The sequence below is a fragment of the Oryza sativa genome, chromosome 10, assembly GCF_034140825.1.
Source record: "Oryza sativa Japonica Group chromosome 10, ASM3414082v1".
Taxonomy (NCBI): Eukaryota; Viridiplantae; Streptophyta; class Magnoliopsida; order Poales; family Poaceae; genus Oryza; species Oryza sativa.
The window spans coordinates 9483820-9608482 of record NC_089044.1 but is presented as its reverse complement, the minus strand read 5'-3'; the positions used below and the strand labels follow the sequence as shown (position 1 = coordinate 9608482).

General features: G+C 43.3%; 6 protein-coding genes across 8 annotated transcripts; 4 read left to right on the top strand and 2 right to left on the bottom strand.

The window, feature by feature from the left end:
- Window positions 1–15940: 15940 nt before the first annotated feature.
- Window positions 15941–21910, top strand: LOC4348326 (phosphatidate cytidylyltransferase 1). Of its 2 annotated transcripts, none has more exons than XM_015757495.3 (12): window positions 15941–16106; window positions 16224–16326; window positions 16445–16698; window positions 16786–16937; window positions 17322–17463; window positions 18667–18823; window positions 19358–19405; window positions 20466–20540; window positions 20646–20774; window positions 20845–20901; window positions 21291–21374; window positions 21456–21910. In XM_015757495.3, the coding sequence occupies exons 3-12, from the start codon at window positions 16514–16516 to the stop codon at window positions 21531–21533; spliced, it is 1107 nt and encodes a 368-aa protein (XP_015612981.1). In that variant the 5' UTR covers window positions 15941–16106; window positions 16224–16326; window positions 16445–16513; the 3' UTR covers window positions 21534–21910. The 2 variants fall into 2 exon arrangements, with proteins under 2 accessions (XP_015612981.1, XP_015612980.1); XM_015757494.3 differs by having other exon boundaries at window positions 16197–16326.
- A 15531-nt stretch (window positions 21911–37441) lies between these two features.
- Window positions 37442–40940, top strand: LOC9266033 (cysteine-rich receptor-like protein kinase 10). Of its 2 annotated transcripts, none has more exons than XM_015757874.3 (7): window positions 37442–38343; window positions 38522–38641; window positions 39059–39183; window positions 39272–39482; window positions 39653–39890; window positions 40104–40222; window positions 40355–40940. In XM_015757874.3, exons 1-7 carry the CDS (start codon window positions 37467–37469, stop codon window positions 40396–40398), a joined length of 1734 nt encoding a protein of 577 aa, XP_015613360.1. In that variant the 5' UTR covers window positions 37442–37466; the 3' UTR covers window positions 40399–40940. The 2 variants fall into 2 exon arrangements, with proteins under 2 accessions (XP_015613360.1, XP_015613359.1); XM_015757873.3 differs by having other exon boundaries at window positions 40104–40257.
- Window positions 40941–48012: 7072 nt separating this feature from the next.
- LOC107276411 (cysteine-rich receptor-like protein kinase 6) lies at window positions 48013–54109 on the top strand. Its single transcript, XM_066304995.1, has 7 exons — window positions 48013–48863; window positions 50095–50243; window positions 52044–52168; window positions 52249–52459; window positions 52805–53045; window positions 53526–53679; window positions 53783–54109. Exons 1-7 carry the CDS (start codon window positions 48016–48018, stop codon window positions 54101–54103), a joined length of 2049 nt encoding a protein of 682 aa, XP_066161092.1. The 5' UTR covers window positions 48013–48015; the 3' UTR covers window positions 54104–54109.
- Window positions 54110–62147: 8038 nt separating this feature from the next.
- On the bottom strand, window positions 62148–63982 carry LOC136353772 (uncharacterized). The gene has a single exon (XM_066304994.1). It carries the CDS (start codon window positions 63948–63950, stop codon window positions 62511–62513), a length of 1440 nt encoding a protein of 479 aa, XP_066161091.1. The 5' UTR covers window positions 63951–63982; the 3' UTR covers window positions 62148–62510.
- Window positions 63983–77962: 13980 nt separating this feature from the next.
- On the top strand, window positions 77963–79748 carry LOC4348324 (uncharacterized). Its single transcript, XM_015758321.3, has one exon. The coding sequence runs from the start codon at window positions 78085–78087 to the stop codon at window positions 79513–79515; it is 1431 nt and encodes a 476-aa protein (XP_015613807.2). The 5' UTR covers window positions 77963–78084; the 3' UTR covers window positions 79516–79748.
- Window positions 79749–84962: 5214 nt separating this feature from the next.
- On the bottom strand, window positions 84963–100479 carry LOC107276503 (wall-associated receptor kinase 2). The gene is made up of 3 exons (XM_026020736.2): window positions 99576–100479; window positions 86203–86367; window positions 84963–86107 (listed from the first exon to the last, which is right to left on the bottom strand). The coding sequence occupies exons 1-3, from the start codon at window positions 100477–100479 to the stop codon at window positions 84963–84965; spliced, it is 2214 nt and encodes a 737-aa protein (XP_025876521.1).
- Window positions 100480–124663: the final 24184 nt, after the last annotated feature.

Genomic DNA, 124663 nt, shown 5'->3' with positions numbered 1-124663 from the left:
CTTCCCCACACAAATTTTCTCTCTCATCAACTTACAACAAAGTTTTGGAGACAAAAAAAATTGTGTGAAACATAGCTCCAAAGTAATATAACAACAAAAAACATTGGAGGATGAAGTTACTAACCTTTTAGACACCCCCGATTTGTATATAATCGCTAAAAAAATTTCACAAGAAATTTTGGCATGACCTCCCCTCTTTCTTTGAGAAATTTTGAAGCTTGCTCTCGGGCTGGAGGAGGAAGAAGGCATATATAAAGGGGGATCTTTAGTGTTAACAACCGGGGCTAAAGATCGCCGTGATCTTTAAACCCGGTTGGTAACACCAACCGGGACTAAAGATCCCGGGGGCCCTGACAACGTCTGACATCTCTACAACCGGGACTAAAGATGATCTTTAGTCTCAGTTGGTATTACCAACCGGGACTAAAGATCACATATGCCCGTTGTAGCCACCAACCGTCTTTAGTCCCGGTTTTAAATGGATCCAGGACTATTGTGGATTTCGGCCGACCAACCAAAGATGGTTTCTCCACCAGTGTAGGCTGGTGGCATACAGCTTGAGCGGCCGTCAGTTCCAATCGTCCGAATTTTCAGAAGCTGCCTTCTTATTACAGAGAAAGAGAAATGAATTATCATGATATGAGATTTGAAGGTACAAAATGCCATTAAATCCATAGGTTAGTATTCAGGTTGTCAAAAAATGTATAATCTGTTCATGCAACATGCAAACATACATTGGCACGAACAAGCTAATGTAATGACCAAAATGATAGCCACACGAAAGCTCTGATTGTGACTATTACTTCATGTATTTGCATTTCAGCAAAATATATGCTCAGGTTGTGGCCAAATAAGTCAAATAACCAGTTAGGGATATACTCAGATAGATATTTGCAAAAATGCAGGATACACAGTCTGCCCAAGTCATATGTACATTCTTTGAAGTTCTAGTACTCCTACCGTACTCGTAAAGAAAGTCGTTTATGACAATGTTTTGGGAAATATAAATCATGAATAACTCTCAAGCTGTTGAGTTTGAAAATATAAAAATTATAGAGGTTTGTTCCCGTTCAGCAATTAGTACCGGGCGGACTGGTACCGCCAGTCACCAAATAAAATCCGGTCGTTCAATCGGCAAGGGTACGATGAGCTATGAAGAAAAGAAGCCAACGCTAACTCCTTGCCTCACGAGCGCCTCTGAGTATGAACGCGGTTGTGCCATGGTCGCTGGCAACGCCATCTGCTTGCTATCGTAGCCGCTATACATGGATGTGTCAAAGCTCGCGCCGGTGAAGTACCTAAAGAACAATGCAGGGAAAGACGATGAGGATAACCTGTTGATCAACACCGACACGCCGGCGCTGCAACCAAAGTCAATGCACAGGGAGCCATGGGGTGCGTCCGACGATTCGCCGCCCCTGCCGAAGTCAAGCTGGCTGCCGGTGCAGTAGGAGTAAGGCGAGACGGTGGCGATGGCCCTATCGAGGAGCCTGGAGCGCTCGAGGGAGCAGCGGGCGCGGACGACGTGCTAGTGGTTCTTGACGGTGCTGTTGGTGTGGCCGGGGAAGTGGCCAGTGATGAACCGTGATGGAGGTGCACGCCGGGCGTCGATTCCACAACCTGCCGCCACCATTGATGCCTCCGCGTCCGCAGTCTAGGGCTACGCCTGATTCCTCGATCCCCTTCGCCACTGATGCTGAAAAGACAAATTCACCCTTCCACCCAAATTTCGTTCCGTCGGTACCCCCAAAAAAACATGGATGCGCTGGTACCGGCTGTTTTGAGCCATCCGATCTTGTTCAGTGGACGGTCCAGATTTGGTACCGACCCATACTGAAGGATGGTAAAAATTCTCAAAATTATATGAATAGATTTGTCTTGAAAAATACTTTCATAAAAGTATGCATATATTACTTTTCAATAAATATTTTATAGAAATAAAGAGTCAAAGTTGTATTTTAGAGACCGTGTCGCTATCTAAAACGACTTTCTTTACGAGTATGGAGGGAGTACACAATATGGGCTGCTTCTGAATTTTCTGAAACCACATACAACAGAATTTTGTTCATTACTGCCTTGCTATTTAATTCACATAACCTGACTTAGTAATACATAGTACACCTGAAGTTTGTACATTATTACATCAAAAAATTACTCTGCATTCAGGACGACTGAACTTGCAAAAGAAATCATCCATCTACAGAAAGCAAAGCAGAGTGGAGTAGTATTCATCCAAGAATTACACCACCACACCACAACACCATCTACGCCCGGACAAAAGCAGCCACCGGAGCGTGACTCGCCACCGTGCGCCGGACCACGCCGCGCCGCTCGACGACGGCGGGTCGCTCCCTCGCCTTCCCCGGCGCGTCGATCACCTGTATCTTCCTCTGCTTCTTGGCCGTCTCTTCGTCTCTGTAACGCTCCCTGAGCTTCTTCCTCGCCGCCTCCAGCTTCGCCTCGTCCATCTCCGGCGCGAGCGCCGGCGCCTCCTTGCGCTTGTTGCACGCTGCCTTCCTCGGCGCCGCCGTGTTTGCCTTGTTGGCGTGATCAGCCGCGCCGAGAGCGGAGGCAGTCTTGGTCGGCGGCGCCGGCGGTTTCCTGGTCAGGTGTTCGTCGACCAGCGCCTTCCAGCTCTTGTAGAGCGCGGCGGCGAGGTCGCGCACCTGCTCCGACGAGTGCTTCCTCAGGCCGCTGATCGCCTTGCCGATCTTGCTCGCCTCCAGCGTCTCGAACGTCATCGGCACGGCCTGCAGCGCTCGGAGCAACTCGACCACGGCCTCCGACGACGACGAGTCGGACCTCGGGTTGCCGCCGTCTTCCCCGACCACGGCTACGAGCTTGGTCTTGATCTTCTCAACCTCGTCCTCACCGGCGGAGCAGCCGGAGCCCAATCCATCGCGTGCGAAAGGATTCTTGTAGGCGGCGCGGCGGTCGCCGAGGCGCCGCCAAAGCTCCGGCGAGATCGTGTCGCGCTCGCGCGCGGACAGATCGTCGATGGCGACGTAGATGGCGTCGACGAGCTGCTCGGTTCCCAAGGAGCGAACCAGCTCCTTCCACCTCTCCTCCGGGATCGCCTCGCCGCCGGCGGCCATGGCAGCAACGCAGTGAGAGATCGGTTCCAAGCAAGTGCTCTGCTTCCTCTCGCGGCTCTGTTTCTTGGATGAGCATGCGTGATCGCATTAGCGCTAAATCGACTACGCGTTTTCCCGCGTAATCGGAGTCAGAGTCGGAGTCGGAGTCGGAGTCCGCGCCCCGCCATGAGTTCGAATCTGAGAAGGAGAGACACCGTGTTCGTCCTCCCTTTTCCCTAAAAATTTGGTGCCAACCATCCCCAATTCCTGCAAAGCTGCATTGCTGCAACGCCACTAGCGAAATCTGAGCGATCTCTCTCGCTCGCGCTCGCGCGCTGCCATGGCCGGTGGAGAGGCAGAGTCGGCGGTGAGGGAGATGGTTCGCTCCATGGGAGCCGAGCAGCTCGACGAGGCCATCAGCTTCGCCACCATGGAGCTCGCGGGCCGCGACATCCCGTTCGAGGATATGTTTCGGCTCTGCGATGAGCAAGAACTCCGACGCGCCAAGAAACCTGCCATGGCCGTGGTCTCCGGCTCCGGCGAGGAGGTTGAGAGGATCAAGAGCAAGCTCGAGATCGGAGAAGACGGCAGCCCGACCTCCAACTCGTCGGAGAAGACCGTGGTCGAGTTGCTCCGCGCGCTGCAAACCGTGCCGATGACGGTTCCAGACGCTGGAGGCGAGCAAGATCGGCAAGACGATCAGCGGCCTGAGGAAGCACTCGTTGGAGCAGGTGCGCGATCTCGCCGCCGCGCTCTACAAGAACTGGAAGGCGCTGGTCGACGAACACCTGACCAGGAAGCCGCCGGCGCCGCCGACCAAGACTGCCTCTGTGCACTCGCCGCGGCCGATCGCGCCAAGAAGGCAAACACGCCGCCGGCTGCTCAAAAGCCGGCGCCAACGGCGTCGCCGAAGAAGACGGCATCGAACAAGCGCGAGGAGGCGCCGGCGCTCGTGGACGAGGCGAAGCTTGCGGTAGCGAAGCGCAAGCTCCAGGAGGGCTACGAGGATGCCGCGTCTGCCAAGAAGCAGAGGATGATCCAGGTGATCGACGCGCCGAGGAAGAAGGTGAAAAACTGGCGTCCCGTCGCCGTGGTCGAGCCGCGGCGGCGCATCGCCCCGGCGGTCGCCGCGGCGCCTCCGCTACGGATGTGTAGAGCTGCATGAGCATTGATCCGTAGTGTGGTGCTGCACAAGTGTAATTGTCTCAGATCAACCATGAATCCTTTGATTCTTTGATGCTCATGTAGATGGTTTTGAACTTTTGATCTGTTACATGCATCGTTGCCAATATTCAGTTAAGAGATTATTCTATTGTGCAAAACATCTGATGCTGATGTAGATGTTGCCATCAATGTACAATGTATTTTTTCAAAAATCTGAAATACATGCGGATGTTTTGAAATGAACAGTGTGATGGATGTGTTAAAAGAATGTGATTGTTTCAATGAATTATTGCAGAAACATTGTTTTTGAGTTAAGGTCTCGGCAGCTAAATAACTTTTGCTGTATTGAAGCGTTCGTTCTGGTGAGATTGGGTGAGAAAGCACATTGTATTCCACGCGCACGCTTCCCAAACTACTAAACGGTGTGTTTTTTGCAAAAATTTTCTATAAGGAAAGTTGCTTTAAAAAATCATATTAATCCTTTTTTGAAATTTAAAATAGTTAATACTATACTAATCATGCGCTAATAGCTCACCTCGTTTTGCGTATCTTCCCAATATTCTCAATCCCCTCCTCCTCTATACTGTTTGAGCAGGATCAGCTTCCAGGTAGCATTTTCTATATTTGAAGCTCAAGTTTTCAGATTCAGATTACACAAGTATTCAGGAATCAGATAACACAAGATTTCAGATTTAAGATTCAGATTTCTCATTCCAGATTTGAAAAAAAAAAGAGAAACAATTGTGCAGAAAAGAAAAGTAGAAAATCAGTTTAATTACTTCTTTCAACTTTATGGAAGCAGCTAGGCATGAGCATATAATCACTGGTAAGGTCTGTTCTTCAGATTTGTATCAGCTAGTCAAAAGGGTGCAAACATCAAGATTTATGACACCTTTTTCTCTTTTTCTGAAAGAGATGATTGACTGTCAGAAACATATTAAAAGAACAAGAAGATGAAAAATCTGACATACTAAAACAACAAGAAGATGAAAAATGCAAGAGCTACTTCATCAGTAATATAAATTCCTCGTTTGAACTGGCTCATTAGGCATATTAAGGCCATGGTGTAGTCGTTCCACCCATTTGAGCTTTCACCAAATCAAAGGCAAGGTAAAACTCTAGTTGGGCAGACTTTGCTCCACCTCTAGCCTGCTTTGAGAACAGACACTGAGCCAACATCGAACGAAAGCTTCTGTTTCTCTTTCTCTTTCAGCTCAAAACTACATCTATGTTCAGCATTTTTGCTTAACAAAAAATTTCTACAGAAAATACACAGAAATTTCTTGTTGTGAATCTGCTCCTCCATGTCATGCACTCATGCTTCGCTCGATCACCATCACCGGAATGCTTGATGATCATGGGTTCCATGTACTGTACAACAATTATCATGCTCTTAACTCTGAACAAACTCTAAATAATGTTCCGAACAGTCTAATAGATGTCGAAGAGAACAACTAGGTAAGGGAGTTGGGCTGATTGCTTACAATGTGGTCGAAGATTCGGAGGTCGAGGTGGCGCTGTACGTGAGATAGAGCTCCCCGACCACGACAATCATGCCCGGCGTTCCTGTTACGAACTTTCCCGACACGAAAAAGAATGGAGGAGGATACAGAAATGGAGGTTCGGAGAGAGCATAGCAGAGGAAGACGGTATAGGTTTCTGTAGATTCAGAGATGGTTCATATCTGTACAACGCCTAGATTATGTATTTTGTAGGGATGTGGATTTTCATCCCTCGAGGGGATATCTCCTCATTGTTTGCATATCGTCTAAATAGCTATCAATTTTTTTTTAAAAATAACAACATAGATTTATACAAAACATATCACTCCACAAACATATTTGGGGGCCCTCGAGGGACGAAATTAATTTCCCATTTTATAGCCACAGATCAGTTGGCCGAGATGCCACCCTTATACGGTTGGCCTTCTTCGCACGTTGTGGACAGACATGGGCCAGAATTGACCCATCAATTGTCGACCCAACATTACTCGAGCTGAACGGAAGTCGTCCTGCCAATCTGCCATTGCTTGGCACGACGGGGCCGAACGCCTCCAGTGGCGGACGAAACAACGAGGAAGGATTGATGAGAGGAACACACGATACATGGTGAGAGGCTGAAACTTTGGATGAACAAGAGAGGCGAGACGACGGCAGATGCATATTTTTGGGTAAATTGGAAACATGTCATTATAATTTTTCAAAGTTTGACATATGCCATCGGTATCTCAATGACATGTAGGACCCACATGAGTCAATGACATGTGGGTCAGGATGGCATATCTTAAAATTTGCAAAATTATAATGGCATGGTTCCAATTTTCCCCATATTTTTTTCCTGAGAGAAGGAGATGAGAGAGATGAGCCCTTTTGAGCTACTTCTCGAGACGCTGAATCGGTGACTAGTAAGCGTAACGAGCCAAGATATCCACACTTCTCGAGGGGCTGAGTGGTTACACCTAAATTTGGCATTAAGGTTAAAATAAAAAAGATTGTCAAAATTTGGAAGTCTACCGATTTCCTCCGAGTGGGCCGGTCAGACCGCCGTGTGTTGGGCGGTCAGACCGGCGGTGTGTGGCAGGTCTGACCGGCAGGTCCGAGTCCGACTGTGTTTCATTGGGTCTCGAAGTTTCCTTGCTCAGGAGGGCATGTTTCGGGTTTCCTTTGGTTTCTATCCCGAGTTGGACGTGGAGGAGGGCCTGTAGAGGGCAAGACCAACCCCTATATAAGGGACATGGCTGGTTTTATTGTAAACAACCAATCTACAATTAATCAATCGAATCGTTTTTCTTATTGCTTTTAGTTTTCTCTTAGTTTGTCCATCTTTGTCGGTTTGCGCCGTAAACCGTCCGCCGCCGCTGCGAGAGTGCGACATCTCTTTATAGGTTTGTCCTAAAAACCTTCCGTTTTGCCCACGAGACGGGTAGTTATCTAGAATCGGCTCCGCTAGCCGGTTTATTTGTCAAAACCCATCTAGGTTTAGCTCTTTGCTAGATCGAGGTGGTTGGCGACTCTAGGATCACCGCAAGGCATAAGGTGCTGCGATCGTCGTTGTCAACTTGTCACAAAAAGTTGCCAACACAATTTTTGGCGACTCCACTGGGGAGGTCCGTTCAGCGTCAACTCAACTTCGACTTCGCCATGACGAAGCAGTCGTCATCCAAGACGGAGGTGGAGCCGACCAATGTGATACCAATCACATTGGATGACTTTGAAGGGGAAGATTGCAAGTCCATGAAGGAGTACATTAAGGAGATCACACAAGAGGCGTTGATGAGGGCGTGCACTAGGACTCGTCAAGGCATGATCATCAAGCCCGGGCCACGTCCTAAGCTCACTCTCGATTTGGTAAGCAATGAAGAGGTAACACAATCTATCCAACAACAAGTTGCATCTACAATAGATTCATCCATGATTATTTTTAAAAATAAGTTAGATGCAACTATTGAAGGTCGATTTGATGAGTTTTTAAGAACTAAATTCGGCCCTCTCATGGCCGATTTTATGTTAAAAGATAAAGCCTCTACCAGTGCTAGCCAAGCTCCTATAGATCAAACGAGTAGGAGAACCGATGGAGCGGCGCAGACAGCCGGTCCGACCGGGCCTGATGGCCGATCAGACCGGATATTACCCCGGCGGTTAGACCGGGACTCAGGCCGGTCTGACCGCGCCTCTGGACGTCGGTCAGATCGGGCCTTGGACCGGTCAGACCGACGCAATCATCCCGATTCAGGGGATAGATCCAATGACTAATGCTAGTTATTTGTATCATTTTAGAACATTTGATTCTCCTGTATCTACTGTTGCAACTAATTCCCAAGTTCCCCCACATGTTCCTAATGCTTATAATGATGTTGCTAGGGGGTATCCTCCCGATACTAGGCAAGGCCAATATAATCATATTACGCCGCAAACACAACCTATTAGGCCACCAAATCCACCACCAAATCAACATAGGCCTGATAATATGGAGGAAATAATTAGTGGGATTATTAGGGATAAATTCGGGATTGAAGCTAGGAATCGTGCTAAGGTTTACCAAAAGCCGTATCCTGATTATTATGATAATGTGCCATTTCCTCGTGGTTATAGAGTTCCCGAATTTACCAAGTTTAGTGGTGAAGATAGTAGGACCACATGGGAGCATGTAGGTCAATTTTTAGCGCAATGTGGTGAGGCTAATAGTGATACTTTTAAATTGCGCTTGTTTTCTTTATCTTTGTCCGGTACCGCTTTTACATGGTTTACTTCTTTACCGGCAAATTCTATTCATACTTGGGCTTAATTAGAACAAAGATTTCATGATTTTTTCTATACTGGAGAAACTGAGCTTAGGTTATGTGATTTGACATCGGTTAAGCAAAAATATAATGAGCCTATCATTGATTATATTAAGAGATTTAGGGATGTTAGAAACCGATGTTATAGCTTGAATATAACTGATAGAGATTTGGCTGGTCTTACTTTTAATGGTTTAATTGCTCCTCTTAGAGAAAGGTTAGATGGCCAACAATTTCTTGATGTTAGTCAACTTATGCAAAAGGCTCTGGCTCAGGAAAGCCGGGTTAAGGATAATAAAAAATTTGTTAGACCATATGAGAAAAAGCCTAATGTTAATTTGATTGATTACCCTGAGGCTAGTGATAGTGAGGGTGAGGGTGATCATGATATGTATGTTGCTGAGTGGTCATGGACTAACAAAAACAAGCCTTTTGTTTGCTCTAATCTAATGCCAACTCCTCGCAAAGATTGGCAAAGTGAGGTTAAATATAGTTTTGATGTGGCCAAGTGTGATAAGACTTTGATTACCTTTTACAAGAAAAACAAATTAGATTACCTAAAGGCCATATCATACCATCTCAAGAAGAATTGAAACGTCGAGCTTATTGTAAATGGCATGATTCTCACTCTCATTCTACTAATGATTGCAATGTGTTTCGACGACAGGTTCAATCGGCCATAGATGAAGGACGATTGAAGTTCACCGATAGTTCCAAGATGAAGCTTGATCATGATCCTTTTCCGGTGAATACAATTAATTTCAATGATAAGAAGATGTTGATTCGGCCGGAGCAAGCCGAATCTACTAAGGGAAAAGGAGTGGTCATTGGTGAACCGAGGCCAAAGATGATAGTGCCAAAGAAGCCGGAGGTTGGTGTTTGGAAGGAAAATAAGAGTGAAGCTTCAACTTCTAAAGCCCCTAGGAAGACCAAAGTGACCTTTGATATGCTTTTGGAGAAGTACGAGAAGCAAGGTGGTGAGAGAGCTCGCAACAAAGGGAAAAGACCAAGATCAATACCTCCTAGGGAGCGATTTGGTCATTCACCAAGACGGTCGGAATCACCTCAATATAATTGTTCTCAAAATATGTCATAGGGTCCTTATCCAATGCCGCCGCCGGGTTATCCTTATCCTTACTATATGCCATGGGGGGCAACACCGCCAATGTTCAATCATATGTCTCCAATACAATTCAACCAAGGGTGGGGATGACCAAGGAGGCCAATCCATGAGCGTTTGTCTTCACTAAACAATGGCTGGTTTTATGGTAAGAACCGGGCCAATGAAGAAAAGAGGGAAGGAAAGCGTATTACGGTGGAGGCAAGGACTTCGGAAGTGATTACCATCAAAGTGGGGTCTCATGATGTGCCAATACCTTCTGGAGATGAAGTTGGAGAGTCCTCAAGCAACAAACCCAAAGCCGGTACCAGCTCATCGCAGTCGGCCGGTCTGACTAGGCCCTCTGGCCGGTCTGACCGCAGCCATACGGCCGGTCTGACCGGACCATCTGGCCAGTCTGACCGTCGGCCTAATGACGGTCCGACCGATGCTCCAGGCCGGTCTGACAGCCGGCATCATGTCGGTCCAACCGGCGCCCCTGGCCGGTCTGACCGATGGTCTAAGTCCGGTCTGACCGGGCTCCAGCACCGGTTCGATGGGAGATTTACAAAGGGTAGTGCGGGGACTTCATCGTCTTCAAGCAGACCTAACAGGGGGCATTATTTACCTCCTGGAACAGAGCCGAAACCTAGGAGGTTCAATGAGTTGCGACCACCACCGGTTTGGAGGCGTAAATCCGTAGAGAAGGAAGAACCGATTGTTGTAGAGAAGAAGGAAAAACAATCGGTTGATAAAGATGAGTCATCTCTAAAAGAAGACATGGATATCAACATGGTATGTATGTTGCCTATGGAGTTTTGTGCTGTGGATGAAGCCGAAGTTGCTCAATTTTCACTAGGTCCTAAAGATGCGGTTTTTGAAAAGCCCGATGAGTCAAACCGTCATATGAAACCTCTCTATCTCAAGGGTCATATTGATGGGAAGCCGGTCTCTAGAATGCTAGTGGATGGAGGTGCCGCCGTGAATTTGATGCTGTATTCATTGTTCAAGAAGATGGGGCGTGGAGTTGATGAGTTGAAGAAGACCAACATGATTCTCAATGGCTTCAATGATGAACCAACGGAGGCGAAGGGTATCTTTTCGGTGGAGCTTACCGTGGGAAACAAGACACTACCAACCGCTTTCTTCATCGTCGATGTGCAAGGTAATTACAATGTTATTTTGGGTCGTTGTTGGATCCATGCCAATTGTTGTGCGCCTTCTACCTTGTATCAATGTTTAATTCAATGGGACGGCGATGATGTTGAGATTGTTCAAGCGGATACATCAGCCGATGTTGCAATGGCCGATGCTACTTTTGAGTGGCGTCATGGGAATATTCAATGCTTATCGGGGATGGATCTTTCTAGCTATGATTTCATTAGTATTTCCGATGGCAAATTTGTACCTATCTCTGTAAAGCCGGCTAGTTTAGCACGGCTAGGCCATGTCAATTTGTGCAATGAGTAGAGAAGCTAATTTAGAGTGGTTACAAAAGAGGGTACAAGAATATCGGTCTACAAAGAACGATATTGGTGAAACTATTGAAGATTTTGATAAAGTGGAGAAGCTTGGACAAGGGTTTACATCGGCCGATCCATTGAAAGAAGTAGATATAGGTAATGGAACTAAACCAAGGCCGACTTTTGTAAACAAAAATATGAGAGCCGATTATAAGGTTAAGATAATCAAGCTACTCAAAGAGTATGTTGATTGCTTTGCATGGAAGTATCATGAGATGCCGGGTCTTAGCCGTGAGCTTGTTGAGCATCGGCTTCCAATTAAACCGGGTTTTAGGCCTTATAAGCAACCACCTCGTCATTTTAATCCTTTGCTATATGACCGAGTCAAAGAGGAGATTGATCGGTTGTTGAAGGCGGGGTTTATTAGGCCATGCCGTTATGCGGAGTGGGTTTCTAGCATAGTCTCGGTGGAGAAGAAGGGGAGTGGTAAGATTAGAGTTTGCATAGACTTTAGAGATTTAAATAAAGCTACTCCCAAAGATGAATATCCTATGCCTATAGCCGACATGATGATCAATGATGCCTCGGGTCATAAGGTGATTAGTTTTTTAGATGGTAATGTCAGCTACAATCAAATCTTTATGGCGGAGGAAGATATGTACAAAACGGCTTTTAGGTGCCCGGGATTTGTTGGTTTGTTTGAGTGAGTTGTCATGACTTTTGGATTGAAGAACGCCGGTGCAACATATCAAAGGGCAATGAATTTGATCTTCCATGATTTACTAGGTATTATCTTAGAAATCTACATTGATGATATTGTTGTCAAATCAGATGGTATGGAGGGACATATAGCCGATTTGAGGTTAGCTTTTGAGAGGATGCGCCAGTATGGTTTGAAGATGAACCCACTTAAATGTGCTTTTGGTGTGTCGGCGGGGAGATTCTTAGGATTCATGGTGCATGAGAGAGGAGTTGAGATTTACCCTAAGAAGATAGAAAAAATTCGTGATTTCAAAGCGCCGATATGTAAGAAGGAAGTTCAAAAGTTGCTAGGTATGGTGAATTATTTGAGAAGATTTATTTTTAACCTAGCGGGTAAAATCGATGCTTTTGTTCCTATACTTCATTTGAAGAAGGAAGCCGATTTTACTTGGGGGGCAAAACAACAAGAAGCGTTTGAGGAGTTGAAGAGGTATTTATCTACTCCACCCGTTGTGCGGGCGCCTAAAGCCGGAAAGCCTATTCGGTTATATATTGCCTCTGAAGACAAAGTCATTGGTGCCGTTTTGACGCAAGAGGAAGATGGCAAGGTATATATTATTACATATTTGAGCCGCCATCTTTTGGATGCCGAAACGAGGTATGTCTTTATAGAAAGACTTTGTCTATGCTTATACTATGCTTGTACCAAATTGAGGCATTATTTGTTATCTAGTACATGCATAGTTGCTTGTCAAGCCGATGTTATTAAACACATGTTGCAAAGGCCAATTCTAAGTGGGAGAATTGGCAAGTGGGCATATGCTTTGATAAAATATGATTTGGCTTATGAACCATTGAAATCTATGAGAGGCCAAATTGCATGTGATTTTATAGTAGACCATCATGTAGATATTGCTTATGAGGAAGATGTTTGCCTAGTTGAAGTTATACCTTGGAAGATTTATTTTGATGGTTCTTCTTGTAAAGAAGGTCAAGGCATAGGGGTAGTTTTGTTTTCACCTAATGGCATGTGTTATGAAGCATCGGTTCGTTTGGAATATTATTGTACAAATAATCAAGCAGAATACAATGCTTTATTATTCGACTTACAAGTCATGGAGATGGTTGGAGCTAAGTACGTGGAAGCTTTTGGTGATTCGGAATTGGTGGTGCAACAAGTCGCCGAAGTTTATAAATGCTTGGACGGATCACTAAATAGGTACCTTGATTCATGTTTGGATATTATTGCCAATTTTGATAATTTTGCTATTAGGCATATTGCTAGGCATGATAATTCTAGAGCAAATGATTTGGCACAACAAGCATCTGGCTATGATGTGAAGAAGGGATTGTTTCTGCTATTTGAAGAGCCGATGCTTGATTTTAAATTTTTGTGCGAAATTGGCGAAATTGGAGACCAGGGGCGGTCTGACCGGCGTTGCGCGGCCGGTCTGACCGGTGACCAAGTGCAGTCTGACCGGCCACATGCCGCCGATCTGACCGGCGACCCCGGGCGATCTGACCGGCCTTGTATGGCCGGTCTGACTGGTTCTGGGCAGGGCGCTGGGGGGCATGCCACAATCAATTTAGAGGCCAAATTAATTGTGAATTCGGACATTTGTGCCCAGGAAACAGAAGAGGATTGGAGAATTCCATTGATTCGATATTTGAAAGATCCCACACTTAAGGTTGATTGGAAAATTCGGCGGCAAGCGTTCAAATACACATTGCTTGATGAAGATCTATATCGCCAAAATATAGATGATGTCTTGTTGAAGTGCCTAGATGAAGATCAATCTAAAGTGGCTATGGGAGAGGTACATGAAGGAATTTGTGGAACTCATCAATCGGCCCACAAGATGAATTGGTTGCTTAGGAGAGCGGAGTTCTATTGGCCGAGGATGATTGATGATTGCTTTAAATACTATAGGGGATGTGAAGCTTATCAACGGTTCTGCAATGTTCAATTGGCACCCGCCGCCGTGTTGAACCCTATAATCAAACCATGTCCGTTCCGAGGTTGGGCTTTAGATTTTATTGGTCAAATTTATCATTCGTCATCAAAGGGGCATAGGTTTGTGCTAGTTGCTATGGATTACTTCACCAAGTGGGCCGAAGTCGTGCCGCTGAAAAATATGACTCATACGGAGATAATTGACTTTATTTTGAAGCATATTATTCATAGATTCGGTATCCCGCAAACATTAACTATGGATCAAGGTGCTTGTTTTATGTCTAAGGAAATAAAGAGTTTTACCGAATCTTATGGTATTAAATTGTTGAGTTCTTCTCCTTACTACGCTCAGGCTAATGGATAAGCCAAGTCGAGTAATAAGACATTATTGAAGCTAATAAAAAAGAAGATTGAGGAGCACCCAAAGAGGTGGCATGAAGTGCTTTCCGAAGCATTGTGGGCGCATAGGATATCTAAACATGGTGCCACCAAAGTCACTCCTTTTGAGTTGGTTTATGGTCAAGAAGCCATTTTACCGGTTGAGGTAAATCTTGGTTCTCTTCGTTATATCAAGCAAGATGATTTGTCAGGTGAAGATTACAAGACATTGATGGGAGACAACCTTGATGAAGTCATCGATAAGCGCTTGAAGGCTTTGGAAGAGATAGAAAACGAGAAGAAGAGGGTGGCTAAGGCGTACAACAAAAGGGTGAAAGTAAAGTTGTTTCAAGTTGGAGACTTGGTTTGGAAGACAATTTTGTCTTTGGGTACTCGATTCAGGGAGTTCGGTAAGTGGTCTCCTAGTTGGGAAGGTCCTTATCGAGTATGCGGTATTATTCGAGGGAACGCATATTATTTGGAGACACTTCAAGGAAGCGTTTTCAGCGAGCAATCAACGGGAAATACTTGAAGAAATACTTCCCGAGCGTTTGGCAAAACGCTTAGGAGATACTATAGCCGGTAATTAAATTATTGTCCTAAGACCAAAAAACATTTTCTATGCTTTTAGATTCACGTTATTCATCAAAAAGGCAGAGGGGCATGTGTTTACACCCAAATTTGGCATCTAAGGTTAAAATAGGAAAGGTTGCCAAAATTTGGAAGTCTACCGGTTTCCTTCGAGTGGGCCGGTCTGACCGCCGTGTGTTGGGCGGTCAGACCGCCGGTTGAAGGCCGGTCAGACCGGCCCGCCGGTCTGACCGGCAGGTCCGAGTCCGACTGTGTTTCGTCGGGTCTCGAAATTTCCTTGCTCGGGAGGGCATGTTTCGGGTTTCCTTTGGTTTCTATCCCGAGTTGGACGTGGATGAGGGTCTGTAGAGGGCAAGACCAACCCCTATATAAGGGACATGGCCGGTTCTATTGTAAACAACCAATCTACAATCAATCAATAGAATCGTTTTTCATATTACTTTTAGTTTTCTCTTAGTTTGTCCATCTTTGTCGGTTTGCGCTGTAAACCGTCCGCCGCCGCTGCGAGAGTGCGACATCTCTTTGTAGGTTTGTCCTGAAAACCTTCCGTTTTGCCCACGAGACGGGTAGTTATCTAGAATCGGCTCCGCTAGCCAGTTTATTTGTCAAAACCCATCTAGGTTTAGCTCTTTGCTAGATCGAGGTGGTTGGCGACTTTAGGATCACCGCAAGGCATAAGGTGCTGCGATCGTTGTTGTCAACTTGTCACCAGAAGTTGCCAACACTGAGGCGAGGCTTACTCACGCTATGTGACTAGTGAGGTAAGCCTCTCTAAGATCCTAAAAATCTTGAATCTGAATTGTACAAACTAAAAATCCAAAACACCAAAAACCTTTTTATACTGGATCAGATGTTTTTTCTTTTTTTTAATTTAACGAGTGCTAACCCAAATTTAATGCACTTTAAAAATTGAAATATTCAGAATTAAATCCCAACGGAATCTAGCTAATTAAATTATTGGGAAGCCTATTTCAAATAATAAAATCTAATGTAAAACTATTTTCTCAAAATCCAATAGATATACCTCACTGTCAATCGATATGGATTTGTATGATTTTCTATTCTGTGAGAATTACTATTATCCCTACTATAAAAGAAAATGAAAATCACTATTATTCCTACAGAAATTCGTGATTAGACACATATCCGTGAGTGGGCTACAGAAAGCCCACTCACGCATATCAATCCATGAGGCATGAGCCCAACATAATAGGCCTCTGACTCCCTGACTCCTTTGGTCGGTCGATCTCCCGTCTCCCTCCTCGCGACTTCGCCCGCCGCGCCGACCAGCCGCCGATCCCCATCCCGGCGTGCGAGCAGCGCCGCCGCCGCCGCCGCCACCGTCCTGCTGCTTCCGCCGCCGCCACCGTCCTGCTGCTTCCGCCGCATCCTCTCCCCGCCGGTGAGCACTCCTCGGCACACCCCCTCTCCCATTTCTCTCTGCGCCCCCGTACTGATAGCAGTTTGTAAAAATTATTTTTGGGGGTTTCAGCTCAACCCTCCCCATGCCCCATGTTAGATCCGCCGCTGAAAGGGACAATGGCTCTGGTGGTGATGTCACCCCGGGAACTCCAAGCCCGACCCATGGTGCCCGTGTGAGGCAGCGGAAGCGCTCCAGCGATGTGAGTTTTTATTTTTTATTTTTTATTTCCCCTGTTGAGATATATATCTCATTCTTGGTGGCCTTATGTTTCTTGATTTTGTGAGTGGTGGACAATTCCATGAACTTTTTCTTTACAGGCTCCATCTGACGTGAACAAAACCAATGGCGCTAATTTGCTGCTAAATGACCAGAACAAGTACAAGTCAATGCTTATTCGCACGTATTCTTCGCTCTGGATGATGGCAGGATTTGTGTTTTTGATATACATGGGACATCTATACATATGGGCTATGGTTGTCGTTATCCAAATCTTTATGGCGAGTGAGCTCTTCAATCTGCTGAGGAAGGCCAACGAGGACAGGCAGCTTCCAGGGTTCAGACTACTTAACTGGTAAAAATGGCATGGTTAATTCTGACTATGAACATTTGAATGTTTACATGCCATTACAGATTCTTGTTTTCTTCGTGACAATTGCAGGCATTTCTTCTTCACTGCGATGCTTTTTGCGTATGGCCGTTTCCTTAGTCGGCAGCTTGTCAACACGGTGACTTCAGACAAGTTATTGTACAAGCTTGTGAGTGGCTTGATCAAGTACCAAATGTTTATTTGCTACTTTCTTTATATAGCAGGTAATAACAACAGTTCATTCTTTGGCCATGTTATATTAATGACAATTAGATATGGTTGAACACTGCATGGCTACTGTAAACCTTAGTTTTCACAGTTAGCTGATTGGTTTTGGGATGAATTAAAGATGTTTAATCAAAGTTTTTAGGAGGTTGTGCCTTGTGAGTACTTAAAATGCACTATTATTTTCATGTCATACCTACAGATGAAATGCTAGAGTTCACTGGTATAGCGGAAATAGCACATTTTTTTTTCATGTCATAATTTCACTAGTATAGTGGAAATGCATAAACTTATTGATATATAGATGAGTCCATTGCACCATTGATAAAATTTTAACTACGTGCTGCCAATATATCAATTTGGTTATTACTTCTGTCATACAGGGTTTGTATGGTTTATTCTCACTCTAAAGAAAAAGGCGTACAAGTATCAATTCAGTCAATATGCATGGACTCACATGATCCTATTGATGGTATTTGCACAGTCATCTTTCACTGTGGCCAATATATATGAAGGAATGTTTTGGTAAAGTCTCTAACCGACAGAATGTTCTAATCTTTAGGATCATAAAAATGCGCATTTTCAGCCTTAGTACTGTAGGCTTAGAATATCCTTTTCTTATTTCAATTTGTAGTCATTAGTGGTTCTGCTCACAAATGTATTTCATGTAATGACCTTCATGAGATTTGCAGCAGAATACGAATATACTACTAGTTTAAGGAGTTTTTAAGACTGAAGGATCAAAGTGATATTACAATGCTCTAATAATTTAATACTACCTTTGTCCCATAATATAAGGGATACTAGGTTTCTTTCGATAGCCTATGGACGAAGGACAGAGACTATAGTGTTCCTCATTAAATGAGGGCATGCGAGGTGTGGGAGGGTCGTTGGGGGTAAGATGAGAACAAAGTTAAATGAGGGGTGATTTATGAGACATGCAATACTCTAAAAAAATCCGATTGTACATTGGGACAGAATATGAATCCTTCAATCACTTATATTATGGGACGCAGGAGTACTGAAGAAACACCCTGTCATGCTTAAAATTTAGCATATTTCATTTGAATGCAGCATTGAAGTAACTTGTATCAAGAAGAAGCTGTGACACCATAGCTTACAAAATACATACTATTCCAAGCTGTTCTATACAGGCAGGAATTTACATTGTCTCGTTTTGTGTAAAAGGTTTTAATCTGGAGGTGCTATGGTCGTAACATTGTATTTATGTGCTAGCCCTAACCTGTCTAAATTCTCCATGTGGGACTAATAGCCTGTGTGTTGCAACGGGAAAAATAAATGAGTTTCTACCTTATTATGTCGAGTAAGCACACATTTAGTCCAAGTAGTGCTTTTATGATTTTGCTTATTGAACAAGTAGGTGATTTTGAAATTTGGGGAGAGCCTGCAGTGAAACAGGAGAGGACTCATTGGATGGTAGGGGCTGACTAATGGGACCGATTTGTCAGATCGGTGGTGGTGGTGTTTGTATAGATTGGGTCCTAATGTCAGTGGAAGGTGTGGTGTGGCAGAACGACCACCACCACTACTAACATTTTGAGTAAAAATAAGTATAGATATTCCATTTATAATATATTTTCTGATAACATGCCATGAAATCATTATGTGCTTGCACTCTTTCAGAACTACAATACTGCTGTTTATGCAGCCTTTTGGCATATCCAAGTGACAAATGCAAGGCTGACATAAAAATGGTGCTTATTTTAGGTTCCTCCTACCAGCTTCTTTGATCGCTATCAACGATGTTGCTGCATATTTCTTCGGCTTCTTCTTTGGGAAAACACCCTTAATTAAGCTCTCTCCAAAAAAAACTTGGGAGGGCTTTCTAGGTGCATCAGTGACTACCATGCTTTCTGCATTTGTGGTTAGTAGCACTTGTCTACCCATATATCCTTCAATCGTAGAGGTCTCAGTTTCTCATTGTTGGTAACTAATTCAGTATCTCGTTCAGAATAGAATTCTGAGTATCTTTTCTACCATCTGACAACAATCGGTTCTGTTCAAATGGTTTCTTAAAAAAATAAACAAAGTCTCAAACATACTGGTTATGGTTTGATAGATGCTCCAACACACTATACTATAATTGATATACTGCTTGTCATATTAGTTTACAAAATCATGGCCAGTGTTGGAACAAAAAAGATGCAATGCCATGATTCATCATGCTGTGCAGGCATAGTTCTTGAAACTTGAAAGCAGAAGGCATATGCACACTCTGTAATAAATTTTATTAGTCACTTAAGTGTGAAGTGTAATGAATTACTGATGCTACAATATTTTCTGGCACAACTTCACACTGCATCTTTTATAGTACCTTTTGGATTTTTCACATCTAAATATGGTCGATGTGCTGAAACAGTTCAATTGATAATAATTTATTGCTGGTTTTCTTTTGTAGCTTGCTAATTTCATGGGTCATTTCCAGTGGTTAACATGCCCCAGAAAGGTAAAGCTCCTACCTTGACATTGATTAGCCTTTTTCTCAAAGAGAATTGCATACATACTGTTGTAATTTGCACAGGCAGGATCAAAATCTTTCATGAATAGCACTACTGTCTCTTACTGTTGCATTTTTCGTTTGAAATAATTTCTTTTCTGTAACCATGACCATGTGATAGGATTGAAATATCCTATGTCTCAATGTATAGTCTAATCAGACCAAAAGAACACAACTGAGTAACCAAAATTCTCTAGCTCCCTTCCCTATCCTTCCTCTTTGTGGTGGTACATGGTAATTTGCATTCTCCCTGCCATCCAATCAGTTATGCATTTCCTTCAAGCACAGATCAAAGTGCAACTGTCCTTAACTGAACGGAATTGTCGCAACTCAAGAACCGTAGGCCACTGAAAAAATGAAAACTAATACCAAAGACAGGCATTACAAAATTGTCGCAGCTCAAGACCGAGAAACTTGTGCAAAACAACACAATAGAACAACCAATAACTCAGAAACTGACCAGTAAGGTGTGAGCAATGAAGAGATGTCATTGCTGTCATGGCACTTGTTGCTTGTTGTGATAGCCCTCGCTGCCACTTGTTGCTGCTTATGGGCTGCAGATGGTGGAAGGTGATGCAGGTAGTGGCAGATGAGCGACTTGATACACCATGCTAGCTGTAGGGGTTACCCTGGCTACCCATGGTGGGCATTTTAATCCGAGTAGAATCTGCATCAGGTTGGGATTGGTTGGGCGGTGTAAAATGTAATATATTCTGAGGCATTGTAGTGGGCATGGGAGGAATTGGGCAAGATGTGGGTGGTGGTGGTGGGCTTGGTGACTCAGGGGAGTGGAAGAAGTTAGTCGATGCGGAAGGGGAATATGTCCAGTATGGTGACAGTAGCGGTATTTCTGCAAAAAAATTAGCTCACTCTTTGGTATGGAACAGAAGTGCAAAATTTTCAGTTCTATTACTTGGTTTTAAGCCTCTCAGTAATGTAGATGCAATTTTATATTTTTCGAAGCAAGGTTGGAATCTACTTCAATCTTTGTTAATCCTGTTATCTACAGGATTTGTCGACTGGATGGCTTCATTGTGATCCTGGCTCTATATTTACACCAGAAAGTTATGATTTACCAGGATGGGTAAGAAAGCATTTTGATGTTTCTTATAAGTGAACCGGAGTTCTCATTCCATGTCTTCTAGTCCTTGTGCCATCCAGCCTTTTTGTCATCCTTTCTATTTTGCAGATCCCTTGGCGAGAAGTGGCAATTATGCCTATTCAGTGGCATGCCTTAGCTCTTGGCTTGTTTGCTTCAATAATAGCACCATTTGGAGGGTTTTTCGCTAGTGGTTTTAAAAGAGCTTTCAAATTCAAGGTACGCATCTATTATCTTTTGGAAAAAAAATATTTCAATATCGAAATCTTATTCAGTGTATACTTTTCAGGATTTTGGTGATAGCATACCTGGCCATGGTGGATTTACTGACAGGATGGATTGTCAAGTAAGTTACTTTTTAAGTTAATTTTTTTCTGAAGGCTGTTTATAATGGTGTCTTTCAGATGAGTAAACCTCTGTATACCTGCTAGTGCTCTCGTAGTATATACTCTCGGGCTCTGTGCAATGCTTTCCATGTTTGATCAAATCATCATTAATTACTCTGTTCTGCAATTTTACTTGCATAAAAAATACTAGGCATTATTTTGTTCATCACTTGGGCTCTCCTGCGATTCCAACTTACTGTAAGATTTTGTTCATTTTGTCTTTGTTAGAGTTAAAAACATAAGTACCATATTATTGAGCTTGAGATCATGTTCTTCATTCTTACATTACAGCTCACGACGGCTGAATGGTTTTATCTCATTTGACGTTCTAATCATTGACATCTTGCAGATGGTTATGGCTGTGTTTGCTTATATCTATTACCAATCGTTTGTGATGGTACAGGACTTATCTGTTGAGACAATCATGGAGCAGGTACTTTTGACTCCTTTCGACTTGCATTATATCATTGTGAATTAAATGTAACCTGACCCTTAATGCATTTATGTAATGCAGATACTGAGAAATCTCACGTTCGAGGAGCAGCATGATCTTTACGAGCAACTAGGCAAGTTACTGACGAGAGGGAACTGATGCTAACATAGAGACATCATGCACGAAATCAACAGGACTATGTGCATTGTTTTTTTTACTTTTAGATCATCATGTACAGCCCTAACACCCTAAAAACAAAAGAATGATAACGCTTAGGATTGTTTTTTTTTTCCTCGATCGATGTAAGGGTATGATGTTTTCCGAGTATACAGGAGTTTGTTCTTGCCTTCTCTTTGTATTTTTCTTTCGGTTTTCATCTTTGTGGCTGCATGAGAAGGCAAATGAAGGCCCAGTAGCAAACTAGCAGCCATGACATTTTTTTTTTCTTTCTTGTCGTCGATGGGTTCTTGACTTCTTGTACTTTGTAGAACGATATTAATCCCATTATTTCCTTGCTTTATGGGTGCACTAACCTACCTATATTGTTTATTTCGATGGTTTAGCCAAGTCATATGTTATAATGTTAGTTCCATTATCTATATGTCATTTGAATGTTTAGTTTAGGCAGCATTGTGTACCGAATCCCAAGTTCATGCTTTCAGTAAAAATCCCGGCTCGTGGAGCCTTTTCTCTTAAAAAAGTATTGAATGTTTGCTTTCCAAAGTTGGGCAATTTCAGCAGATCATTTCCTTTGATTAAATGGAGCACGGTTCTTTTCGTTCATTTAAAGATATATAAATTGCAAGCGGCCGCTACGGTTTTCTTCGTTTATTTAAAGGACCAGCGATAAATAATTCTTGTGGTAACTTCAAAATTCAGTGTGTACGGCAGATTATACACACATCACAGTTGTGTCGGCAGTATATGGACTTGTGAGGTGTGTAATCTAGCACATAGATTATTTGTAAAACGTCCATTTCAATACACAAACTTTACTTATACAGTGTGTATGAAATAAGGTCAAAAAATACCATATGATAGCTTAGCTTAATTACTGCGGTAGACGGTGATTATGAGACCATGTACACAACTGACACCAGTGGAGAACTGATATTTTCTCGTGGTATCCAAAATTACAATTGTCCCGGTTAGATTAAAAACCGGTACTGAAGATGTTCCAAGTCCCTCGAAACATTTTTAGTCCGTGTTGACTAAAAATTGATTTTTAGTTCTGATTGGTAACATCAACCCAAACTAAAGATTGAGGATCTGTAGTACCGGTTGGTGTTATTAATCGGAAATAAAAATTGATCTTTAGTCCCGATTTGTATCACCAACCCGGACTAAAGATGCCTCTAGGGTTAGTTCAAAAGAAAAACATATCTATTCAAGTTAGATATATGTAGTAGATACGGTGGTTACGCACGTGAGAGTTGAGATGGGAGGGCTTGAGTTTGAATCCTATATCTCACATATATTTTTCATTTGTTATGGAACTTTAGTATCGATTCTCTCGATCGATCTTTAGTCCCAATTTGCTCGTTGGAGAGCTTGAGTTCGAATCCTATATCTCACATATATTTTTCATTTGCTATGGAACTTTAGTACCGATTCTCTTGACCGATCTTTAGTCCCAATTTGCTTGTCCCGTTTGCTATCATCGGGAGTAAAAACCGTTTCTCGTGAGGAAAGCATTGTTAGGATCCCACCCCGAGCCTGTCTCTGCTCAAATGGATACGGGTCTATTCAACCATCCACCTAGCCAAAACACAAGCAAGCTCATGGTAAAAAAAAAAAAAAGATAATTGAACCAGCAACAGCGGTGGTGATATGTTTCTGGCTTAGAACTTATCAATCTTCTTCTTTTTCTTCCTAAGTAGCTTATATCCCCTACTTTAATTTTCACTGCTAAACCTGAGAGTGCTTACACAGTTACAGTTCAATCCCATTGCTTATACTGGATATTGGTTTATTGAGATCTGGGTGTTGGCTGCTTACAAGCACATGGCATATGTCATATCAAATAATTTCTTCATTTTTATTTATTTTTTCCGTCTCCAGTCTATATCCTCACATTATTACTATCTTTTTATATAAAATATTTTCTATTCTACAAACAATGTTTTATTCTATGGTTGATTGAACACGGATATGCATACATGGCACACTCTTCACGAATTTATCTAATTATCCACATGAATTGTTATCGGCATAGTTCATACAAACTACAGAAATTCATATATTGGAACGAGCATGTTATAACTCACAAATTATATCCACCTCACAAATTCGTATAGTGCCAATAAAGTAAGTTAATTACTCATCTAAATTTATATAGTGTTCGCCATATGTTCTCTCTTAATTAAGGTCGACTTTTTGTTCGTCCTTATTGTGGCTGTCTACAGCATCACCTTTAGTGCGTGGCAGCAACGACTGGTCTGTTGTTCTAATTCAAGTATTCAACCGTATACAATTGGTTCTATATGTCCAAGATTCTGCACTGACTTTGCTATGCTAGATAAAGGTCCACAACTTCAATTAATACAAGACAATGATGCGCGGAAGTGGGCTGTCGGATTTCGAAGCCTAGACACAACTACAAAATGACCTTAACCCTTTAAAATTTGACCTGCTAAACTGTTCCAACAGGAGGAGTTATATTGGTATAAACGGACTAAAACTAAAGACACTAAAATATCTCTTGAAAAGGTACAAGGTTATGGTTGCTTTAATATACAGATTCTCAACCAGTAGAATATGGCCGTCCTAGAAAGTCTCTCAAGTCGTTAATCATTTTAATAGCTTGGGAACTTCGGTACGAAAGAAACGCTAGAATTTTCAGACAACTTGGTTCCACGCCTGCCACCATCATCGCCAAAATAAAAGAGGAGTCGCGGACCTGGGTCATGGCAGGCAGGAGCTATAAAGCTCACAGAGATCATCCCTGCAAGAGAGTAGGCGGTATTGCTCTTCTTTTGCGGGCCAGCTGTTTTGCCGGACCCTGTATATTCTGAGTCCCTTGTTTTGTGAATTTATTTTTACTCTTTCTCTATCAATATAAAAGTGGCAAAGCTTTTGTCCTTCCCTTCAAAAAAGAAACTTACCTTTGAAATTGTTTTATCAACTACTATCGAGGGCTATTTGGATATCTGGAAGTCCAGGTTACTAAGACTACAAAATCACTGGTTATGTCGAAATAAGTCATGAAGAACTATGTCAGTCATTTTCCATTTCCATTTAAAATGATAGTAAAAAAGCACACATTATTACTATTTTCATTTCAACTCAGACATAAAACTACTAAGCTTCATTTACACTTCCATTCCATCCAATCAGCAGCTCACTAGTTTAATTGCTAGCTGGACACTAGACTTCAGGCGCAGGAGAAATGATGTGTGAGTTAATTGTATAAGAGTGACTATAGTGGAGGAATTTTTATAAGGTGCTGATTCTAAACCCGATTTAACGGAACTAATAAGGGTAATCATTGGTGCCGATTTTAACAAAGCACCAATGACACCTCAATTGGTTTCTAGAACTGGCACCCCTCACCTATAGGGGTGTACCTATTTTTTTACTTCCATTTTTTAGACATGAAAATAAGCCAAAAAAATATTTTGTATTTCGCCAGAGTATACACGGTCACACTTTGATTCCCATAACTGCTAGCTGGACACAAGAGATAACTTTAGGCGCAGAGAAATAATGTGTGAGTTAACTGTTCAATAATGACTATATTAGAGGAATTTTTATATGGTGCTGATTCTAAACCCCATTTTTTAAACCGACAAGAATATATCATAAGTAATATGGGGGAGTTATTGGCGCCGATTTCAAAAAGCACCAGTGACACCTGAACTGGCACATGTAACAACAGGGGTGTACCCTTTTTTATTTTTTAGGCGTGAAAAGCTGATTTTTTTTATTTTGCTAGTCATGTATACACGGTCACACTTCGGTTCCCATAACTCAAAAGATTTTTTACATAATATTTGAGCGCATGTGGTTTGTAAGACACCCCCATTGGTGTCTACAACCGACACCTATAGGGGATGTACATGTTTTTTATTTTTAGGTGTGAAAAATAGACCAAAAAATTATTTTGTATTTCACTAGGTAGGTAGCCATACATGGTCACACTTCAGTTCACACAACTCATAAAATTTTTCACGCAATATTCACACGTATGTGATTTGCAAGATTTGAATTCAGATTTCTCTCTTCACCCAAAGCCTAGTTACCATCTTACCTAGCTAACACTTGTTGTCTTGCAAGCAAATACTTATTCTTTGAAGAACAATCTCATCCAAAACTCATCATACATATTTAGCACCATTATGAGCTCAAATGCAGATCTCCTACTTCAATTTTCACCGCTAAACCTGAGAGTACTTACACAGTTGCAGCTCAATCTCAATCTCCATTGCTTGTATTGAATATTGGTTTATTGAGATTTGACACTAGAACGGATACTCTCATCTCAATCGGGTGGTAAGCCCCGTCTCAATCGGGCACAGCGTCCGTCACAGGCTAGAAGTCACTGATGTGAAGAGTTATCTCAATCGGACAAACGGCCGTCAGGGATGAATCTATCTCAATCGGGCCCTAAGTAAAGCCCGTCACCGATAGCTTTGACCCAGACAACCAGTCAAACTATAGTCCGTCACAGATGACCTATCTCAATCGGGCCACAATTAACACCCGTCACAGATGACTACTAACCTCAATCGGGCCTAAACTAGAGCCCGTCACAGATGATACTCATCTCAATCGGGCTTAAACTAGAGCCCGTCACAGATGACTGCTGACCTCAATCGGGCCTAAACTAGAGCCCGTCACAGATGACTGCTGACCTCAATCGGGCCTAAACTAGAGCCCGTCACAGATAACTACTGACCTTAATCGGGCCTAAAGTAGAGCCCGTCACAGATGACTATCATCTCAATCAGGCATTTAGTTATGGCCCGTCATAGATGACTATAATCTACATAAAAAAAATAAATTTTGTTTTTTTGGCTAGCCTCAGGCCTTTGCTAGCCATGCCCGCTGCAGAAATGGCAGAAACAAACACATATATCCAATATCCCCAGCTCCCCAGCATCACCCATTCATATACATATGCATTCACATACACAGACATCAATATATTTCACACAACCACACATTCACAGCCATCTTATATTTCACATCCATTCACATATTTCACATCCATTCAAATATTTATCATATTTCACCTGCAAAACCGAGTTAATTGGATCAAATATTTATTTAGCAAGTCCTAACATAAACATATGAAATATATACATAAATATAAGCATCACAGTTACATCATCACAGTTGCATAATAAGTGTTCATCATTGCCTAAACATAAAAGTTCAACATTGTTCATCATTTTAGTTTAAGCCTAAACATTCCTTTGGGGTTAATTATTTCGCGGAGGATGAAGCTGGCTATCTCCTCGCGAACCTCCTCAAAGCTGGTAGGCAGAGACTTGGTTATTGTGCCCTACATTGTCATAATTCCAGATTAGTTGATCGATCATATATAAGTACTAAAATGTAGTTAGTCTATCACAATTGAGACCACCGACCTCAAACTCAGCCAAAGTCTTCACCTTTTCTCTGTACAGAAGGCGCATGTTGTGGCACACATGGAATCCGCACTGGTCACCTATTTGTTGCTTCATCGGGAAGTCTTTTTTGTGGATGAGGGTGTCATGTCCTGACTTCCTGAGGCCTCCTCTTTGCACGTATTGGGCCCACGCTTCATCTATCGCTAGTTGAATTGGGGTCCAATCATATGCGTTCTTATCAATTCTGGAGTTCAGGTAGTGACATGTACTCCACTTAGGTGTTATGACCAGAAGGATCCAATGGGCACTGCGGCATTAATATAGTGAAAGTTAATTAAGTACTGAAGGATTGTGTCATGCTGTTGTGTATATTTAGATAACACACTTACTATTGATTATAGGCGCACATAATATACTCCTTGTCTCGGCGGGTCCACAAGGTGTCGTAGATGTAGTTGACCATTCCTTGACGGTCATTCTGGAGATTTGTGACAGTGACCACTTGTGGATCAAGGAAGGCAACTTCCGGTGTATTCTTCTTACACCATTGCCAACTTAACCTACACACAGGATAAACGATCTTGTAAGCGAGTTAATCCAATTGTTATTACCAGATTGAGTTGGGCGACAATACTTACAAGGAGTAGCACTTAAGGAGGCATGTGTCTACCGCTCGGAGCCTGTAGAGGTCGAATAGATCCTTGAAGTCAATGACGATATAATTTGTTGGACCAAGGAATGGCTTTCCATCGTGCTCTCCAAGGATATCGGTAGCTTTATTCGTCTTCTTAGCGTTAGATTTCTCCATGTAATATGCGTGAAGGTCCTTGCAAGCGGTGCCCATTGCGGCAAGCACGTCATCTCCAACCAATGGCATGCCTAGTTGGAACTCCTGTAGAGCGACATATTTCTTCTTGACCTCTTTGCCCTTAGTCTCTTCCTGGCCCTTGTCCAGATCTAGCTTCCTTGGAGCTAGAAGCGAGGCCTGCACCTTTCCTCCCCTTCCTCTCCCCTTTGCTTCGGGTTTATCGAGAGTAATTCTCTGAGGGGAAGAGTGTGCCTTCCTGCTCTTCTTCATCTGTGGGGGTTCATGAATCGCCTTGCTGTCGGCCTCCGTTCGGTCCTCCCCAAAATCCATGTCGTACTGCAACTGCACATCGTAAGATTGTGCATGACGATCTTGAGCAAGAGGGGCTAAAGGAGCAGAGGCGGGTCTCTTTGGTGGACGACCGCCTGGTGTTGTGGTTGGCCTCGCTGTAACCCTGATCTCAATGAGGTCCTTGGGCCATTGGATGAAGGTACCACGGGCATTTCCTAGTGAGAGGACCTCGTCGTTCGGTGGATACTTTAGTGGGAATAGCTCGTATTCCGGCTTCACCGAGTCGACTTGAACTTTTGCACAGTCGCCCCCTGAGTTGCGCTCCATGCACTCTTGTCTCTATGGTTGGCTTGTACGCAAGTCCCTCAGCTGCTGGTACCATGAAGGTCGGCATCACCCTAACTGTGAGGGTGCAGCTCGTTGGTTCCTACGATAGATTAATCAATTTTTTTAGAATATTATATATCAAATGGATTCGTTAAGTCTTTCATGCATTGTGGATGAAACTTTTACCGTTATGTGGTCGACGGCGCTGTCGACCGATGTTGGATTTTCCGCCAACTCAGTTGATGCACAACTGCTGTGTTTTTGGGTGGGACTTCCTAACTCTTCGTGCGTAGTAGCAGCGGCGGCCTGGGGGTTCTGTTGCTCTTCTCGGATCTCTTTCCTAATCTTGGCCCTCATCGACTCGAGCTTTTCGTCGAATTCAGATGTCAGCTCAGCTCTTATCGACTCCCGGATCTTGGCTTCAAGGCGTGCATCTTTCTCCGCCTTGTTGGAAGTCCGCTTCTTGTACTGCCACGCGTAGTCTGGAAATCCATACTTCCAGGGAACAGAAGACCCAACGCCCTGTGTCCGTCCACGGTGTTCCTTGTTGCCCAACGCTTTCGTGAGGAGGTCGTCCTCACATCTTTGAGAGCAGGCCTCTTGTGAGGCTTGTTGCTCGGCAACCAACTCCTTTTGCATTACAATTTAGTGAGGTTAAATAAACTGCATGATCGGAAACAATGCAAACATCTAGTTTGACTAGACACTTACTATAGCTTTGTACACTCGTTGATCTTCTGGATTTGGCATGAAGATTGTGCCATCATCATTCTTCTGGTACCTCGCCCTGGCCCAGTTCCTAGCCCGAGGGTGTGGGATATCGCCAAACACGAGCGGCGTGTTCGATTCCTCCGCTTCTTCATCCTCACGCTGCCATTCCTCCTCCTTACCGGCATATCCGGTGGTGCCAAGCCGATGCGGATGTTGGTTCTTGGTCTGGAGCAAGCGATATGCCTCGCTACTAGCTTTGGACTCGGGGGTCGACTTCTTCGCATGAAATTCCTCCCAGACCTGTTCCGTGATCCAAGGAAATTTCTCTCTTGGATCTGGATTCGCCGGGTTGTAGACGAACTCGCCGACTAGCTTAGTCTTGAAGTTCTTCCAAGCATTCCCCATAACCTTGAAAGCAGCCCACCTGAGACGGTCCTCATGCTCCGCAGGATAATCGAAGCTCTCCTTGAACATTAGCCAAGCAATGTCCTTCTCTGCGGCCGGCACGAGCTTGATGTCATCCTGCAGAATACTGAATTTCTGCCTCCCTATGACCCCACAGATAGACCTAAATCGGCACAATATTTTCCTTGGAGATGTCGGCAACACTACGGCGTCCACCGCTGTTATGCGGAACCGTTCCTTAGGGATTTTGTTCCCTGTCCTAGGAGTACGTGCCCTTGAGGACCCACTAGTTGTCGTCGACATTGGTTCGCCTCGCTGAGACATCGTCTACTTTTTTTTCAAAATAACAAAAATACACAATTCAGTGCTACAATCTATTACAATGAATTGAATGTCACTTATAACTAAATGAAGCATATAAATAAACTAAATTGCACATCTCACAGTAATAGAATGAATTGAATGTCACATATAAATAAATTAAACATATCATCAAATCCTAAAATCATAAATTCACCTCATACCATCTATTCATCCACATATCATGCATCTATCACTAAATTCATTAATGCACCACATTCCATCTATTCATCAACATGTCATCAATCAAAAAAATCATTCGTTCACCACATATCATCAATCCCTAAAATCATCTATCACTAAAATCATCTATCACTAAATTCATTAATGCACCACATTTCATCTATTCATCATCATGTCATCAATCACTAAAATCATCAATCACTAAATTCATCCCAACATCCACATTTCATCATTCACCACATGCAGGTAGCAGAGGGCGGCACGATGGAGGACTCACCTGAGGTCGGCCAGGGGGGCTCAGTGGTGGCGGCGCCGGGCTCGGCGGAGGGCGTCGCCGGTCGGTGGAGGCGGTGCCGGGCTCGGTGGAGGCGGCGGGCTCGGTGGCGGCGGCGGCGGGCTCGGCGATGGAGGAGTTCGCGGTGGGGCAGGTCGGCGTCGGGTGGGCAGCGTCGGGTGTCGGTGAGGAGTAGGCGACGAAGATGAGGAAGGACATCGCCGGGCTCGGTGGGGGCAGCTGTTCGTGTTGGTGAAGAGGCAGGCGGCGACGACGAGGAAGGCCGGTCGGTGTAGAGGCTTGGTGGCGGCGGCGACGGGCTCGGTGGAGGCGGCAGGCTCGGTGGCAGCGGCGGCGGTCTCGGTGGCAGTGGCGGCGAGGGAGGACGACGACGGCGAAGGAGGAGTTGGTGGCGGGCTAGGGTTCCAAGGAGGCGGGAAACTATAGCAGGACTTAGAAAAATTTTCGATCCGATCTGAGAAACCCTAGTTATAGTAGAGTGATGAGTCATCTCAATCGGGCTTTGCCGTAGGGCCCATCACAGATGACTCATAGGTGACGGGCTCCATACTAATGCCCGATTGAGATGACATTCAGGCCTGTCACGGATGACTTATCTGTGACGGGCCCTAAGATAATGCCCAATAGAGATAGATTAATCTCTATCGGGCTTTAACTAAGGCCCGTCACCGATGACTATTTTTCCATTTTTCCAAACAAGTCTTTATATTTGTGAGTACAAAATATATAGCTGCTGTATAATAATTCATTTTATTAGTCATAATACATTTTCGGATGCTAAATGATTTCAAATAGAAATATGGCCAAAAACAAAATTGTAGAGGTTATCAAGATCTACAACTTTTATTTTGGTCATTTGTCTATATAACTTTGTTCCCAACAGCTTGAAATTGATTTTGACAATATGACAAATCTAAACAGCATTTGTAAATACTAAATGATTTCAAATGGAAATAAGGTCAACAACAAAGTTGATCCTCTCATAAAGATCTACAACTTTTATTTTGATCATTTGTCTATATAACTTTGTTTCCAACAGCTTGAAATTGATTTTGACAACATGAAAAATCTAAAAAGCATTTGTAAATACTACATGATTTCAAATGGAAATATGGTCAACAACAAAGTTGATCCTCTCATCAAGATCTACAACTTTTATTTTGGTCACTTCTTCATCCGACAAAGTGATAGTTATATTATTCACAAAAATCATATTTTTCTCATCTGGTTTATAAACATCAACACATATATGTCAATTTTGTAAACATTGATACTATCACTTTGTCGGATGAAGAAGTGACCAAAATAAAAGTTGTAGATCTTGATAAGTTGTACAACTTTGCTGTTTATGGCTTTCCCATTTGAAATCATTTAGTATTTACAAATGCTGCTTAGATTTGTCATATTGTCAAAATCAATTTCAAGCTGTTGGAAACAAAGTTATATAGACAAATGACCAAAATAAGTTGTAGATCTTGATGAGAGGATCAACTTTGTTGTTGACCATATTTCTATTTGAAATCATTTAGTATTTACAAATGCTGTTTAGATTTGTCATATTGTCAAAATCAATTTCAAGCTGTTGGGAACAAAGTTATATAGACAAATGACTAAAATAAAAGTTGTAGATCTTGATAACCTCTACAATTTTGTTGTTGACCATATTTCGATTTGAAATCATTTAGTATCTAAAAATGTATTATGACTAATAAAATGAATTATTATATAGCAGCTATATATTTTGTACTCACAAATATAAAGACTTGTTTGGAAAAATGGAAAAATAGTCATCGGTGACGAGCCTTAGTTAAAGCCTGATAGAGATTAATCTATCTCTATCGGGCATTATCTTAGGGCCCGTTACAGATGAGTCATCCGTGACGGGTTTGAATGTCATCTTAATCAGGCATTAGTATGGAGCCCGTCACCGATGAGTCATCTGTGACGGGTCCTACGGCAAAGCCCGATTGAGATAGATTAATCTCTATCGCCCGTAAACTAAGGCCCGTCACCGATGACTCATTTTCCATCTTTCGTTTGAAGTTTTTGTACTTGTGAGTGCAAAATATATAGCTCTATGTAATAATTCATTTTATTAGCTATAATACATTTTCGGATAGTAAATAATTTCAAATGGAAATATGGTCAACATCAAAGTTGTTGAGCCTTTCAAGATCTACAAGTTTTATTTTTGTCATTTTTCTATATAACTTTTTTTCCCAACAACTTGAAATTGAATTTGAATATGTGACAAATATAAACAGCATTTGTAAATACTAAATGATTTCAAATGGAAATATAGTCAACAACAAAGTTGATCCTCTCATCAAGATCTACAACTTTTCTTTTGGTCATTTGTAATAAAACAAAATTATCCATATTAATGACTACACATATTAAGTCTTTGCAATAAAACAATAAAACAAAATACTTCATTGATTACAGTAGATAAGTACGAATGCATCGGTCACAAGGTTATGCCTTCCGTATGATCTGAACGAGCATATGCCACAGGCTCTTGGGGATCATCATCAAGGTCAATGTGAGGTCTTACATGAAGATTATGGTTGTATTCTTCTTCATCGACGACGTTGTCAACTCCTACAATTCGGCACTTTCCATCCCTCACGATGTGCATCTTCTTGTTTGAAGGGTCTTTTATGTAGAATATCTGCTTGACCTGTTTCGCAAGTAGAAATGGTTCATCGGCGTATCCCACCTTTGATAGATCTACTAAAGTGAAACCTTCCTTGTCGGCTTTGACACCAGTGCGTAGATTCACCCAACGGCAGCGGAACAAAGGAACCTTGAACTTGAGTAGTTTAGCTCCCAGATCTCCTCAATGCGGTCGTAGTATGTGTTTGACCCAACTTGATCCTGGAATGCATCTATACGAACGCCGCTATTTTGCACTATGCCTTTGTCATCTTGTTTGACGGTGTAAAATGTGTATCCATTTATATCGTATCCTTGCCATGTGTCTACGGTCCAAGACGGTCCCATCCCTGACAACTGTACTATCTCATTTGGGACATCCGTGGACATTGTCACACGATTCTTGAACCATTCGTTGAACCGAGAATTATGTTCTCTGCTAATCCATGCATCAGATCGCCCCAAGTTCTCATCTCGGATTTTCGCTAAGTGCTCCTCAAAGTATGAGCCACCTTCTGCCATATGTTGGAGCACAGCGTAATGAGCCTGTGCGTACGACGCTTGATCGGGGCTAATTCTTTTCCTTCCGATTGTGCCAACACCTGACAACCTTCCCTCGTGACGAGACGCAGGAACTCCGATAGGATCGGCATCGGACATGTAATTGACACAGAACTCAATAGCCTTCTCGGTCGTGTAACCTTCAATGATGCTCCCATGTACCTTTCAAACGGCCACATTTCCCTTAGAAAAGCCGGGCCACATAGTTTTGTTTGCTTCACCAGATGAACTGGGAAAAACATCTCCAGGTGACAGAGGGTATTCACAATATCGGTCTGCAACCCATCTAGAACTTCTGGATCTATAACCTTCTGTCCAATTGCATTGAAGAAGGCGCACAGACGTTGGATCGTGTGACACACTTTCGGTGGTAGAATGCCTCTGATAGCAACTGGCAAGATTTGTGTGATTAGCACGTGGCAATCGTGAGACTTCATTCCAACAAGTTTTAGATCGTCTAATTTAACATACTTACTTATCCTCGCTGAATAGCCCGATGGAACTTTAATATCCTTCAAGCATGATAACATTGCGATCTTCTCATCCTTCGACAATGTGTGGCAGGCTGGAGGGAGATACACTCTACCTGTCTCTGCATCTCGTATGGGCTAGAGTTCACTACGAATATTCATGTCCTGTAGATCAAGGCACACGTTCAACCCGTCCTTTGTCTTCCCGCGAATATTCAAAATCAGGCCAACCAAACTCTCACACACATTCTTTTCTACATGCATGAGATCAATGCAATGACGGACATCAAGATCTTTCCAGTAAGGTAGCCGCCAAAATATGGATTTTTTCTTCCACATACCCTTCTCCTTTGTCTTGCTACGTTTTCTTTTCTTCCCAAACTCATTGCTTATGTCCTTGACCATATTGTGGACCTCATCTCCGGATAAATCTTTGGGAGCAAGCTGAAGTTCTCTCTTACCGTTAAAAATTTTCTTCTTTCTTCTAAATGCGTGACGTAGCGGGAGCCAACTCCGATGACCCATGTATACCATCTTTCGTGATTTCTTCAGCCACCGGCTTCGTGTATGTTCCTTGCAATCGGAGCATGCCTTCTTTCCTTTTATAGTTTGTCCGGAAAGATTACCGAGTGCAGGGTAGTCATTAATGGTGCAGAACAATAGAACTCTTAGCTTGAAGTTCTCCTGACCATATGCATCCCAAGTTTCCATACCTTCTTTCCAGAGAATCTCCAGATCGTCGATAACAGGCTCCAGGAATACATCGATATCATTGCCGGGTTGCCTCGGACCTTGGATTAAAAGCACAACATAATATATTTCCGTTTAAAGCACAACCATGGCGGGAGGTTATAGTTCGCAATAAGAACTGGCCAAGTGCTGTGAGTACTACTCATGTCTCCGAAAGGATCCATGCCATCCGTACACAAACATATCCTCATGTTTCTAGGGTCGGCAGCAAAGTCTTTGTGTTTTCGATCGATATTCGTCTATTCAATCGAATCCGCTGGCTGTCTAAGCATACCGTCATTCCTTCTCTCCGTGGCGTGCCAACGTACTAACTTCGCTTCGTTCGGGTTGGCAAAGATTCTCTTGAAACGATCAATGATAGGTAGATATCACACAACCTTTGCCGGACCACCCCTCTTTGACTTATTTCCTTCGTCAGCACTTTTCTTTCGCTTGTATCGAGAAGCCTTGCAGACCGGATAAGCATCCAAGTCTGCATATTGCTTGTGATACAATATGCAGTCGTTTGGACAAGCGTGAATTCTACGGACCTCTAACCCCAGTGGACACAGAACCTGCTTTGCTTCGTATGTCGTCTCGGGCAATGTGTTCTCAACAGGAAGCATAGCCTTCAAAATTCCTAAAAGATCTGTGAAACTCTTGTCTGTCCATCCATTACTTGCCTTCAGCTTCATTAGGTCCAAGGTAACTGACAACTTAGTGTGTTTTGCTTTGCATCCAACGTACAGAGGCGTCCCGGAATCACTGACTAACCTGCTGAACTTCATTCCATCTCTCTCATTCTGGGCTGGGTCCTCAACGTCACGTAACATGTCTTGCAGCAGATCGTGATCCGCATCAACCATTTCATCGCCCAATGGAGAAGGTATAAGCATGTCAAGCTCATCTTCATCTTCCTGATTATATGCACCACTTCTGTCTGCTGATGCTCCACTTTCTAATTCTTGCTCTCCATGCTTCACCCAACATGTATAGCCCTTCATGAATCCTCGTTGTATCTGATGACCGTGTACGTCTTCTCCACTATCAAACATATTCTCATTCTTGCAATCTGCACATGGACAACACATGTAATCACTGTTTCTTCTTTTCCGATCCTCCTCCGCGGCGTTCATAAAATTTATTACGCCCTTTCTGTACTCCGTAGAATGACGTTTCAAATTTTTCGCATACATCCAACTTCGATCAATTGCTACAAAATAAAAAAAACAAATTACATGCACATCTTATAAGATCAGTATTGTAAAAGTAAGACGTGGTGAAATTGCTCAATTAATGATTAATATTACTCACTTGACTGATCCATTTTGATCACTTTTGGGAATTTTCTTTTTTCCTTGGAAAAAAGACAAAAAAATCGCCCCCTACAGCCTCCCACCAAAATAGTGAACAGTGGGATACAGTTACACTAGATGGTGGGGGTATTTATACTGTGCAACAAATATCTGTAACGGCCCTAAAACAATCAACCGTGACGGGCATACAAGTAATCTCTATCGGGCCTTAATAAAAGCCCGTCAAAAAAGAGTGTCATCTGTGACGGGCATTAAACTTATCTCAATCGGGCCTCTAGTTGGAGCCCGTCACAGATGACCCTCATCTGTGCCGGGCTTCTTTTAGGGCCCGATTGAGATATGGAACCCTCATCTCAATCGGGCCTCAACTATGGCCCGTCACAGATAAGTGTCATCCGTGACGGGCTTTAGTTTTATGCCGATATACCATGGCTGTGTGACCATATCTCAATCGGGCGAAACTTCGGCCCGATTGAGATTACTTCCTTGTGACGGCCCGCAAATTCCAGTCTTGTTATGGGCCGTCACAGATGGAAGGATCTGTACTAGTGTGAGTATTGGCTGCTAACAAGCACATGTTAGGTGCTAAATGGACCTATGGGGTATTGGGACTTTTTTCCTTAAATTATTATTAATGCAATAAAAACATTTGTATTGTAATGTGTTATAGTCAGACTATTTTCTTAAATCATTAATTCACGCAATAAAAATATTTGTATTGTAATATGTGTTTTAGTGAGATCACGATTGTGCTGCTGATTTCGTCTCTTTGATCGTGTGTTAGGAGACGCATTCATGAGTGTGTAGGTGTGACGTTGCGTGTCTAGTGTTGTGTGCGTGTGCATCTACCATGTAATCCAACTCTTCGATGGTGTGTTATAGGAGACGCATTTATGGGTGTGGGTATGACTTTGCGTATGTAGTGTTATGTGCGTGTGCATCTGCCATGTAATCCAAAATATAGCCATGAAATAAAATTAAAGTAAATGTGATACAAACGTGGCATGTTTGCCCTAACTATTATATCAGTAATGGTTTTACTATTCGGAATTAAAAATTAAAAGTTGAGGGGACAAAGTTCTAGGAAATCCCAAACCAAGTTTTCAGACAGTTTTAACATTAGACATATACTTTTTAGGCTAAACATTGGAGATATTTTCACTTAATTTTGAACAAAATTTTACTAAATTCGAATTATTTGGTCAGTGTCACTTGCTGCCAGGACCCAACATAAATCCAAAATATATTAAATCCATAAATTCGAGCGAAAATTTCAAAGCCAGTGACTTCCACCGTGCTCGGTCAACTGTATCTTTGTCACGAGGCCATCCCGCTGGTGGTAGCTTTGCTGACTATAATAATGTCCATATACTGTTCACCTTGAACCCGATCGATCAGTGAAAACGCCATGGCTGCGCTGGTGGTGTTGTGGCCGACCCTACTACCACTAGTTCTGCTTGCAAATCTCCTTCCCCTGCCCCGCCATGGCCGCGCTCTGGAGCTCATGAACTGGTCATGCAACAACGGCAGCTCCTACGCCGCCAACACCACCTACCACAGCAACGTCCGCGCCGTGCTCACCGCGCTGTCCGCCATCACGCCCAACTCCACCGCGCGCTTCGCCACCGCGTCGGCCGGGCGTGGCGGCGCGGACGCGGTCTGGGGCCTCGCGCTCTGCCGCGGCGACACCGACCGCGCCGGGTGCGCGTCCTGCCTCGCCGCCGTGCCGGCCGTCGCCTTCGGCGAGTGCCGCGGCGACAGGGACGTGGCCGTGTTCTACGACCGCTGCCTCGCCCGGTTCTCGTACGCGGACTTCACGTCGAGGCCCGACAACACGGAGGTCCTGATCGGGAGCCCCAGCGAGAACCGCGTCACCGTCGACGCCGGCCGCTTCGACGCGCTCGTGGCCCGCCTCGCCGGCGCACTGGCCGACTGGGCGGCCTACAACTCGACGCGGAGGTACGCCGCCGGGCTGATGGCCTCCGGCGACGGGTTCACGTCGACGACGGAGGACATGGTGCACAACATCCACGGTGTGGTGCAGTGCACGCCGGACCAGGCGGCTGCGGCGTGCCGGGCGTGCCTGGAGACGCTCAGGGTGGACATGCCCAAGGTTTTTGCTGGAAGGATAGGAGGGAGGTTTGACGCCGTGTGGTGCAACCTCAGGTACGAGACCTTCCTCTTCTACGACGGTGACCCAACGGTGAGGCTCGCCGCGTCGCCGTCACCTGGATCATCGTCATCGCCATTGCCGTCGCCGTCGCCGTCACTACCGCCGCTAGAGGGTAAACTTTGCATTCGTTTCCATTTTTGTAAAATTATTATTTATTATAGGTCTTACATCTTGACCACGCTAATATTAGTATTAAAACGTTATATATTAATTACCGGAGGGAATATAACTATGATTATTGTATTATTGTTCTGAGGTAGTAATAATGTATTGCACTTAACTGCATGCAGGAAAAAGGAGAAATCGCCCAAAAAATGCAGCAATTGTTGTTGTGTCTGTCCTTGCTTCTCTAGTTGTACTTCTGTCTCTGCTCTCCTTTTACCTCTGGAGGAAATTGCAAGCGAAACAATGTGAGTGTGAGCCACATGCTTCTTCTAGTCCTCTCCATTTTCTATTCAATATGTACTAAGGACTAACAAAAACGCATATGGTCAATGCCAACATAAGAAACAGCCATAGGTTCGACCACTCTATGTACGCAGTTGCAGCACAACCGACTGAACCAAGAGCCACCCATAGTTTGGATTGGAGAGTAAAACAACTCGTGCATTAGTGATTAAAAGAATTTCCCGGGCATTAGGCATGTGGAAAATATTTTTTATTTATCCAAAGAGCTGAAACTAGAATAGCTGAGTGAACTTAGAACAAAATGATTAGAACATCAATGGACAGTGATTTTAATCACTCGAGTGGACGTTCACTTGTTTATTGTATGTTAACTCATGGTAATGTCTGGTGATGATGAAAAAAATGTGTGTATAATGCAGATACCGATGAGAATGATATCTATTCAGGGTCACTTCTCTTTGACCTGGCAACACTAAGAAAGGCAACAGCTAGCTTTGCAGAACATAACAAGCTTGGTCATGGTGGTTTTGGAGCAGTATACAAGGTATATATACCTTGTTGCTGATGTTGATATGAAAATACAAATGAGAAATCTGCTGATATGATCTGACATTATTACTTATGTATGTTAGGGGTTTTTGCCTGATGGACGTGAAATAGCTGTGAAAAGGCTTGACAAGACATCAGGACAAGGCCTTGAACAGCTGAGAAATGAGTTGTTATTTGTTGCCAAACTCCGGCACAACAATCTTGCAAAGCTTCTAGGTGTTTGCATCAAGGGGGAGGAAAAGCTGCTCATTTACGAGTACCTGCCAAATCGAAGCCTTGACACCTTCCTTTTTGGTAACAACATATACACGAACTTGATCACTGCATTCCACTCTGATACACTAGTTAGTATTCTTTGCTACAATAATTACCATTATGCAGACAAGTGACAACTAGTAGCATGATTGGGTAGTGGATAGTAACTGAACATAGTTTTCATGAATAATAAATTTTGTATTTGGTAGATCCAGAGAAGCGAGGACAATTAAACTGGGAAACAAGATATCAGATCATACATGGGATAGCACGCGGCCTGCTCTACCTCCACGAGGATTCTCAGATAAAGATCATTCATCGTGACCTCAAGGCCAGCAATGTATTGTTAGATGCCAACATGAACCCAAAGATCTCCGACTTTGGCTTGGCGAGGCTATTTGATGGTACTAAAACTGCTAGTATCACAAACCATGTCGTTGGGACGCTGTAAGAAAATGATGAGACTCCGACAAATTCTTTCCTTACTTACATGCTGCTCTCTGGTTATAACGCATAAATTGTTTCGAATATACATATGTAGTCAACTTATGAAACTTGAGAAGAAATTAATTTTAGTTAGTTAGATTTTGCACATAAAAATATAAAGGTTATGTATCAGAATTTCAGAATTTACTCATAATCTGGAATGCATGCATGCAGAGGATATATGGCGCCAGAGTATGCAGTTCTTGGACATGTATCTGTTAAGTTAGATGTCTATAGCTTCGGAATTTTAGTCCTGGAGATTGTGACAGGAAGAAGGAACACTGATGTGTCAGGTGAAGTGGAAGAATCTAACAATCTGCTTAGCTATGTATGTCCTATCCTACTATTTAGCAAGAGTTATACAATTTCCTAGAACTAATGGCATTTTCCGTGCAATAAGACTTGATAACCATGCAATATTTCAGGTGTGGGACCACTGGGTGAAGGGGACGCCACTAGAAATTGCTGATGCATCACTGCTTGGTGATGGCCGCAGCCTATCAGATATGGAGCTGCTCAAATGTGTCCACTTCGGGCTCCTTTGTGTCCAAGAGAACCCAGTGGATCGGCCAACAATGCTCGACATTCTCGTCATGCTTCATGATGTTGACACCAATAGCTTTGTTGCACCATCAAAACCTGCGTTCACCTTTGCGCATGGTGGGAACACGACAAGTTCTAGCCAAGGTGTTGCCGCATTATCAACAAATGAAGTGTCCATATCAGAGTTTGTTCCTAGATAGAATAAAAATTACATTTATGCCACTCTGAACTACGTAGAGATATGCTGCTATTTAGTTGGGTCTTAGAAGTATATCACTCCAGAGGTACATTTATTTTCTTATATACCTTTTACATATGCTTTACCTTTTATCTTAAACCAATTTGCATAGCATATTACTGAATATATTCGAATATGGACTATGTATCACCCCCTTTTGGTGGCCATGATCCACCAGGTCCATATGCATTCAAGGAGATGCAAGGTTTGTTTTCCCATAACCGCCCAAATTACTTGGTCAAAATCTGTTTTACATTGTTTTGGTTTTGCAAACAAGTTTGTCATTAACCCGGGTCGATGGTCACACATCCCCCATGTTGGAGCATGATATATGTTGGCTAGCCGCCCAGGAACCAGGTCATGGTATTCTTCTACACTGAGACCCATTGCTCTAGCTACACAGGGGGCTGCCATGTGTATCATGTTCAGTAGGGTCAAGTGGTTCCAGGTCACCACTTCCTAGAGTTCTCCACATAATCATACCTAGGGAGGATGGCGGAACCCTGCACTACAGGTGACGTATCATGAGCGCCCCTTGGTAGGATGAGATAGGCCAAGTTGCCTGGTTGCGTACCAAAAACAGATAGATGGGTATCCATCTTAGGTTATTACAACGTCTTTGGAAGCGATGTGCAGGCTGCAAAACTTGTCCATCGCATGAACTGCAGATTTCCTTAACTTGCTTCTCAGCATTAATGTTGAGAGATGCGGTCTTGATCTCTCTCAGATGTTGCCTTTCAAACTCACAAGGGAGAGAGAAGACTATAGGTAGCCCAACGTTGAGCCTGATAGGAGTTACCCTAGGCTTATGATGGTATACAGTGCTTTGTGTCTCTCATTGGAGACACAACCAACTATTGAAGGTTATAAAAACCCATCCTAGATCCTGTAAAAGGGGTTAGACACTGAACTCAGGAAGGATACTAGGCTCCCAAAGCTAGCTCAAGAGCTCCACAAGGCTTGTACAAATTTCTCAAATAGTGATGAAAACCATGAGTAGAGTTGTTATATATCCTTCAGGAGGCCTCAACCTATATACATGCTTGTTATCTCTTGCTCGCGAGCACACCCGGACACAACTGCCAGCACCCAAACCATGGTTGATCCCTGTCTCGTGATTTCTCATGTCTATCAGTGCATGACACCGACAATTTGAATACACATATGTCTCATGTGTGGCCGAGTTGGAATGTAGAACATGTCACACTTGAACTATATCTTTCGCTTGGTTAATTGATGACATGGTGGCATTGAGAATGTCTTATAAAAGGCCTTTGACTTCATTGCGAGCCAACTTTTTAAAATGTGAATAAATCTAATTCATAATTCATGTTGTAGCGCCCAACAAGGGTGGCTCCATCTTTTGTTAAGTTGAGATAACTATGTTTGACAAGAAACATTCATGATCCCACTACAACAATATGAAATGTTTGTGTTGTGCCTTAGCAATCGATATACCTCTCTAAATATTATTGATCTTGCCAGTGTAGATTAATTTTATTCCAACAAGTGAATAAAAAACAAACAAGAACAAGATTAAATAGCCAATAGCAAGATGAAGGTTTCAACCCAAAAGCAATCAAAATTTCAGATAGCTAGATGAAGGTTTCGAATTGATAAAATCTCTACTACTTTAAAAGCGGAGTTCTCCTCCTCCTCCACCATTGTACTTTACCACCACGTAAAAAAACCACCCTGCCTAAAAAAATGTTATGCCACCAAAATTGAACCTATAAAACCATTCATCTGCCTCTCACAGTCCCATTGCAAAGCGAAGGCGTAGTACTAGTAAAAGGTATAAGATGAGGTTCGAAAGACAAGTAATCATGCGATATAGCTGATCCGGCAATAACAACGCAAAACTATCAATGGCTTAACTTCAATGTAAAAAAACCGAAATCATCCTCAAGTGTTCTAAGCTATTTAAAGATGTGGGAGGATGAACAAGGGAACTCTACGGTCGAGCTCCACTAGGTTGAAGCGTACTCAACTTGGGGGCTAGGTTCAAGACAAAATTACAAGCCTAAAGAACCAATACTTGTCAAGCAATAATTAAATTGTGTATTTTAAGAAATTAAGGAAAATATGTACAAGCATACATACCAATAGGTCCATGAAACATTATAACTATGATTTTTGAAATAAAATAGTTCAAATACTTTTAGTGTATGAAGAAAATATTTTTTGTAAGGAAATAGTTCAAATAATAAATTTTATAGATGATTTATTAGGTATAAAATTGGATAGAAAAACAAAATTACAATATAAAATGTGCTCTTTTATATACTACCTAGGCCATGAAAAATCGTCAGATGTAACTTAGGCATGCTCTGATTGGTGAAGAGCAAATAAGTAGACACGCAGAAAGGAGATAAAATTATTATCTATCATAGGGAGAACGTTAACAAACAAATTACAAGTAGAGTTAGCAAATTTAAAATAATAATTATGATGCTAAGATATTGCCAGAAAAAAAAGATAATGTTGAATTTCTCACCCAGGCATTTCGTCAAACACATAGTGGCCAAACATGCATTGACAAAGTGACCAAAGTTACCATTACAAAGGCATCAATTAGAATTTTTAGAACTGCATATCACTCTTTGGAACTTAATATCGAGATTTTGATGTCAAAGCTAACACTCTAATCCTAAATCAAACAACAAAAGCAATAGATTATTCTAGGACCTATAAAAATTGAGAGAGGCTACAATTTCACAAAGGTATATGTGGATATATATTCCAAAACTACAAATCTCAAGATTTTAATATTAGCAAAAAACATGATCAGAAAAATGAGAAATATTCGTAACTTGCACATGTGACCTACTGATATTGCACATAAATCATTTGTACCCTAGTTGTGCAAGTAATTAACAAAAATTCAAATCCTAGTAAAAACACTGCAAATCCTGAACCAAAGGAAGGCAGTAACAAATTTCTTAAATTAACATTCAGAGATTTAGTAAAAAAGTAACATTGAGAGAGGATGCAGTGCAAAAAAAAAAAATATGAACATCGTCTTTTTATTTGTGTTTGGATGTTTCTCTGCATCACAACAACCAAATTGAGAAATCAGAAAGAAAGGAACATTTACTGGTCAACACTGATCAATTTGCAGATCTGCTATACAACAAATGAACATTGGAACTGAACAGTTGTGATGTTTCTTTTTCACTAATAGTCTAATACATCACAGAGATTCTAAAATAAAAGAACTCAGCCCTAGGGGAGGAGATCATACAGAGATCACAAATTCCTGGAATTAATCAATTATCCTTGACCTTAACCATTTAAGTACTTACAACATAATTTAATATAACTTGCACATTCCTATGCACACAGGCATTTATGTGCAATTGTGCAGTCATGCACACAACCTCCCGGAGCCTTCTGATCAAGATCTAGTGGCCAATTCTCAAGCGTGGATTTTTTCCCCAAATAACTGTCCGCCTCCTCCACTCACGTTTTATAAAGTACCCCCTCACAATACTTCTCTTCGCTCAACGATCACCTTGCCCATCTACTTGCACGATAAGAAAGGGAAATAACACGGGAAGGTAGCTAGAGAACAATAGTGAAGACTCAGGCCACAGAGGCGAAGAACAAGTAGGTTGGGATGGTGGGCTTGGTTCCAATGTCGAGTGTGTCCATACAGAACATATCGATCAAGAGGGCATCGATGGTGGGTGGCGAGCAGAGGACCTCAAGGGGTTGGCGAGCTGAAGCGAGTTGAAGTAGCTTGACCGGGTTCATGCCGACATCGAGGCTAGACTGTGCTAGCAGGAGGCGGAACATGATGGAAGGATTAGCTGCAGCGAGGTGCACCATTGCGTTGACCAAACACCGAAGTGGCGTCATTGTCCGGTGGGTCGATCACCGTGAGAATGATGCCGAGGCCGTGGCGGCATAAGTGCTTGGCTATCTTCACCATTGGGTTTAGGTGGCCAGGTAACAGCACAGACATCAATGTTCATGGCTATCAATTGCTCCGATGAAATGGGATGCAAAATGAAAATAAATGTAGAATCAAATCATTTTTTTGGCACTGTTGATTGAGGTCATCCTCGCTTTGTCTCCGCCGGCGTTGTCATTGCCGCCTCTGAAGATGAGCTGATGTGTTCTGAAAATTTAAACAAAAATCAAAATTTCAAAGCTCTAAAAGGCTTATATAATTTTTGCTTTAATTTTCAGAACACAATGACCATTTCCCGATTATTTGCTTGAATAGTTATTGTGTTGTGAAAATTTAAGCAAAAAATATTTAAGCCTTTTAGAGCATGGTAAATTTAATAAAAATACTCTAAACCCAATTTGATTTTTTCTTGTACGACTTTTATTTTTTGAGATTTAATAAAAATACTCTAAACCCAACTCGGCCGGCTGGGCGGCTTAGTGGGCTGGACTAGGGAGGAAGAAAATAGGAAACTTGAGAGACCCAAATTAGAATTTTGCTAAAAGATTTAGTTAATTCTTTAAAGATCGAGTTTGCAAAAAAGGTTTTGGTAAATAATTATTAATTCCTTTCATTTGTAAAATAATTCTTTAAAGGAATATAATTCATATGAAAGGCTTTTTAGGAAAACAATTAGTATTTCCTTTTATTAGCAAATATTATCTTAATTGATATATTTCATAATCATGGTTCTTTAATAACTATTATTTTGAATCCATAATTGAATTATATTCCCAATTTTCATTATTTTGGCACTGGCAGAACAGGAAAAAGAAAAGAAAATCAAATAAATTCCAGCATGAAGAAATTTTGAAAAAGATTTTTGATTATTCCAAATTTTTGTTTACGTATTTTAAATTCGAAATTTTCAGGGTGTTACAGATACTGTGCTAGCCTCTCCTCACCAATCCGTCTTTCTCCACGTCTCAGGCAGTTGCCGCCTATTTCACCTTGAGCTCAACTGATCCTAATAGAACTCCTCGACTCCAACCCCTAGCTTGGTCAGCCTTGGTGAATCCCCTTCCCTCTTTGCCGTGGCCGCTAGCTACGTTTTCTTCAGCGGTCGAGATATCGCTACATCTAACCTCCACTTCTTCTCTTATTGTGATCTCGAGAAGATCTTCCCACTACATGTCTCTTGTTGCAGTTGATTGTCCCTCGAGAAGCCCAACCAAATCTGGTGAATGTGACAGCAGAGGACCTACGAGGGTCACGGTGATTTTGGCGGCAGCATGCTGTCAGGGGCCAAGATACCAGGAGAAAGCTACTCGATTCCCTTTTCTACTCCTTTTCAAATGACAACTATTGGAGAATCACAGATGTAGGAGGGAGAACCAAGTGCCATGGGCTGGGCCAGATTCAGATGTTAGAGAGGAGACAACGTGGTCCGAATGAATTGTGATGCTTCACAATTCCTAGGGATTTATTTGGATGGTTATTCTGAATACTTGGATTGATATTTTTAATTCGAACTTTTTATTTCAATCACAATTTTTTCAGAAGGTCAAGGAAGAGTGTCTTGACTGGAGAAGTTCTAACATTTGGGATGAAGTCTGAATTTCGGATGAATTTGAATAATTCTTGGAGAATGAAATGGATGGGACAACTAGGGAAGAATTCAAAGGGGATTCGAACTTAAATTTAATATTTGATTTCTCATCAATATCATAAATATAAATGGAGAAAGTGGATATGGTCATCTGCTCATTTGAGTGAGTGTTGATATATGTGGATTTCGAATAAATTTGGAAAAGAAGATGCTGATAGGAAGCGAAATTAAGAAAATTTAGAAATGAAAATCTGAATTTGCTTTCAAATTTCCAAACTGAGTTTAGGAAATTTATGGGGAAATTTTAAAGGAGGTATTTGGGAGTTTTGATCTAAAATTCAAAATAATGCGTTGAAGGAAATTTGGGAGTTTAGATGGGTAATTTGAATTTCAAATTTTAAATCCTGAGATTTTTAATTGAAAATCTTGGATTGGGATTTCAGGGTAAGAAGGAATGATTTAGTTGAGATCTTGGCACTAGGTCCAACTTTACAATTACTAAAATAACTTTTTTAAAAAAATAAATGGCAATGTAGAGTATATCTCAAACTGTTTTCGTTAGTTTTTTGTGCACGTTTGGATGTAAACTCTTTGAGATGGCAGCATAATAGTACCACACACAGTAGCATATCGCACCTGAGAAGTTCACAAATTAATAGACAAAACTACGAAGTGTTGATCTGACCAGCTGGCCAATATCAATGATAGTGCGCGCACAAAATTAACTAGGGAAATTTGTCTATACATATATGAACATTGAGGAAATAATTGTGGCCAACAGCTTTACATAAGAGGTACAAAGATCATGCTAATATATGAATGCGTGAACCACAAGATTTGTGTTTTGAAGAAGTACAAGATACGGCAGATCGGCTGGCGGCTATGTATGCATACTATATTGGGCGTCCGGTGATTTAATTTTTACCTAAAGTCAACAATATATTTGTAATGTCTCACCAACCTGGATGTTGTGTTGGTCTATATATGATCTACCGTCTCAACATGAGTGGCACCTGGTGTATGAAACAACATGCTAATTAGTAGTTATTTAGTGGCATTGTATAGATTATATTTATTATATTTTGTATACACAACATGCTAATTAATAATTATTTAGGCGGCTAGATGAAAACTACATGTTATTAACATATAGACAGTTGTGTGTTTATAGATCTGTTCTATATAGTGTGTATCATTAACAGCGACAACTTTTATACCAATTATATACTTGCAGGCAATGGATCTATTGCTATTGGTTTTGTTAATTAAGGTGTAGTATCTATGATTCTCAATTTCTCATAATAATATTACACAGCTATATAATATAAAGTGATTCTACCTTATATCAACATGATTCTAAAGTTCATTCAAATAGATCATATCATCACCCACTAATAACTCACTAGTAATTATTAACATCTAAAGATCAACATGCAAATATGCAACATCATCATCCGCACTAACAAATATATCAAATCATTATTCTCCATATAATGTTTTATAATATTTTCAAGATATATCCATCCATTTCTATAGTAATTAACGCACTTTTCATCCGCAGTAAAGCGCTTGACATCAGCTAGCTTACTCTAATTATTGATATAATAATCTATAACCTGCATTGACTTACTCTAATTTTTACACTTACATCGGCTTGATCAAATTAATGTATTCGTGTCATCCCATTGGCGTATACTTGGAGCTCAGTTGACTTGAACCGGCCGGCCGTTGCACAACACTATAATTAAGTCCACAGCTTCACACATCTTCTCCTTCTATTCGATCGATTTTCCCAGACGCCATGGCTACACGCGTGTTATTGTCGTCGAAGGTGATATTAGCACTAGTTCTCGCGTCCCTCTTCTCCCTCCCGCGCCATGGCCGCGCTCTGGAGCTCATGAACTGGTCATGCAACAACGGCAGCGCCTATGCCGCGAACACCACCTACGACACCAACGTCCACAGCATCCTCGCCACGCTGACCGCCCGCACACCCAATACTACCACCGGCTTCGCCACCGCGACCACTGGGCGCGGCACGGACACGGAGGCGTGGGGCCTCGCGCTCTGCCGCGGCGACACCGACCGCGTCGGGTGCGCGTCCTGCCTCGCCGCGGTGCCGGCCGTCGCCTTCAACGAGTGCCGGGGCGACATGGACGTGACCGTGTTCTACGACCGCTGCCTCGCCCGGTTCTCGTACGTGGACTTCACGGCGAGGCCCGACAACACGGAGGTCCTGATCGGGAGCCCTAGCGCGGACCGCATCACCGCCGACGCCGGCCACTTCGACGCGCTCGTGGCGGACCTCGCCGGCGCGCTGGCCGACTGGGCGGCGTACAACTCGACGTTGAGGTACGCCGCTGGGGTGATGACCTCCGGCGACGGCTTCATGTCGACGACGGAGGACATGGTGCACAACATCTACGGTGTGGTGCAGTGCACGCCCGACCAGGCGGCGGCGGCGTGCCGGGCGTGCCTGGAGGCGCTCAGGGTGGACATGCCCAAGGTGTTCGCTGGAAAGATGGGAGGGAGGTTCAACGCGGTGTGGTGCAACCTTAGGTACGAGACCTTCGTCTTCTTCGACGGCGACCCTTCGGTGAAGCTCGTCGCGCCGCCAGTTGTTCCGGAGGATGGTATGAACTTCGCCTCGTGTAAAATTATGATAGACCTCACATCGTCCTGCACTTTTCACATAATCTCGAGAACAGTAATGTTGTTTTTGTTTTCTACCCCCTATAATAAAGTAGCATAGCATCGGATGAGACATTTCGTTGTACAACCAATTTGGACAGAACGGTGTCTGATTCGTTATAATTATATCTGAAAGTTTTTAGATAACTTTTATGTTAAAAGTTATATATAGGTAGTTCCTTTTTCAAGAAAAATAATACTAGTTTAATTTCCTTCCATGGCTTTCTTGTCACTGGCCGGATCATGGTATAAATATACTCTCTCCAGTCACAAATACTTCAAATTTTGAATATAATATATCTGCTCAAACTTTTGGAAGAACCATCAATAACTTAAATGTATACTTAGTTTTGAAACAAATAAATGGGTGTAGATTTGCTTTGGAAAATTCTACCGTAATCCTATAAACATATTGAAACATTTTAAGCTAATTCTAATATAAATTATAGTTACGGGCTCAGTTACATCTCAAATATTATAAACAAAACATCAAGTATTTTTGACTAGACGGAGTTTTAAAAAGACGACCAACAGCCAATACAATTAAACCACTGGTCCAAACAACTCTGATTCAGTAATAATAAAAGAGGTAGTGCACGAGACTTAAAAGTGGATGGATGTGGAAGATAAGGGTTTATACATGTTTTGATGGATTTTATCTGCCGGATGTATTGCTCATGGTGATCTTGCGGTATTGTTTATGTCGATGTGCCCTTTGAGGGGACTCTCTGCGTGCCTTATATAGGTTGGGGGCAAGGTTACAAGTAGAAAGTCTAGGCGAATACAACTTTGATTATCTTATCTGTATATAATAATATGGTAGTATTTAGCTTGGACCCTATACTCCACCTTGGGATAAAAGGTAACATGACAACCGAGTATTAATTTATCTTATATTATATGAATGCAGTCCGCCTCTTATATATAGTCGGATATGTACGCCTTGTGGATATCCACTACCCATATTCTTTAAGAATGCAATGTACTGTGGCAGTATGATATTATTTTAGTATTTGTAATTTCTTTTTGGAAAAGACCAGTGGTTGAAGTTTCAAAATGAATAGCATTCATTATAAGTTATTTTGAAACGGATGGAGTATATGGCAGGTGGTTTTTAGCTAGTCATGTTAGTGTGTTTCACTTTAAAAAAGAATCCAATGTCTAGCGTGGGTTTGCTCTGATTGTCCAGACATAACGTGGCGTTACACTTAACTGCAGGAAAGAGGAGAAGCAGCCCCGAAAATGCAGCAGCAGTTGTTGGAGCTGTCCTTGGTGCTTTAGTCATCCTTCTGTCTCTGTTCATCATTTACCTCTGGAAAAAATTACAAGCAAAACAATGTGAGTTGAGTTTGAGTGTTTTGTGTAAGCAACATGCATCTTCTGGTGATTTCTTCTGCAATTTCTATTGGAAATGATTAACAAAAAAAATACATGGTCAACCAAATTGCAACAAGCTGAGCCAAATTAGATTAGATAGATAGATAGACAGACAGACAGATAGATAGATCTCCCAAGTCCTAATTGCCTTGTCCAACTGAGGTCCATCCATGGACTTAGTACATCATGGGGTACAGATTATAGTGGAGCATAACTGAAAATATTTGGATCTTCATCGAGTCCAACAAGCTACATCAAGCATAGGGCTGGCGAATTGTTACAATAGACAAATAAAAACTGCCATTAGACAGATAAAAACGACAAAACATAAAAAGTCACCAACTTAAGAACTCCAAAGCTAGTTCACAGCCTGGAAACTACTGCTACGTACGTCATAAAAACATGATCAATCTAAACCAAAATCTAAAATCATGATGACTCCTAAACAATGGAGAATTAACTTATTTAACTTAACTGCATCCTAGATATGTTTTGGTTGGATCAAATCAATCAAATTTGTACTATAACACAAAATCAACAATTTACGCAATACTGAGCAAAAATAAAAAGATATGAAAGAGCAGTACTTCTTATTGTGGGAAGATAATATTTATCATATCAAGATGTTTACAAGGTGAATCCACTATAGTAGTCAAACATGCATGGAGTAAACCCTAGCAACTATGTATTCTCGTTGTATAGTGTTTATATATACCTAATCAGACTATAAGGAATTAAGCCTTGAAAATTACATCTCTATCAGGATATCCTATTAGCAAGTTTCCACACATATATTCCAATCCATATCCAAATTTTCCATAATACACACATTTCTCATATATGCAATACAGAAACATCTCCTTCATCTGCACCGTATTCAAGATTGAGCATCCTGCGTGATATGCTTAACCTAGTAGACCTCAACTATCTTTGAGTCTAAATCCGATCCGTATCGGTGCCCACGCTCTATATGTTCCAAGCAAAGCCTACATATAGGACCGTTTTCCATGCATAAGTACTCTTCCCAACTTAATTAAAACTAGCACAAATGTAGTTCATGTAACATACACAAACCATTAGACATTATCCACAACGCATAAACACAAAAATGAACGTGGATTTCCAAAAGTCCAACCTAAATGATGAGCTGAACAATCTGGTGTGCAGTTCAACATACCACTCGGCGGCCAGTTTGGTCACCACATATTTTTTTTTAGTTAACAACATGGTTCAAATGGTCCAAGAGTGGTTGTGTATGTGTAGAACCTTGGTTGTGGCTCTAGTTGGATGCATGCCCATTGAGGCCAAAGCCTTGAAACTAGAAGTTTTGTTCCCATGTCGCGGGGACCTACTCATGGTGATAGTGACTTGAGCCAGTCATGCTAACATAAGTGATACTAGAAGTTAGGTCATATATGAATTGTGCAGACACTGTTGTGTTACATGCAGTCGGTTTAGTCCGGCCATTTGATTTTGGTTATGGGGTAGGACAACATAAAAGGTAGAAGCTAGTTTTTAAGTTTTGTAAGCTTAATATCTTGGTTAGGACAGGCCCACTAAGATATAGGCCTAGAGTGTTGTTCTAGAGTCCTGTCGAGCCACCTGTGTGCTTTGATTGGGTAACCAGAAAAAGTAAGTTGTCCATGACGCACATACAAAATATTATGATAAAACTACAAAGCGCGAAGACAATGTTTGAACATCGACGTATTCATAATTCATGCCTATCTAGAATGTAATGTGTTTTTAATTATAATGCAGATGCTGCTGACAAAAATGTTGACTCAGGCTCACTTCTATTTGATCTGGCAATAATAAGAAAGGCAACAGCTAATTTTGCAGAACACAACAAGCTTGGGCATGGTGGATTTGGAGCAGTATACAAGGTTTACACATCTTGTTACAGTATATGATATGAAACTACCATGGAAATGTCTATTGATATGATATGAACCATTAATTTCAGGGGTTCTTGCCAGATGTAGGTGAAATCGCTGTGAAAAGGCTTGACAGGACATCGGGACAAGGCCTTGAACAGCTGAGGAATGAGCTCTTGTTGGTTGCCAAACTCTGGCACAACAACCTTGCAAAGCTTCTAGGTGTTTGCATCAAGGGAGATGAAAAGTTACTCGTGTATGAATTCCTGCCAAATCGAAGTCTCGACACTATCCTTTTTGGTAAGACCATATACACATACTATCAATACATTTACTATACAATTATTATTCTAGGCTGCAAGAATCATCATTAAGTTGACAACTATTACTATAGCTTATTATTCTCTGCTATGGGGTCCCTCCTGTCACAAATGTTCGACATTTGGACTACTACGTCCGGTCAAACTTTTAAAACGTTGACGACCGTTGAATTTCAAACTATTTATTTTTGACTTGAAAAGTGCATAATTTATCTCCTAAACATATAGGGTTTGATAAATTTTTTTTCTAATGAACATAGTAAAATTCAAACAAGAATTATTTTTGAATATGTTTTGCATGCGTGAACTTTTTTTTTTTACCTAGCAGACCCACAGAAGCGAGAACAATTAAGCTGGGAAACGAGATACCAGATCATACACGGGACAGCACGAGGCCTACTCTATCTTCACGAGGATTCCCAGATAAAGATCATACATCGCGACCTCAAGGCTAGCAATGTGCTGCTAGACTCCAACATGAACCCAAAGATATCTGACTTTGGCTTGGCGAGGCTCTGTAGTGGAACAAAAACTACAAGTATCACAAGCCAAGTCGTCGGGACACTGTAAGAACAAATGATCGATTGTGAAAAATTCCTTCATTCCTTACTAGGGTACACTATTTCGGTATTGAAAACATTTCTCGGTGGGTAGAAAATTCTGATTTTTTATATTTTCAGTATGTTGAACAAAAAGATAAGTTTAAAAAACTTTCGATTAAATTTAACCAGGTATTTGCTAAATTTAAAAATTGAAGTGTTCTTTGAGAAAAAACAACCAACTGGGATGCACCAATAAAGACAATGTTTGCGAATTTTGAAAATTGTCAAGTATATTCCGTAAATGTTTTATCCTCTTTGTTTCATGTATTAGTAACTTTAGTCACATGGAAGTTACCTATATATCCAATAATATGTTGGTTATAGTATAATTGAACAAAATTTTATGAATAAATAGGAATAGAAACTTGCGTTAAGATGCAGCTGCTAGGAGATAGTCACATTGCTTCTCATTTTAGGCATTGACACTGTAACGAATGCATACAGGGGTTATATGGCACCAGAGTATGCAGTGCTTGGGCACCTGTCAGTCAAGGTTGATGTCTACAGCTTTGGTATCTTAGTATTGGAGATTGTGACCGGAAGGAGGAATACCGATGTGTTCGACGCAGACGAAGAATCTAGCAATCTACTAAGCTATGTGCGTCCTATTGATCAATTGTTCTATGATTTCCTTAAAGCAATGGCATTTTTCATGTTGAAAGTACTCATCAATCTACGGACTAAACCTTGTGATGTTTCAGGTATGGGATCATTGGCAGAAAGGGATACCACTGGAGATCACTGACACGTTGCTGCTGCTCAGCGGTAGCCGGGGTTTGCAGGACATGGAGCTGCTCAAGTGTGTCCACATCGGGCTCCTCTGTGTCCAGGAGAACCCGGCAGACCGGCCGACAATGCTGAGTGTCCTTGTCATGCTTCAGGATGTTGACACCACCAATTTTGCTGCACCATCGAAACCGGCATTTACTTTTGCGAATGTTAGGAACACAACAAGCTCTAGCCCTAGCGCTGCCGCATTGTCCGCGAATGAAGTATCAATATCGGAGTTCCATCCTAGATAGAACAAAATAATTCATTGGTGCCACTCTGAAATTACCACTTTAGAAATATGCAACTTCATAGTGGCATTGCCTTAAGCTCATATCTTTTTTAACCAATTTGCATTCCATATTGCTAATTATATTGGCACATAGACAAGAATGACATTTTCTACTCCGAGCTCTAGCTAATCTCAGCACCACATCATCCTGTCACCAACTCCCACAACAACGTATCCTTTCCGCCGATACATCCTTATCATACAGTTGATAATAACGCGTATGTAGGTTGCCACAGGAATTGTCTGAGTCTCAAGCCCCCACTTCTCCTTTGCACAGGAGCAGTATTACTTGGCATTGAATGGAATGAAGACACATTGTCACCACCCTGATTTTGGATGAAACTTATAGTTGCATCAGATATGTATAAAAAGTTGGTTAGTTATATATCTATGACTTGGAGTTGTACTAGGTATATTAGAACATATGTTAGGCCCATATATCTTAAGTCCCTCTTAAACATAGTAAAATAACTGGGCCGGACCAACGATTGAACCGGAAAAAACCAGAACCAGTAGTCTCACTGGGTAGGTTTGCTTCAAAGATCGCCCATGCAAATGAACTGGTATAAACCCGGTGAACCGGACGGTTTATGCGAAAAACTGGTGACCCAGGCTATCCTAAACTGGCGGGTCGGCTAGTAGATGGGCCGACCTTCCAAGGCCCACCTCGCTTCCAGCAGCCCAAGTTCATTTATTTGCCTAAAAATGATAAAAAAAGTGCTCTTTTGGGGATTCGTTCCCTGGTTGCCAATAGCAAGGATGTTCCCATCACCACTAGCTAGCTTGAGCTCCTTGTTTGGATAAAATTATGCGTATAACATGATGGTTCTGGTTCAGCATTAGACTGGTTGACCCAGCAGTCCAACCGGTGAACCGATGAACCGAGGGCTCAAGCAGTTCGATGACAGGTCCGATTTTTCTACTATGCTCTTAAATAGTGAGGATCATCTGCATAACTAAGGGCAACTATAGCATAGGTGAATGAATATATGGCTTGCCAATGGTGGTTGATACCTTTATTTAAAAAAATTATAATTATGACTCTCTTAAAAAACACAGTAATCATGCTAGCTTGCAGTAAATCTAGCATTGATGGTCAATACTCCCATGTATAAAGGTTTTTTGGCTTACCTTTGTTGCCAAATATTCTGCTATTTTTGCGCTCATCTTGTTTGGACATCAGTGATTTAACTCAAGATTTCAATATATCATCTAAATTCACCATAAATGAAGGATATAGGGAGAGGCTTAGGTCAAACTGAGCACCAACAAACATATAATGTCAATATTGGCACACTGTTGACGAAAAAATCGAACACACCGGCCTGGGAGATCTGATTAGCTCCTGTGCAGGTCCAAATCATGATGAGATGCGGGCGTGCCAGTCAATTTGATCCTGCAACTGACAAGATATGCAAATAGTAGATCAAAACAGCCGATCGGCTGACAAGCCGATGGAGTAGTTCTAGCCGATAGCCGATAATAGCCGATGCCGATACCAGCCGATGTCGATAGGGTTTAAGTAATCGGCTATATGTCCAATGTAGATAATGATATAAAGGCAATCGGCTGATGATGATGTAATAAAATAACAATATAATCTAGTATAAACCAATCGGCTAGCAATGATATGATAAATAAACATCAATCCGAAGGTTAAAGCACACATCGGCTGGAGGTCCGATGTCATGAAATCCACAAGATTAGATTAAACAGTGAAACCTTTATTGTCATCGGCTAAATCCAACTTATATGTATTTGCAATCCTTATAAGCCGATGCAACGTCCAGATAACTCACTGGCTGAAACCCCGATGAAACCCTTATTGGCAATCAAGAAGCAGGCTAAAGATTATGGTTCTAAGCACGACTTAGTAGATCAAACTTAACTGATGCAGCACTAAGTATGAAAAGAAACATAATATCTAGACAATCAAGCCGTTGACTGATTTTCAGGGTGGTAGATGCCTAAGCTAATCTAATAGCAAGGCGATTTAGCCGATACCGGCAGAAACCCTAAAGCGAGAGACAGCCGATAGAGCTAAATTGAGATGCTAGGACTAGATTAACATAGACATATGATAAATAGCCAGCCAAATATATTATCCAAACCAGAGTAATCCAAGAGGTCGAATGTCCTGATGCAGCCTTGAACGACGCCGACGTAGACGATACAATTGCCTGGACCGGCAGAACATTGGACTTATCCCTTCGCCGGAGATCGAAGACGATGCAGCCCCGCGTCGAGTGCCAAGTTCCGCCGGAACGTAAAAACAAAAGTAGAAGTAGAAAGGGTGGCGATGCACTGAATTGTATTGATCATAGCGATAGATTATATAGACCCTGGGTGTATATATTTATACCCATGGGTTGATACAAGTCCTTGTCAGACAAGAAAGAAACTTTCCTAAAGATAAAAGGCAAGATAAAGTCCTTATAGGACACTGAACACACTTTCCTAAAGATAAAAGGAAACTAACAAACTATTCCTAATTAATAGATAACTTGCCATGCCGCATTCTCTTTGAACTCGGTCTCTTCTGGATAAGCTTCCTTTAGTAGATCAATTTCCTTAACCGAATATAGCAAGAATCTGACAACTGATGACTTGACAACTCTCATCGGCTAATCTCATGACTTCAAAGCCGATGCTGACTCTAAGCCGATGACTACTCCGGGCTTACCAAATTTCACTGTTAACACACACGTGGGTGCGATGTTTTTCACCGGAACGAAAAGGTTCAAAAAACACCAAAACATGATGTTTGGACCTATTGGAGTGGATTGTGTGCGTTCGTTTTGAAAAATCAATCCGTGAGTCGCGCGATGAACTTTTGTCATTTAATGCCAATATTGGCAAACGTCGGTGGGATGTTTTTCACCAGAACACACCAAAACATGAGTTTGGGACATATTGGAGTGGATTTGGTGAGTTCGTTTCGAAAAATCTCTCCGTGACTCGCGTGGTAAATTTTTGTGAATTAATGCCTGTATTGGCATATATCCATTGAATTTTGAACCTAAGGAGCAAAATCTCCCTCTCCCCTAGCTGGTCCAGTAGCAATAGAGCTCCTCTCTATTTTACCTGCTTAACTAAGAATGGAGGTGCAAATTATGTTTGTCAGTGCTATATATGTCGCCCTTTTTTTTTTTAACAAAACCAACACAAAATGATATATGTCACTTGTTTAACAAAACCAGCACAAATGTGCCACATATGACATTCGTGCCGGTTATCATTTTGAACCTGCACATACAAGGCATCGCATGACCCTTGGGAGGCTATTATATATATGTGCTGGTTCTTTTTGGTAAACATGATATATAAGGCGGTACCGTCATATGTGTTGGTTATCAACTTTGGTCCGCTACACGGCTCACGGTAGGCAAGGAATGCCTCGTATGCGCAACTAGATGAGTATCCCGCATGTTGTTGCGGGATAATTATATGATAAAATAGTAGATATGAGTTGTGAAATTTTTTATTATATGATTTTCTTTCATGTGTTTATATATTTTTTACCTTGATCAATTATCTAAAGGTTATAAATGATTGAGTTGTATGGTATGGCTTTGGGGGAGGGAGATGCAATTGCACCCTTGATAAATAATCCAAATGTTACAAACAATTAAGGTGATGTGGCTTCATGAAAGAAGAGAGAGATGAATTTTATAGATATACTAGATAAATACCCGCTGGCACTGTTGCGGAAAATTAAGTTGTATAATATGTACAAATAAACTGCGATATGTTTTTTAAAACAAAAAAAAGACTTTCTATGTTCTATATAATTTACACATGGTCACAATAATTGATATTGCATGGTCTTATAAGAGAAGAAAGAATAGATAATTTGTACCATAGATCTATCATCCAAAAGATAATAATAATTGGGATGATATGGCTTCATCAGAGAAGAGAGAAATAGCATTAACTACACTTATTGGGGATGAGCTATAAGTATATGGCAACGTATCAGGTGAAAACCAGGTAAGCTGTGCAACCTTGGAAACTCTCAATCAAGACCACACGATGCTCATCCGATGGCTAGTGACATAGGTGGGGTACTTTTACACTTAACGCCCGCCAATCCCAGCGCCCTTTCCTGGTTTTTTGCAAATCCACCCCCTAAGGCCCTAATCCGCCAGCGCACGCTGCCCAACGTCGTTTCGTTTTCTTGCTGCCGCCCGCTCTTCGCCGCGATTCGCCGCAGCCCCTTTGCCGCGCCGCCCCATGGAGTGCTCCTTCACCCTCCGCAGGAACGCCTCGTCCTTCCCGGCCAAGAACAGCTGTTATCTTCAGTGCATGTCTGCTGCTGTTTGTTCTCTGCAGTTATCTCCAGTGCATGTGCATAGAACAAAAAAAAAAGCAGGTTGTGTCTAGTGGCAATATAGATGTTGCAGGACCCAGCATCATCTTGAGACACTTCTCAAAGCTGAGAAGAGGTCCAATGATCTGGAGTCATTAGTTATTCAACTCACTTTGCTGCTGTAAGGAGGAAAAAAGAGGAGATTTTGTACTGCAGAAAATCTCAATCGTTGAGTGTATTGCTTTGCTCAACTCTTTTTCTTGGGCAATGTATGATGATTCAGTCATGAGGGCAATGTATGCAGTACTATATACTTGTTCCTCACAACAGATACAGACATATGCACAGAGAAAGGACGTCGCGCGCGAGCGGCGGCGAATCGCGGCAAAGAGCAGGCGCCGGAGGCGAATCGTGGGCGGCGTGCGCTGGCAGATTAGGGACTTGGGGGGAGGGGTGGATTTGCAAAAAAACCAGGCAAGGGCGCTCGGATTGGCGGGCGGTTAAATGCAAAAGAAACCCACCTCTGTCCCTAGCCATTGGATGAGCATCATGTGGTCTTGATAGAGAGTTTCCAAGGTTGCACAGCTTACCTGGTTTTCACCTGATACGCTGCCTAAGTATATAGGATAGGATACGTGTTGGGTGCTGGTGAACCGATGTATGTGGTGGAATCACCTATTTCTTTTTTACATTGAGAAAGTTTAACTGATCTGAGATAATTACATCAAGATGATACAATTAGTTTAAGGCCATTCACGGCCTCTACATATCTACGATTATTAAACATGAAAAGGAAAGAACGGCAAGACAATAAATATCATGCCATGGCCAGCTACAACAACAACCAATCATCCACATCATCCACCGAAGCAATACTTGGACTAGCATAATGGTTTTCCTAAAACAATGCCTTCAACATGAAAACGGTAATTGCCATTGCTAGGTACTACCAGCTAATTTTGGACCATAATCCCGGAGGTGAGGAAGGGTATTTGAAGAGCATCAGCTAATAAAAGTTCCACGGTACTATGGTCCCCTTGTTTCGAGGTGATGTAGCTATGCCTCCCAGTCTTAGCACAACTATAATTGGCCATAAACACCACAACCGACCTGCAACCTTGTTTGGATGTGCTACCCAACGATGATCATTTCGTGAGGAAGACAATAGGCATACACCCACAATCCATATTGTCCATCTAAAGAATGAATGAGATGTGGGTGTAAGCATACCATGAATAGAAATCAAGATGATACTAGTCTATAGGTTGATGTGGAAAACCCTAACTAATGATGAAAACACCGTAATAATGATTAGCCCGAGATGGTGGTAGTCAGGGTCAGATCTACCCATGATTCCTTTGAATCGGTTGGCCAAATGGTTGGAGCCCCCATTAACGCCGGGGGATTGGGGGTGCGCTGACCTGCTGCCATCATTCTCAGATGACAACGCGCCACTTCTGATGCCTAAATGTTGTGCCAAAGCTGGAGTTGTGGTCACATCATGACAGACATGTCAACAAATAATTTCTTTACTTGTGTACTCTGTGCCGATAAAAGATTTTAGTTTGCCATTGAATTGCATGCATTGAAAGAAATAACAAATCTAGTCACACTTTACTAATAAAAAAATTATTTGGCCGGAGTCGAGCCTGCACTTTTTATTGTACATTAGCTGCCTCCGACAGCATCGACGCAGCTGGGGGACCCGTGGCCCTGGTGAGGCCAGCAGAGCAGAGAGGCAGCGACAGAAATGGGTTCTGTGAGACTTGTGTAACTAGAAACCGGCATTATCATAAACAGTTGCTAGTGGGGGAAAACCCATCGGAAGAAGATAGCTTGATAGAAGAGAGACGGTTCTGCCAATCCCAGTGGTGTACTAGATTTGTGGTGTAGGTGCACGAACAAGGGGCTGACTTGTGACAGGGATACTCATGTTGCTTCCGCCACCCCCCCAATCCGCCTCTGGGAGAGCATATGTGGCTGGACACCCCAATTGTCGACGCCACCTTCTGACCGCTTGGATCCCGTTAGTGGGCCACCGAATCTAGATCCGCCACTCTCCTCAGAGCCAAAGACGATGCCGATGGGGTCCGCTCTCCAGCTTTATGTAGTGAAACACCCAAGTCTTTTTTTTTTTTGAGTAAAGTCCATCACCGGTCCCTAAACTTGTACCGCTGTGTCATCCCGGTCCCTAAACTCGCAAATCAACCGTTCAAGTCCTCAAACTTGTTTGACTATGTCATCCCGGTCCCTAAACGTGCAGATCACTCGTTTAGGTCCTCCAACTTGTTCAGTTGTGTCATCCCGGTCTCTAAACAGGACGGTTTAAAAAGGGATATCAAAAAATAATTCATAACTTTTTCATGTGAACTCTAATGAAGACAAACTTTATATCAAAATTATATCCCTCGGCGCGACCTACAACTTTGTAGTTGAAAAGTTTTTGAATTAAAACTGTTTAGGGTCCCAAAATATTGTTGCATGTTTATAGATTTTGAAATTTTAATTTTAAAATTACATTTTGGGACAAAAAATGACTTAAAATAAAAAAAATATCAACTACAAAGTTGTAGATCGCGTTGAGGGCTACAAGTTTGATATAAAGTTTGTCTTCATTAGAGTTCACATGAAAAAGTTATGAATTATTTTTAAATATAAAGTCTTTAGACCATCCTATTTGACCCAGATGATATTCAAATCCAAGTTTAGGGACCGGAGTGACACAACTGAACAAGTTGGAGGACCTAAATGAGTGATCTGCAAGTTTAGGGACCGGAATGACATGGTCAAACAAGTTTGATAACCTGAACGGTCGATTTGCGAGTTTAGGGACCGGGATGACACAGCGATACAATTTTAGGGACCGGGATGACACAGCGATACAATTTTAGGGACCGGTGATGGATTTTATTCTCTGTTTTTTTTCTATGCCTGGAACCTCCAGCTACATATTTGTCCTCATTTTTCTATTATTACACATATGTCCTGATTTTTCTCTTTTTTTTAAAAGAACTGGTATGCAAAAAAAAAAAAAAAAAGACATCGAATGTGAGAGATTTACATAGAGATCAGACCATATCAGAGAGAAGGTTGTGTTGTTATGACTGCAATACAATCGGCAAATAAAGACTGGTAAGCCAACCCATCCCGTCAGGATTCACAATACCAACTGATAACTCTGCTCTCTGCAACAGTGTCCAGAACACTGCTGGCTGCTGTTATGCCACAATGGTAGTGGGTCAAAAGGAAAAAAAGAACAAGAAAGGACTTATCAAAGAAATCGATTAGAACTTTCAGGCGTTTATATAACCTGAACTGTTATAATAGTGCGGAACTACGCTTCTAATGCATGGTTTGGGGAGACTATTGTAAACACTCAGGGACATCTTCTTCTTGTTTACATGCCATCTAAATGGTTATAAAAAAGGTTGAAAACAATCATTAATTCAGGCAAGGTCACGATTCATTCAGCAATACCCGGTGTGGTAACAATCCATTGGTTGGCAATCATAATTAAAGTATCCAGGATATTCAGCATTGCAACACAACAACAGAATCTTGCAGATATGCATTGGCAACCCATCAGGCCATGACCTGCTCTCCATTCAGAAGAGCACATACTGACATAGCTTCACTTTGTATTGTTCATCTCTAGTTTGATTCATTTGTCTATCTACCGCTCTGCCGCATCAATAAATTCAGAAGATGGTAAAAAAGATATGTAACAGTATATGATGGATTGGTTACACATATTACGCACTAACCATCTCCGGGCTTTAGCTACCACAATTCACATTTCACAAATTAAATCCGCAACATCATAAACCCTGCTGATAATGCTAGTGACTCAAAAAGAATCTGGCTATGGCAAATCAACTGATTAGAATGTTTATATGATCCAAACTTACTAAACTGTAAAGTATGGTGTATGCAACTATGTTTTGTAATGCCTGGTGCTTTTTTCCAGACAAGCTACAGAACTGTTTGCAGCAGTAAAATCTTTGCAGCAGTAAAATCTTAGCAAAATTCCTCTCCTTACCTCACTTTGCGGGTGTTCCAATCAGCTAGCAATGGACTCCCCGCCGGAGAGGGAGGCGAGGTAGGCCACACGGTCCATCTCGTAGCCGAAGAAGCTCGACGACAACCGGCGGCAGTGGCCCGGCGGCGCCGCCACCTTCCGTGCCTCCTTCTTGTCCATGTCCAGCGCGTAGAGCGCCAGGTCCGGCTGCTGGTTGTACAAGTCGGTGCCGATGGCGAGGAAGACGACCCCGCTCCTCTCGCACACGCCCCTCAGGCAAACCCTCCTCACGTTCGCCATGGGCAGCACGCGGTTGAGCTCCACGTCGCGCGCATTGTCGCACTCCCATGTCGGCGGGCCGTAGCCGTCGTGGCGGGAGATGACGTTGATCCTCACGGTGTTGTTGCTCGTCACGTGTCGGTCCACCTGCACGGCGCAGAGCCGGCCGTCCGGCGTGACGGCGAGCTGGCGGTTCTGCACCGGGCTGCCGTAGCAGAAGCAGAGCTTGCTGCACCATTTTGATGGGAAGGTCTCGGTGGTAGCCTTCAGCGCGCCGAGGCGGACGACGAACAGCAGGTTCTTTAGCAGCCAGAACACGGAGCCGCGGACGGCCACCGCGCCGGTCATCTCGCCGAGGCGCCTGCCGCCGATCTTGGCACCGGACAGCTTGCCCTCCGCATCCCAGGCCTTGGTGTCCGACCAGTAGGATCGGCACGCCGTGAAGTTGCGGCGCTTGTAGACGAGGAGCAGGCGGAACGCGGCGGGGTCATGGACGAAGCCGAGCCGATCCGGCGCGCCCTCGTGGTCGTCGAAGGTGATTAGCGCGCACGCGTAGTGCCCGGGCCTGTCCTTCCCGGCGAGGATGGGGAGGGTGGCCATGTCCCCGGTCATGGGGTTGCACACGACGAGCCTGACGGCCGCGGCGCGCGAGGAGCGGCGGAGCTCGAGGACGAGGAGGCCCTTGCGCGACGCGATGAGGCGGGAGTTGCTCAAGAGGCCGCTGTCGAACACCTTGTCGAGCTCGCCTCCGCCGGCGAACCTGGAGGAGTAGGAGGGCAACGGGATGAACCGTGGTGGCGGTGGCGCGCCCGAAGAAGACGACGAGTTCTCCTGCCGCCTCTGCTGTACGAAGCCGACGGCGAGGGCGCCGACGTAGCGGCGGGAGGGCGGCTTCCGGCGGCAGATGTACTCCGCGTCGCCGGCGACGAGGCGGCGCCACCGCCTGCAGGTGGCGGCGCACCGGACGAGATCGTCTGTCTCCAGCGAACATTCCGCGAACACGAGGAGGAGGACCTCGTCGTGGAGGGGGCACCCATCATCCTCGACCGCTCCGCCGCCGACCCCTCCACCACCTCCTCCGCCTCCTCGCTTGAGGCGCTTTTGATTGCTCTCTCCCGACACCGTCGAGACGGACAGGGAGAGCCACCCGTCGTCGCACGCCGCAGCAGGACACGGCGGCGGCGGCGGCGGCGGCGATGACATCGAGACGAGAGGGGGATAACAGAAGGGAGATCGCGATTGACCGCGTCGTCGTGGCAAGTTATTAGGGTTAAGTGGTGAAGAGATAATAATTTTATTTGCACTAAACAAAAGTTAATTAGGAGTTGTAATTAGCCCAGCCTTTTCTGTAGTTAGTAATATTCGTTACGTGTTGTCACTTCTCAGCACTGGGCCTTTTCTTGCGTGGGCTTCCTTCCGGCTTGAGTTTAGTTTTTCCACGCAATTACGCAAGCAAAGGCCACCCAACTACGTAGCATTTCGGCGCCGTTGACCGCAAACATGTTGAATACACAGTGCGCTCACCAAACGCGCTAACGCCGCGGCCGCCGCATTGCGGATCAATATGCCTAAGGTATGGAAGAAGTAGTTTCTCTAAACATTGACACGGATACTAGTTTTATTCATTTGGGTACTCATCGGTCCACAGTAGTAGTTCATTTGTAGTATTATAATTTTACACAAACAATATGAAACGGAGTAGATACTTAGATAGATACAGTTACTAGATAAGAAAAGAAGAATGCATTTTTAAGTTGGATGGAGTAGGTCAGTGGGTTACACATTTGGTTCCAAATTATTACTCCTCTATTTCCTATTATAATAAGTCGTTTTAAATTTTCTAAACTTCTTTAAAGTTCATAGAAAAATATAGCAACACTTATAGCACGAAATTAGTTTTATTGCAACAAACACCGAATATATTTTCATAGTTGAACTGAAAATATTATTATTTTTTTATAAATGTGATCAAATCTAAAATGTCTAATTTAGAAATAAGTCAAAAAAAAAAACTTATAATATGAGACGACAATAGTAACTCAGATCCTTATATGTCCCTATGATTATTCGATATAATTTTAAAACACAATAGCTAGATATCAGCACTCCTCACTATAAAAAAAAACTCATAGGTAGGGCCTATAGGTGCGACCGATGCTGACACTTATTCGACACCGCACTAATTACAAAAGTCATTGATGGTCACTGGTGCCGGTTTAAGAACCAGCACCTATGTAGTAGTACTGTAGGTTTAGAACCGGCACCTATAAAAGTACACCCGTTTTTTTTATTTTTTATGGTGCTTCAAAAATTAAAAAAAATATTTGGTATTTTTCTTTGGCACCTCTATCAATACATTTCCACTCACACAAGTCAAATGATTTTATAACCCATATTCATACACATGGGTCAAGCAAGATTTGAACTCAAATCCTCTCTCTGTCTATCCAAAGCCTCCTTACCATCTCACCTTTTCTTGAAAACAAATGCTATTCATTTCAAAATAGTGTTATTCGAACTTATAATCCATATTTCAGACCATAGCTAAGCACAAACGAAACGTTTGTCAACTACAAAATTATATATCTCATCTAGATCTACAACTTTCATATAGCTTTTATCTCCATCCGATATCGTTTATAAATTTTAAATATTCACTTACGCAAATATATCCGAGACCTTGTAACACAGTTTTGGACATCCAAACTACCTAAAATCGAAAAGTAATCAACTACAAACTTGTAGATCTCACCGAGTTGTACAAATTTGATATAAAAGTTTATCTTCATCTGATTATATATGAAAAATTTAGATAAAAAACACATATATGAGTTGTGTTATGATATGCGCCGGTTTAAATTTAAGCCAACACCTATGGGCTCATAAGTGCTGATTTTTATTAATAACTAGCATATGATGCCCATATATACCGGTTCATGATAAAAATTGATACCTATGGCATCGTACTTAAACCGGCACCTATGTCATGTATATATTTACCGGTTTGTCATAATAACCGGCACATATGACTTAGGGAGACTATTTTTGCCGGTTTTTATAAACCAATACAAATGAGTGGTTACAGGTACCAATTCTTAATTTTATAAAGCTTCATAGGTACCAATTTTATAAAGCTTCATAGGTACCGGTCTCTACGTGGTGTTTTGTAGTAGTGCATAAAAAAACTGATTTCATATCAATTTACCGTGTTTATGTATGGTGGCGCTACGTGAAGCGACACACAGACGTTGCGTGCTACGAAACTTCATAGTGCTACTCACGACTTCCCCCACCACCGAGGCAACCAACTTGTCCGTGGAGTTAAAATTTAACTTAGATATAGTTAGGTGGTGTCCTGGTGGGTTGAGATGATATCGTTGTGGAGTTAAAATTTAACTTTACAATGTGAGATATCTAACTTGGAGTTAAATAGTACCTTGGAGTTACGTAAACTCAAAATATGGACTACTAACTTTGAATCGATGTGATAATAACTGACGTTAAAAATATTTGTGTTATTAGTTAAAAAAACATGAAGTTGTAAAAACACTTATACGGGGACTGAATATATAGTTAAAATTTAACTGGTAGATGTAAGATCTTGTAATTACAGTTATAAACTAAATTAAGAAATTTATACGATGTTATAATCGTTGGATTTAATAGTTAAAAAATAACTTATAGTTATAAAAACACTATGATGTCTGAAATACGTAGTTAAAAAATAACTTTTATTCTAATAAAAAAGTATGTGTGATCGTAGGGAGTATTGATTCGGCTTTAATTGAAAAAACGGTTAGACGAGGTGCCCCAAAAGAGGTTTTTTTCGTGCGACAATTCCTCCTAATAAAACCAGATTCTCCGTGCGGATAAAAAAAATGATGTTACACCTTTTTTTCAGCGTGAATTAAAAAAAAAGAAGTGGGTTGCGTAATTGTAGCTTCGTATAGGTGAGTGCCAAATGTCACATGCAGTGAGTTCTTCGTCCTGTTTGCCATGGATTCGCCGGAGTCCACCGACATGCCCTGCTCTGCTATCCCATTCACACCGCGCTCGTGCACTCATAGCGACTACGCAAATGACATCTGTGCATCCAGCGAGTTCGTTACTAGTCAAGGCTCTCGTCCTGTCGACATTTTCACTTTTTAGAGCTATGTTCTTTTCAGTAATATTTTTACTGAATTGCATTTTTACTCAAAATATACATCCTAACCATCTATAAGCATAACTTAAATTTTTGTTGGAGCTTGCTCCGGACATCGACGACAGCACATCGTGGAGGTAGCCGCCGCCACTCCTCCATATCCATCGAAGTCCGAGCTTGCCACGGTGGAGGTCGCGCCATGCGCATCTGGGCGGAGCGGCGGCCGAACCTGCCACCTCCTCGCCTCCCGACCGCCGTCACCTGTGAAGGATCCGCGCCGGATCCGACGTCGCATCGTCCGTATCTGTGCCGGATACGCCCCACCGTAGTCAGATCCGCGTGTGTGGGGCGCGGAGCAGCCGCCGGATGCGTCGCCTCCTCGCCTCCCGCCCGCAGTCGTCCGTCGCCGCGTGCTCGCAACCATGGTGTGCCCGATCCGCTTGACGCAGCGCCCACCGCCTCTCGGCGGTGGAGGTTGCACCGCCGCGCCTCCTGCCCGCCAATGTCGCGCCCGTAGTCGCCCGTCGCCACCGCGTCCGCAGCCGTGCCGTGATGGATCCGCCTCCCACCCGCCGATGCCACCGCCTCTCTCTCGTATCTGAAAAAAAAATAGGATTGGGATATGTGGTTGGTTACGGGGACAGGGTGGGGGAACAACACATGTATATATATGCTGAAAAGTTGAGTAACATCAAGTAAAAAATTTACTCGGACTATGGGAGTAGGGGGAGGGCACAGGGTGGGATCGAGATTGATCGTCAGTGAATTAAATTTTAACTCTCTCTCTCTATATATATATATAACTACTGAGAAGTTGGATAACATCAAGTAAAAAAATTTACTTGGACTATGGGAGTGGGGGGAGGGGACGCAGGGGTGGGATCGAGATTGGTCGTCGGTGAGTTAAATTTTAACTGCATACTCTGGACCTGGTGGGGGCAGGGTGGGGACTTGGGAGCGTGGGTGGGTGGGGGGTTGCGCAGTGGGTGGGGCTGGGGGCTGTATCACGTGCCGTTTAATACGTAGCATCTTAAAGTGTCATATAGTTCTATGTTTATGTAAAACTTTTTTTTGGCAGGAAATATTCTAAGAATGTGATCGTTAGGGCTTTTTTTGGATTGTACGAATGCAAAACCATGGGAATAGAGAAAAATTGGGAATAGTATAAGATTACGTATGTAAAATAAAGAAAATATGATATATAGTATTTGGAACATAGGAATTAATAGTCCGAATAGAGTAAAACACATGATATTATATTTAGTAACTATGCGTAATAAGGCTGATCGGAACTGCTAGCTACTGCAGCCGCTATGGCTGTGACTGTTTTCCAGTTGCTGCCGCTGCAGCCGTTTTAGCTTTTGCAGCCGCAGCTGCTACAGCAGCCAGCACTGCCGATCACACCCAATACATTTTCTTTTTTTTGCTAAAGTTGTGTTTACACTGCTCATTTAGAGATGCAAACATTGATTTGTGTTGGACCGTTCAAAGGAAAATTAAACAAGAAAGAGATTCTAGTAGATGTTAAAATTCCTATGGATTTCCTATGAAATCAAAGGTTTAGAAAAATTTCCATCATTTTTGCTATGCGCAATACACGAATTCATACTCATGGAGCACTCCATTCGTTGATTCCAAATGAAAGAATAGTGTGAATGTAACAACCCGAAAATTTAATTACTAGTCTAACTCGTCTTATGATGTGTCCAAGATGCAAACATAGGAGTTTCAAAAAATAAAATTCATGGATAAAAGAAAATTTTAGATGATTTTTTTATGTGGAACATTGATAGAATTTAAATAGTCTTAGAGTTAAGTAGGGAGAGAACATATCCTATGCACACAAGCTTCTCGTGCACACTGATCCGTGCACACCAACTAGCAAATATCACAGAAAGTTATAGAAAAAAAATTGGACATATACTTTAAATAGTATTACACCTATCAATGAAATTATATTTTAGTCGTAAAAAAATAAAATTCTGACAGATTTTTACTCTTAAAATGGTCAGATTTTTCACTTTTTTGTTACAGTTGAAATATAATGAATTTAAATATAAGACTTTATATTTATATGTGATATATATATATATTTGTTGACGGTTCTTAAATTATAATATGTGACTATCAATACTTGCATATAATGGAATAAAATATGGTATTCAACTTAGTGATAGGGTTTATTACTAATCATTTCCACTAGTGTTGGTATATATTTGGATATAGGTGACAAACTACCAAAGTTGAGAGGGAATATACATGAAGAATGAGGAGAATCAAACACATATCCAAACTTATAGAGTTTTGGACCCAAAAACATAATTAAATACCTCTAAATGGGCCCAACCACCATGCCAATGGACTGAGGGCCTCAAAATTAGTGTCTACGAGGAAAAAAGGGGCCAATGGAGCCATCTCGGGTTCGGCCAAACCACCAGTTCGGCCCAACCCATCCTGAGGCCGTTGATCGCCATCTTTCACGTGGACGGTCTTGATTTCATACCAATGACAGTTGGAGGGTATTTTGGTCATTTTCTATAGCAGTAACTGTCATTTGGAGCCTATAAAAGGAGGAGAGGCTCTCACTTCACTCACACACAACTTTGAGTTTTATTACAAGAGGCTTTATTGTATCTTTTGTACATTAGAATTAGGTAGAGAGTGCGGGGAAGCTCTGGAGGAGAGCCCGAAAGTTTGGCGCTCTCTCCGACTTCTAGTTCGACGAGTGTAGCTTTCTAGGATGAATTCTAGAGGAGTACCGGAGCTGTCGGTATACTCTGCTCCGGGTTCAGAGAAACTTCTTCTATTAAGTAAGTATTCGGGATCCTTTCTTATGTTATTTAATTATTTAGTCTAACTGAGATATATTTCGATCTTTGCGGGTTCATGGTTTAGTATTCGTACTAAGTGTTGTAGTACTAGTACTCTAGATAAAGAAGGAATTTCCTGTGCAAGTATTAGAGTAGTAATTAATAACTTAGATGTGGTGTCTAGGTTAGAGATTACTTTTGTTTGTTGTGTATCCTACGGATTTGTCAGAGGTAGACGGCAGGTGGTGACAGCCGGGAATTCCGTCCTAGTAATTCTCCATGTTCGGATACATCATAGAGCTATAGCCAAAACCATGCTGGCAGGCCAGCAAGTGTCAGTGCCCGAAGCAACAGATAGGAAATTACCTTTAATTTATCTTAGATAATTAAAACACATAAAAATTCCTCTCTAGCCTAGCCAACCTAGCAATAGTTGTTATCCTTAGATAGTCTCAGCCTTAGGTAGATTACACACATTCCCTGAGTTTGATATCCTTTTGAGGTCACCCGAAGGTGAAGTACTACAGCGGTATTCCATGCGCTTGCGGATTTATTTGTGGACGTAAGAAATACAAACAATATTAAGAGTAGATGTCACATTTTTTTAAGAATTTTTTTTATGTTATTTACTAGTTGGTGTGCATAGAGTATGCACTGAAAACTTGTGTAAATATGATATGTTCCCGGTAGGGAATACCCTAACTGTCCTATTTTGATTAACCCTAGTCCTGTTGCCCTTCCTCGATTATAGATCAAATGCCCTAGTTCTTGGGTTACAATAGTTTGGATGATGAGTTGGGTTAGCCTAAGTAAATAAAACAAAATGAATAAGGCCCTTATAAATTCAAATAATGCACATAGGCACTTGTCCTAAAAACTAATGTGAGTAATCTTAACAATCCTCTGGTTAAGTACGTTAACTAATATTAGTTTCGGTTAAATTTGTTGAGTATGTGATGACCCAAGTAAAATTTAGTCATAGATCAAAAATTTAATAAAATATGCCAAATGGTTTCTTTTTTTTAAGATAATGGAAATAAATTTGACCTTTGCTCAAAAGAAGCTACAGCCACTTGTTACACAAACTTGTTCAAAAGTGAACACACACAACAGAGTTCACAAGACACACTCCGAATTTAACAATACTCAGAACACAAACTAATAGGCACCAACATAAGATAAAGAAAACACAATTATTGAATCCTGTTTATAAATCTCCACCCGAAATTGGCTAAAATATAAATGACCTTGACTCAAGTTTATGACATACATTCCTTATTAGCTTGATGTCGACATCATGTCTTTGTAGTTAAGCCCAACACCGGAGCTAATATGTTGCCTTGTAAAAGTACCTGCATATAAGATTTTAATGGTGATTTGTCAAAAACACTATCATTTGTACTAAGCCATAGAACCTAATATATAGCAGATGCTTCTACAAGGATAAGTTTCGTTGCCAGATAGTTTCCTAGGTTTGTAGTGAAGCTTTTCCAGTCAGATTAATTTGCAGACCAAATATTCATAGTAGTTTTTTTTTTCAGTGTATGCAGGACTTCGCAAGAACTAAATCATAAAAACTCCAGAACTAATGCTAGGATGCATCCAGTGTCATGTGTGCCTCTATGGGCTATCCTGAGATTACAATATTTTGAATCTTTGAGCGCAACTTTTGAAAATGGAATGTAGATACCTTGATCTACCACCACACAAATCCAATGTATTTTATCAGCCTTGTAGCTTATACAAATGAATTATTAAGAGAGGGCGATGAATAATCCTGAAAATTCCTGAAAATCAAATAAAACCCACTGTTTTTGCAACCCATCCCTCTCACAAAACCTTGGTCCAATAACTCCTGAACCCACTTGGCAACGACTCTAGCTCCTCCCGGCCTCTGTCCGAAATCGCTAATGAGCCCACGCGAGAGAGAGCGCCCAGGCCGACTCACAACGCAGCCAACGCGTGTGAAACTCGTCCTCTCGAGTCTCGCCCCCCTCCTATTCTGCCAATCGTGTCGCCCAACTCTTCACTCCACCCCAATGCTGAGAAACCGAGGAAGGAGGGATCCAGCAGCCCTCTCTTTTTTCTTGCTGCCGGCCATCGAGAAGAAGCCGTCGCGCCGCTCGTTCTCCACTGTTCTTAGCATGCCATAGCTGTTGTACAGTTGGAATTAATAGATGGGCCTTAGCCCACTTGAAGATTAATTCTTTACCCACCTTATGGGATGGTATGCATGGAGAGTTTAGTACCACCTTACTTATTCTTAGAGGGGAAGACCTTCTTAAAAGGGAGGATGCCCTCTTAGCCACTTGAAACATGTGAGGTGGAGAGAAGGGGGAACACGCGCGCTCGCTCGCCTGGCCTGGCAGGCGGTGCGTGCATGACGTATGCATCGAATGGTCCCGCAAATTGCACATATGCCTGTTCGCTCGTGTGTTGCACGCATGCTGGTTCCTCTACGTGCTCACTATGTTACGCATATTTGATCTATTCATGTTTTATACTGTTTAGTTTACATGTGTAGATCTTATGATGTGTTCATTCTAGTTTATATCTGTAATGTTAGGATTTATTTATGGACTAAATTAAATCATTATGTGCTTATAATTTCAACATGTACTCCCTCCGTCCCTAAATTAAATCAGTATGTGCTTATAATTTCAACATGTACTCCCTCCGTCCCTAAATGCTTGACGCCGCTGACTTTTTTAAATATATTTGACTGTTCGTCTTATTTAAAAGTTTTTGTGAAATATGTAAAACTATATATATATATAAGTATATATTTAACAATAAATCAAATGATATAAAAAGAATTAATAATTACATAAATTGACGAATAGTCAAACATGAGTATATATTTAACAATGAATCAAATGGTATAAAAAAAATTAGTAATTACTTAAATTTTTTGAATAAGACGAATAGTTATTTTTAAAAAAGTCAACAACGTCAGATATTTAGGGACGGAGGGAGTATTGATTTCGTTCCATTTTTCACTACCAATCTCTGGGAACGCCGACCTCGCCATGGGAGCTCTGGAGCGCGGCTGCGCCGTCGTCATTGTGTAGCCGCAAGATTGCGTCGCCGTTCCCGCTGCGTCGGAGCGAGTCCGACTGAGCTGTTTCGTCACCAGCATCACATCATCATCCTCTCCAATACGCCCAAAGAATCCCTAAGAGTAGAACGGTGCAGCGAGAAGAGAGATCGGCCACCATCTTCTCCGACTCCGGCCTAGCGCCTCTATGGTCAATTCCCGTTCAACCGGTGAGCCATTTGTCGATTTCTTGCAGCAATAGAAACCTTAGACAGTGTTCCACCCGCTGAATGTAATGCTTTCGGCATCCACCTACCAGATCAAGCCATCGTTGTGTCATCGTCCTTTTTGTCGTTCGTCGCCATTATCGCCGCCACATCTCCATAGCACCTCGGACCTCTTCTGGCTTAGCCGAGAGCTGGTTAAGCTTCCTAATAACCTGGAAAATCCTCTGCATGTGTAGGTCTAGCAAAATCGTTGCCGCATTGTCACATGCATGTGCAGCCCCGATGCAGCCCCACCACTGGAGCTCTCTGCCGGCGAGTTTCTGGCCATCTCCGACCACCGCTGGTGGAGCTGAGTAAATAAATGGATTTGCACGAGGCTCCTATTCTTTTTATCTTTTGTCAGCAACCTCATCCGAGTTGCCGTTTGGCGCCGGCGCCAACGAACGTAGGTGCCGGCCATGGCTGCTCTGTTGCTGGACGTTTGGAGAAGAAGATTGGACTTTGTTGCATATTTTAGAAATCTCAGGGTTCGAGATGCAAAAGTACAGTCCAAAAGAAAATTTGAAGAACTGAAAAATAGGCAAACTTCAAAAATCCATAAGTAATTCATTTTAACTCATTTTTTTTGAGTCAACCAAATTTCTATGTATTCATAAACTGGTGGTATTTATGTTTGTAAAATAAAACTTTCCAACTTCCGTACATAAAATGTCACTAAAATTTTGAGTAGCACAAAAACACTTATTTTGCACCTAGGACGTAAAATCTCTAGGAAATTTATGCTAAATTCTTAAAAAAAACCACATATGTTGATCTTATAAAAAAAGGAAGAAAATAATATGACAAAACTACCTCCTAAAACATGCCTAAAGATTAAATAATTTTTCTTTTGTTAAATTTGTAGATTTCATAACTATATCATTTTAACTCCAAATGTAGTGAAACAAATTTTGCTAGAACCAGTGAGTTATGATATTTTAATTTGAAATTATAGCACTTATGAAATATAACTAGAAAATGTAAGCATATCTTTTGACCTAGGGTAGTTCATATATAATTACAGAAATGTCATTTTCAGTGCATATGGCTTATTATTTTTATTTCTCCCAACCAATAATTTGTAAATGAAATGATTATTATTCCTGAAAATAATTTTATCATAGCCTCTACCTACTGTATTTATGCCATGATTTATGGAGCATGCTGCATATGGATGTTTATTTGAATCTTATTAGCATATTTGCCTTTTATCGGTAGATTCGGATGTTCCGGAGTACGTGGAGTAAAAACCTTAGATCAAGTGTGATTACTCATAGTAGCAAGGGAAGAATCTAAGCATATAGAACCCTTATTTTGACTAAAAAAATTTGATTGCAAAACACTATATATATGCATGTGTTGATTTATAACCTAATCGTTGCATATCCTTCATTGCTTTGTTGTTATCATTTATCCTTGTAACTTATGGATGGAAGTAACTTGGCAATGTTTTATTGTTTACCGATTCTTAGCCATGCTTAGGTCTAGTGTTGTTAAAAATCAATGGATGGAGCCATCGATTGAACTTAGTCACCACCTGGAGTACGTGGGCATATAATTTGATAATTAAATGATGAATGTGGAAAGCATGATTTGACTTGGATGGGTGATAGAGCAATGACGGGATGGTGTTTCCACGATGCAAGTAGCCCCGTCTATGTCATCAAGAACCAAACATGTTGGCATCTATTAAAACACCATATATACTCCCACATGGCTCATTGGGGACCAGCTTGTCTTAGTACCGAGTGAGGTTGTGGCCATCTATTGTCGTCCGTCATTCGAGTGGGGTGTTTCCCTTGGAGGTACTAATGCGTGCCTAAGTTGGCAAGGGGTATCTCCCATGGTGGTGAACCCGCCTTAGTCACACACACATGCAAGTGGCTAAGTTGTCAAGGGCCTAGGCATGGTTTAGGTGGTTGGGGCTGAGCTTGAGAATGGACATGAGCTTGAATCACTTGTAGGTCACACTTATGTGCGTGTGAAACATTTGATCCTTGTTCATTTTGTGTGGGTAAAGTTTTATATGTCTGATTAGAGTAAAACTATTCGAATAGTGTGTCCACGGTTACGGATGCATATTAGCATCAAACTTTGGTTATATGGTTGGGATACATGGCTTGGTTTAGTCATGGATATAGCGATGTTTATGTTTGGAACCAATGCTTGGGCAAGGCCGCAAGGGTAGCCCATGGAGGTTGATGAGAGAACCGGTTGTGCTCATTTGTGATTCAGTTTCAGATTAGTATACTTGTTGTACAGAAATTTCAGATTAATTATGCTATTTTACAATTCCTATTCTTTCAACTTACTACTTGCTCAGTAAAAGCTCTATGCAAAACTTGAACCATTATACGATCTCTTTAAGTTAGAAGCTTGCATACTTCTCTCTTCCATGTGTATACAAATATTTAAATGTGTAAGACTTGCAACTACAGTCTTGTACATAACCCGATACCTGCAAATTTCAAGTAAGGATACTGACGTGGTTGAATGTTTTTACTACCTTACCGATAGCAGTGAGGGTAGTGAGTAGCCTTTTTAGCATGGCTTTTGTTCCGATCGGTTGCTTGTGTGGGATTGTTGGCACACCACGGGTTTTGCTTTTGCTTATGTGAAATTATGAGACTTTCACTGCTATCTTTTGTGTTGTATGACGATTTTATAAACCCAGTTAAGTCATATGTACCTTGTTGCCCTCTTATCAATATTTATGCATTTGTGATGTTTATCAACTGCTTGCGATGAAAGTGCGAGACTAATTGCTTTTCCTTGTAAGGTGAGGATATGGATACCACATTTATCTGTTCCTCTTGGTGCTTATTCAGCTCCCTTTCTTCGGAAGAGAAGTAGTTATATGGCGCAACTATCTTGGTGTATTGTGATAATATCGACAGCGACGGGTTTGAAAGTTTGTCCCGTTGCCATCCTTCTCCTCCAAGTTCAGTGGCGGCGATCTCGATGGGGGTCTTGGACCCAACCGCCACTTCAGCGACTCCCACCTCATCGTGTCATGAAACGGCCGCCTCGTCCTCGAGCTCCGTCGCGCCTTGCAGGTCACCGCACTCAGGTTAGCAATGTGTCCATCACTCCATCCCTGTGTCAGTGACACATATCCCTCTCATTTACGATTTTGCTAAATATTTGTTGGGTGATTGTTTTCATAGCATTTGACGTTTTTCTGGCTTTCCAAGATTCGTGCGGAAACATGGTTAGTTAGTCCATGGCCGAGTCAACTTGGCCTTAGTATCGATAGATGCCTCTCAAACATCCGGTCTGGTCCTCTTTCGCGTGATTTTTTTTTCGTATTTGACATTTTTTCAACCGTAGGATCTGCACTGCGATTTGTGCAGATTTTACGCTAGATTAGGGTGTGAGGGGCTATGAGGCCACGTGGGGCCACGTTTACCGTAGTCTCCGTGCAAATATTTTGATTTGTGCGCCCATGTCCTTAGCTGATGCCGCCTTCTTTCTATTTCTTTCTTTCTTTTTCTAGTTACCAAAATTTACAGTGTATTTGTACTAAAATTACAGTGCACTTACATGCCATATCTATTGTTTTTACAAATGTAATTTTAGTTATAAAGCACTGTAATTTTAGTTATAAATACAACATTTAACACTCATATATCTGGACGGTTTCTCAAGCAGTGCATTTGTACTAAAAACGACAAATATTCTAGTTACCAAAATTTACAGTGCATTTGTACTAAAATTACAGTGCCCTTACATGCCATATCTACTGTTTTTACAAATGTAATTTTAGTTATAAATGCAATATTTGTGTTAATCTCTAAATACTACTCTACTAACCAGCACAATCACAAGCTACCTCTGTATTGTTGTTTTTTACCGTTGGATGCAAATCCGAGGGGAGAAAAAATCTGGGTGATTTTTTCTGAAAAATCACACAACTTCCCTCATTTAAGTTAGAGGAACCACGTCGCAAAAAACCCTGTGTGGGCCGTGCATGGCCTACTTGCATACTGTGCATAAACTCCGAAGCCCACCTGGGAAAGCTGAGGCTAATATGCGAACGTTTGCGGACCGCGAACAGGTTGAGAGGTTTAGTACTCGTATCATCCAGCTCTGTTGCACTTGCAAGCTCTTAATTAGCAGCACAATTTGCATGCGCATGCACACATCTTGCAGCTAGAGAAAGAGCTGCAGCCATACATGACGACGCTTCAATTAGCATGTACTGTTGGGAGATGCACACGTTTTGCTGTCGAAAAAATTAGGGTGACATTTGTAACTAAAGCATTATTACTACTTAATTAGTGTGTAACTAACGTGTACATAATCTTTTTAGCATCATCTTCTACTTAAATTTTTACCCAATTTTTGAGGCTTTTCATTCAAATAAATAATATTCAAATTATGAACATCTCTACTCACAAATTTTAACCCAATTTTTGAGGCTTTTCATTCAAATTATTAACATCTCTACTCACAAACTTTAACCCAAATTAAACTTCATACATACAAACTTTATGTATATAAACTTTTGATATACAAACTTTATATATAAACACTTTTGATATAAAAACTTTTTATACATATATGAATTTCAAAACAAAATTAAAGTAAATTCTAATATAAAAAAACTATTAAATTTCAATTGGGCTAAAACTAGCACAAACAGAAAGTAGCAGACACGGGCATACATTGAGTAAGAATTCTCGGAAAATCATCTCGCGTCTTGTACGTGCGTCGCGTAGCAAATGACCAAAAAAATCACCTGCGTGATCACTCAAAAGTTCGATGATTAAAAAGGGAAAGCCATATACGTACACACTTTAATTAGGTACATAAGGAAATCTGCTGCATTCACGCGTGGCATGGCTGTACATGCCAACCTGTCCGGGCCGATTGCGAGTAGGAGTTAACGCGTACGTTCGCGTATTAGGTATTTCGCCTAGGAAAGGCCACACGAGAAGCCAGAACACCTGACAAATTTGTAAAAAAAGAAATGCTGGGCTAATTTTTGGTACTAGTTTATTAGTGTGAAATTACATCTTCGTCACCCAACCCTAGCCGTCAATCCCTATCTCCATTTGGATCTCTCCCTCTCGACTCCATGTCGCCGCCGCCGCCGCTGCGTTCCGTTGCGGCAAGCGGCGACGGGTGGCTCTCCCTCTCCGTCTCCACGGAGTCCACGGGGTCAGGAGAGAGCAACAAGCGCCTCAAGCGAGGCGGCGGCGGCGGATCGGTCGAGGACGATGGGTTCCCCCTCCACGACGAGGTCCTCCTCCTCGTGTTTGCGGCTAGCTCGCTGGATCTTCACGACCTCGTCCGGTGCACCGCCACTTGCAGGCGGTGGCGCCGCCTCGTCACCGGCAACGCGGAGTACATCTGCCGCTCCATGCTGCCCTCCAGCCGCCTCATCCGCGACCTCGCCGTCGGCTTCTTCCACCAGAGCCACGAGGACGAATCGTCTTCCTCTGTCGTGCCGCCTCGGTTCGTCCCGTTGCCCTCGGCCTCCTCCAGGTTCGGCGGCGGCGAGCTTGACAGGGTGCTCGACAACCCCGGCCTCTTCAAGAACTCCCGCCTCGTCGCATCACGGAAAGGCCGCCTCGTCGTCGAGCTCCGCCGCGCCTCCCGTGCCGCCGCCCTTAGGCTCGTCGTGTGCAACCCCATGACCGGTGACATGTCCGTCCTCCCCGTCCTCTCCGGGAAGGACAGGCCCGGGCTCTACGCGTGCGCGCTGCTCACCGCCGACGACCTTCAGGACTCCGCCGATCCGCTCCCACCGGGTCCCGCCGCCTTCCGCCTGGTGGTCCTCTACAAGCGCCGCAGCTTCACGGCGTGCCGGTCCTACTCGTCGGACACCAATGCCTGGAGCACCGAGCGCAAGCTATCCGGCGTCAAGATCGGCGGGAAGCGCCTGGGCGACATGGCCGCCGGTGTGACCTTCCGCGGCCGCGTGTTCTGGCTGGTGAACAGCGTGGTGTTCGTCCTCCACTTGGACACGCTGGTGGCGACCACCGAGAACATCTCATGGCATTGGAGGTGGAACGGCAAGCCATGCTTCTGCCTCGGTGACCCGGTGCCAAACCGCCGTCTCGCCGTCTCGCCGGACGGACGTCTCTGCGTGGTGCAGGTGGGTCGAAACTTGAGGACCTACAACCCGGTGATCAACGTCTTCGCTCGCCATGACAGTGGCGGCTGCAATGGGAGCACGGCGCAGAAGATCAGGTGGAAGGTGGAGGAGGCGCACGACGTGGAGCTGAGCCACCTGATTCCATTGGCGAACGTGAAGAGGGTTTGTCTGAGGGGCGTCTGCGAGAAGAGCGGGCTCATCTTCCTCGCCATCGGCGCAGACATGTACGCCAAGAAACCGGACCTGGCGCTGTACGCGCTGGACATGGAGAAGAAGGAGGCGAGGCTGGTGCCGGCGCCCCCGGGCCGCTGCTGCGTTCGCCGGTCGTCGTGGAGCTTCTTCGGGTACGAGTTGGACCGTGTGGACTACCTCGCCTCCCTCGCCGGTGGCGATTCCACCGCTAGATGATGGAACAAGCATCCATCTCTGCACTGAGGTAAGGAGAAGAAATTTGGGTCAGATTTTACTGTTGTCACCTGCTGAAGACAGCACTGTAGCTCGTCGGAAAAAACCAAATCAGGCATTATGAAACATATTTTCATACATCTTAATTACATCATATTGTTATAGTTTAATCAGTTTATAACATATGGACATTATATATAATCAGTAGAATTTTGTCATAATTATATTTTTCTCGAGTCACTAGCAATATCAGTGCATTGCTAGAGGGTTTATGATGTTGTTTGATATTGTGCACATGATGGGTTGCCATCACCTGGTTAGTGTTGGTAAAGGTCGAATGGAAATGTGTTCAAGATACACAAGAGAATCAAGATAGAGTAAAGAATCAAAAGTGAAAGCCATGTGCTCTTCAGAATGGATTGTGAACACATATGATGTTGCCCATTTGTGAAATGTGAACTGTGGTGGCCAAAGCCAGACCATGGTTTTCATTGCTGATTAGTATTGCTGGCTGCTAAACGTAATCTGCGGAATCAATCCATCATATACTACATGTCTTTTGTACCATCCTGTGTACAAAGCAGCAGAGAAATGAATCGAAAATAAAGGGTGGGTGGGGGGGGGGGGGTTATGGTTTAATCGGTGAAAGAGGGTGAAGAATCCAATCAAAGCTCTTGTGAAATGGACAGCAGGTGATGGATTGTCCTTACATATTTGCAGGATTTCTGAACTGTTCTCTCCGTCTCAAAATATATTTACTTCTGATCTCAATAATGGATATTCTTCACACGTGAATTTTCACAGCAGATTTTAAAATAAGCAGCACAGCAACTGCAAACTGGCCAAGGCTCCAAAACTAGTGCGATCATGAATACAGACACAAGGTTATTCTTAGTGGGCAAACACAGTAGCAACCCGTAAGACTCCTACCTCTGCCAAAAATTGTTTCCTTTTTTCAGCGAAACACTCCACAAATGTAGAGGATAATATACATGTGCGCTCATACACATCCTCATTATGAGCACATCTGAGATACTAGACCAACATAGATTACTACAAAACATCAAATAAGTGCTAAAACCGGCACCTATAGACCTTTTCCCACCTCCGCGGGTTGAAATCACAAAAAACGGAACCTTTAAGAAATTATAGATGTCGATTATAAATAAAAACTGGCACATATTCTATGTGTCGGTTTTTTTTAAAAAAAACCAGCACCTTTAATATTAAAAACTGGAGGGGAGGCGGTGGGCTCCCATGGCTGCCGGCGAGCTCCCCACGGGTGGGGGCGGCGTCCTCCCATGGGCGGTGTCCCGGCGGAGGCGGCAGGGCGACGACCGCGCCCCCCTCCACCAGATCTAGCCGGAGGGGAGGCAGCAGACCTCGGCAAACCAATGGTGGTGGAGGAGGCCGGGCGCAGGTGTTTGCTTTTGATTTTTTTTTTGTTGTTGTTTAATGGCTCTATGTTGTTGGATATGTTCTTGATTTGGGTGATTGGGAACTTAATTTGTTTTTGGATGAATGGTGAAATGTGTTGCTGGATGAATGGTGAAATGTGTTGATGGATGTGTTCTTGATTTAGGTGATTGGGAGCTGCTCGATGCATCTGAGCCTTTTTTTTGGCTCGTGAAAACATCTTAGTTGCCGGTTGGGAACCCCACAACTAGTATCTACATTTGTTATTGGTGTCAGTTGTAAAACCGACACCGATGAAAAACTCATCTGTGCCGCCTTCGTGGTGCCGGTCAACCGGCACCTAAGGGGGTTTCCCAACCGGCGCCATTTAGGGGTTTTGTAATAGTGATATCTTAAGTGTGAAGAATGTTTTGTTTCTATTTCACAATAGGTGATGTACAGTTAAAAAAACATATCTATGTATTATAAAGAACTTTTTGGATCGCTGGAGGAAAATAATTTTTCCATGGTGGAAGCCCAATGAAATGATATCACCTAGATCACAGATGTTAAGAATGAGTTGTCAAGTGAAAGCTTCAAGGAGTTGGAAGTTAAAGAGGCAATTTTTCAAATGGAACACAACAAAGCTTCAGGACTTATGGTTTCCCAGCAGAGTTTTAGCAAGTGTTCTAGGATATACTCAAGGATGATCTTATGGCTCTCTTTCAGGAATTTTATGAAGGAGCTTTGCCACTACACAGATTAAATTTAGGGATCATTACCCTACTACCCAAGCAAAAGGACGCCAGTAGGATTCAATAGCATAGGCCTATTTGTCTGTTGAATGTTTGTTTACAAATAGGCTTAGAAGGTCATTAAACCTTCACACACAGCTTTCTTGCCAGAAAGGAATATTATGGAAGGAGTGGTAATTCTGCATGAAACACTTCATGAATTGCGCAGGATAAAGAAGAATAGGGTGATTCTGAAGTTAGACTTTGAGAAAGCTTATGACAAAGTTGATTGGATGTTTTTACAACAATCGTTGCGAATGAAGGATTTCTCTTCTAAGTGGTACAATTGGATTGACTCGACTATTAGGGCTGGGAGTGCGGCAGTCAAAGTAAATGATGACATTGGCAGTTATTTTCAAACTAGGAAAGGTTTGAGATAGGGTGATCCTTTGTCAACTATTCTGTTTAATCTTGTTGCAGATATGCTAGCCATTTTAATGCAGAGGGCAAAAGATCAGGGTAGATTCAAAGGAGTGGTACCTCACTTAGTTGATAATGGTCTCTCCATTTTAAAATATGCCAATGATACTATTCTTTTAATAGATCATTATCTTGATGAAGCCAGAGATCTCAAACTTGTACTAAGTGCATTTGAGAAATTATCTTGTTTAAAGATTAATTTCCATAAGAGTGAATTATTTTGCTATGGCAAGGCAAAATGTGGAGAACGAGTACGTCAAATTATTTTGGTGTGATACCGGGGCTTATCCTTGAAATACTTAGGGATTCCAATGCATCATAGGAAAATCACCAATAAGGATTGGAAGGGTGTGGAGGAGAGGATTCAAAGGAAATTGAGTAGTTGGAAAGGAAATTTTCTCTTGGTAGGAGGAAGGGTGGTCCTTATCGATTCGGTGTTAAGCAGTTTAGTGACATTCATGTTGTCCTTCTTTGAGATACCTATGGGTATTCTCAAAAAGTTACACACCAATAAGGATTGGAAGGGTGTGGAGGAGAGGATTCAAAGGAAATTGAGTAGTTGGAAATAAAATTTTCTCTTGGTAGGAGGAAGGATGGTCCTTATCGATTCGGTGTTAAGCAGTTTAGTGACATTCATGTTGTCCTTCTTTGAGATACCTATGGGTATTCTCAAAAAGTTACACACCAATAAGGATTGGAAGGGTGTGGAGGAGAGGATTCAAAGGAAATTGAGTAGTTGGAAAGGAAATTTTCTCTTGGTAGGAGGAAGGGTGGTCCTTATCGATTCGGTGTTAAGCAGTTTAGTGACATTCATATTGTCCTTCTTTGAGATACCTATAGGTATTCTCAAAAAGTTACACTATTATAGGTATAGATTTTTTTGTAATGTGATGAACATAAGAAGTATAGGTTAGCAAGATGGAGTATATTGTGCAAACCAAAGGAATGTGGTGGATTGGGTATATAGAACCTAGAGATACAAAACAAATGCTTGCTTAACAAATGGTTGTACAAACTAATTAATAAAGAAGAGGTTTGGCAGGGCATTCTTAGGAATAAATACTTCACATCGTACAAGTCAAAAACGTCCTAGATATTCACATTTTTGGGCTGGGCTAATGGGGGTGAAGGATATGTTTTTTAAAGGCGAAGCCTTTAAGGTGGGGGATGGTTCTTAGATAAGATTTTGAGAGGAATGTTGGAATGGTTTTTTACCTTTCGAAAAGCTATACCCTACTTTATACAGCCTTGTAAGGAATAAGAATGCTAAAATTGTAGATGTTATAGATAAGGTGTTCTTTAATGTTGCTTTCAGGATGGCTTATTTTGGTGCGGGTAGAATTTGGTAGCTTGGTTTAACTTAGTGGTTAAAGTGGTACTTTTTACGCCCTCAAACCATAGACACAAGTTTATTTGGAAAGTTAACAAAATCGGAATATTTTCGGTTTGCTCCATATATAAAATGATTATGTATGAGGATGCAGTACCAAGGAAGAATTTAATTTGGAAACTTAGAATTCCTTTGAAAAACAAAATAATCTTGTGGTATTTAGAAGGGAGTGATTCTAAAAAACTTAGAAGGGAGTGATTCTAAGAAAGGACAATCTAGCAAAAAGAAATTAGAAGACATCTCTTCTTTGGTTGTCTTGAGGCTAGATTTGTTTGGAGTACTCTTTTTATTACCTTTGGGATAAATCCGCCTAACAATGTTGCTAATATGTTTGGGATTTGACTAAAGGGTATATAATCTAGGCTAAAGTACCAAATCTTAATAGGGATCGTGATGTTGTTTTGGGCAATGTGGATCTGTAGAAATGATGTGGTCTTCAATGGCTACAACTTTAACTCTTACTTGCAAGTTATTTTCTGGGGGACATGTTAGGCTTGGCAATGGTCCTTGTTGCTTAAAGAAGAGGATCGTGATGTGATGAAGGAAGGATGCAAACTGCTAGAGGCAATTGTCATGCACTTCTGGTAAAGATGGGTGGAACTTAAGGAAACGGTTAAAGCAGTAATTTGGTCATTGGTTGGTTTGGATGGTCTTTTCGCCTTGATAGGTGTTGGCGTCTTTGTTCTCTTTAGTGTTATGTAAGGTGTTTGAGCCTTTGTGCTCCTTTTGGTGGTAAACTTTTGTGTAAGACTAAGCTAGTACGCTCGGAATTTATGTGGCTGTATACACCCAGTTGGTGTAGAAGCTAGGTTTTATAAATTCCCATTATCTAAAAAAAGGTTGATGTTTCAAAAAAAAAATCTAATGACATGGTCTAGATACCATTGATATATTTGGTTGTGTATCCACTTGTCGATATAATACCTGAATATTTATCCATTATATAAAAAAGATGTCTGATATATTTGGTTGTGTATATCCACTTGTGAATGTATATATTGGACGGATTTTTATCCATTCTATAAAAACGATAGCAGTGATATATGCTAGTTTCTCTTTATAGCACTACTACATATCTCGATGTTATTACACCCACCTTCTATTGAAAAGAAATCTAAACATATACTAGTTATGGTATTGTATAAACAATTACATGGACGGACAAATCAATTGCACAAAATTCCGGTTGTCACAAGCTGAAATACAAATATAAGAAAAACAGATAATATGAAGTGAACAATAGTTAGCACAATCTTGTACTATGACAGTACTTAACACAATCTTTTATTGCACACAAGTTGGCTTCTCTACTTCGAATTACATAAAACATAAGTATGAGTGGGCTAAAACTGACTTGTTTTTATTAAAAAAAATAAACGAAACGACACTGATTTATAATGTAAGTCACACAGATATATCCTCCATCTCATAGCTCTTCCTTTTCCGTTGATCTAAGCGTTGGAGAAGTCATTGTTGGCTGGAGTGGATGGAGCAGAAAGGACTGAGCTACTTACACTAACAGCAGTTTCCAAGCTCAATGGAGTTCCTTCAGTACTCATCTCCTCAAATTGTTGTGGACTTATGTTGTAGTTTCCTTGTCTGCTCTTCCTAGATCTTCTTAGAATCACAAGTTGTTCCGCAACTTCCTTCATATCAGGCCGTTCTTCAACCTTTTCTTTCAGGCACTCCATTGCTAATCGACCAATTTCTTCCAAAATGAATATTTCTTCTTCAATTGTAAAATCTTTGTCGAACATTGCCCTCCCACTATTTTCTTGCTCATAGGCCTTTTGGAAGTCAATTAAGAGACTGCAATTAGCATCATATATTGTTGGCTTCCTGGTGATGAGCTCTAATAGAACGACTCCAAAACTGTAGACATCACTCTTTTGTGTTAAACGCCCGGTTTTATGAAACACAGGGTCTATGTAACCCATGCTCCCCACTACAAACATAGTGAAGTCTTTATCCACGGTAAGCAGCTTGGATGTCCCGAAGTCTGAAATCTTAGGTTTGAATTTGTCATTCAGAAGTATGTTGGCTGGTTTAACATCACCATGTCGTATGGTGCGGTTTGCGGATGAGTGCATATATCTTAGCCCTTCTGCAGCTTCAACTGCAATGTCCATGCGCAAGTCAAGTGGGAGTGGGACTCGACGGTTGTTGTCACCATGGAGAATGTCTTGTAGATTTCCATTTGCAGCAAACTCATAAACCAACATTGGAACATCCACCTCCAAACAACACCCTAAGAGCTTGATGATATTTGTGTGAATCATTTGAGATTGGATGATAACTTCATTGGTAAAATCCTCTTTTCGAGCGTCATTTACCTCAATTGAGGCTTTCACTGCCACCAAGGTGTTATCTTCAAGAATCCCTTTATAGACTTTGCCAAAGCCTCCTTGACCAAGAACTTCTGAATTGTTCTTTGTTATTTTCTTAAGCTCATCCTTGGTAAAAATCTTGATGTTCTCTACTTTCTGTAGTACTGAACCACCATTCTTTCTGAAATATTCATTCATTCTTCTCTTTTGGCGCATCATTAGAATGAATAGGAGACCAACGATCAAAAAGGAAATGCCAAGAGTGATGCCTACAAATATTGTGTGGTTTTCAGTGTGCATCACTTATGTTATATTTTTTGTAAAAAAAATAACAAATAAGAATGTAGATCAATTTGCAAAATACCTAAAGCAATTTGTGCTGCGAGGGGGAACTTTGGGCTGCAGGGTTGTTCTTTTGGATCACCACTGTTTTGGTAACCCCGATGGCATTTGCAATCATATGAACCATCGGTGTCCTGGCAAATGCCATGGCATGGATAGTCAGATGGCCGATCGCACTCATTGATATCTGCATGATTTTTATAACCATCACCACTAACATCTTCCAACTAATAGTATAACTTTTTTTTATATTGATTGACCAACAATTCATCCACAATTAATGTATCATGACAAATGATATTTATAAGTCATTTTTTAACCATTTATAACTTTTGTATCAACATGCAGGTTTACTTTTTATCGGTAATACAAAAGTTAATAGCCTTTTAAAAAATTGCAGTAGTCAAATCCCTAAGAATGTGAATGAAGAAGTCCTAATCTCCAAAAATAAGAACAATCCAAGTTTAAAATTGTAATATAGTTATACTACATTCAATATAACCTGGCACACCATATCTAGGTCAAATTGTGGGTAAGTTGACAAATGAGGAGAACACTTACAAATAGTAAAGGAAATAATGATCAACTCTCCTTGTTGTGAATGTCAAGGTGTGAAATATATGAAGATGAATAATACTTTCTTGATACGTCATGATTTACATATTAGAATTCTAATATATCTAGAATTTTTACTATATACATTCGAATGACCATAAACATAAAGCATTAAAAAGTTTGTATTAATTTTGTCCTTACAAAAATGGTGTACTTAAGCTATAGTTCTATGCATGTCATGTAACTTTCAGGCTATGTGTTGCATAGTGTAGGTAGCAATAATAAGAAAGAAGTATGAACAACTACAACAGCAAAAAGTATAGATGAAAGAATTTTACAAACAAAAGAAGCCATAAACCGGCAGTGATGCCACTACCACTGGTAATAGTATTGTATCGACCCCTTGACAAATACCCCTATGCTTGTCTTTTCATGGTTTGAATCAAAAGTGGTAGCGACGTCCCATTTTTGAAATTTCTAGGTTGTAGCTGTGTATTGAAAGTCGCATGTAATGCAATTCTTGATGCAAAAATACACATGCATCAGGTATAATGATTTGACCCAAGACGCGCCTCACACATAGCCTCCTTACCATCTCATCTATATAACCCTTCTTGCTTAAAAATCATATGCTATTTATTTTGTCTCTTCATGTCCATGACATATATTTCATATTTGGCAATCCATGAATTCAATTAGGAAAAAATCAACTACAAAGTTACAGATATGATTGAGCTCCGCAACATTCATTTATAGTTTGTTTTCGTCAGAAGTAATTTGAAAATTTCAAGAATTTGGACATGTAAACTTCTAACATATATTTGGGCATGTAAACGATTTTAACATTCAACTATGATCTTGTAGTTCTCATGAAGATCTATAATTTGGATATAGAGCTCATTCCTCATCCGAAGTCATTTAAAAATTCAAATATCCACCTAGAACCTCTAACACATTTTTTTTATCCAAAACCTCTAACACATATTTAGGCATGTAAACATTTAAAATGAAACAATTGTCAAATAATATATTATAAATCTAGTCAAGATCTATAATTTTGATATAGGGTTGGTCTTCATCTGAAATCATTTGAGAAATTATCCAAATAATGCAACAATTTAAATTATCCAAATTAATATCTAAAAATTTCAAATGCATATTCGTGCATGCAAACTCTCTAATGGGAATGTCACCACCTACAAAGTTATAGATCTCATTGCTCTACAATTTTAATGTAAAATTTGTTTGCATCCAACTTAATATGAAAGAGCTATTATTTAAGTATCTCTCTTGGTTCAATACTCAATAAACATGATGAATTATTAGAGTTTGTTCATGTTATGAACCAGTAATGATACTTAATAAGAACCAGTTATTTGTATAGAGCATATCTCCATATAAGATTGTGTGAAAAAATTGAAAATTTGAATTTTCACTCATCATTGACAAGTCGTAACTACCACCTGCCAGAGATAGCATTATCTTTGACGTGTGGTAGTTAAGACCTGTCAGAGATGAGTGGTCGCATCTATGATGATTCATAATAGTTAGCCAATGACAGATGGGCATGTCATCTGTGACGAGCCATGGTTTGTCACCCGTCACAGATCATCTATCACAGATTATAACTACAACTCGTCACAGATAACCTCACATCTGTGATGGGTCCTCCCCAGTAGCCATATGTCTAACGAGTCATGTTGATCCGTCAGATGTCATGTCAGAGATGTGATGATCTATAGTACTTCCTCCGTCCCATTTTAAGTGTAGTTATGGGTTTCTATGTTGTCACACCCTAAAAATCCTAAATATATAAATTGTTGTTTAAATGGAATTATTAGAATTTATTTTTAAAAGCCTAGAAGAGAAGATCTAATTTTAATTAATAAATTCCAACATAAAATGGGGCCAGATAAAATTTCATTAAATACTTTGCTTAATTCTATAATTCCTAGATTTTTCTGGGATTTATTTGAGCTAAGGAAGTATTTTTAATAAATGGAATTGTATTTCATGAATAATTTAAATTGAAAAAAAGGTTTTTAAAAGTCTCTTTTGGCTTTGGGCCGAAAGTCGGCCCAAAACCTTCTGTCTCTCTCCCCGGCCCAAGTCGGCCCAGTCCGCCGCAGCTGCGCGCGCGCCCTCGCTCGCTGACAGGTGGGGCCCGCCTGTCAGGTCATCGTCTTCCTCGCGCCACTGCCGGCCGAAACCCTAGCGCCGCCGCCGCTTTCCAATTCGGCCGCGTCTTTCCCGATCTGGTGAAATCGATTGAGGGGAAATGTTTCCCGAGATCTCCTCTACCTTTTCTCTTTTGGAATCATCCTCTAAATCGCTTTGGAAGTTCGTGGATTCGAGGTCGAATCGGATCGGTCTCTTTCCTCCGAACCCCTAGGTTTCCTTCGCGTCGCCGGTCGCCGTGGGCCTTCGCCGCTGCCTCCTTGCCCCTATAAAAGGATCCCCGGTGTCTCCTCTACCCACCGCCACCCTCGCGTTCGTCACTCGTCGTCGGAAGCGCCCTAGCGCCGTGTAACCTCGAGTCGCCGTCGTCGCCGTCGCTCCAGCCGTGCGCCGCCGCCGTTCCGGTCGTCGTCGTCGCTCGGGGAGGTTGCCATCGTGGTCGCCAAGTCACCGCCGTCCTCGTCCGCCCCTTCGCCGCTGCCGTTCCGGTCGTCGTCGTCGCTCGGGGAGGTTGCCATCGTGGTCGCCAAGTCACCGCCGTCCTCGTCCGCCCCTTTGCCGCCGCTGTAGATCGCCGGAGCACCGCCGTCGTCGTCAAGCCGAAGACCGCCGCCGCTTCTTCCTCGTCGCCGTCGCCGTCCGTTGATCTTCCGCCGACGTTTTGGTCATCGGTGAGTTCGCCGCGTCGCGATCTACGTCCTGGTGCCCTCCGTTCGTGCCGAAGCGCCGTCGTTTGCCGGCGAGTGTGCAAGCCCGAGCCGCCGCCGGTGGTGACGTCACCGCTGACGTCATCAGGGTCCGTCTGCCGTGAGCCGCCGTAGAACCGATCGATCTCGGCCGTCCGTTTTGGATGGATCGATCTCGGCCGTTCGTTCCCGTGAACCGCTGCCGTGCGCCCGGTCCACCGCAAACCCTAGCCGCTGACGCAATAATTTCCTTTTCCTTTTCAAAAATAATTCATTATTGCGTCGTAATTCCATTAAAATCCATATAAGTGTTTTAATCCGATTTAATCTTTAAAAATTCATAACTAATTCATCTTAGCTCGGATTTAGTTGGTTCAAGTCTCTAAATTTTTCTAAAATTGAGATCTACATGTTAAAAATATCCACATGTTCTGTTCATGCTTGTTTATGTGCTGTTTTGGTGTTTTTGCTCTTTTCTGTTTAGATTCCGACGTTTCCGGAGAGTCCGTTTTCGCAGGAGAAGAATTTGAAGAGTTCCAAGGCCAGCAAAGCAAGTCACACAGATCCTAAACAACCCTTTGAGCATGTTGATCCCATTTAAAGCTATTGTTTCTATTCAAATATTGCATTTATTTTCGAATGTCATTGGGTGGAATCAACCTATTGTTTGTTATAGCCTTTTGTTCTTGATTACTTTATTCCTTGATACCTTGGGTTATTATAACTTGACTAGTTGAGCTTTATATATATTGGTTCAGCTAGATATTAGATGTGATTGCTTAGCCATGCTTAGAAACAATAGCACACTATTGGGATAACTTATGACTCACTATTATTTAATGATGGCTTAATAATAGCTCACGATGGTCAATCGTGATTGGTTAATTAATTATTTGCCAACTAAAACTTGATAATGGTGGGTTGTGAGCACATGGTTTTGAGAGTCGTGCTCATGACAATTAAGGACCGGTTCACGAGTTTCGGTTGTGAAACATTAATCGTGCCAACCACAAGCCAGCGTGGGCAACGGCTTTACCTTTTGTATAGCATGGTTCATTGCGGGGCACCAGACTAAGAAGTGGCGGAGATAAGCCCACGGGGGTCGCTGGGGAGTCCATGCCTTGTTTATAAGGGGGTGATTATGATCCAGGAATGGTGCGCTGCGGTGGATTGTGTTGTGCGAGGGGTACTGTCACAGCTCCTTTCCGAGGTACCGTGGTGGTATTGAGGCACATGGTGACATGATGTGGGGCTGTGTCTTGTGGGTACAGTGGTACACCTCTGATCAGAGTAAAACTATTCGAATAGCCGTGCCCGCGGTTATGGGTGGGTCTAACAATGTCTTTCGTGATTAGTCTCACACCTCTCATCATGATAATAGATGCTATAAATGGTAATAATTTGTTTAGCTCCTGGTTTGGAATGGTATATTCCTGGTTTGGAGATAGATCTGTACAGCCGGGTATGGTTGTTCAGAATGGTTGGGCCTATACAACAGGGTATATTGTATAGCGTTGGATTAATATTGATTAATTATTACTTAACTGTTTTATTAAATTCTGAAATGTTTATTAAATGCTGTTTATGCAAATGAAACCCTATTATGCCATCATTTGTGATCCTGTGCACTTGCATATTTGCTGCGTGACTTGCTGAGTATGTCATATACTCACCTTGCAATCATTCATCAGAGGAAGAGTTCTACAGTGATGCTGATGGTGTGGAGGATTAGGTGTAGCCCTGGTCAAGCTGCCTGTGGAGTGGAGTCGTCTGCGCCGTTTATCTTATCTTTCCGCTGCTTAGATCTTTATTGATTGAGAGGAACTATCTACCTCTGTAATGACATTTTATTCGCTTATTAATTAGAGTAATAACTGCACTCTATTATCAATTTTTTATTGTGTGCCTCGGCTGATTCCTAGACGAGGGTTCACACACATGTAAGCGTTTGGAATTTTGGATAGAAATTCCGGGCGTGACAAGTTGGTATCAGAGCCTCCTTGACCCTAGGTTATGCCAAATGGTTACCCATAGAAGCCCTCTAAAAATATTGGAAAAGTAGAACTGTTCTCCTCCCCTTCTCTTTTAATTAAACCAAACTAATAGCACATGCACTTCATAATCTCTTTTAGTGGTTCTCATTCAAAAATTTATTCCAGTGTTATTAGTACTGTACATCTATTACTGTACTAATGGCTCATTTACCAGCAAAAGTTTTACAATATTATTTTATTTAATCTTGCTGCAATAAAATAAATTTAGCATGTTGATTTTATAACTTTCTTTTGGAACCTGTTATTCAAAAGCACAAAATTTGTGACCTCATTTCCAACTGTTTCAACTTATCTTGCAAGCTTGGTTTACTTTATTTACCTACCTTTTTCTTTGATTTTCTAACTTTATTCAAATTAATCTAAAAACTTGTGCTATTAATTGGATAAGTGTCTTAACTCCCTCCTTTCACTTGTCTTTAGATGCCGCGCTACAAGCCTGAGTACTTGTTTGGAGTTGAGGGATTTGTCCAGGAGTTGCGTACGATGTCCTTTGTCAAAGGATTTGGGACTGCCCCTTTTTATGCCCAGATTCCTCATGATCGTCATGAAGAGAAGTGCCGTGTCAAAGTCACCTTGAACAGTAATAGTGAAGATATCCCCTCAGTGATGTTCGAAGCTGGAGGAAGAAGCTACATCCATACATGTCAGGAGGTGGCAAGGATCGCCATAGGAGAGCTTCACGATCGCTACAGTGATCAGTTGGCCGACACTGAGTATCGCTACCATCCTCGCCAACCCCAGGGAAGTGACCGTGGCAGCTACCTTGAGACTGAAGGAATTGAGATCGATGCTACCACAAGGCATTTGGTTGAGATGCTGTGGGCTATGGATGAAACCCGTGCGGAGACTGTGTTAGCAGCTCAAGATCGTGAAGACCGGAATCGTGGTAAGATTTGCAAGTTAGAGGACAAGGTGGATCGTTTGGAGAAGGAACTAGCCGCATTGAAGGGAGAAGCACCACCGCAGAAGGCCAGAATTCGTCTTACCGCAAGGAAGAGAGCTCTATTTGTCCCTCGCTACCAATTGGCGCCAAAGGTCCGTGTGGTGGAAAAAGAAGTTACCCCAGCCCCAGCGGATCCTCCAGTCGTCAATGTAAGTGATGATGAAGAAGAAGAATCCAAGCACACTCATTCCAAGATTGAGTGGGGAGCTACTCAAGATGATGAAGACGAGCCGAACGAGCCTTCAATCAACTCCGATGCCCGGAAGAACTAAAATGCCTTGTCAAGTCGTTGTCTTAGATCGTTGTGTTAGTTTGTTTGTTTAAGTTTGTTTGTGTGTGTCTCGCATGTGATTTACATCAGTGGTGGGATGTAAGTGCATGTGTTTGTTTGCTTTCGAGTGTTAGGTAGTTGGTGAGTTCAGTGGTGTGAGAGTCTTCAGTTTTGTAATAATGAAACTCACTTAAGATCAATAAAAGAAAAATTAATTCCCTGTCCTAAGTAGTTTTCCCCGGTTTCTCTTCTTGTGTCCTGTCCATGCCAGATGGTGCTCACTCACAGCAACGGGAATGGCCCCAACAACAACAACAATAACAACAACAATGGAGAGAATCCTACACTTGCCCAAGTTCTGGCTCAACAGGCACAGCTCATGAACATGATGATGCAGCAACTCCAGAACCAGCAGAACCAGGGAAATAACCATGCACCTCCCCAGAACAAGTTAGCAGAATTTCTTCGTGTGAGGCCGCCTACTTTTTCTAGCACCACTAATCCTGTTGAAGCTGGTGATTGGCTGCATGCCATAGAGAAGAAGTTGGATTTGCTTCAATGCACTGATCAGGAGAAGGTCTCATTTGCATCACACCAGCTGCATGGCCCTGCCTCTGAATGGTGGGATCACTTCCGCCTGAATAGGACTACTGCTGAACCTATCACTTGGCTTGAGTTCACCGCTGCTTTCCGGAAGACGCATATACCATCGGGAGTGGTGTCTCTCAAGAAGAAGGAATTCAGGTCGCTCACCCAGAGGTCTCGCTCTGTTACGGAGTATCTGCACGAGTTCAATCGTTTGGCTCGTTATGCTCCGGAAGATGTACGCACTGATGAAGAGCGCCAGGAGAAGTTCTTGGAAGGACTTAATGATGAGCTTTCTTACTCACTCATGACTGGGGATTATCATGATTTCCAGAAGTTAGTGGATAAGGCTATTCGTCAAGAGGACAAGTACAACCGCATGGAGCAGAAGAAACGCCGGATTGCTCAATTCAAGGCACAACAGGGGAATAGTCAAAGGCCGCGTCTTACTTTAGGACCCCAGTCCATGCCACAGGGAGGTTCTTCGTCTGTTGTTCGTCCGCAACGTCAGTTCTTCAACAACAATGCGGGCAACAACATCCGCAATCAAGCTCCACGCCATGTTGCAGCTTCGACACAGCAACAACCTGCCAAGAAGGAGCAAGGCAGCAAGCCCATGGTGTGTTTCAACTGTGGAGACCCAGGACATTACGCTGACAAGTGTCCGAAGCCCCGACGCGTGAAGGTTGTCCCTACCCAGAGCAACTCTACCGTACCAGCATCAAAGGCCCATGTCAATCATGTTGCTGCTGCAGAAGCTCAAGGTGCTCCAGATGTGATTTTGGGTACGTTTCTTGTTAACTCAGTTCCTGCAACAGTGCTTTTCGATTCTGGTGCTACACATTCATTCTTATCTATGAGTTTTGCGGGAAATCATGGGATGGAAGTAGAAGATCTTAGACGTCCTTTGATGGTTAGTACCCCAAGTAATCAAGTACTCTCTTTGCGACGTAGCCCCTCCGTCAGAATAGAAATTCAAGGAGTACCATTTCTGGCCAATCTTATCTTGTTAGAATCCAAAGACCTTGATGTCATCCTAGGGATGGACTGGTTAGCCAGATATAAAGGTGTGATAAACTGTGCTAACAGAAAAGTAACTCTCACTAGTAATGATGGTCGAGTTGTAACTGTTCATGCATCGTCTTCCGAGTCTTTAAGGTCAAGACTGAACCAAATAACTTTGGAAGAGATTCCTGTAGTCCGGGAGTATCGTGATGTGTTCCCAGACGATTTACCTGGTATGCCGCCTAAAAGGGATATAGAGTTCAGAATAGATTTGGTACCAGGAATAACTCCGATCCATAAGAGACCTTATAGAATGGCAGCCAATGAGTTGGCAGAAGTCAAGAGGCAAGTGGACGATTTGCTTCAGAAAGGATACATCAGACCGAGTTCATCTCCATGGGGAGCTCCAGTTATTTTTGTGGAAAAGAAAGATCATATCCAGAGGATGTGTGTGGACTATCGTGCACTAAATGATGTGACTATCAAGAATAAGTACCCGCTACCCAGAATTGATGATTTGTTTGATCAGCTTAAAAGTGCCACTGTTTTCTCCAAGATAGATCTTCGATCAGGGTATCACCAGTTGAGAATCAAAGAGGAAGATATACCTAAAACAGCTTTTACCACTAGGTATGGGTTGTTTGAATGTACTGTTATGTCTTTTGGACTTACCAATGCCCCCGCTTTCTTCATGAACTTGATGAATAAGGTGTTTATGGAATACCTAGACAAGTTTGTGGTGGTCTTTATTGATGACATTCTTATCTACTCCCGAACCAAAGAAGAGCATGAAGAACATCTTCGTCTTGCACTAGAGAAGCTACGAGAACATCAACTGTATACTAAGTTTAGCAAGTGTGAATTTTGGTTGTCTGAAGTGAAGTTCCTTGGTCACGTCATCTCAGCAGGAGGAGTTGCCGTTGATCCTAGTAATGTGGAATCCGTAACCAACTGGAAACAACCAAAGACAGTTTCAGAGATCCGCAGTTTCCTAGGCCTCACAGGTTATTATCGGAGATTTATAGAGAATTTCTCCAAGATTGCTAAGCCCATGACACGACTGCTTCAGAAAGATGTAAAGTACAAGTGGTCAGAAGAATGTGAGCAGAGTTTTCAAGAGTTGAAAAGTCGCTTAATATCAGCACCCATCTTGATTTTGCCTGATCCAAAGAAGGGTTTCCAAGTGTATTGCGATGCATCTAAGCTTGGGTTAGGATGTGTTCTGATGCAAGATGGGAAGGTGGTTGCCTACGCATCTCATCAGTTACGTCCGCATGAGAAGAACTACCCTACTCATGATCTTGAATTAGCTGCAGTGGTTCATGCGTTGAAGATTTGGCGTCATTATCTTTTCGGTACTCGTACAGAGGTGTACACCGATCACAAGAGTTTAAAATATATCTTTACTCAGCCGGATCTGAACATGAGACAAAGGAGATGGTTGGAATTAATTAAGGATTATGACATGGGAATTCATTATCACCCGGGAAAGGCTAATGTTGTAGCAGATGCTCTTAGCAGGAAAGGCTATTGCAATGCTACGGAAGGACGACAGTTACCATTGGAATTATGCAAGGAATTTGAAAGATTAAATTTGGGAATTGTCAGTAGAGGTTTTGTTGCAGCCTTAGAAGCGAAGCCCACTCTAATTGATCAAGTTAGAGAAGCCCAAATTAATGATCCTGATATTCAAGAAATCAAGAAGAATATAAGAAGAGGAAAAGCTATCGGTTTCTTGGAAGATGAGCAAGGAACTGTATGGTTGGGTGAGAGAATCTGCGTCCCCGACAACAAAGATTTAAAAGATGCAATTCTGAAAGAAGCTCATGATACTTTATACTCCATTCACCCTGGTAGTACCAAGATGTACCAGGATCTCAAGGAAAGATTTTGGTGGGCAAGTATGAAGCGTGAAATCGCAGAATACGTAGCAGTATGTGATGTTTGTCAGCGAGTCAAGGCAGAACATCAGAAACCCGTAGGTTTGCTGCAGCCTTTGAAGATTCCTGAATGGAAATGGGAGGAAATCGGAATGGATTTCATCACTGGTCTACCCAGAACGTCATCAGGCCATGACTCTATTTGGGTGATAGTCGACAGACTTACCAAAGTGGCTCATTTCATCCCAGTAAAGACAACTTATTCTGGAAGTCGGTTGGCGGAATTGTATATGGCAAGGATTGTGTGTTTGCATGGCGTCCCTAAGAAAATAGTGTCTGATCGAGGTAGTCAGTTTACTTCAAATTTTTGGAAGAAGCTTCAGGAAGAGATGGGTTCTAAGCTGAACTTTAGTACTGCTTATCATCTGCAGACAGACGGACAAACCGAAAGGGTAAATCAGATTTTGGAAGACATGTTGAGAGCTTGTGCTTTAGACTTCGGTGGAAGTTGGGATAAGAATCTACCTTATGCAGAATTTTCGTACAACAACAGTTATCAAGCTAGTCTTCAGATGGCTTCTTACGAAGCACTGTATGGTCGGAAGTGCCGCACTCCGCTTTTGTGGGATCAAACGGGAGAACGTCAAGTTTTCGGGACGGATATCCTAAGGGAAGCAGAAGAAAAGGTAAAGATCATTCAAGAAAGATTGCGAGTGGCTCAGTCTCGTCATAAGAATTATGCCGACAATCGCCGCAGAGATTTGAGTTTTGAAGAAGAAGGAGATTTGAGTTCCGGTCGTCGTCGTCGCTCGGGGAGGTTGCCATCGTGGTCGCCAAGTCACCGCCGTCCTCGTCCGCCCCTTCGCTGCCGCTGTAGATCGCCGGAGCACCGCCGTCGTCGTCAAGCCGAAGACCGCCGTCGCTTCTTCCTCGTCGCCGTCGCCGTCCGTTGATCTTCCGCCGACGTTTTGGTCATCGGTGAGTTCGCCGCGTCGCGCTCTACGTCCTGGTGCCCTCTGTTCGTGCCGAAGCGCCGTCGTTCGCCGGCGAGTGTGCAAGCCCGAGCCGCCGCCGGTGGTGACGTCACCGCTGACGTCATCAGGGTCCGTCTGCCGTGAGCCGCCGTAGACCCGATCGATCTCGGCCGTCCGTTTTGGATGGATCGATCTCGGCCGTTCGTTCCCGTGAACCGCTGCCGTGCGCCCGGTCCACCGCAAACCCTAGCCGCTGACGCAATAATTTCCTTTTCCTTTTCAAAAATAATTCATTATTGCGTCATAATTCTATTAAAATCCATATAAGTGTTTTAATCCGATTTAATCTTTAAAAATTCATAACTAATTCATCTTAGCTCGGATTTAGTTGGTTCAAGTCTCTAAATTTTTCTAAAATTGAGATCTACATGATAAAAATATCCACATGTTCTGTTCATGCTTGTTTATGTGCTGTTTTGGTGTTTTTGCTCTTTTCTGTTTAGATTCCGACGTTTTCGGAGAGTCCGTTTTCGCAGGAGAAGAATTTGAAGAGTTCCAAGGCCAGCAAGGCAAGTCACACAGATCCCAAACAACCCTTTAAGCATGTTGATCCCATTTAAAGCTATTGTTTCTATTCAAATATTGCATTTATTTTCGAATGTCATTGGGTGGAATCAACCTATTGTTTGTTATAGCCTTTTGTTCTTGATTACTTTATTCCTTGATACCTTGGGTTATTATAACTTGACTAGTTGAGCTTTATATATATTGGTTCAGCTAGATATTAGATGTGATTGCTTAGCCATGCTTAGAAACAATAGCACACTATTGGGATAACTTATGACTCACTATTATTTAATGATGGCTTAATGATAGCTCACGATGGTCAATCGTGATTGGTTAATTAATTATTTGCCAACTAAAACTTGATAATGGTGGGTTGTGAGCACATGGTTTTGAGAGTCGTGCTCATGACAATTAAGGACCGGTTCACGAGTTTCGGTTGTGAAACATTAATCGTGCCAACCACAAGCCAGCGTGGGCAACGGCTTTACCTTTTGTATAGCATGGTTCATTGCGGGGCACCAGACTGAGAAGTGGCGGAGATAAGCCCACGGGGGTCGCTGGGGAGTCCATGCCTTGTTTATAAGGGGGTGATTATGATCCAGGAATGGTGCGCTGCGGTGGATTGTGTTGTGCGAGGGGTACTGTCACAGCTCCTTTCCGAGGTACCGTGGTGGTATTGAGGCACATGGTGACATGATGTGGGGCTGTGTCTTGTGGGTACAGTGGTACACCTCTGATCAGAGTAAAACTATTCGAATAGCCGTGCCCGCGGTTATGGGCGGGTCTAACAATGTCTTTCGTGATTAGTCTCACACCTCTCATCATGATAATAGATGCTATAAATGGTAATAATTTGTTTAGCTCCTGGTTTGGAATGGTATATTCCTGGTTTGGAGATAGATCTGTATAGCCGGGTATGGTTGTTCAGAATGGTTGGGCCTATACAACAGGGTATGTTGTATAGCGTTGGATTAATATTGATTAATTATTACTTAACTGTTTTATTAAATTCTGAAATGTTTATTAAATGCTGTTTATACAAATGAAACCCTATTATGCCATCCTTTGTGATCCTGTGCACTTGCATATTTGCTGCGTGACTTGCTGAGTATGTCATATACTCACCTTGCAATCATTCATCAGAGGAAGAGTTCTACAGTGATGCTGATGGTGTGGAGGATTAGGTGTAGCCCTGGTCAAGCTGCCTGTGGAGTGGAGTCGTCTGCGCCGTTTATCTTATCTTTCCGCTGCTTAGATCTTTATTGATTGAGAGGAACTATCTACCTCTGTAATGACATTTTATTCGCTTATTAATTAGAGTAATAACTGCACTCTATTATCAATTTGTTATTGTGTGCCTCGGCTGATTCCTGGACGAGGGTTCACACACATGTAAGCGTTTGGAATTTTGGATAGAAATTCCGGGCGTGACATATGTCTAACATTTGACTGTCCATCTTATTTGAAATTTATTTTATGATTAGTATGTTTATTGTTATTAGATGATAAAACACGAATAGTATTTTATGTGTTTATGTGTGACTTTTTTTAAATTTTTACATAAATTTTTTAAATAAGACGAATAAGACGGATGGTTAAAATTTGAACACAAAAAACCCATAACTGTATCTAAAATGGGATGGAGGGAGGTAAATGGTATGTAACAAATGTACTGATAGAAGGAAATTGTTACTTACTAGTACATCCATCAGGAGCATAGGCGTTTCCCTCGTAGCCTGCGGTACACTTGCAGTTGTAACCCGGACCATTAGTAGAGTCGACGCACTCGCTGTGGACGCTGACACAGGCGTACCCTGGCTTGCCCTTGGCCTCAGCGCAGGACATGGAGCCGTTCTCGCGGATCGCCCAGTCAAGCCACACCGGAACGTTCCGGTTCTTGTCCATCTTGATGAGGTCGGCTCGCCGGAAGCTGTAGTTGGTCCGGTCGGTGAGGAAGGCGTAGTCACAGGGGCTGTAGTCCACCATACCGGTGTGGTCGTACACCCGGAAGTTGACGGAGCTGTCGGTGAGCCCCGGTGGGATGTCGACGTGGCAGCAGCCGACGCCGGCGCACTGGCCGTCCTGCGCGCTCGCCGAGTTGTTGCAGTAGGACATGCAGCCGATGTAGTATGTGCTGGAGTAGGCGCCTCCCTCGCTCCTCAAGCTCTCAGTGTAGCCGACGGTGTTGCAGCCGAGCACGACCAGCATGTTGTGGGTGTTGGAGATGCGGTACACTCCGCCGCGGTTCATCTCCGTCTTCGCGCGGCTCCAGTCGGGGTATGTCCTGGTCGGCTGCGAGGTGTTGTAGCACTGCCACCCCACGGGGAGCATCACCTGCGACTCGGCCGGCTCGACGGACAGGCGCGTCACCTGGATCGACGTGCCGGCGAGCACCGCGATCGGGCCGGCGCCGCTGCCGTTGCTGACACACGAGAGCTCGAAGCCGTGGCGGGAGCATCCGGGCCCGATGCCGAAAGGGTAGGGGATGTCCACGCCGCCGCAGCGCTCCTGGCACCCCGTTTTCACCGCCGTGCTCGTGATGCTCTCCACGGCGGCTGACATAGCCGCCAGAAGAAGAAACACAAGAAGCAAAAGCTCCATATATATTGACAACGCTGGAGTCACTGACTCGATGTAATCTGGTTATTAGATGCACGGTGTTCGTTCTGGCTGGCCTGCTTAAATAAAGGTCCGGGGCTGTTGAAATATAGTTAATTCTCATCCCTTTTGTTAATTCTACCTACCGAAAACAGATCAATTAATAGTAAAAAGACCTAGACTTTCTAAGTCTTTCTAATTATGATATGATGAGGTAGGACAGTAAGAGGCACCTCCCCTCGTTACATATCTGTTTCACCTAGATATATATTACTATTTACAAATGAAACAGGAAGTCTCGTTAAGCCACGTTAGTCAATAAATCATTATGATAATCACTAATTAATCCGAGAAACAGTTACTAGATCAATTGCATTGTTATTTCGGCTTTCTAGGCTTATAAGAAAGTTTGAGTCAAAACTCCACCTAAACAAACGACTAGTTTTTTTTTTTTGTTTTTTCAAAGACATATAAGCCATTCTTACATTATTAAGCAAAAAAAAAAAAAGCTTCATGTAGCTTTTTTTCCTTATGTTAGATGGAGATATGGCTCAAAGCCACCGGCTTATAAAACATACTACATCCGTTTTAGGTTATAAGACTTTCTAGCATTGCCTATATTGATATAGATGTTAATGAATCTAGGCACACTTATATGTCTAGATTCATTAACCTATATATGAATGTGGGCAATGCTAGAAAGTCTTATAATATGAAACGGAGGAAGTATAAGCCAAAATATTAGATTGAAAACCTAAATAAAAAAATCTAAGCCTAAACAAAGAGGGCCTTGGAGTATAAAACATATAAGCTAAATATTGGATTAAAAACCTAAATCGGGCCTGTAACTGGGCATGACCCATAAATTGATCATTGTATGGGACTTCGCAGGCCACAAGAAATTTTGTGACAAAATAAATTGACAAAAAAATATGCCATGTCAGCTCCATATCATGGTGTGCTAAAATTTTTATGACGTTTTCTATCTGACGTGGCATCTACTCATCAAAGTTTAGTGAGTTCAGACGATTTCTAGGCTCAATAATGATAGAAATGGGTGTCATAGACTCAATGATGATAGAAGGATCGTTACTAGATTAATGCCAAAAAAAGTTTTTGTCATAAAACTTGATTAGAGACGCATAATAGGTGACAAATGAATTTTCATCATACGAACATCACAAATTTCAAGTCATGACGTAAATTTCAGTTTTTGTGACGTAAGTGAAACGTACCTATCATTTCTTATAGTAATTAGAGCATCTTCAACAGACTACCCAAATCAAACACTCCAAACATCTATATAGCCAGCTATGAAATTGATTTGGCAAGCTAAACTCATTGCTAAACTCTATACTCTAAGTATGACACTGGGACCCGTATGTTAGTCTCTACAACCCTTTTCTTTCCTCCCCTTTCTCCCCTCTTCCTCTTCTCCCACTGCTCCTCGAGCCCATTCCCATCCTCGAGCTCGAGGTGGGGCAGATGGGCATGGTGGCGCTCGAGCTCGCCGCCTCATGTCCACACCCAACCCTGTTGTCGCCACGGGCTTCCTCAACGCCGATGGAGGCGGAGGCGGAGGCAGCGGTGGCCCCCCAAATCCATGCCAATGGCCAAATCCGCGTGGGGCAGAGGCGGTGGAGGCCGCGTAGGGGCGGAGGCGAAGAAGGCCGTGTTGGCGAAGAGGCGCGCGGAGGCGCGGTGGTGGAGTCGAGGGAGAGGCGCGGGATGTGGCCCTGACGACGACGGCGGTAGACAACGACAGCAACCTCGTTGGGGCGACAACGAGCGGGAGGCCACGACAACGAGGAGGCACATGGTGATCGCAGCGGCAGTGTAGAGCGGGGTACATGGGATGTGGCATTGACAACAGTTGCGTTAGACGACGACGGCGGTAGCTTCGTTGACGTGACAGCGAAGCCGCCGGGGCCGGGGTTACCGTGCACCGGCAGTAAGCACGGTTACCACGCGGTAACTGTGAAAAACCGTACGAAACCATACAAAATTTATCAAAAATTCAAATTATTTTTTAAATTTATTTAAATTTACGGAGGTTAACCGTGGTTTTTTCTATTACCGTGCCCCACGGTAAGACCGGTAACCGCAGTAACCGCGCGGTTACCGACGGTAATGTAAACCCTGCGCGACAGTGAGCGGGAGGCGCACAATGGCAAGGAGACGTGTGGTGATGAAGTCCAGCCCGATCTGCATCACAAGCGGGAAGAAAGATAATAGATGTACCCACAGATCGATGGCAAGTGAAGCAGGCTAGTTGACACGAAATTCGTCATTCACACATATACATGCCAAGCCAAATGTGCATATGATATGTTCCCAATTGAATGATAACGGTTAGATCAACTACATTGCCCAGTTACCACAAAATTAGAATCCTGCAAAGCTCTACACAGCTGTATACAAATAATTACTGGCATATACTAAGTTTTTAGTTTACAATAACATTAAGTATCGTTGACCTTTACTTTGTTGCAAACTTGCTTAATTAGATGCAAGGGTGCCATTCTAGCCTACTTTAATAAAGGACCAGATCTGTTGACTTAATTAACAGCCATCCCATCCCATCTTTCTTTCTCCTTTGCAGGAGAAGAAAATTAAAAAAGACCCGCTCATACAGGGGCGGATCCAGCTTGGGGCGGCAGGGTCTCGAGCCCCTACTACTGGCGTGAAGACTATGAGAGCCCCCACGAAGATCCCACTAAAATTTTTTATCATATGTAGATGGAAGGGAGACTGTAACTCTATCTAGTTTGCTCAGACCCCACTGCTATTTCGTACTGCGCTCATACTAAGTCTAGATGCAACGTGGCCATTCTAACTTGCTTAAAGAAAGAGATGGAGTTGTTCGCTAATTAACCCATCTCATCTTTCGCCATTGTAGAATAAGAAAAGAAGAACAGAAAGACTTGTATGGTATAGCGCCGTGCATTTCGTTATGCTGTACATCTCGATCAGGTATATCGACTGCAACTTCAACTTCCACAGTTGCATGACCTACCACGAGCAAAATGAATTAAACTGCCAATTGTAACGAAGCCTTCATTACTACAGAACACCATATTGCTGCCAGTCACTGCTACGAAATGCATTTTTCCATATGATCAAATCCAGTTATCGCATGCGGTGGAACGACTTGCATGCACCAAATGGTCTGCGAAAATCGTTATTTTTGTGAGTGGATTTTCGCTTGCAGGTGTTTACGTCATCTGCATCCAAAGCCGTCGCCACTCTCCTCGTCGACGTCATTTCTCGAAGCCGCCGGTCGTCGTTGTCGCCGTCGCCGCTGTCCTCGTCCTCGTTGTTGCCATGGGGGCGTATGGGTGGTCGGTGTTGATGGAAAACACGAGGCCTGGAAGATCTGCTTAACTCCAGTGCAGGTCCAAAACTCGCCTTCGGGTATACAAGCGTGCCAGTTGATTTGATCAATCAACAAGAAGTAAAGGCAAAGAAACTGTGGTTAAATCCATAAACGATAGCCGATCGGCTAAGTGCCGATGACATATCGTTTATCTTTGAGCCGATGTCATATATGCATCGATCGGCAGTTATAGGTAAATAATAAAGAACTAAATATGTTCAATCGGCTGTAGATATTAACATTATATAATCTTTATGTCAATATATACTTAAATCAAGTGATTGGGATAGATCGGTCACCATGCCGAGACAGTATAAATCACTTAGATTAAAATATATACTAACAACGAGACTATATATGTTCATGGCATAACCGATCAAATAGATCTAGCACGTATCGGCTAATACTCCGATACTACTCTATACCAAGATATTAAAAGCAAGCAGGATATATCAAACAAAAGCATAATATACCTAAATGCTACACGATCTTAATATAAAGGGCAGATTCTTCATATCAATGAAGCATATAAAGCAAATATAGTTAAATCAGGTAAGATCGGCTGAAACCCCGATGCTACCCTAATCGGCAACCAGAAGGCAGGCTAAAGATTGATATTCTAAGCACGACTTAATAGATCAAACTCAATTGATGCAACATTAAGTATGAAAAGAAGAACAATATCTAGACAATCAGGCCGCTGGAAGTTTCATAGAGTGGTAGATATCTTGTATAATCTAAGTCAACATCGATGTCTAACCTAATCGGCTGCCCTCTACCGACAGATGTTACCCAATTGTAGGTTAGATAGCGATACTGTCAGAGATTACGTAAGATATATGATAACTCGACGAATTACATAAACAAGATTAGAGTATCATAAAGATGGAAGCACTAATCCCGAGAACGCAAGCCGCCATAACAAGTTTTACCTCTTGTTGAATATCGAAACCGATGCAGCTCAACCCGAAAGCAAGAACTCGTCGAAACAAAATGAAAGTAAAAGGGTGGCGATGCGCCGAGATTGTATTGAACGTGTGTGTTCATTGATTACATAGGGTTCGGGGTCAATTTATACCCGCAAATTACAAACTATGCCCATATCGGACACGACTCTTATCTCTAACAAACTCTAAGATACCATAAGTCTTTACGGCAGACTTTTGCCCAAACATATCTCTAAGTAAATTACATAAAATATCCTAATTAATAGATACAATTGCCTTCCCAGGACTCTATCCATGCGTGGCAATCACCTTGAAGCATATCAACTCAACCCGATGTTGTACACCAAGTCGTATTGTCGGAATCAGCTGCATCACCAAAACAAGTCTGACTCGAATTTAGCCGATCCGATCGTAGCCGATCCGGACTCCAGCCGATTCTTACTCTGTTCCCGCGATAATCCTTATCTTTGATTCCGCTTCGATCTAATCTTCCTTTCCGATGCTGATATTACCAAATTTGGTCATTAACACATGCCCCCCAAGTCCGGAATATTTGGTAATGTTTCGAATTTGCCATACATCAACTCCGAGCAAGATTCGCACTCTGCCGTTTCCCGACCGTTATTCCAGTGCTTTAAATACTAACCTTTGCACCCGAGAAACTCACACCGTTTTCTTCCATTTTCACCGCCGAAGTTAACTTTGTCCTCTCTCTCTCCGGCGATTTCTCCGACGCACAAGGCGATCCCTAGGCGATTTCGTCTCCGGTTAGATCTCCGCCCGCGGCGATGTCATCCTCCGCCAATCCATCCGCCGCGCCATCGGCCGAATACGCAGAGGTAAGTACCCATCGGCTAGATCTCTTTCTTTCGCAGCAGATTGATTTTCTCTTGCCTCATCTTGTTTTCTTCTTCTCTATCCCCATTTGCATCTGTAGCATCTGTCCAATCTGGTTGCGATTCCAAGTATGTCGCATGAGAACCACTATGTTCTTGGCCCAGTTGATAATCCCGATCCTACCGAATTCATTATCAGTGAAACAAATAGGGTTCCTTTCAGATTAGCCAACCCAGATCTAGGTCATTGGAAGAACACCTTCAAATCTTGGCCATCTCTTGAGAAAACCTCACCCGAGAAGAGCTGGATTACATGGTTCAAGCGCATGTCGGCTAGCAAAAAGGTTCACTGGGACGAAATCGGAATCGGCCAAGCACTTGATCTTACCATAGCCAACTCAGCCAAAAACTGAACCTCTAATGGCTGCCGCCACCTATTTCTGGTCCAACACTATCAATGCCTTCCTGTTCAACCAAGGGCCGATGACTCCAACTTTGATCGACATCACCAAGATCACCGGATTAGATGTAACTTCATCGGCTAACCCTATGAGTATGAACACCAAGAACTAATTTGACTTCAGGACCAAAAGCATAGGGGGTTGGTCTGGCTATGTAGCAGCATATATGGGTAAAGGGCCTGTCACTCCTCGAGAGCATGTAGCCTTTCTTCTGATGTGGCTGGAGAAATTTCTCTTCTGTGGATCAAGTTGCGGCCCTACAACCAACTGGCAGTTTGTAGCCGAAGCCCTAGAAACAAAAAAGCAATTTCCCTTAGGCAAGATCCTCCTCGGCTACTTGTATCAAACACTGAACAACGCGTCAGCCAAGATTGCTGTCAGCTCAATTGTCAGTGCAGGCGGGCCATGGTGGTTGTTGCAAACTTGGCTAAATCTAGTAGTCATGAAAGCTGTCAATCGGCCATCCGTGACGGAAGCTGAATTTCCAAGATTAGAGCCGATTACAGATGATGATGGAGAAGAGCGCACCCACCGCAGGTGTATGTCCTATGGGGAATATGCATCCACACCAGCCGATGCAGGAGCAAAGTTATCGGCTGAGCTGCTCAAGGACTGGTTCTGCAGCTTTTATGAAGGCTTCCAGAAAGATGCCCATGTTTGGTTCTTCTATGAAGATTCATCACTTCTGGAAAATCCATCGGACTTCAGATTTGAAGACATTAACCATGAAAGATACCAAAAGTCCAGGGAAGTTTTCTCAACTGCAATCAGCCCATGCATCTTACCCGTCGGCATCCACCAAGGGAGAAACATCCAAGTCTCCTATGAATTCTACCACCCAATGAGTTTAGCTAGACAACTTGGAATGGGCCAACTCCCAATCGGCTTATTCTTTGCCAACAAGATCCAGTGCCGAGGAGAAATCTCATCAACTCTGATGATGGAGCGGCTACTCAACATCCCAAGACCTCCCTTGGGCAGTATTGAGAACATAGAGCTGGCAAGGTTCAGGAGCAAGAACTTTGACAGATGGTGGGGTGAATGAAAACAACATATCTTCCATCAACCAGCTTCTATGTACATGACAGATCTGTTCCCCGATGTTATACCTCAGGTAAACCTTGATCTCATTAATTCTGTTTGAACAATTATCAGTCGATTCATAACTTGACTAACCTTCTCTTCTATTTTGTAGACAACAGAATCTTCCCCTCCACATCAAAGCAATAGTGGCAGAGATATCAAATATGCCCCAGGCTTAATTCCAAATGGAGGTGGACCATCTCCTCCTGTCATCGGCTATAATGCCCTCAAGACTTCAACTCTTCTTCAAAGGCTCATTAGAGAACCAGCCGATGCTGGCAAGAAAAGAAAACCAGATCGTCGGCTGTGGAAACATCAGCTCCGGCTCCCAAGAAGAAAACCAAATCAAAGAAAACCAAGCCAAGTGATGATCTACCCGCCCTAGATCCATCTATCGAAGAAGACATCGAGATGATGTTGACCAAGCCGCAGACGAAGTAAGCGATACAGAAAGAACACCATCGGCTTCGCCCAAGCAAACTCCTCCAACTCCTTCTGCTCCGGCTCATTTTCCAAGAGTAAGCAGCTCTCCTCAGCTCCTTTTGCAATCACTTCACTTATAGCCGATTGCTCACTGATCTTATAGTTGCAGAAGAAGAAAACTGCTGTGAAGAAGAAATCGGCAGCACCAACTCTCAAACCGGCCCCACCAGTAAGACATTCTCAATTATGTCATTAATTGATCTCAGCCGATTACGCCTAACATTTTTCTCTTTTACAGCCTCCTCCTCCTCCTTCACCTCCTATGCAACTAGAATCAAGCAACCGTACCCCATCGGCTGCAGACAGTCACAATGTCGAAGAGGAAGAACAACCAGCTGCTCCTACTATTCCAGTAAGTTTTTGTTGACACAAATTTGAGATCGGCTAATCATGTTTTGATCCTTAACCATCCATAATATTATCTCTTGCAGGTCTTCGCCGATCTGTTTTCCTTCGACATCAAGGATTGTCTCGATGAAACAGAGGAAGACACCACTAGTAAAGCCATAGCTCCTCTGTCCGATGATGTGAAGAGAACGCTTAAGGATATCTCTCATCGGCTAGAAGCATCACTAGACAACTTGGTGACCAACTGTGGCTCGATCCGAGCAAGGTTCACAGATATCCAAGCTCTACTCCCAGATGAACTAGCCGATGCCCTTACTCCAGCCGTCTACCTTGAGCAACACCAATTCAAGCTGGAGAAGGCCAGGCAGAGATTAGTCGATCGCCGGGAGCGCAAAGATATTGAAGCTACAATCTAGCACAATCGACAGCTTGTGCATGAAGAGAAGTCCAAGCTTGATCAGCTGTCTGAGGGCCCGATCAAGTCCAATATCGATCGGCTTGAAGCTCGTAAGATTGATCTCATGGCACACCTTCAAGAATGCAACGTCGAGCTGGATATGGAGCACAAGAAGCTAGCCGATCTCCCGCAAGCTGTCGAAGAACAGAAGGCAAGGCTGAAATCGGCTATTAAGAATGTCGCTGATATGACCAAGTCCTTGAAAGTCATCCCTGGAACCGATGCTCAAGATGCCCAAGCCATAGAAGAAGTAGAACAAATTAGGCAGAGAGCTATATCGGCTATTCAGCGATATTTGTCTCAGTGACATTCTGTATAATAGACCTTAAGAATTTTTTGTAATCGGCTAAGATACTCTAGTACTTTACTGTCTTGACCATCCTTCATGCCGATTAACATAACTTCCAAATACGCTCAAAAATTTGCAATTTTCCATGTATGTGCCCCCTAATTTTACAATGTCAAAAACATTGATAAAATTATAAAAACGACTAAGGGCGATATATTTATATTGGCCATTGCACACTGGCAAACCACAACTGATTACAATATGAAAGCAACTAAGGGCGATATAACCATATAGGCCATTGCACATCGGCAAAGCACAACCGATTACAATATGAAAACAACTAAGGGCGATATAACCATATCAGCCATCTCAAGGTGATGTAAACACATCGGCTATCATGCATCGGCAACATCAGCCGATCATGCGTTAACCCAAACACTTGGGTAATATTTCTTCAAGTATTTGCCATTTAGCGCTCTGCCATAAACTTCTTCATCAAGTCCTTGCAACATGTAAGCTCCCTTAGATACCACCTTATGAATTTGGAACGGTCCTTCCCAATTTGGCGACCACTTGCCAAATTTGCTATCCCGAGTCCCAATTGGCAAAATCAACTTCCATACAAGTTCACCTTCCGAAAAATCTTTGGACACTACTTTCTTGTTATAATGCCGAGCAACTCGCTCCTTATCCTTGGTAACCTTTGCAAGGGCTCGCAATCGTGATTGAACCAGATCTTCCCTCTCATCGGCCATAAGGTTATAATACTCATCGGCTGTTAAATTATTTTGCAACTCCGTTCTCCTCGAGCCGATTCTAACTTCCCATGGCAAAACAGCCTCATGACCATAGACTAGCTTATAAGGAGGGACTTGAATCGATCCATGACAAGCCATCCGATAAGACCACAATGCTTCAGCTAACCGAGTATGCCATTGCCGAGGATAATCAGAAATCTTTCTCTTAATCAATTTGATCAAGCTCTTGTTAGATGCCTCGGCCTGCCCATTAGCTTGTGCATAATACGGTGAAGAATTCAACAATTTGATTCCCATGCTATCGGCAAACTGAACAAACTCATCGGACACTAAAATTGAACCTTGATCGGTTATAATGGTTTTAGGGATACCAAATCGATAGATTATATGCTATTGAACAAACTGTATAGCATCCCCAGAATCAACTTTCTTCAAAGGAATCGCCTCTACGCACTTGGTGAAATAATCGGTCGCCACCAAGATAAACTTATGTCCCTTACTCGATGGTGGATTAATCATACCGATCATATCGATTCCCCAACCTCTAAACGGCCATGGTTTAATGATAGGATTCATAGCCGACGCCGGTGCTCGCTGAATTGCTCCAAATTTCTTACAATCTTGACATCCTTTGTAATACCTGAAACAATCTTCCAGCATTGTCGGCCAAAAATACCCTCCACGCCGAAGCAACCACTTCACCATATGAGCCGATTGATGAGTACCACAAATCCCTTCATGAACTTCGCCGATTGCAACCTTAGCCTGATCGGCACTCAAACACTTAAGCAATACCCCATCAATCGTCCGATAATAGAGTTCATCATCCAACAAAGTATACTTCAACGCTTGATATCTTAATTTCCGAGAAGCCGATTGAGATGGATTCTGCAGATATTGATGCACATCATATCTCCAATCATCGGCTGTTATCGAGGCAACCTCAACCTCAACATCCTTGATCATCGGCTTATACCCCGATGCCCCTTGGGCCAAATCATTGGCTTCAGTGTTTTGTTCTCAAGATACATGATTCAAAGTAACTAGCCGAAATTCCATCATTAGTTCTTGGCACTTCTCATTATAAACCATTAAAGTATCATTCTTGCACTCATATTCCCTTGCCAATTGACTGATTACTAGCAAAGAGTCCCCCATAATTTCAATAGCATCGGCTTCAACTTCTTTGAGTAACTGCAATCCTTTAAGAACTACCTCATATTCAGCTTGATTGTTGGTTGCATAAGGTTTAATAGTATAAGCAAACTCAAAACATGCCCCCCGAGGGGAAATTATAACCAAGCCGATGCCACAACCATGAGTGCACACTGACCCATCAAAGAATAAAGTCCATGGCTATAGCTTGCCCTTTGACTGCATTCGGCGACTCATACCGAAGATCAAATTCAGTTAAGGAAAATATCCACTTTCCAACCCTTCCTTTCAAAATTGGAGCCGATAACATGTACTTGACCACATCGGCCTTGCATATGACAGTGCACTCATTGGACAATAGATAATGCCTCAACCTTGTACATGAAAAATATAAGCACAAGCACAACTTCTCCACAGGAGAATATCTAGTTTCTGCATCCAAGAGCCGACGACTTAAATAGAATACAACTCTTTCTTTTCCTTCAAGCTCCTGAATCAAGACTGAGTCGATTGGCTTCTCACTGGCCGACAGATATAATCTAAAAGGTATTCCTTTCTGTGGAGGAATCAAAACTGGAGGAGAGCTAAGATATTCTTTAATACTATCCAAAGCCTTCTGTTGCTCTGCCCCCCAAGTAAACTGTTGATCGGCTTTCAATCTTAACAATGGTGTAAAAGGCTCTAACCTGCCAGATAAATTAGAAATAAAACTTCTAACAAAATTTATCTTGCCGATCATTTCTTGTAATTCTGTCTTGTTCTCCGGAGGCTGAATCTTCTTGATCGCATTAACACTCCTTTGAGTCACCTCGATCCCCCTCTCATGAACAAGAAATCCTAAAAACTGGCCAGCCGATACACCGAAAGCACACTTTGTCGGGTTCATCTTTAGGCCATATTTCCTGGTTCTCTCAAAAACCTTTCTCAAATCGGCTATGTGGTCTTCTATTTCTTTAGACATAACAACCACATCATCAATATAGACTTCAACCAACCAGCCGATCAAATCGTGATATATATAATTCATAGCTCTTTGATACGTAGCTCCAGCACTCTTTAAGCCGAAAGTCATTACAACCCACTCAAACAAGCCGATTGCACCAGGACACCTAAAAGTCGTCTTGTGGATATCTTCTTCGGCCATAAAGATTTGATTGTATCCTGCATTACCGTCCATAAAACTCAAAATCCTGTGTCCTGAGGCAGCATCAACCAGCTGATCGGCTACTGGCATTGGATACTCATCTTTTAGGGTAGCTTTATTCAAGTTTCGGAAATCAATGCACACCCTGACCTTACCGTTCTTTTTGATCACAGGAACTATACTAGAAACCCACTTAGCATATCGGCGAGGACAAATAAAACTAGCATCATACAATCATTTAATCTCAGCCTTGACAGGCTCAAGCATATCGGCTTTGCATCTCCTCGGAGGCTGTTGGTGTGGCCTAACCCCTGGTTTGATAGGTAGCCGATGTTCAACAATCGATCGGCTAAGTCCTGGCATCTCATAATACTCCCAAGCGAAGCAATCTCTGAATTCTTTCAATAGTTCTATCAACTTGGTTCTAAATTCTGCAGATAAATTCTTACTAATAAACGTCGGCCTTGGTCGATCACCTGGACCTATGTCAATTTCTTCCAAATCATCAGCCGACATAAAACCCTGTCCTTGCTTATCATCGAGATCATCTACTGTGTCCTTGGTGTAGACGTTTGAACCCTCCACGACGCCCTCAAAATAATAGCTTGGGTTCTCCATCTTTAACTGGGTGTGTATCAGAATCGGACACTTTTAGAAAATCTCCATCCCAAATTTTCCCGGACAAACAATCAAGACCATCCATCTCCCAAAGAGCCAAATTGGCACTGGCAACATTTACTGACCTGTCAGCTGGCACAATTTCAATCTTGTCGCCTTGCCACTAAATTAAGCATTGATGCATAGTTGAAGGAATACAACAATTGGCATGAATCCAATCCCTTTCAAGCAACAAGCTGTAAGAACCCTTCCCATCGATGACAAAGAATGATGTAGGGATGGTTTTGTTGCCGACTGTCAGCTCCACATTCAAAACTCCTTTAGTCTCTAATGGATTGCCACTGAAGTCCTTGAGCACCATGTTCGTCTTGATGAGATCTTCAGTATTTCTGCCCAATTTCCTAAATGTAGCATACGGCATCAAATTCACTGCAGCCCCACCATCGATCATCATTTTGGACATCGGCTTCCCATTGACATAACCATTTATATATAGTGGTTTAAGATGCCGATTCTCTGTCCCTTCCGGCTTCTTGAAGACTGCTTGTTCTGGCGACAAAAACAACTTAGCCGATTCCTCTTCAACCTCATCGACATCGGATTGCTTGACCCCAAACTCAGCAGGCAACGTAAAAACCATGTTAACCGATGCGGTTACAACACTTTTCCCTTTGGCCAATCTCTTTGCTTCATCGGCCGCAGCCTCATCGGCTACAGGGCTTGTTTCTTAACGCGCCACTTCTGCTTCGGCTTTGTTTTCTTTAGCCGATGATTGATTTCCTGTTCGACCTCTTGAAAACGTTCCCAGTTTCTCAATCTTTGAACCCTTCTCTTCTGATTCTTTGTAAAGATACCAGGAGGACACCATTGAGTTTTCCTGTTTTCATTGTCCTCCTGACCATGATCTTGATTTACTGGACCCAATCTTTGATGAACAGGAACCCTTGTCTGCCCTAGCTGATTGCCTCTATTATACGATCGGCTTGAACTTTCTGCAACATTGCCGCACCCAGGACAGTCTTCAATAGACGGCAGCCTTATACCCTCATTCCAACAAAATCTAAAGAACTCACAACCCCAATGAGGATCAAAGCCGTCATCATCTTCCTCATAACACATCTCCTGCTATTTAGCATACTTCCTTTGGTACTTATTAATGATCTTAGCCGAATTTACTTGAAAACCTCTTGCACGACCTCCATAGGCTGTTCGGCCAGCTGTATGCACCATATTGACAGGAAAAGGATTACCATCAACCTTCATCGGCCTCTTAGAATCATCAAATTTGATTTTGTCTCCTTCGATAGCCGCTTGGATCTGCTGCCTGAAGACTTTGCAATCATTGGTAGTATGAGATCTAGAATTATGCCATTTGCAATACCTTTTCTTGCCGTATTCTTCAGCCGATGGAATTGTGTGACCAGCAGGAAGTTGAATCTGCTTCTCTCGGAGTAGCAAGTCAAAAATCTTGTCAGCCTTGGTGATATCAAAGTCATACCTCTCCTCTTTTCCAGAACTCTTCACCCATTGGCATGGTATAACCTTTTTGCTCCTTACCCATTCGGCTGCAGCTATTTCAGAATCATCATCTTCATCATCCGATCCATACATATAAGGACATACATGATTAACCTTTCTAGAATTCTTCCTAGCTTCAGCAAACCTCTGCTCATGCAAAGTCACCTTCTGTGTAAGATGCGACAAGCTTTCGAAGTCCTCAGATGAGAATTTCTCCCTGATTGGAGCAATCATGCCCTGAAAAGCCAAATCGGCTAACTGAGCATTAGTAAAACTTAAGTTGTAGCACTTATTCATGCACAGGCTCATCATGTCTTTGCTTGATTGCTGTCAAATCAGACAACTTCATTTCATGCACCCCACTATAGAAATAGCTGTGAAAATGCTTCTCCAAATCGGCCCAACTGTTAATCGACCCATACGATAAAGAAGAAAACCAAGTGAAAGCCGATCCAGACAAAGACAACCGGAACAACCTAACCCTCAAGGCATCCACAGCCGATGCTTCACCACACTGAGCTAAAAATCGGCTAACATGCTCATAAGTTGATGTGCTATCTTGTCCTAAGAACTTTGAAAAATCTAGAACTTTGAACCGGTTAGGGAGAGGAACTCTCTCAAACCATTCAGGATACGACTGTCGGTATAAATTTCCAGCATCTTTCGGCCTAAGCCCAAATTGCTCCTTCATGACATCCGCAATCAAATCGGCCCATGGTCGTTGCTAAGGCGTTCCTTGAGACTGCTGTGACATGGGCTCAAATTGGTTGTATTGAGGAACAAACTGGGGTTGAGCTGATCCTGCCTGTTGGTATTGACCATGCGGTGATGGTGGCTGATACTGATAATTCAAATTGCTCCCCTGGTAATTTTGTAGATCCGGCTGAATATTGCGCACCAAATGCTCAGGAATAACTTGAGGAATCACTGTGCCATCTGGTTGTACGTGATGAACCAAGTGCTCCGGGACAACTTGATTTGCAGTATGCTGCACAGGCTGACCACTAGTGTCACGTCCTGATAAATTCATACCGAAATAAAAATCATTCTCTAAAAGGAATAATAGAATTAATTAAAATTCAAAAAGAAATTGGCAAACCTTAAAATGCATACAAGAAAAATTCGAATGTGGTCCGGAGGATTTTTGTTAAATTCTCCTTGGTCTAAAAGGAGCCCTCAAATTTTACTTGAATTTTCAGAGCACCGGAAATAATTATTAAGAAACAACAACAATTAAGAAAGTTTATTAAAAAGAAAAGCTAAAAATAAACCCTCTCCTTCCTTTGGGCCAAAAGTCTTCCCCTCTCTCCCTCGGCCCGCGGCCAAAGTCCCTCTCTCCTCCCTCTCTTTTTCCTCCCCTCTCTCCCTCGGGCCGCCCCTCTTCTCCCTCCTCCTCTCCTTCCCGGCCCACTCCCTCCTCTCCTCCTCCCGCTTGGGCCTGCCCCAGCCCAAGCCGAGCCGCAGCCCTCCCGCGCACGCGCGCTGTCACGCCCAGAAATTCCCGAATAGAATTCCAAGCAGAATGTGCATTAAAATCCCCGTCCAGGACCAGCCGGGGTACACAAACGACAATGTTGACATTCAGATCCACGTCTTACAAACATCATAAAAGTCTTACAGAAATGCAGCGGAAAACAAAAGAAACTGGAGCTAAGCCTTGACTCGAACTGCAGCGGGAACACCACTCCACAGGCATCCTCGACGGCACGGACGAAGCCTACTCCTCGGGGAAACCTTCATCTGACACATACCCGTCCTCTGGGGTTGGGAAAAGTAGAGCAAGACTGAGTACTACCCACTGTACTCAGCAAGTCATACCGGAATAGGGGTATGATGCAGGGAATTAACAAAGAAGAGCTAGAGTGGTTCATTTGCATAAATACTGGCATTTATAAACAGGAATTTAATGCGAAAATAGTTGTAATAATTAAGCAGTATTAAACATCCGCTGTCCAACGCTAACCCACGTTGCGACAGGCCCAACCATCCACCTAAACTATCCAAGTTCAACAGATTACACTAGGGTGAGACTAATCACGGTGAATCTGGTTGACCGCCCATAACCGCGGGCACGGCTATTCGAATAGTTTTACTCTGATCAGAGGTGTACAACTGTACCCACAAGACACAGCCCCACGACACGTTTCCGTGCGCCGACATGTCACCACGACTGTCACGTCCTGATAAATTCATCCCGAAATAAAAATCATTTTCTAAAAGGAATAATAGAATTAATTAAAATTCGAAAAGAAATTGGCAAACACTAAAATACGTACAAGAAAAATTCGAATGTGGTCCGGAGAATTTTTGTTAAATTCTCCTTGGTCTAAAAGGAGCCCTCAAATTTTACTTGAATTTTCAGAGCATGGGAATTATTTATTAAGCAACAACAACCTTGATCAAAGTTTATTAAAAAGAAAAAGCTAAAAATAATCCCCCTCCTCCCTTTGGGCCAAGTCTGGCCCAAGGTTTCTCCCCTCTTCCTCTCAGCCCGGCCGAAAGTCTGTTTTACCTCCCCCGCGCTACAGTGCTCCTTCTTCCAGCTCAGGCAGAGCCCGAGCTCTCCAGCCGTGCCGTGCACAGTGCCGCCTCCTCCTTCCAAATCTCGCCTCCCCGTTGCTCCTTTTTTCAAATTAGTTGCGGGAATGGAATCCTCTCAATCTCCTCTTCCTTTCCCCCAACTTTCCCCCTTTAATCCCGCCCCCAATCACCGGGATTTAATCCCTCTTCTTTGACCACCATTGATGCCGCCGGCCACCTCCTCCGGCGCCGTTTTCGGCCTCTCCCGTGTCCGGCACTCCGTCCTTGCCCTATAAAACGAAGCCCTCCTCCTTCCTTTGGTCCATTTTGCTCTCTCCCAAGCCCCTAGCCACCTCCCCATCACCTTCCTCTCTCTCCCGTGCCGCCGGCCGCCTCCAGCCGCCCCTGTCTCCTTGCCTGTGCGTTGGCTGGCCGCGCCACCACCTCCCTCGGCCTCGCAGCCGCCTCCTCTCCCACGGCTTGCCCTCCATTTCCCGCGGAGACCCCCGGAGCTACGTTCCCGCCGTCGCCCTTCTCTTTCCTTCGCGCCGGCTGCCTCCAGCCGCCTCTCCCTCCTCGCCCGAGCGCCGTCCGGCTGCGCCGTCACCTCTCCCGGCGTCGCAGCTGCCTCCTCTTCCCCGGCTTCGCCTCCGTTTCGCGGGGAAATCACCGGAGACGCGTCCTCGCCGGCAAAACAGTGGCGTTGCCGCCACTGTACCGCCTTCAGTCGCCCCGATCGCCGCGTCAGAGCGTCGGCCGACGTCGCCGTCTCCTTCGTCGACGTCGCGGCGTCGCCCTCCACCCCGGCTGCTCCTCGGTTTCGCCGGAACGCCGTCGCCGCGCCGGCCTCTCCATCCTCTTCGTCGCCGGCGTCCTTTCGGCCACCCATTCCTCCTCGTCGGCTTGTCGCCCCGCTGCACCACCACCTTCACCAACATCGCAGCGGCGTGTTCCACGCCGTCCCCTCCTCCACGCAGCCGCTGCTGGCTGCCATCGTCGCTTCCTCGTCACCGTTCGTCCTCGCCGATCGACGTCCCGTCGGTCGCCCGGCTCGTCGTCTCGCGGCGCCGCCTCCGTCATCATCATCGCTGCGGCGTGTTCCACGCCGTCCTCGTCCCCGTGCAGCCGCTGCCGGCTGTTCTCGTCGCCTCCTCGCCGGTCCCGGTCGTCGTCGTCGTCGTCCTCTCGTCGTTCCCGGTCGTCGTGGCGTTCGTCCCTCCGTCGAGCCGTTCTCGTCCGTCGTCCGCGTTCGTCAAGCGAGCCGCTGCAGCCCCGTCCTCGCCTTCGTCCTCGGCTCCGCGTCGTCAAGCCTCGTGCCGGCCGCGTCTCGCCTTCGTCCAAGGATCGCCGCCGAAGCCGTCCCCTCGCCGTTCGTCTCCGTTGTGCCCGTCTGTCTCCGCCGCGCCCGTTCGTCGTTGTCGTTCCCGCGCCTCGTCGCGTGGTGGTAAGGATCCCTCTCCCTCGCTGCCCCGTCCTCGTCCTTTCGGTGTCGCCCGTGCTCGTTGTGCGGTTGTCGGCCCCGGTACCCGTGTACCGGTGTCGGTAGTCGTTCACGCGTGCGGGTGGTGACCGTGTTAGTGTGCCCGCTCGGTAGCCACGTGGTTTCCACGTGTGTAACCCGTGTGGTGTCTAGTGGAGTCCGTTTGTCGGCCACTCGCCTCGGTTGACACACGGGATCCGCTTCCATTGACCCGTGGACCGTCTCTGTGTACTCGGTCTACCGTGGTCCTTTTTGTTGACATGTGGGGTCCGCATGTCAACAGCGCAGCCTTCCTGTCTTTTCCAGGCTAGCGCTTACACCTGTTTTATAGTTGCAAAGCTTAATTATAATAATCCGCAAATCTCCATATAACAGCATTAAACTTCGGATGATCATATCTTGGTCATCCGAGCTCCGAATCGACCCGTTCAAGTCTCTTAATGTTTGTTATAACCTAAAGAACCCTGTGCTTTGTTTTTTATGTATTGTTATTGCTTCTTTATAGGCTTGTAGCTTTGCTTGTGTGCTTCGCGTAGCTTTCGTCGTTCCGGAGGTTCCCAAAGCGTGGTTCGTGGTCGTCGCCGAAGGTTCGGAAGGCCGTTCTCTCTGAGCAAGGCAAGTCACATCATCCTTGAGCATATTGAATCCCAGTTTATAAAATTATTTTAATTTAAATTAATGCATTATCGCTTTATTTAAATTCCCGCGTTATCACTGTTTTATTTAGCCATGCCTATTTACCTTTGTTATGACCTTGTTATTATTGCTATTGTTATTATTACCTTGTTCACCCTAGGATAAACAAAACCCCAACTAGTGGGTACTCTGTTCATGGTTCCACTAGTATGAATTTAGGTAGATGCTTCGCTGATTAATTAGGCAACATTAGGTGGTTTTATAACTTTAGACTTTGGGAATTTTCATATCACCTGGACACTATGGAATTGTTGGGTTATGGTGGAATTGGACATACACCTCTCTTCCTCTTTCAAAACCCCTAAAACCTGTTTTCGGTGGGGTTTGGGTGCATGCCAGTTGTGGGAAGTAGCACCCCGGCCACTATAAGGATTAAGCTCGGGCCTCTGTTGCAAAGCACTACCGTACTTCCACATGTCTAGTGGGTAAGGCTTAGTTTGTGGCTCAGTCTGGTCATAAACAAAAGTACACGGATGGAGATGGATGAAGTCGGGGGTCGATGGACATTCTCTAGGACAAATGAAGGCTACACAAGCTGCGGCCCGGTAGTCGAGATGTCATGGCACAGGGTTGGTGCCCTGCTGCTAGGGGCTCAGTCCTGCCTGCCTGTCCCGGAGGTTCCGGCCGTAGGTGGGATTGGGTCGGTACTCTTGTCTATGGCTAGGATGGGTTGGAAACTATGTCACGTCTTCCGTCTGTATACCGTGGTGGTATGTGGCACGTGGTTGCACGTGAGGAAGATGTGTCTTGTGGGTAAAGATGTACACCTCTGATCAGAGTATAATCTATTCGAATAGCCGCGCCCTCGGTTATGGGCAAGCCGAGCAATGTACCCAAGTCAGTGTTTTAATTCTTAAAATTTGCTCAACAACTAAAATGTGGAATGGTTGGCCTGGGTTGGCTTGGGACGAGCTGGGACCCAGGGTCGGGTTGCCAGTTCGGTCTGAATCATCGTAAGCCTTGGGTTAAGGCAGGTTCGTGAGGGTTCACGGCCTTGTTTAATAATACTGTGTAGCTTTAGGATCGTCTTTATAAAATGGCTTTGGGCAACTAAGTGACTTTTAAATGCTGCTTTTCTGCAAAACTTAACCCCTATATTATTACCCCTTGTACCCCCTTGCATTAATCATGCATCTGCCGGTGTGGCTTGCTGAGTACTGTGGTTGTACTCATTCTTGCTCAATCTTTCCCCTCTTCAGTAAGAGAAGCTTTGGAGAAGATGTCTTAGGTGGAGTCCTGGCTTATACCCCAGTTGAGCGCCTGTGAAGATGGAGCCGTAGGCCCGCTAGTCCGCTGCTGTTTATTTTTGATTGTCAGGCCTTAAGTGCCTTTGTAATAGTGTAAATGTTATCGATATAATAAAGATGTGTCTTTTATATCATGTTTGTGTGGTGTACCCCGGCTTTTCCTGGGACGGGGATTAATACACTAGCGTTCGGGAAAAGGCAATTTTCTCGGTCGCGACAACGACATACCGGAAAGAGGCCGTGACAGGACCCTTCGCATAACCCCCTCTAGCCAAGCACACCACACCTCAGGTTTCACCCCCGTCCCCAGCGGGCAACGGGCAGTCCCCTCTCGTGCCTAGGTGAATCCGGAAGCGACAGAGGCCGTCGCAGGGCCCGCCCCGCTCCATCACGCCCACCCTTGCCTGGATGCGTCGACTAGAGGAAAGCTACACTACAAGCCCAGCCGTTGCCCACGCTGGCTTGTGGTAAGTACGATAAGTTCTTCCAGGGCATCCCGCGAACCGGTCCTTAACTGCCATGGGTGCGACCAGCAAAACCATGCACCCACAGCCCACCATGTGATTCATTTTAATTAACCAACACCGGAGCGGTGGTATTGATCCAACATTACCATTAGAACCAACAGTCTAATCATTAATATGATTTTCCCCATTGTGAACTAGTTGAACTAAGCATGGCTAAGCAATTCCTAGTCCAAACTCTAATCATGTTATAACCCCAAGCTAACAAAGGAGCATGGTATCAAAATAGTATGGCTGTAACAATAGGTAACCATCCCATAGTAATATTGCAAAACAAATGCGGTATTTGAAAGAAAACATTAGGACATTTGCAATATAGGATCAATATGATCAAGTGACAAGCATGACTTGCCTTGCTCTGCTGCTGGAGGGACCTCGGCGACTATCTCGAAGTACACCGGAGCGTCGGAGGGATCGGAATCTAACGACATACAAAGCAAACATTGCAAACAGACTATAAGACTACTGAAACAGAGAACAAAACCATTTTTAATGGATTCTACACATTTTTCTTGATTTACTGAGACTTGAATGGGATTAAACGGAGCTCGGATGAATTAGCTATGAATTTTAGAAGATTCACTGTGTTTATTACTATAAAAGAAAAACCTTAAATACTTTATTGCGCAATAAATTCCAGGGCTGACGTCAGCACGGAGGGGTGCGGCGCCGACATGCGGGACCCACCGGTCAGCGACCCGGGAGAGAGAGAAAGGGGTGGCGGCTCGCGGGCCCACTAGTCAGTGGCACGGGAGGTGGAAGGGGCGGCGGCGCCACGTGGCGGCCGAACCGACGGCCCCGATCTACCCAAGGGTAGATCGGACGGCGGCGGGAGCTCGCGGCCGGGGCGCGCGGGCACGGCGCAAGCCGAACCGGCGACCATGGCGCCGGCGGCGCAGCGCTCACGCGGCGGCGGTGCGCATGCGGCAGCGGCGCAAGGCGACGGCCGACGGCGACCGACCGGCGGCGGAGAGCGGCGGCTAGAGGAGGAGCGGCGGCTACGCAGCTAGGCGGCGACGCGGCGGCTAAACGGTGCGGGAGAGAGGGAGAAAACGAGGAGGAGGGTCTCACCGACAACGATCGACGACGGCGGGCGTCGGGGAACGATGACGACGGCGGGACGAGCTCCGGAGCCTCCTAACGAACAAAAGGAGAGGGATTAGAGGGAGAGGGAAGAGCGCGAGAGAGCGAGAGCGCCGGCCGAAGGCGGCGGCCATGGCGTCACTCACCGGCGCACGACGGGGATGGGTCTCCGGCGGCGAACCTCAACGGAGGAGGGGCGGCCGAGGTAGATCTCGACCCCGCGAATCTAACGGCGGCGACGGCGCAAGACGGCGGCGAGCCTAGCGGCGGCTAGCGGCGGCCGAAGTAGCAAAAACGGCGGCGGCGGGTGGTTGCACGGCGCGGGGACGATGGGGAGCTCGAGAGAGGTCGGCGAAATGGGGAAAAAGCGAGAGGGGGCGCCGGCGATGCTTAAATAGGGGGAGAGAGGGCCGGACGTGGCCGGAAGAGGCGGGATTCGCCGGCCGACGTGGGGGAGTGGGGAGGAGAGAGAGGCGGGATTCGGTTTTCGAATCCCGGCCATCTCGGGCGCGGGCGCGAGCGGGAGAGAGAGGGGAATGGGCGCGGAGAGCGCGGCGCACGCGCGGACGTGGCCGACGTGGCCCGGGGAAGGCGGAGGCGTGGGCGCGGCGGCGGTTTCGGGCGCGGCGGCGCGCCGGGATCGGCGGGAGGAGGGAGACGGGTCCGACAGGTGGGCCCCACCTGTCGGCGACCCCGAGAGAGGAGGCAGCGGGGCGGCCTGGGCTGCCGGACTGGGCCTCGGCCTGCGGCCGGCCCAGCAAGGAGGAGGGAAGGAAAAAGGAAAATGGGCCGACGGCCCATTTGACAAAAAGGAGGAAAAAGAAAGGAAAAAAGAAAAAGAAAAGGAAAAAGGATTTTTCCCTGGAATTAACAATATTGCTTGCTCAATTTTAATTGGTTAAAATTATTTCTAGAGCTCTGAAAATTCCACTAAAAATCCTGTTAATGCATTTCGACATGTAGAATTCAAGAAAAATTCCACATGTCAAATCCGATTATTGTTTGCATTGTTTTCTTAGGGTTTTATCCTGATTTCCTCTGCATTTTCTTGGGGTCATTTGTAATTTACAATTTGGCTTGGGAGGAAAACTTCGGGGTGTGACAAACCTACCCCCCTTAAACGGAATCTCGGCCCCGAGATTCGGAGGAGCTGGTGAAGAGGTGCGGATGGGCGGCTTTCAACTCATCTTCCCTTTCCCAGGTTGCTTCCTCTTCCGAATGATGACTCCACTGAACTCGGCAAAACCGGGTAACCTTGTTTCTGGTTCTCCTTTCGCTGGCATCAAGTATGCGAACCGGCTTCTCCACATAGGTTAGGTCCTCCTGGATATCAATGTGTTCCGAATCAGCCTGTTCTTCAGGTACCCTTAAACACTTCTTTAATTGGGACACGTGGAACACGTCATGGATGCCGATCATATTGGATGGAAGTTCTAGCTGATAGGCAACTTCTCCCCTTCGTTCCAAGATTTTGTATGGTCCCACGAAGCGTGGTGCCAACTTGCCTTTCGTCTGAAAACGGTGTACTCCCCGGAGCGGAGTGACACGAAGATACACGTAGTCTCCGGCCTCAAAAGTGAGCTCCCTTCGACGGTTATCCGCGTAGCTCTTCTGTCGAGACTGAGCAATCCTCAACCTTTCCCTGATGATTCTGACTTTCTCTTCTGCTTCCGCTAATACTTCTGTTTCGAACAGTTGACGTTCGCCTGTCTGATCCCAGAAGAGAGGTGTGCGGCACTTCCGGCCGTATAAAGCTTCAAACGGTGCCATCTGTAGACTGGCCTGGTAGCTGTTGTTGTACGAGAATTCCGCATATGGCAAGCTTTTGTCCCAAGCTCCACCAAAATCAAGAGCGCAAGCTCTCAACATATCCTCCAAGATTTGATTGACTCGCTCGGTCTGACCATCAGTTTGCGGGTGATAGGCCGTGCTGAAATTTAAACGGGTCCCCATTTCTTCCTGCAGTTTCTGCCAAAACTTTGAGGTGAACTGACTACCTCGGTCGGATACTATCTTCTTGGGTACCCCATGCAAACACATGATCCTTGCGAGGTACAATTCTGCCAATCTCTTTCCCGTATAGGTGGTATGTACTGGTATAAAGTGAGCAACCTTAGTGAGTCGATCCACGACTACCCAGATTGAATCATGTCCCGATGATGTCCGGGGCAGTCCTGTTATAAAGTCCATTCCAATCTCCTCCCATTTCCATTCCGGGATTTGGAGAGGTTGGAGTAAACCTGCTGGTCTTTGGTGCTCTGCTTTCACTCGTTGGCAAACATCGCAGAGTGCGACGAATTCAGCTATTTCTCTCCTCATGCTGACCCACCAAAATTTTTCCTTGAGGTCTTGGTACATTTTGGTGCTGCCTGGGTGAATGGAGTACTGGGTCTGATGAGCCTCGGTGAGTATCAGATCCTTCAGTTCCTTGTCGTCAGGTACACACAATCTTTCTCCCATCCAGATTGTGCCATGCTCATCTTCGTGGAAATCCCGGGCCTTTCCGACTCTCATATTCTTTTTCAGCTCTGCTATCTCAGAATCATTTACTTGAGCTGCTCTGACTTGATCCACGAGAGTAGGCCGTGCCTCCAGAGCGGCTACGAACCCGTGTTCAACAATTCCCACGTTGAGATGCTCAAACTCCTGCCGCAATTTCTCACACAAGCCCTCGATGCATAGGGCAGTGCAGTAACTTTTTCGGCTTAATGCGTCTGCCACCACATTGGCTTTACCCGGGTGGTAGTGAATACTCATGTCATAGTCTTTGATTAGTTCCAACCATCTTCGTTGTCGAAGGTTTAGGTCCGGTTGGGTGAAGATGTATTTCAGACTCTTATGGTCCGTATATACTTCGCAGCGGTTTCCAATCAGATAGTGCCTCCAGATCTTCAAAGCATGAACCACTGCTGCCAATTCCAAGTCATGAGTTGGATAATTTCCCTCGTGTGGACGCAACTGCCGCGAGGCATATGCAACCACTCTGCCCTCTTGCATTAGGACACATCCAAGTCCGTGACGGGATGCATCACAATAGACTTGGAAGTCTTTCATCTGGTCGGGCAGGATCAAAACCGGTGCGGATACTAATTTCTTCTTGAGCTCCTCAAAGCTCTTATCGCACTCAGCTGTCCATTTAAACTTCTCGTCTTTCTTAAGCAACT

Coding starts and splice junctions, on each gene's coding strand:
- LOC4348326 (XM_015757494.3), top strand. CDS start 16,210: ATGCCCCATGTTAGATCCGCCGCTGAAAGGGACAATGGCTCTGGTGGT. Junction 16,327..16,444: donor AGCGGAAGCGCTCCAGCGAT/GTGAGTTTTTAT, acceptor TTTTCTTTACAG/GCTCCATCTGACGTGAACAA. Junction 16,699..16,785: donor GGGTTCAGACTACTTAACTG/GTAAAAATGGCA, acceptor TGACAATTGCAG/GCATTTCTTCTTCACTGCGA.
- LOC9266033 (XM_015757873.3), top strand. CDS start 37,467: ATGGCTGCGCTGGTGGTGTTGTGGCCGACCCTACTACCACTAGTTCTG. Junction 39,184..39,271: donor GTTTTGGAGCAGTATACAAG/GTATATATACCT, acceptor TATGTATGTTAG/GGGTTTTTGCCTGATGGACG. Junction 39,891..40,103: donor AACCATGTCGTTGGGACGCT/GTAAGAAAATGA, acceptor GCATGCATGCAG/AGGATATATGGCGCCAGAGT.
- LOC107276411 (XM_066304995.1), top strand. CDS start 48,016: ATGGCTACACGCGTGTTATTGTCGTCGAAGGTGATATTAGCACTAGTT. Junction 50,244..52,043: donor AAAATTACAAGCAAAACAAT/GTGAGTTGAGTT, acceptor ATTATAATGCAG/ATGCTGCTGACAAAAATGTT. Junction 52,460..52,804: donor TCTCGACACTATCCTTTTTG/GTAAGACCATAT, acceptor TTTTTTACCTAG/CAGACCCACAGAAGCGAGAA.
- LOC136353772 (XM_066304994.1), bottom strand. CDS start 63,950: ATGTCATCGCCGCCGCCGCCGCCGCCGCCGTGTCCTGCTGCGGCGTGC.
- LOC4348324 (XM_015758321.3), top strand. CDS start 78,085: ATGTCGCCGCCGCCGCCGCTGCGTTCCGTTGCGGCAAGCGGCGACGGG.
- LOC107276503 (XM_026020736.2), bottom strand. CDS start 100,479: ATGGAGCTTTTGCTTCTTGTGTTTCTTCTTCTGGCGGCTATGTCAGCC. Junction 86,368..99,575: donor TGCTCCTGATGGATGTACTA/GTAAGTAACAAT, acceptor AAAATCATGCAG/ATATCAATGAGTGCGATCGG. Junction 86,108..86,202: donor CGCAGCACAAATTGCTTTAG/GTATTTTGCAAA, acceptor CAATATTTGTAG/GCATCACTCTTGGCATTTCC.